Raw genomic sequence first — 135,528 nt, forward strand, 5'->3', positions numbered from 1 at the left:
GAGTCCTGTCTGTCAGTGGTTTGTAACAGTCAATACGTTTTCTGACACAGACACAGGAGAAAGGTTATGCTTTTCAGTTTCTAAGTAACAAGGTGTGTTTAAATTTTTGTCTTCAAGAGGGAGGAAAAAAAAGATGCTGGCAAGGGAAATATTGGTTCTAGATAATGTGCAGTAAGAGATAACTGGAAGTAATTTTCTTGTGGGTATTCCATTACATTAAAATGTAAAAAAAAAAGAAAAAAGAAAGAAAGAACAAAAAAGAAAAGAAAAAGAAAAATGATGTTTTTGTTTATGTTTTTTTGTTTTTTTTGTATTTTAAATGTGATAATTGAAAAAATTGCTGTGGTGGAATGACACGGTTCAGGGCCATGCTGTTATGGGAAAATGATCCATACCGGGTTGTATCACAGCGCTCTAGTGTAAATTAGTTTCCTATAACACCATCCATTATGGACAATTTGCTATATTTTATCTTGGCCAACGCATAGGAAATATATTCAGTAAAAATATACCATGTAATGTGTTAGTACGTGAGGAGAAATCAAAGCATAACCAACTGCATATTACTAAGCTGACAATGATACAAGTGCTGTAGTGTGCTTTACAGAGTGCTGAGATGACATGGTTGTTGTTTCTTATAAACAATGCCAAAAATGAATATATTGAAGTTAATATTTGGTGGCCACAAACTAAGTTAGTTGTGGCTACTAATTGCATAACTAGAGCACACAAGATATTATGCTGTAGAATGTCATATTTAATATGTGGACTCCAGGTAATTACTTGGCTAGAACAAGTTTAAAAAAAAAAAAAAAAGAGAGAGAGCATTCACAATGATACCGTAAAGGTTTTTCTGGGTCTCAATGCCAATGACTTCAGTATGTTTTCATGTTTCATTTCAGGATTAAAGCAAGGTGTAATATTATCAGTCGTCTCCATTCAATTCAATCACTTTCTCTGTCTCTCATTCATTTTAAAATCCAGTAGCCAATATATTCAAGTACTTCTTGACCACAGACCTTGACCTAACCTTAATATATTAATGTGTAGGCAAATTTTATTAAGATGAAAATTTTTTTGTACAGGTTTCTGTGCAGACACAAAAATATTTTGGGTTTCTTAGAAATTATTTGGATGTATGGGTCTATTGGATGTATGTAAAGCAGTGTATACGTTGTATACAGAATAGATTAGGAGAAAAGCAATGTGGGTTCATTTCATTTGAGTACAGACTTGCATTGACAAACAACACTGAATTCGATGCGAAGAAGTAAATTACTGGTAGTTCAAAATATAATACACGTGTTATTCTGTGATTAAACAGGAGAGCTATAGTCTGCTCTTTAATAGAAAAGATTCATTCATCTTCAGTAAGCGCATTATCCTGTTCCGGGTTGCGGTGGGTCTGGAGTGTTTGCAGGGCACTATACACTCACACATTCACACCCAGGAGCAATTTAGTGTAGCCAATTAATCATTCAAATACAGAAGACACCCAAGCTCAGGATCGAACCAGGGACTCTGTAGCTGTGAGGTGGCGATTCTATCTGCTGCACTTCTGTGCCCCATGAGTGCTATGAATCTGAATGAGTGAAAACACCTTAAGAAATCATTGTAAGAATATTGAACCATAGAGAAATTCACAGGGGAACTCATTTATTTTCATTTCGTTATAATGCATGGGGAGCAGAGCGAATGGATAGGATTGTTCCCCTACATTTCTTTTGTGTAACGTGTAGTGCCCTTATAGGAAAGACTTATGACTGGCAGCTTTATTAAAAGGCACTGTCTAATAACATTTGATGCTTATATTTTTTGACCCAGGTGGAAATTAAAGGTAGAAGTGGACTTCTAATTTAAATACTTACACACTCTGTTTTAGGAATGGGTTTAAGTTATTGAGAGTGCACTGTTGATTCTGATATTAATTGTCAGTTTATTTGTAATAAACAAAATGTATCGATAAATGCTGTCACGAATGGTCAGTTCACCCGGGAATGCAGTCTAAATAATAGTGAATAATTGTGCCTTTGAATTCCCTTGACTATAAAGTTCTCTGTGACCATGCATCAGACTAACTGGCAAGAGAGTCTGCTTTTCAAAAAAAAATCCCCAAAACTTTACTTTCCCTCAGCCCTCACAAGACCTCTGTATTTACTGTATGTTATACATAATGAACTAAATAAGATGCTGCTTGCTATAGCCTTAGCTCTACAGACTTGATGGGTGCGGATGTGACTGCTCTAATGTACCGCAATTCTCCTTTGGGAAATAGGGCGTAATGCAACCTAATGCTATTTACTTCTAGGAATACAACTAACGATTATTTTCATAATTGATCAATCGGCCGATTATTTTTATCTCGAATTGCGAGGGGTGTGTGTGTGTGTGTGGGGGGGGGGTGCTGTCAAACATTCAGCACTAACAAACTGAGTATTATTAATATAAACTTGAGACTATATATGTTTATATATATATATATATATATATATATATATATATATATATATATATATATATATATATATATATATATATATATAAATCTCCCTTTCACTGCACCTTTCTGTTACTCACTGCCTTTAAGCATATTGTTTCACTTATAGTTTACTTTGATCATACCATTTTAATTGGACATTACAAATCTAACTTGAGCTCCAACTGTTTATCACCGTATCTACACTGCGAGTGAGAAGCAACGCAGCCTCATTACTAACAGATTGCTCCTGTTATAATAAACAACAGAAGTTTATCGTGCAAATACAGCATATAATGACAATAATCTTGAATTAAACTAAACCTTTTAAGCAGCCAGTTCACCCAACCCCTTGCAGACCGTGTAGCATTTTGGATATAAACACAAGTTTGTGTGTGTCGTGTGTCCATGCTACACAAGCTCTGCTTTGTGTAGTTTGATAGTCTTCACTGTGTTTAATATAAAATGCCCCCCCTGCCTTAGAGGAATTGGAGGTCACACACCTTTTCCTGCTGTCGACGATTACAGCACCGTTTGATCATGATTGAGGTCATGTTGACCATAAAAGCTAATGGAGACATAAACAGTAACATGAAGAAAGTCATTTTTGTTGACTCTGGGTATCTGCTAACGCTAAAGCTAGCGGCGTTGTGTTACGTATGTTTGACATCATGTGCCATCACCTAGGAAGCGGCTTATGCTTCTGGTTAGTAAAAAACTGCTAATGTTCCATTTGAGGCGATACTACACTATTAAAATTCACACACGAGATGGTAGAGTGCATACTGCATAATGTAAGTGTATAGTACGTCATTTGGGACACATCTTTAGTATTTACTCTCTGAAGAAGCGTGTTTTCAGAACAGATGTAAGGTAGTGCATAAATGTGCCCTGTGTCGTGCGCAGACCAACTAATCAATAAAGATTTTTATTGAGAACGATTTTCATAATCAATTATTATCCATTTTATTGATTAGTTGGTGCAGCTCTACTTACTTGTGAAACTAAGCAGCCTAAAAAATGTTTGACAGCTTGTGTTAAAATGTGGCTCAGTGTGGCTTAATCATAGTATTAAAGTACTTTAAAGTGCAAACATGGTACAAAATACTTTTAAAAAGCTGTTTCAAAAACAACAATGTCTTCAAGGACAGTCAATGATACACACAGTAATTTAACTGTGACATTTTTCAAATGTTAAAGATTTAAAAACCCAAACAGCCTATGACTGCATTTTAAATATTGTAAAATTACAAAGATGGCTGCCCAATAATAGATCCCTACCATTGTCTGAAATCGGAGCTTCATACAGTTCACAATTTGCTATATACTGAGCACCAGTCTGAATTTAGACAACACAGGCATACATGAAGGGTGATACATGAGGGTGAAAAGAATCAATGTGGCGTGCCTGAAAATCAACTAAATGAAGTAAGTAGTGGTACTGTAATAAGGAGCACTAAAGTGACAGTTTAACTGTACTTCTACATTTACAGCATTTAGCATACGCCATTATCCAGAGTGACTTGTAATTTGAAGTGATTTGTAGTCTTGAAAAAACATCCTTTTGCTAGTATAAATAAGCCAGGATGTAATTCTATCAATTTAATTGTTATTTAGTGCTCATTTAAGTGCTTGGTGAAGAGGTAGGTCTTCAGTCTTTATTTGAAGACAGCCAATGACTCAGGTGTTCAGACTGCCAGGAGAAATATACCAAAGTAGGACAGATTTAAGAGAAAATACATGATTTCATTGCTTACTCTAAATTAATTTTAAAAACAGATATGTAATCTCCTAGTATGAATTGTGTAGAGTGAATGTGATCAATTGACCTAATATTCAAATGATCCAATTGCATTATAAACACTCATGAGACTGTTGGTGCTGACAGGAAGAAATGACTAGTATAACATTAATTTGATTAACTTATGTGTGGCATAGTAATGCAGGGGGTAATGTTACCACCTTACAGCTTCAGGGTCTGAATTGTATGCAAGGGAAGACCTGCCAGGAGTCCAATTTGGTACTGAATAAGCACCTGAGTTGCCTCCATGGACAGGGTTTGCTAGATGCTTCTGATGTTGTAAAAGAGAAATCTGTACAAGATGGTAATGGGTTGTCCAGAGATACTCCATTGCATGCATTGTCAGCTGGTTCTGCAGAGAGATCACAAGGCACTGACATGGGATTATATCTCAAGACATACTAGGATTACGTTTGAGGTGATGACGTTTCAGGATGTCATCTTTAGAAAGAGCAGAAATAGTGCAGTGTAGGAATATGGGTTAGAGGAAATGATTGGCAGATTTTGTTAATCTTCTCATCACAGGAGGTGGCAAAGTCATCAGCAGTAAAGGAGGGGGCTGAGACTCGAAGACTTGAGAAGTGAATAAAAATCTAATGAAGCTTGTGTGGATCAAATGGAGATTCTGCCAGCTTTCCATTGTGTAAAGATGAATTAGCAGCAGTCCCATTAGAAGAGAACCTTGACAGAAAAAAAGAGGTATGAGAGGAGATCAACACCTATTTGTGATCTTTTTTTTTTACTTTCAACTTTGATGTTGATATATGGTGTTGAATATCAAGTTCAGAATATTTATTCCCTTGTAGGTTGAAGGGCAATCCGTGTTTCTTGCATGATATTGACTCTAGTGAGGAGCAATATTAAGTCCAGGGCCACTGTCTGACAGTTTGTAAGCACAATATGTGAAAGAAATGGTTGGGGTCAGGTCATTCTTCCTGAATTCACCATTAGAAACACGGGCAAAAATGGTATACATGGGAGAGTTACAAGGTAAAAACTACTGCTAACAAAGAAGAACGTACAGGCTCATCAAACATTCCCCAAAACAACCCTGATAACCCCCAAGTCTTTGTATTCTTCGAGTCAAAAGTGGAGCTTATTGGAAGACTTGGGTCACATTACATTTAACATAAAGTTAACACAGCATTCGACAATCATCACAGTCAAACATGGTGGTGGTAGTGTGATGGTGTGGGGATTGTTGGAATCATGAATTCTGCCCTTTATCAGAAAATCCTGAAGGAGAATATCCAGTCATCAGTCCATGATCCTAAGCTCAAGTGGAGTGGCTAGTCAAAGACCTGAATTGAACACTACTGAGATGCTGTGGCAAGACCTTAGACAGGCAGTTCATACTTGAAAGCCATCCAGTATGGCTGGGTTAAAGCAACTCAAAGCTCACCCTGACCTATGTTAACCTCAAGTCATAAAACAGAGACTGTGAACTCTAATTATATAATATAATTATACTTTGCTTTATTATGTTAAAGGGATAGACCACCCAAAAATGAAAATTCCGTCATTTACTCACGTTCAAGCTGTTCTAAACCTGTGTGAATTTTATTATTTTGCTGAACACAAAAGATGAAGCATGTTGGTAACCAAACAATTGCTGGTTGCCACTGAACTCCATAGTATTTTCCATAATATGGAAGTCAGTGAGTTCCAGCAACAGTTTGGTTCAGAATTTTCATTTTTGGGTGGACTACCTGAAATGATAATTCACTGATCGCATATGAAATTCTATAATTCATTCTTTCTTCTTTAAATGTTTTCTGCAAAAGAACTTCATCGTACAAACTTGACATTGCATAAGGGTGACTAAATGATGAGAGAGCTCATTGCAGGTGAACAATCCCTTTACTACATTGAAAACCGGAAGAAGCCTCATGGAAGAGAGCAGGCCAATGTTCAAGCACATCACTGATTGCAGGTCTCTTCACGCCTAAGTGTGAAAGTCAGGCCCATCTGCATCTTCATTTCAGTGTGAATTTCTTTATGAACCACTTCAAGGTTGTCATCATTATGTCCTTCTGGAAAGTTTTGCAGAAAGTTGATTTCACATTTCTTCGGCTTCTTTATATGTTTTTTGATGGATGTCCGTCAGGGTTGTTTATGCCTCGCTTTCGTCCATTAACCGTTACATCAGGTATATCCTAAATTACTCATCTTGGATCTAAAGTTTCCCATTTGAAATTTAAGACCGCTCTTTCACCCTTCCCACCACTTTCCAGAAGACACGGATGCTTATTTTTCATAGCAACAGAAACCTGTGCATGGTCATCATTTTTTGGATAGGCTTTGAAGCTGAACATGGTTTCTGCTAATTTATCCAGGATTTCATGCTTTAGTTCTTTTGTCAGTTTGAGGTATGCGTTGTCCTTTACATCAACTGTAAAGGAGTGTATCTCAAATTCTTTTGGCCATTGTTTTTTCCTTCCCTGTGATGAGGTAGAAAGTATCTTTATCCGCTGAGCTTACTGAGTCATCCAGTGCTTCCTCTGGATCAAGTGATACATGTTCAATTATAGGAATGATTTTCAGTGTAGCTCTATCTTGAAGCTCTGATATATCTGTTAGGTTGCAAAGTGCACTTGCAAAGTCTGGATCTTCATACTGAAACGAAAGGTTGCAATGAAGCCCCAAACTATCTTTTAGAGCAACAGCCAAGTTGTCAATTGAATCAGGCTTCTTGGCAAGGGAGGCCTTCCTTATGTCCCCTTCTGTCAGTATAAATCAGAGGAGAGTTTTCTCATTAGAAGACATCGGGCCAGCAAAAGAAAACATGGTAATTATTAATGATGATTGTGTGAAATGGGTATTAAAGTCTTAGTTCACCCAAAAATGAAAATCCTGCCATTAATTACTTACTCTCATGTCGTTCCAAACCCGAAAAACTTTTATTCATCTTCGAAACACAAATGAAGATCTTTTTGATGAAATCTGAGCTTTCTGTCCCTCCACTGACAGCCTACGCAACTACCACTTTCAAGCCCCAGAAAGGTAGTAAAGACATCATAAAAGTAATCCATATGACTCCAGTGATTTAACCTCAATTTTGCGAAGCGACGTGAGTGCTTTGTTTTATGACAAAAAAAATATAATTAGCCATGTTCTTTCCCAAAACGTGAGCTTAACCTATGATTCTTTACGAAATATTTGCGTCTCACAAGTCAAAATATGAAATAAGTTTCCTTCGCAATCATAACTTCACAAAATCATGAAAATATCATTAATTAATGGCGACATTGGCAAAGTTTGACCGGGAAAACTTGACTGGGAAATAGTAGCAGATGTATGTCACTGGCCACAATGGCAATAAGCTATCTTTATTGATCTCAGTAGTAGCTGCCATGTTCTTTCTCACGCAGAAACACACGATTAAGACTTTAACAAATATATTTAGATCTCACAAGTCAAATAAGAAATAATTTGACATCTCCATAATCATACCTTCACAAAATCATGATGAGAATCTCGTTAATTAATAGCGATGTTGGCAAAGTTTGACTAGAAACACATCACTAACTGGTCTCAGAAGTAGCTGCCATGTCCTTTCTCACAGAAATACATGATTAAACTATGATTAAGTTTATTAACTTCTATGCTTAAATATTTCAAATCAAATAAAGAATCATTTGATATCTCAGATATCATACCATCACAAAATCATCATTAAAAATATCGTTAATTAATGGCTACATTAGCAAAGTTTGACCGGGAAACATGTATAATTATGGCTGTGTTGTCCTTTATTATAAAATGCACCATTAGGAATTTAACAAACATATTTCACTATTAAAAATCATGCAAAAATAAGTTTATATCAACATAATAATTTTATTTACAGAATATAAAATGGTACATGACAAAATACTTCACACTGATCATCACAACATCATTGTTCTCTTTCCCTCTAAGTACACCTAGACCTTGAATTCCCCATGTTCAAGTCTGTTTTACAGCCAAATTGCAAGTGCCAAGTGGCAGGAGTGAAATCTGCTTCTGTAACCATTTTGCTAATTCAAGCGCAGCGATGCTATGACAAAGCAAATCCATCTCCATCTCTTGTGTAATGGATTCTGATTAGAAAGACCTTTTGTCCCAGCAGATGCATCACAATTACTGGCCCTCACGGGTAAATGGTCTGACCACACCAAGCTCGGCAGCTACTCAGTCTGCCAAGTCCAACTCTTATGCACTTCAGAGCATTTTAAAGGTCAACAAAAGTCAACTTCTGATCTTCTCAGATGTGATTCTGAACACATGCTTTCGTGTTAAATCAATAATAGCTATAGAGCCTCAAACAGATGTTCATTAGACTAAAAGAAGGACCTGAAATAAGGGGGGAAAAAAGTAGTGAAGTGAGAAGAGAGAATTAGGAGTGAACTGTTTGTGGAAATAAAGCAAGCCAACTGGGTTTAATGGTGGCAGGGAGTTAAGACATTTCTGCCACTTCATAAGAAAATTAATTTCAAATTAATTTTAATGAATTCTCTCCAAAATTAATGAGTGTAATATGAGCCTACTATATGTATATTCATAGAGCTGTTGTTTATTGTATAAATAATGTAAACCTGATGATGATTTTACAGTTAAATATGTGTTCATCTGGTAGATTCGTCATGCAAATGGTAAAAAAAAAAAAAAAAAAAAGACTTTGGCACCCTGAAATAGCAGTTGTCAGCAAATCCTGAGTCTTATCTTCTAAACACACATGGAAAGCTCCTGGGCTGCTTAGGACCTGTACCTGCATTATATAGCTAATTAGTTTGAAATGATAGAAAATTACACTATTCCATGATGAGCCAGTTTTAACCTACATGCCAGTCTGGAATTGCATGTGGGCATTTAGGCATACTGACTTTAATTACAACTTTGTTCAAGGCAGTCCTCAGGGGACTACTTTTAATTGAATAATCTTCTATTGTCTAAAGTGTCAAGAGGCAGCTGGAAAACAACAACCTAAATCACAGACAGAGAAGCAGGTCCTTAGCAGACAGAGCACAAATTCGGGTTCCCTGAGGCATTAGTTTGCATCCTTGGAACTTTCTGAATATTAATATCTATATATTACACTAAACTGACTAGTGGTATGTTGAAATCCGAGTTTTCATACACTATATCACCAAAGTTTTGTGGACACATGACCATCAAACCTACGTGTGGATCTTCTCCAAACTTTTACCACAAAGTTGGAGGCACACATTTGTATAGGATGTCTTTGTATGTTGTAGCATTACAATTTCCCTTCACTGGTGCTAAGAGGCCCAAACCTCAACCCCACTGAACACCTTCGGGATGAAGTGTAACACCCCTGTCCTCTCGCCTGACATCAGTGCCTGACCGCACTAATGCTCTTGTGGTTGAATGGACACAATCAAATAGGAGGCACACTTGATAGTTGATTGGAGACCAAGATGAAGTGGAATCAGGTGTAGCTCCTGCCTGAGCGGGATGAAAGCCTGCAGTCACACTGGCCCTTTGTGGATAACATTGAAGATTGCTGTTCTAGTGGCTGTAAATCAACTTCTTGTTTCATAATAACAAAGACCAATCATTCTGTAGCACTTTTATTTTACTTTATGATTTTAGATTCTGTAGTACTTGTGGTTGTGCACATTCTATAGTCTAACACGTCAAAGCAATTACTAACATGTAGCCTAGTTTATGGTCTGCATATTTTCATCAGAATGACATGCACAGTCATTAAATTTTTTTTTAAAGGTTGGAAAGTTTTTGTACACTTTTCTGGCCACAAACTTCAGGATCTTTGACATGTTTATTGAGGAAATATTCATGACCTTCTACTGGAGCTAGGGGTCTACAGGCCTGGCTTAAATGTCTAAGACCCTTGTGATCATGTCACAGCCCAGTAGACAACAAAGTAATTATTCCTGTAAATACTGCACTGGATGATGTTTAGTATATTTAGGAATTCATCAGTTAAGACATTTGTTGAGCAATTTACCTTTCCCAACCTCTTTGTCATGCATGGTTATTTCTTTTCAAAATAGTATTTGAACATATGTAAAGTTGGATTTGAGGTTTAACATATTTTTTCCTCAAAACATTGTTTATGGCCACAATGGCAGTTGCCATCATTGTGGCTAGATGAACCTATGCCCCCTATCCATCTTATCCAACTTCAGGGATACCACAGGTATTAATTATTACACAGGATTACACAGGTATTACACAGGATACCAATTACAAGTAATTGCCAGGTTCTAAAAAGGTTAGTGGATTACTTGGTTTACAAAATTTTTGATCACTGCTCAAAAAATGTTTCCAGTTAGACAAAATTGAATCATTTAAATATTAATGTTCTTGCAAATAACATTGTTCTAGAAATATTTTTAAAGGTTATATGAAAAAGCTGTCAGGATACCCAGAAAATTTGACAGATTCTTAGAACCAAAAAATCCTGGAACCTTTACATTCACAGAACTTTCTTCTATCCTAAAATTGGTAGCTGGGAAATAGGAGTAGATGTACTGTATGTCACTGTCCACAATGGCAATAAACTGTCTTCTCTAAGAAGATATTTATTTTCACTTCCCAAAAACAATGCCCCCAAACTCATCTTTGCTTCAGTGGATAAACTTGCCTAGACACTGTCAACTTGTTCCAAGGGATTTCTGCTGTAATCATAAAGACTGCTCATCCCTGGACTATTATACACTATGTGCTCATATATTCTTTCAACACATGTAGCACTATTTAACTTTAATATTAACACTATCTAACCGGTTTCCTCCCCCAGTCCAAAGATATGCATGGTAGGCTGATTGGCGTGTCCAAAGTGTCCGTAGTGTATGAATGGGTGTGTGAATGTGTATGTGATTGTGCCCTTCGATGGATTGACACCGTGTCCAGGTTGTACCCTGCCTTGTGCCCGATGCTCCCTGGGATAGGCTCCAGGTTTCCCCGTGACCCTGAAGGAAGGATAAGCGGTATAGAAGATGGATGGATGGATGGATGTTTGATAGTTTTTAATTATACCACAAACCTAGAAAAATATACTGAAAAACTCCTTATTAAGTCTATTGGGTGGGCATGTTTATTTATATATATATATGTATATGGATTAATGTTGGATTAATGTCCAAGCCAACCGGCAGAGATAATAGACTGAACCCTGCTACACTAGCATGTTTATTTGCTTTTCACTTTTTTCCACATGTAATTTATTTATTTTTCTGGTGGAAGGGATTCAGACAAGCAAATGCTTTTGGGGACTCAGGGAAAGCAATCAGGGGCTGCTTTATCTTATTTCCAGCCAAGAGAAAACTCGATTGGAGAAGGAACAGAGGCAGTCTGGATGTGACCTCAGCTCTCCCTGGAGTAATGGTGCTAATTTTGAAATACAATGGTTCACTGGAACTGTTACTACAAGCACAGTGCTTTTCCCTGGTGATATAAGCTTAGGCCGAGCAAGGAAACAACAATTTGATTTCATTGAGAATGCTGACATCCTAGTCATAGCTCTTTTAAAGCAGAAATATCACATAATGTCAGTAACATGTGCCACTGTCCTAAGATGACAATGTTCATACTTTTCCCAAAATGATTCCCATTCATTTCAATTTTATTTGTATAGTGCTTTTGACAATAAACCTTGTCACAAACCAGCTTTACAGAAATCTGTGTGTAGCTTTAATATTTAAATCAGTGGCAAGAAAAAACTCCCTGAGATGACATGAGGAAAAACCTTGAGACTCTAAAGGATATCCATCCTCTTCTAACACTGGATAGTGGAATTATAAAGATGGGTATGTGCTACCACAATTGTATACTATAAAGTTAAACATTACTAAGTGTGTTGAAATGTCCATTCCATAGCCTTGGGATTTTATCACAGGCAGAGTAGACCATAAATATTTTCAGTCTAAATGGCCAGATCTCAGTATGAGCACATTTGAGGTTGCTCCAGCAGTATAGAAGCCAAATGTTGCTTCACCATAATTATTAAAAAAAATATATCATTCTGGCACCACTAGCTAACCAGGTTGAACAGTACTGTATATATATATATATATATATATATATATATATATATATATATATATATATATATATATATATATATATATATATATATATATATATATATATATATTAGAGATCTGCTTCCATGTGAGAAATGATCCCATTGAACTATAATCTGTAGGTAAAACAATCTTCGCTAATTAGTTATCATGCTCATTTCACTAAAATATGCACACAAACAATATCAAGGGAAAAAACAAAACTTTATTTCTTTTTACAAAACATTTCAAAGGTAACCTAACCTCAATCTTTTAAAACTAATATAGACCTGCAAGCAGCGAATTATGTATGCAATGTTATTAAGTAATTACTCCAAACAACATAATTTACAGAAGCACAAAGAGGAAAAGGGCCCTTGTTTTTTTTTTGCAGCTCTAGTACAACAAAAACTGTGAATGAAAGAAGATAAATGATTGAAAACAGATTTGTCTGTGTTACATGTGACTATCAGTAAAGTTAACAGTAAAGTTAGCAGGTGTCATAAAAGTAACATGAAAATACAGTGACTGTAATGAAGACATGAAAATGCAAAGTGATAAAGAAAAAATAAATCATGATGGCACTGTATATACCTAATTGATTTAATATATAATGAAACACCTATTTTATTGCATTTGGGTTGTATATGTTGTAATAATAATAATAATAATAATAATAATAATAATAATAATAATAATGCAAGTATTAAGATGTGAGAATATTATGCTTCTGTATAATGAGCTACAACACGGCACATTATATACCCAAAACATAACAAAAAGAACATTCCATATGAATATTACAAGACACAGTCTTGCTGAAACATACAATCTAAATTAATGTTTGAATACAGCCTAAGACACTCACAAAAATCCTAGATTTCAACTCAGTGCAAAATATAATGTACGTGACATTTATTAAAAGAATCTCTAGCGTACCCCTGACACAAACATTAATACAACTATAATGAAATTTCAATGAATGTAACTAATTTAAAGCAACAATATTACAACATCATCTCAGTCACGTGTAGCATGCCACTGGCTCGAGATGACTGTGTGCATACTTTTTTGTGTTCACAGCTGAAAAGAATTTGTGAATAAACTTCAGATTTTTTGTCTGATTACATCTGAGCATGATGCCTAGTGGAATAACATTCAGTTGCATATAATTGGATTATTTAATTGTTCTTCTCACACCAAATTTAATTTAATGTCTTAAAACGAACACATTTTCCTTTATGGATATACATGGTTTTATAAGTGTTCTTTCCAGACTCAGATTAAGTCTAATCCCAGATTGAAAGTCTTTTCAGTGCTAAATGTCTTCAAATTCTAATCTACTTTATTGCATTTAATCTGAGTCTTGAAAACCAGGTCAGAATGTGATCCTTCTATTTGAACATCATTTTGGGGGAAAAAAAAGGAGACCATGTAGAAATACAAAGTCTCAATTTAAAGAATAGTTGAGGAAAGAATTACATTCAACTCAGCCTCAATATCAAATCTTTTAATTTGACACTGAGGCACAGACGGTTAATTTGAGATTTTTCTGAGCTGGAAAAAGCGTAAGTGATGATGGTATAATAAGCATAATCGAGGCTATTTATGTTTATTGACAAACGTGATGTGCGTTTGACAGGGCTTTATGGTTTAGAGTGTCATTTTTAGAAGAACAGCTGATGACCAGAGTCAAACCCGGCCAAACGGATCCGAACATTTAGCAAAATGCTACACATTTGGCTTTGAAAAGGTCTCGAAATAACTCCAGATCACACACACACACACACACACACACACACACACACACACACACACACACACACACACACACACACACACACACACACACACACACAGTAGCACTGGAAAATTACTGGAGACTGCATGGAGCTGCAGGTTACAGGGTTTCAACACTGATGATGATTACACTAAGACATGGCCAAAGCAAACGGTAAACAAGGTTCCTGAGGAAGAAAGAAAATAGAGGTCTGGACTACACATTGGGAACCATTGGAAGCCAGTTAAAAAGCAAGCCACAGTGCTTCGAATCAAAACTGAATGCCAAAAACCCACCAAAGCCATCATTAATTTTCTTCACACAGTGGTCCTCAATTTTGCTGATTTCAGACACGGTGGTCGACGGACATCTGAGAAACATATTGCTGAGTATGAACTGCAGATTAGGTGGCTACATGTTCAAAAAGCTCTCAGAAGACTCCACACTTTAGATCTGCGTTAGTTGCAAATGTGCAGGCAAAAAGATGTTTGCTGTCCATTAAACTCGTACTTTTTACTGAAAAGACTAAAAATTAAATGGCAAAACAAAATGAATCATACATTCAATGAATCAGGTTTCCATGAATCAGTGAATGGATATCTACTATGTTTTATATACACACACACACACACACACACACACACACACACACACACACACACACATATATACTATTATAGAGTAGAGTAGTAGAGGCGTATGAAAATGTTATATGGAGTAATGGTCATATTTAATTTGAATAAATTGTAGCGAGGACACACACTACACTGACTCATTTCTATTTAACTCCTTTGTGTGCTGTAACTGGTTATTTATTTATTTATTTATGTCTTCAGCAGCTCTGAATGCAAAAGCAGAAATCAGGCTGAAAATAGACAGTGTGTGTTGCGTTATGTTGTAACGGAAGATTTATAAAAATGCAGCAGCCCCCTCGATCTCTAAGTCTGTTCCTGGCGGTAGCTGGTGTGTGAGGTGAAAGTCTGAGCACTTGTGAGCTTCTGACTTTTATTTATTTTGAAATACATTAATTTTGAAACCAGCAGTGCAGATCCAGCAGCACAGCAGAATATGGATTAAAAAAAAAAAAAGACGACATGAATGAATCACGGTGAAAATATGTGGTGACATGGAAGGTACTAGAGTGTCAAAAAAGTAAAGTGTCCTTTCAAATCAAAAGGTAGGAAAAAAAACCAGGGGAGCATTGAGATAACAACACAGGAGCGGTAGGAACAACACTGAACTGGAGATTTTGAATAGACAAAGATTATAGAATCTAAACTCGTTATAATAATTTAAAATTCAGGGTAAACTAGTACAGAGGAAGAGGAAATTAAAATAATAACCAAGGTGTAATGCCATTGGCTCAAGGGTCATGTGATGCAGTGAAGGATGGTGGGTAGAAATTAGAGCGTGCCCATTCCAGTGACTTCAGACGTCAGCCTAAAACAATCAGGAGAGCAGGGACAGGGAGAGGACAGGGGTAGGATTGGTAGGGAGAGACAGAAAAGTAGAGAAAATAAAATAATTTTGAATTATTTTTGAAACTTGAAACTAGTAGTAAACTGACAATTCTCTTTCACTATTACTAGTGCTCAATGTTTATTTTTTTGTTTTGTTTTTTGTTTTTTAACCTGCACAATGGTCATGCATTTGTATTTTTTTAATTAATGCAATCAAGAAGAAACCAGTGAAGCACATGGTTAAATTAAACTAAGATCAACTTCTCTTGCATAGAAAAAAACAAAAACAAAAACGTTTTTTGAATTGAAATAAAATTGAAAGAACAGCCACCATTGTAGTCACAGTATTTGACAAGAGCAAGCGATCAAATATGAAAACGATCTGAGGGGAATAAACTGTACTCAAAATACCAACCACATATCATTCCCCCGAACCTCCATGCGGAAGTCCTGAACCGCAGCATGTGAAAATGAATGAAATGCTATGCCATTATTGGAACTTATTATTTCAATACAGTAGGTCATTATTTTTTTAAAAACTAATTTTCTTATTTCAAATTATTTTAGGATTTACTATTGAAAATAAATGTCATTATTTTGAGTTCTCATTATTCAGAGATATTATGTAGTTATTTTGACTTAACCTCAATATTTTGACTTAACTTGTTACAAGATATTATGTCACCGAGTTATTATTTCAAGATTTAATGTTGCTTCAAATGAAGGCCATTATTATAACATAATCTTCAAATCACAAGATGTAACATTGAAATAAAGATCTTGAAATAATAACTTGAAATAATGAGAGATCTTGAGACAATGACAATAATTAAATATAATAAGGACAGTATTTTTTTTTTTAAATAATGAGATACTAACAAAGTAATTTAGAAAATTTAAATTAATAACATAATTCAATATCTTGAAATAAGAAGATACTAACTTGACACAAAAAAATGACAACGAGAAAACAAGAACAAAGGACATAACATCTTGAAATGATGAGTTATTAAGTCTTAAGGGTCATAGTGTAAGGGATGGTGCAGTTCATGGCTTCCATAATATTTAACTAATCCATCAACCAAAAAACAATAAATGACAATCCAGAAGAATCATTCAGCATGCTGAAACACTAGTGAAACACTACATAGCACAGGACGTTCCTATTCTGTTACAGTATTCTGTATACACGGATTAATCTAAAGGTAGAGGCTCAGGGAAGGCTGGACACTTAGGGAGGTCTGGTATATAAAGTTAATGGGGAAAATGGCTGCTGTTTGCTTCAGATAATGAGAGCAGATTTGGGGCTTCAGGATGTAGTCATTGATGAGGGGTCAATCCACATGGCTGCCACATCTCTGAACCTGTCAGCGGAATTATGGGAAAGCAATATACATTAGTACATCCCCTGAAGCGGACCTGCACGGCCTACCATCAGTCATACATACACACTCACATGACACGACATATACACATGACTCTGAAGCTGCTTGTCCTATTTCATTCACTGCCTTGCAGAAAATGTTTCAAAATAACATCTGTCCTGCATTCCAGTACTGTATTCAGATGGTATCATACACTTGCCTTATTTATTTTCAGATGCAACCCTCGAATTACTGATACGAAATGTAATTATAAACCGATTTAAAATGCATCTTCATTTAAGATATTTAATAGAGGTGAATACCCTTGTCCTTAAGTAAGCACATGAAGCACATACCCTACAACATATCTGTTTAGCTTAGGTTCATATAACCTTTTGAAAACAGCGAGAGCCATGTGGCTCACACTGGCTTCCTGCAGATTTTTTGATTTCTAAGATTGAAGGAGAGCTTTGATGCTTGACTCAGCATAGATGTGGATGTGACCAGGCACTTACCTTGCATTAATGAGGTACTGGGCAAGGCTGATGTTGGCGGGGGTTCCTGTGATGGTGATCTGGCGCTCTGATGACCCTTCCATGGCATTAGCAATTTTGATCTGTGCTCCAGACATCTGACGGATCTCGTTGATTTTGGTTCCCTGGCGCCCGATTATGCAGCCTATTAGCTGGGAAAAATTGCAAAGGATATTAAAATGCAAAATCATGTTCTGGGAAAGAGACCTGTAGAGCTCTCTGGTGGAGCAAAAATAATTCCGTTAAAGTGCTATGCAAATTTGTCTTGGAAAAAAAAATCATGTTATACATATATTTAAAATATTTCCACAATATATTACATATTTCATTTACAGGGTACACTGTCATTCTGGTACAACCCCAATTCCGAAAAAGTTGGGACAGTATGGAAAATGCTAATAAAAACAAAGAAGAGTGATTTGTAAATGTACTTTGACTTGCATTTAAACAAACAAACAAACAAACAAAAACATATAATGACAAGGTATTTGATGTTTTACCTAAACAACTGCATAGTTTTTGAAGATAAACATTTATTTTGAAATTGATGTATGCAACACATTCCAAAAAAGTTGGGACAGGGGAAATTTAGGACTAATAGCGGTGACAAGCTGAAATAAGAAGCTGATGTGAAACAGGTGAGGCAATCGTCTAATCATAGTATATAAGGAGCTGCCAAAAAAGGCCTAGTCCTTCAAGAGCAAGGATGGGTCGAGGCGGTCAATTTGCCAAGAGATGCATCAGTAAATAATCCAACACTTTGAGACCAACATTCCCCAAAGACACATCGGTAGGATTTTGGGCATTTCACCTTCTACAGTGCACAATGTAATTAAAAGATTCAAGGAATCCGCTCAAATCTCGGTGCATAAAGGGCGAGGCCGAAAACCACTTCTGAATGCACATGAGCTCCAATCCCTCAGACGTCACTGTCTTAAAAACTGTCGTGAGTCTGTAATGGATATCCTGACATGGGCTCAGGAATACTTTGGTAAACCTTTGTGAGTCAACACCATTGCATCCACAGATGCAAGTTAAGGCTTTACTATGCAAAGCAGAAGCCTAACATCAACACTGTCCGGAAGCACCGCCCACTTCTCTGGGCTCGTCTCATCTGAGATGAACAGAAGCACAGTGGAATCATGTTTTGTGCTCTGATGAGTCAACATTTCAAATAGTTTTTGGACAGAACAGCCGTCATGTTCTCCGGGCCAAAAAGGAAAAGGGCCATCCAAGCAGTTATCAGCATCAGGTCCAAAAGACAGAGCCTGTCATGGTACGGGGGTGAGTCAGTGCCAGTGGCATGGGTAACTTGTGCATCTGTGAAGGCATCATTAACGCAGAAAGATATGTACACATTTTGGAGCAACATATGCTGCCATCCTGAGCAGGACAACGCTAAACCAAATTCTGCCCAGATTACAAGCGCATGGTTGTGTAAGCAGAGAGTGGGGGTGCTAGCATGGTCTGCCTGCAGTCCTGACCTCTCTCCGATTGAGAATGTCTGGCACATTTTGAAGCGCAAATGAAGGCAATGAAGGCCCCGTACTGTTGCGTATCTGAAGAAATGCATAATGGATGAATGGGGGAAATTTTAAAAACTTGCATTTGATTGCTGATGTCTACTTTTCTTCTTCTTATTATTTTTATTTTAATAATTTTTTTCTGTTTACTGCTTATTTTGTGTACAGCGCTTTGAGAAGCTGCTTTTAAAGGTGCTCTATAAAATAAAGTTTATTTATTATTATTATTAAATTCCGCTTACTTAATAAATGTCATTAAAAGAAAAGATGATGTTACACAGCGGTAAACAGTTGACTGTCCCAACTTTTTTGGAGTGTGTGGCAGTCATCAGATTTGAAAATGAGTGTATATTTTCAAAAAGAAATTAAATTCACATTAAAACCTCAAAAAATGTGTTAACAATGTTTTTTCAATATAATACAGGGTGAACTGAATTTTCAAATGACTCTTTTTGTTTGTATTTATGCATTTTCCATACTGTCCCTACTTTTTTCAGAATTGGGGTTGTACAATTTACTCTCACAGCCAGTTATAGTAGTGGCTTCTATCCATCTAATCTATCCAGTCTTATCGATCTTTCCAATCTTATCTATCTGTCTAATCTTTCTAACTAATCTTATCCATTCATCCATCCATCCAAGCTCTGTCAGTCTAATGCAGTGTAATATGTGATGCTCATAGCATTCAGGTTATGCTATGAAAATTACACATACACATCGCAATACACACTGTTTGCACACTCTATAATGTACACCAAGTAAGGAATAAAACAATTATAGGGCATGTGGTTAAAAGAAAATAACCAACCCGGTGCAGCTTTATTCCTCTTATACAGCAATTTGCCAACACTACCTTTTATTTATTTATTTATCATTTTTATTTTTATATATTTTTAAAATTATTTATCCATTTATAGTTACAATTAATGTTGTTGAACGTCTGTGAAACAAGTTCCTATTATGTGACAGAACTATTATCAACTAAACTATCTATTTATGTGGAGCATCAATCATACAGTACAAGTAGTTACTACAGAAATAACAATGTATTAGAATGAGCAAATTAATATAAACCTGTGATTTGTCATGCAGTCACAATTACTGTCAGAGCTGCTGATACAGAAAATGAATCAACACCTTCAGACCAATCAAATTCAAGAATTCAACAGCGCTGTGGTATGAAAGTGCCATAAGGAAGTAGAATAAGTTAGTTAAAAAAAATTAAAACCTCAAATTGGAACTGAATTATCACTGGATATTTTTATATTTTGAAACATTGTGCCAAACCTCCTAACTGAGTGTGATTCTTGTGCACTGAGTCTAAACTATGTGCTCAGGAAGCAAGTTTTGACTTCAATATGGCTGATAATATTGCTAGCACGTATAGTTTACCCGTTTATAGATAACAGTGCATTATACAGTGTTAGAATCTGTGAGAAATACTGAACAACCTGATATGATTTGAGTGCATCAGGATTTAGACATGTACAGTACAAACATCCTCAATTTTCACATCAGCCTTGTAGTCCCAGTACAAAAGTGAAAAAGACAGCATCAGACACTAAATATGTCTTGGCTGAGTGACTGCATTTGGGATAATGGAAAGATTGCCAAAGTTTTATTGTTAGCCAAACACATTTTATAACCATGAATTAATTAATAGTAGCAATTCATCCCAGAGTTACTGCTATGTCGAATAAAGCAGTGGAACACCTGCTCTGTGTGGTTTTATGTCTTCCTTCTCTGAGCATCACAAGAGCTAAGACACTACACAGTGGCAGGGCTCAACGGTTTTGTAGGCAGGGCTCTCTTTAACTTTAAAACAAATTCCATAGACCAACCTAGTACAGAGTTATTTCATGTACCTTACTCAAATGTGTACAATAATACTTTCCACAGAAATTAGGACAGAATACGTAGGGCAATTTTTAGTTAATGTGTGTGTATGTGTGATTTTTTTATTTATTTTAAATAAATAAATAAATAAATAAATAAATAAATAAATAATAATAATAATAATAATAATAATAATAATAATAATAATAATAATTATTATTATTATTATTATTATTATTATTATTATTATTATTATTTAAATATATATAAATTAAACCTATTCAATTAAAGTGAGTATTGAAACAGGCTAATAACTAATAATAATAAAATAAAAATAATAATAATAAAAACCTCCATAGCTTTGTTTGTGTTTGTTTATACTCACATCATTGGGAATTGTGAGTTCATGAGTACTGGCCGGGGGACTGGCATCCAGACCTGAGACAGAGAGCAGGTGAGGGTTGTGGGGAGAGGCCACAATAAACCATACACACACACACACACACACACACACACACACACACACACACACACACACACACACACACACACACACACACACTGCAATCTGCTGGCACAATGGAAGGATATACTGCCAACAAGCTCAAAGAGCAAATCTCTATCCAAGTATATAATTCTCTTAACTGTTGCGTTTTTCCAAATTGAAAAGCTGATTTTATTTAATTAGCTCTGACATGCATACGTGATGTACTCATCATGACCATGAATGCAGTAACACTAATCTCCAGTTTGAGCATATATCATGCCCCCACACCACCCCAAATAAACACACACACACACACACACACACACACACACACACACGGCTGACATAACAAAAATACTTAGTGTTTGAAGTGCAAAATTTAATAATCTTTAAGACTTATTTTGAGGTAACAGGGGAGTTTGGAACAGCAGTTTGCTGGTATTTTGCGTAAAACAGACTATTATAGATGTCCGTTGTTAAAATGTCACCTTTGGAGGATTCAGGAAAGTTGTGATAATGTTGTTCTTCCTCCAACTGCCTTTAAACCTTTTCAGCATTTGGAAGACTGACTAACCGAGGCTTCTCTTACTTTGCCCAGACTGAGGCTATGCAGTGGTGTCGAATGAATGTGCATAATACATCATGTAATGGGCAACAGAACTAAATATATTTTGTTCTCTAATAGGTACACCCAGGGCCTGATTTATAAAATGTTGCATGGATTTCAATAAAACAAGGAACTGAATGTGATGCCCACACAAAAATAGCCTGCTGTCTCCTACTAACATTGCTCTTCAGAAATTTCCACCAGTATACAGTGTGTAAGCATACACAAGCTTTCAGTTGCAACTTAGATCTACCAACTACTAAATACTGTAACCGTAATTGTTTATTAACAAGCCCCCCACATGCATGGCAGTCTGTGAAATGGACAGAAGCCTAATCAAATCAGTTTGTACTCATATCGGTACCAAATGTTTGTGATGCTCCTGCACCACCGCATCATCAACAGAGAAGAGTGACTACACACTCTGATAAGGCTTGTGCGATATTGATTTTTCCCTGCTCACATATGTTCTGTAACAAAAAATATTATGTTGTTTTGTCCCATGGGTAGATTAGGTTATAAGTGTAGAGGTACTGTAGGTGGGACGTCTTTCAGTGGAATTAGACTGAAATCTTAAAATGCAGCTTTAATGGGTCGGGGGATGGGAGGAACCAGATTTTTAAATGCTAGAATTTTACTTGTGATTGAGATATCTGCAAAAGGGAAAAAACAATTCAAATCAGGACAATGTCTTTAAAAGCAAATGTAAACATTTGACCATGTGAATGGTTTTCCCAAGCTATCAGACATTTATTATTAAGTCGTAATCTCATGTGCATATAAATAAGACCATTATTTTCAGTGTAGCCTGTTTCAATGGCATTTGTTTGTAGAAAAGCTGGTGGAAGTGAAAAAAGTATAAAAAAAAAAAAATATATATATATATAACTTTTAAGAATGTAAATAGTCTAATACATCATAATTAAATAATATATATGAATGTTGACCAAGGCCATCTTGAAACCATGTCTTCCTTTAAATCTGAAATGACATAAGTAAAACCAGAGATTAAATTTCATTGGGTTCCCAAATACAATGGGGGACATAAGTATTGGATGCGTCAACATTTTTTTCAGTAAATATATTTCCAATGAGGCAATTCACATGAAATTTACAACAGACATCAGTATTTAACTCAAGAAATTCACAACATTAAAGTCCATAAATAAAGTTATGTGCAATAAAGTGGAATGAAACGGGAAACAGTATTGAACACACTAACGGAAGTTTATTTAATACTTAGTGGAGAAGCCTTTGTTTGTGATGACAGCTTCAAGATGAAGAAATTAATAGGCCACAGTATTCAGGTGTGATTTTAGCCCGTTCTTCTAAACATATTTAAATCTTGTTCAATTAGTTTAAAGTCAGGTGATTGACTGGGCCATTCTAACACCTTGATTTTTTTTTTCTCTGTAACCAGTTGAGAGTTTCCTTTGATGTATGCTCTGGATCGTCGTCCTGCTGGAAGGTCCCTCCACGTCTCATATTCATCATCCTGGTGGATGGCAGCAGATTCTTCTCAGGAATCTCCCAGTAAGGGACTCCATGCATCATTCCTTTAATTATATGAAGTCTGCCAATACTATGCGATGAAAAACAAGCCCACACCATGATGCTTCCACCTCCAAACTTCACTGTTGTTAAAGTGTTTTAAGGGTGATGTGCAGTGCCATTTCTTCTCCAAACATGGCACAACATGTAAGTATGATAGCCAAAAAGTTCAATTTTGCTCTCGTCTGACCAGACTACACTCAGTATTTCATAGGCTTGTCCAAACTTTAAATGAGCTTCGACATTTTCTTTAATAATGGAGTCTTGCGGGGTGAGCGTGAGTAGTGGAGTGCATTGACTATTGTTTTCTCTGTAACGATATCACCTGCTGCCTCTAAGCGTTTCTGGAGCTCTTTCTAAGTGGTCCTTGGCTCTTGGGCTACTCTTGTGACTATTCTTCTGACTCCCTGGTCAGAAATCTTGCCAGGAGCTCCTGTGCATGCCCGGTTGTTGATGGAGTGATGTTGCTTCCACTTGCCCCAATGGTGCTTACTGGAAAATTGAGAAGTTTTGAAATACAACTGTATCCAATTCCATTAATATGTTTTGCAACAATAAGGTTCCAAAGGTCTTGGGAGCGCTCTTTGCTTTTACCCATCATGAGATGTTTCTTGTGTGACACCTTGATAACGAAAAGCCTTTTTATAGACCATCAATCTACTAACCCAGCAGATATTAATTTGCACAGATAGGAGGAATAATTACGTTCTATCTACTTATGGATTTCACCTCTTTCCTTGCCTTACCTTGCCATGGAGAACTGTTTTTTTTTTTTACCGTGTTCAATAATTTTTCCTGTGCCATTCTACTTTCTTACACATAACTTTATTAATGGACTTTAATGTTGTGAATTCTTTATATTTCCAGATTTCTTGAGTTAATACCGATGTCTGGTGAAAACTTCAAGTGAATAGTCTCATAGAAAATATATTTACTGAAAAAAATGTAGATGCGTTCAATACTTATTTCCCCCACTGTAATTTTAACTGAAGTAACGTACAGTTGAGACAAGATACAACCCAGCCTACATTGCTCACATTTTCACATTAAATTTACTTCTTTTTTTAACTACCAATGTGTGCATGGAAGGCATTTTTTTTTTTTTTTATTTTTTTTTTTATAAATGAGGCCTCTGGTTATACGAATGAGACTTCAAACCCTGCTGATTTCACTGCTATCATAGAGCTTAAACGTCCTGTTATTTATATCCCAAGAACTGTATCATATATGATTAAACCCACAAACACACATGCACGCGCACACACTTTTCTTTTTGAGAAAAAAAAAAAAGGGTGACGCTGAATCAAACTTCTCATCTGCAATTGATTATTTTCTCTTATGTCCTAGCTAATAGTAGAGGCTGTTCAAGCAAATCAAATAAATAAATATAAAAAAAAAAAGGTCACAGAAAAGTGAAGAGCAACCACCAGGGGCATGTCAAGAAGCGTGACATTAAGAGAAGAGGAAACATAAAAGAGAGTGAAAGAAAATGACAAAAAGAGTGTTTCTACAGGTACAAATAGAAGGAGACTCCAAAAGGGCTTGTGGGTACGTACCGGGGAAAGCAGGGGTGGTCTGTCCAAGGGGGGTAAAGGGGGTTTGCTGCATAGCCAACTGGTGGAGCTTGGTCAACTGCTGAGGGGGTAGGAGGGACAGTAGAACTAAGAGGTTATTGTTATAACACAGGTCACACTGAGAAAATCAAGAAAACGAAACTAGTATAAAGAGAAGACGAGGAGAAGAAGCTGTGACACAGTGGTGATACAAAAGCGCAAGAGAGTGAGAAAGAGAGCAAAAAGTGAAATCAACTTGAGGAGGACTTGGCCTGACACTGTGAATGAAAGTATCAAGGTGGTTTATACTTGCCACATGGCTTTGTTTGCGTGTATGTGTGTGTAGAGAAGCAGCGGCACCAGAAGCAGCATTGTTCATATACTTGCCTGCATACTTTATGTACATCTGTAAGATTAAAAGCAACATCCACTTGATGGTGCGCCAGAACCAAATCGTCTGTGTTACACTGTAGAATGTTTAGCGATTTCACGTTTAAAATCAAATGCACTATTTCTATTAAAACTTTCCACTGGTGTCATGGTAGTTGTTATTATTCACATCTTACATTAAAAGTTTTTTCAAATTCAGACACTAACAATAATGGGTGAACTGGTTTGTAGTGTTAGTGTTCATTAAATGTCTAGAACAGTAGATTAGATATATAAGAATACACTTTTGGAGATAATGCTAGTTTCTTAAGTGAGTTACTGTATCACATGGTGTTATATTGCCCTCACTATGTATGTTGGTATTGCAGCATGCAGAAATGCAGCATTAATGTCTGATGACATGAAAAAGTTTTACTTAAAACAACCACAGGATATGTGCTGCAGTCATCTTGTGTATGCACAGTTAAAAGCAAGTATAGTTTGGGTTTTATTGTGCATCTCTGAACATGAAATTGTGCTCACTGTCCTTTCAGATGTATGCTTAAACCCTGTATGAACTTTCTTCCACATACAACCATTCATGACTCCTTTCACTCATTCTAATAAATGGTGTTACGAAACTCCTCCACTGTTCCTCGCAACCTGAGACTGATGCATAATGTTGCGTTTGTCCTCTAAATACGTCTTGAAAAGCAGGTAAAATTTAAACCCAAGCTTTGCTTGAGTGATTGTAATGTCCTCCACTTTCTCCCTAAGCATCAATCACTGCGAAGGACTGACACACACTAATGTTACTGCATGCATGGGCGTAGGAACCATTATACATGCCTCCCCACACTCACACGTTTCAAAATCTAGGTTTTATCCCCCCAACTTTTTCCTAATCTCAAAATTTTATTTCGCATTGCCTGCCTTTTTAGAATAAAAAAAGCCTTAACTTTTAGAAACATAATTCAATAAAAAAAAGAACTTTCGCTATAATAAGCACAGGGGTCAGACTCGAGTAGCTAGGGCGCGCTGAGCCGTTTGCCTGTTGCCAAGTTTGACGAGAGCAAAGTGTCTTTCACTGCAAAGTAACAAGAAAAACCCGCGATGGTTTTTCAGACAGGTAGCTACTCTTACGCAACGAAAGCCGAATGGATTCATTTGGAGATAACTCGAATATTCTGTGGAAAAAAAAAAACCTTGCGTCCTGAGGTGAGGGTGGTTACGACACAGCATTCAGACGCTCTTGAGCACACTAACGTATAGATGAAAGACTTACCACTTTGTATTTGAGGTAAGATATCGTAGCTAATTCAGCCCATGAAATTGCTGATTGTTTGCTGGTTTTGATGACAATTTTGTCGTTGAAATAATTATTTAGCCTATGAAGCTGGCAAATATGCATAAGTTTGCAAGTTAGCTAGCACACCAAAATTGGGTGTATGTGCCCTTGCTGCGTGTCCATGAACGATTTAATGGTAAGGTTAGTCAAAATGTTCACACAGAGATGAGCATCCTACAATATTTTAAGAGAAGACGACAGAGGAGGATGAACAGAAGGTCATAGGAGTGGAAAAGACAGAGGAATACGAGCTTGTAAGTTGTATGGATAGCTACCAGGTAGCCAGTTAGTTCATGTCACACCGTGTTGGATGTTTGGGATGGGGGCACCATCGTGTGAGGATTGCTCGCACTGTTTGTGAGTTGGAGACGGTGCATTTTAATTTTCTGTCATGATTCTGGAAAACAACATGGTAGGGCAGTTGTGCTACATTAAGAACTGCCATAGTAGGTCACACTGTCATCTAGTGAGAAAAGTGGAAAACGGACTGTTTGCTTTTCTATAGCAAACTCTCATACTCATAGCTTCAACTCACCAAGAGAAACAACAAGCCTCACAGGATGGCACCCACGTCTCAACATGTACTATGGCTAGCTACATTAACTAGCTGTTCTTAATGATTATAGTAGCTAATGTTTAAATGAACAATTCTCTGATTGGAGTAATATTAATGAATAAATTGCGCTTCATTCAGTGATATACATCAGACCTCGTATCTCCAAATTTCATCATTTTTATTTTAAATAAAGTATATTATGCAGTTTATGGTATGTAGAAGTTTTTATTCTAGTTATATTATAGTCCATCTCTCTGACTGTGCACCCGAGTCTTTATAACCTCTCTTCCCCAGTACGAGTATTCTCAGTATTCTGTCACTGCAAATACCCTCTTAAAACCACACTAACCAGTACATTCTGTTCCCAAAAATCATTAGAAATGAGCATGTAAGTGCTGGATTTAAAAAAAATCTAACATTTCAGTGTCCCTCCCCAGGTTCAAAAACGCTCTCACGCCCCTGAATATCAATGCATGTGATTACTATTGCAACAGATTCATTCTGATTATTAATGGAGATGATGATGAGGCTCAAGGGGACTGAGGAGGCGTCTGCTGTTTGCTTATGTAACCCAGTCTGTTTAATCAGGAGCTTTATATTGTTTATCCTGATTGTCATTGACAGCTCATTGGCATTAATAAAGTGTTAGTTCAGTGAGAGATAATAATATGGGCAGCAATGAATTGATTAGAGTGGAGTATAAACAAAAGCAATTAGCTAGCTTGCTTCCATTTCAGGGCTAAATGAAATGGAATGAAAATTAAAGAGCATCTTAAATATTTTTTTTTAAATATAAAAAAAAAAAAAATGATATCAAAGAGCATCATTTGAATATTTCCAACACAAATATATGGTGTATATCTATAGCATAACGCCTTTCCACTTCATAGCTCCGGCATCCCAGGGTTCAATCCCGATCTCTGCTTACTGTCTGTGCAGAGTTTTGCATGTTCTCCTTGTGGATTTCTCCGGGTTCTCTGGTTTCCTCCTACATTCCAAAAACATGTACTGGCTGTGTTAAATTGCCCCTTGGTGTGAATGAATGTATGAATGCGTGTGTGCATGGTGTCCTGCAAGGGACATTAGGGTGCGTTCCCACCTCATGTCCAGTGTTCCAAGGATATACCCTGGATCCACCGCTACCCTGACCAGGATGAAGCGCTAACTGAAGATGTATGAATGAACAAGTAAATTATGATGGATTACATTATCATCCCTGTAATGTGTAATACACCATTACACCACTACAATTTAACTATCCTCTATTGTAGGCCTGCACAATATGGACACAAATACTGTGATTATATTGTTGTATTGCAACGCCACAGCTTATCAAAACAAGTAATGCATCACGATTTACATCGAACAACTGTGTTATAGCTGTTATAATGTAAGTGATAACAGGAACTAACTTGTTTTCACAAGCATTCCACAACAAATTGTTAAGGTTAGCGATTATTTTAGTACAAGACGAACAAAACACTTCAGGATGTGCTGTTATTTGAATTAGAAAATAGGCAACTTCAGGGTGGTAACTGTTAAATCCATTTCACACCAGACTGCATCAAACCACCCTGTGATTGATTATTTTCCTATAACAGCATGCCCCCTGTGTTTTAGTCCTTACATTAACAATGTAACACGCAGTATTGACATTTGTTTTAATTTGAACTATTTGCTCCATTCATGACTAAAAATAATTTTTACAAATATTAGCTTGTATTAAATTATGGCATGAGTATATGTTGATCAACATCCTTGGGTGTAAAAAATAAATGGGACTCAGCATTTAATCTCACAAATGTTGCCAACTAAACACTCCAAACATATTAATTAAAGCATTATTTCATTTAACATTTTTTAATTGAATGGAATATTTTTTTTTTTAAATCTGGTGTTGTTTGGTTAAAAAAAAACAACATCAAATACAAATCTAATACAATTATTAATTACTTTGACTTATGGTGTATTACTACTGAAGTTCATGGTTTGTTGTTAATTGATTTCAGAAATATTGTTTCTTACTGAAAACATCTGCAACAGATGGTTGGAATGCTTAGAGGACATTATAAAAAATCTGATTTGTTGGGCTTATGTAAAATCTGTATTGTAACAGCTAATATAGATTAATAACAATTAACTAACAATATATTGTACAGCCCTACTCCATTGTCTGCCCATTTCCTGGCATCACATATTTAATATTGTGCTTACAGACTGAAAAAGCTCCATTATAAAAAAAAAAGACTGTTGCTCCAGAAAATGACCAAGGACGGTGTCATTTTCGAATGTGACAGGCCAAGTCCTAGTAAGTCTGTCCCACACCTCGGAGGGCTCACGTCGTGAACAATTTCAGATTGTAACGCAACAAAAATTACACATCAGAAATGCCATATTAATATTATTGCTTAATATTAATAGAGATGCACAGTGAAAAGCTACAGAACCATGCAGATAGGAAGATAGGAAGTGGGGATGGGGAAAGGGAGAGCTGTTAGGAACTCACATCTGGATGTGGAATAGCATACTGTCCCTGAATAGTGTAAGCCTGTGAGAGAAGAGGAGAAAGGGGAAAAAGGGGAAAATAAATTAACACCTTTTTTAAGCAACCTATTAAACAACAAACAGGTGATGTATAATCACTAGAGCTCCTGTTAACACCCCATACTTTCATGTCTAGGCTTGAAATATCATCTTAGCATCCAAGTCTGAATAATTTAAATGTAATTCAGATTGGAGTCCCCTCCTCTATAGTCTCTGGCAGTCAGTATTATTTATTTATTTTTTTGCTGACTTTAATTTGTCGTCGCGTTTATTGTGAATTGCATTCAGGAAAAAAATGGCATTAATGGTTTCTGATTTGCGTTCAGATTCCATCAAAACCAACAACAGCAGCTAATTAATTAATTAATTGCTCTATGGAATGGAAGTGGATAAGGTTAAGTAAGTGGAATGTTAAGAGTGCAATATCATCAAAACTCATCATTTAGCGTTCATTATAACACTGTTGAGAATATATTAGAAGCACACACTGCACTGTGAGTCATGTTAACAAATGAGTTGGAATGACTGTTAAACTTGCCTGATAAAATATCCCTTTAATATTTCTGCCTTCATTGCTGCTCACTTTGTTTTGGATTCCTTGTCAATTTGTACAGAACCCCGGGCATTTCGACCCACTCCATCTACTGTCGAAACTATTTGTTTTTAAGCATGGTTTTGATTTTTAGGCATATTAAAAGGATATGATATCTTATTTAAAGGGAGAGAAGAGATTTGCTTGACAAGAGCTTGCTCCGTCAGATGTTAATAGAAATCTTGAGTTGTCCTTCGGGTCAAATACAACACATTTGTGAGACCAAGACAGACGATTAATTTCTAGAGTGGAAATTGACATTTTGTGCATACACTAGGGGTTGCATAGAATATTCAGCTAATACAACATTCACTAGTCTCTGCTGTGGGGAGCTGTCAGCCAGTCAGGGTGGTGGGAGTGCCCGTTAAGAAAGATAGCTAAATATGCAAATTGTTAGTGTGAAAATATTTTAGACTATATGAATTGATTTTATAATCAACTGCACATTGTGTAAGACTGGTCTGGGAAAGGGTTTTCGTTGTTGTTTTGTAGTCAAGCTTTATCGTCGTTTTGTAGAATAGTGGTGTGTGTGTGTGTGTGTGTGTGTGTGTGTGTGTGTGTGTGTGTGTGTGTGTGTGTGTTTATCCCCACTCCCCAGAGGAATTCACTGTGGCATAGTGAATTCCATTGAGACCAGTACTGTGTAAATGAGAAGATTCAGTGCTTCAAGTTGTACATTAGTTAAATATGACGAATCAGCTTCCGGGTCATTATCAGCCTGAAAAAACCTTTTCATTAGTCAAGGCCAGTCATTGAGCTATAAGGAGAGATCTGTTGATTGGTATGAGCTTTCCTGCTATGCGCTATCGGTTGCAATGCCACATGTGCTGCAGTTTGTCCACGCAAGTGCATTTTCAGATTTTGTACATCCTTAAATAGTTTAATATAATGTAAGACATAGATTTATTATTTTGCACATGTATTACATTACTGATTTATTTTTGTCTTGTTAGTGAAGCCCAAAGAAGCACACAAGCTAGAAATGTAATCTGTAGTCTGTGTATGGCTGTGAATCCAAATGTGGTTTGGCACGTTCTTTGCTGTTATAAGCATTTCACTGCACTAATAAAATAGCCTAAAATAGATATGTCTTGAACCAGTTGAGTTAACTATGGCAAACATGGCTGGCTTACTAGTTTATCGAATTACTGGTTGCCTAGTAAAAATGAATAGACATGCAACCCCTAACATAAACCAACAAAATGCACTCTTCAAATATTATAGCACTATAATAAACAGTGCCATCATGCTCAGTATGTATCTACTAGCAAGCCTGATCTCTCTCTCTCTCTCTCTCTCTCTCTCTCTCTCTCTCTCTCTCTCTCTCTCTCCCCTCATATAGTATTTGTCCCTGGGCAGTAGGGACTATAGCCATAGGTAGCATGCATGTGAAAAGGTGAGAAACCTGAGTGCACTAACAGGCAGTGGCTGGTGCTGCAGTAAAAGGCTGAGATTGGCTGCGGACGCCGCCAGCGGGTCGGCTCTTACCTGGCCACCTGAAAAAATGACCGGGGTGGAGGCAGGCTTTGGGCGATAGGGGATGGTGGCACCTTTCGGTGGGGACTAGCAGAGGGAAAAAGGGGAGAGGTGGAGACAGTGTTAGACCTGGGAAGACACAACGTGTACACAGGTTTGTGTGTGATCTTGTGTGCAAACACATCAGTTTGTACATCATTGTGTGAGATTGAGTTTGGGGTGTGTGTGTGTGTGTGTGTGTGTTTGTTTTGCGACAGTGAATATTAAAGTAAAGAAGTGAGCTGAGATGTGGAAACAAATATGCCAATCTCTAGCATCACCCATGAGAGTGCATCTTCTACCCAAACACAAACAGTACTCCTTTCTCTCGCTCTTTCTCTCTCTGCCTTTTTCATCTCTCCCTCCTATTTTTCTGTCACTCTGTCTGTTCAACTCTCTCTGGGCCATTTGTGATGTTGGCTGTGTGACTGCAACAATGACGATTATAAATTTAGATTCAAATTGCCACGTCATGATTTTGTTTTGGCCAATTTCAGTATAATTTGAACCACATGTAGCATTAATTCCTCAAGAAAAATGTCAGAGACCTACTTATAGTTGCAGCACTGGTTGATTTCATGAATATAAATGGATTATTCATATATTAGGTACATTGAGCAAATGTGCCCCATAATGTCTGGTGATCGGAGAAAACCTGTTTGATGTCACTCTGGCTAAATTCTCCCACATAACAAGAAAAGAAAAACGTTTTAGAAAATCAAGTTTTGGCCAACATTCTTATAATCTACTTTGACTCCCCATAAATATACTGTATTTCACTTAAACCAAGTTGTGGAATAGCTATGTGACATAGTGAAATGGGCACAAGCCTAATCAGTTCAGAACACATGCACAGTCTGAATGCTGTTTATATGTGTGTGTATACACACACACACACACACACACACACACACATTAAATATTATATATATATATATATATATATATATATATGTATATATATATATATATATATATATATGTATATATATATATATATATATATATATATATATATATATATATATATATATATATATATATATATATATATATATATATATATATATATATATATATATATATATATATATATATATAAAACAGCGCAGTACAGTACTGTGCAAAAGTCTTAGGCACACTATTTTTTTTCAGTACAAAAACATTTTAGATTCCGAAACATTAGTTTTCCAGCACAAAATGAAATGTTACAGAAAAATGTCAGTATGTCAGTAAAGAATGCTGCATATTATGTAAGAGACACTTTTCAGACAAAAAAACACAATGAAGGCTGCTGGGTTTTGCTGCAAAAATAAGAAGCGAGTGCGACAGTAAAAGTCTCCAGAAGAACCGTGTCTGGTTCTGCGAGACGCTCGATAACACTTACAGCTCATTTCCTTATAAATCTGCACACATTGTACCGGAGACTTCACACCACTTTGTTTCATTTATTACTGTTTACTGCTCTTTAAAGTATTTTTTAAATGTAGAAACATTGAATTTCATTAATTTTTAAAGGCATCTTTGCTCTACAGCATTTCTTTGCATGTGCCTAAGACTTTTGCACAGTACTGACTAGATATAGTGACCTCCGCCAATATTGGCACCCCTGGCAAATATGAGCAAAGAAGACAAAAAATTGTCTTTGTTAAAAAAAAATTCACAAAAATACTCTGCTCTCATTATATCAAACAATTGCAAACAAAACACAGGTTTATCAAAGACATATCTTTCTTAAATATCGGTGTGCAACAATTATTGGCACCCTTTTAGTCAATACTTTGTGCTACCTCCCTTTGCCAAGATAACAGCTCGGAGTCTTCTCCTATAACGCCTGATGAGGTTAGAGAATACCTGGCAAGAGATCTGAGAGCGTTCCTCCATACAGGATCTCCAGATCCTTCAAATTTCGAGGTCCACACTGGTGGACTCTCCTCTTCAGTTCATCACACAGGTTTTCTATGGGGTTAAATCAGGGGACTGGGATGGTCATGGCAGGACCTTGATTTTGTGGTCAGTAAACCATTTTTGTGTTGATTTTGATGTATGTTTTGGATCATTGTCCTGCTGGAAGATCCGACCACGGCCCATTTGAATCTTTCTGGCAGAGGCAGTCAGGTTTTGATTTAATATCTGTTGATATTTGATAGAGTCCATGATGCCATGTATCCTGACAAAATGTCCAGGTCCTCTGGCAGAAAAACAGTTACAAAACATTAAAGAACCACCACCATATTTAATCGTGGGCATGAGGTACTTTTCCATATGCCTACCTCTCTGTGTGCTCCAAAACCACCTCTGGGGTTTACTGCCAAAAAGCTCTATTTTACTTTTATCTATTATACTTTCATCTGACCATAGAACCTAATCCATTTGAAGTTCCAGTAGTGTCTGGCAAACTGAAGACACTCGAGTTAGTTTTTGGAGGAGAGTAGAGGCTTTTTCTTGAATCCCTTCCAAACAACTTGGGGTGATGTAGGTGACTTCAGACTGTAGTTTTGGAGACTTTCTGACCCCAAGTCATAACTAACTTCTGCAATTCTCCAGAAGTGATACTTGGAGATTTTTGGCCACTCGAGCCGTCCTCTTCACATTGCGTTGAGACGATATAGACACACGTCCAATTCCAGGTTGATTCATAACATTTCCAATTGACTGGAACTTCTTCGTTATTGCCCTGATGGTGGAAATGGACATTTTCAATGCTTGTGCTATTTTCTTATAGACACTTCCCATTTTGTGAAGCTCAACAACCTTTTACCGCACATGTATTATTAACAGCAATTTATGGAGTTTTAGTAGTTGACATTATTTATATCTCTTTGTCAGCTTTAGATGAAACTTATTTGGTTCAAGTAACCAGGCCATAACGTTTATAGCTAAAATAACTAAATGCTAACTAAATGATGAGTATAATAACTTGATTGTAGTTGATCATAATCTCCAACGCTTCCCCATTTTCTCCTCAATTTGGCCAGCTACCATTTCCCACCCAACTGCTGTTCATACACGATCTCCCAACGATAGGGTGAATGTTTTTCTGTTGCACCACATGTTGAGCCCAAAGCAATGAAACAAACAAATAGCAAATCACTCTTAGCTATGCCGTGAAATCAGCTTCTTGACTTATCACAGTTTGTATCCATTTGTGCTTTAATTAATAGCTTATAATGTCACTCAAAATCCAGATCGTACAAAAACAGTGCTGTTTTTGAAAACCTTCAAGAGCCATTTGTACCATTTTAATTCTCAGCCTGTAGAAACACAGCACAAACAAATATAAATACTGTTTCCTGAGGTCATGAGACTGAGGGGAGTAATAGTATCCATGCAAATTTATGTTGCTTTTTTTTTTGCCATATTTTGTTGCTAATCACTTGAAATAGTGTCATGGTACAAATATTTATCTCCATTGTTATTTTCATTTATGTATTTAGTTAGTTCCATTTATTTTCATATATATTGCATTTTAATGTCTATTTCCACTTTTTAGATGCAGTAGTGTGCACTTTACTAGCCTTATCATCAGCATTTGTCACAGAAATATCAGCTGAAAAAAGAGGACTCTCGATAGAGAGAGAGAGAGCAATGGGGCATGTGCATCAAGGGGGAAAAGCTGTGCTTCTGCCAGGGAACTGACTGATGTGGCAGAGAAGGAGCAGACAATGAGAGTATTTCAATTCTGTCCTGAAAAAGCAGAGAGAAAGAGAATGTGTGTCTCATAAAAGGGAAGGTAAATGCCAGACATGCTCTCAAGGGTGTGTGTGTGTGTGTGAGCGCATGCATTTCTGCTCTATGAAAGCCATTGGATCCAGGCTTCCTAATTAACAGGTGAAAAGTTCTAAGCTAATGTGTGCTATTGTAGAGTGGGTGTGTTCAGCTGAGCTTGTACTGCATATGTGGTCATGTTTGAGCTTTCTCAAAGCCTTGGTCCAAGCACACTGGCCACTGTACTGTACCTCCAGCATGACAACACATATCTGTTTGACACACTGGATGATGGCGTCCGGGGTGCCCGAGATTGTCACAGCGCGCTCTGTGGAGTTGGGTAGCATGTCCCCGGCCACTTGCACCTGAGCTCCTGTGGACTGGAGAGAGACTCAGAATATAACGCATGTACACCCAAACATCGCACACAATTAAAGACATGCTCAAAACATAAACATACACTATGGGGTCTAAATTTACAACAGATACTGTCGATTTTCACTGATAAAAAAATTGTACATAGTAATGTGTACCACTGTATCAGACTAATGACGGCAATAGGTCGTGCTAGCCTTTAAGAACAAAGACAACAGTGACCACAGTGTGTGATGTGAGCGTATGTGTTAATACACAAATCAATTAAAATAACATAAAAAATAAATAAATGAAGGCATTAACAAGAAATTCAGATATATTATCAGCTAAAAATGTGACTAGTCATGGTTTAAATTCTTGTACTGTTCAATAATACATTTCAAATTCACAAGAACATCTCCACTTATACCAAAGTGCTGATGAATTCATGATTCTGATTGGTCAGCAGCAGCTCTGACAATAGTTCTGGCCATTAGTTCAAACGTTTTCAAAAAATTTGCTCGTCCACACCGAAACGTCTATAAACACTTATATACCCATACTGCTCTTGCGTAAAAACGTAAGAAACTTTGGCCTGTGTCATTTCCGTCAGCCGTTTATTTAAAAATGCAATCTAAAGTATAAAGTGACATTAATCTTTAACAACGCTATCCAACTGGATAGCAGGCACAACATCTGCAGTACAACACCGTCTATCTTGTTTGATTTGCATCGGCTGGGTTACATGACTGCGTCACATGATTAAAAATACATAATCGTTTTTGGATATCTCCATTTTCTCAGTCCACACCACAATACGAAAACGCCATTTTCATATTTATCCCCTTCAGTGAAAAGCTCCCCGTTTTCGAAAAGCTCTATCGTCACCGGATAAAAACGCAGTCACAGTGTGAACAGAAGGCCAAAACATGAGAAAAAGATGCGTTTTCAAATGTATCCAGATTAATGTGGATGTAGCCCAAGTGGACTTTGTGCTTTCCCAGTTTTTGTCAAAAAGTATGATATTCATTAAAACACACCTATTATGGTTTTGAAACGTGCCTAATTTTGTTTTAAAGGTCTTATAGAATAGATTTACACGCATCCAAGATCAAAAAACACTTTAACATGCTCATAATTTAAATTTCAGCATTACGTTTTTTTCCCCCCAGTGTCACAAACGACTCGTTTAATGATCCGTTCTAAAGGATTCATTCTAAACTCCTCCCTTCAGAGAGCATACTCTGCTCTGATTGGTCAGATGTCCCAGACTATTATGATTGGTTTACTGCTGTCAGCGTGTGTCGAAAAGGAAACGCCCACTACCGTAACGGGTCTCAGCTCAGTCTGTTTGCAAGCAGCCGATGAAGATCAGAGGCGGGGCTTTTTATTACAAACCTACAGGAAGTAAAGTCTGGAATCACTAACGACTCGTTTCAGCCGTTCAGAATCGGTTCCTTCTTATGGGAGTCGATAACTCCGTTTGTCGTGTGCTTTGATTTTTGAAACTTTGCAGACTTTTTACATTCACAGACAGCCGTATAACACACTACACGAAAGGTAACATTTGAAAAAGCATAATAGGTGCACTTTAATAAATTCAAAATTTTAATTGTTGGCAAACTGCTGTGAGGATTTAGAGGATTAAGAGGATTAAGACACTTCAGGATGTGCTGTACAACTTCAACCATAGGGTGGTAACAGGCTGCATCACACCACCCTGTTGTGCTTTATTCCTTAATCATTTCTGGCTGTTTCTATCCACATGAGAGTAAAACTGTCAGTTGGTGGGCAGAACTGACTGTCATGCTCTACTTATTTTAAAATAAAGTTTCTATCTCTCAGCAGTATTGTAGGTGGGAATAAACACTGTACCTCTCTCATCTCCTTGATCTTGGAGCCTCCCTTGCCAATGAGAGAGCCACACTGGCTGGCTGGGACCACCAGCCGCAAAGTGACCGGGGGCTTGCTGGTGGCTGGGCTGTTGCTCATGGAGTTGATTATATCCTGCGAAAGCATGTGAAAGAGAACAAGAGTCAAAATGCCGAACAGCTGCAAAGCTCTAATTCATACAGTTTAACTTCTCAGCGTCCCGGCTAATTATTCAGTTATCTTAGAAGATTTTATTCAGTAACTAGGATGAATTATTCAGTAGCTACAGTGAAACAGGGAAAATGAATGTAGAGTGAGGAATTCAAGATGTTAAATCTCAATAGAACTGAAAGCAGTTTTTAGATTCAGTTTTCCATTCAATTTGATTTGTGTAGTGCTTTTAACAATAGACTACAGCTTTACAGAAAAGATGTAGCCTTATATCAAGCTCTCTAATGAGCAATGCACAAGCGACAGGGTCGAGGAAAAACTCCTCAAGATGGCATGAGGAAGAAACCTTGACAGGAATCAGACTCCAAAGGGAACTCATCCGCTTCTATGCTACAGCGGATAGTGAGATAAATCATTAATCTTCTATAACTGTATAGTATAAAGGCAAACAGTACCAAGTGTGTTGAAACGCTCAGTTTATGATTACAGCAGCAGTTCTTGGCTACAAATCTATAGTATCCAGGTTAGTTTATCCACTGAAGCAAGAGTAAGGCATTTCTAGACATTTCAATGATGATGATGGCTGAATGCAAACCATTTTAAAGAATGCAGCAGCCTTGTGGTATTTTGAAATCTGAATGCCTCTCTACGCTGTTAGTGAAGTGCCAGCTGCAGTGATTTGTGATTATTTAACCTTCACAGTTTGAGGAGCTGCTAGCACTGCTGACTGAGTGGATTCGGTTCTGCTCAGGACAAACAAACTTTAATTCATGAACTGTATGCAATACTTTGTTGTTTCTATTTTATCCAGGTATGTAAGACAGAAAGATGTAAGACAGACATGATTATTATTAAAAGCCCTGGATGATCAGTGGCTAATAATGTGTACCTCTTCAAATTTGTAGGCAATCATGGCGAAAGCCTTAAAGATGGCATCCGTGGGTCCTGTGATGGTGACGATTCGCTCTGGACAGTTCCCCTCTGAGATGTTGATGCGAGCAGCACTCTGTAGATCACACAAGCTTCAGCTTCAGGAGAGAGTCTATATTGCTTTAGAGTCTATATTTATTTCCTATTTCCATCTTTTGAAGTACAAATACAAAAGGTTTTAACGGTCTATAAAAGCTGCATATTCAAAATAATTATTTACTCCATTTATTATTGAAACCAGCGTGCGAGGAGATGCCACTCCAAAATCCATGACTGTGGGTTTAAACAGAAAAGTGACAGAGCCAGAGAGAGGTTTTTCCTTACCTCCTCACGCATTTTCTTCACAGTTTCTCCTTTCTGCGAAGCAAAACATAATGTGAGAAATTAAAAAAAAAAAAAAAGAAAAAGAAAAAGTTAAATCATCTCAAAATGCTTTCAAAGCGTTTTTTTTTTTTTTTTTAAAGTTACGATATTATAATATTGTGGATATTCTTAACATACCTTTCCAATGATGCTTCCAACTTCCTGAAAAGATAAAAGTAAAAAAAACAACAAAAAAAACAACATATTATTCTTATCTGTACATTCCCATACAAAGCAGTAACAGCTCAGAGTGACAGAAAAAAGGAGGAGTAGCTAGTTTGTTTGATGTATGTTTTTTTCATGACTAATACAAATTTAATGCATAAAAAAACCTCATAAAATTAAAAAAAAAAGCAGATTTATTTTAACTTTCTGTCTGTCTGCCTGCCTGTCTATCTCTTTCTCTCTCTCTCTCTCTCTCTCTCTCTGCCTGTCTATTTATCTGTGTCTGTCTGTCTCTCTATTGATTTATCTGTCTGTCTTTCTGTCTTAATATTGATAGAGGTGATACAAAACATAAAAAATTATATATATTGATCTAGAAATCATCACTCATATACTGTAACTCAATATTTTACTACCCTATATTCCATTCTTGCTCTTTCTCTCTCTCTCTCAACCCTCTGATCTATCTGTACATACTTTGCCATGCATGAGTAGTCGGATGGTGAGGGTAACGTTGAGGCCCCCTTCAGACTGCACTTTGCTGGATTCCATGGTGGGATTGGAGGAGAAGTTGGTGTATGGTCACGTGACAGGAAATCCCCAGGAGTAGGAAGAGAGAGATGGTAATGACAGCCAACCAGTCACCTGGAAGGTATACATATGGATTTGCATAAGATGTGCACAAGAACATTACAGTACATTACAGTATACTGCTTTTGCGTGTGCGATACATTTACTCCATGTTAAAAGGAGGGCTGACTTTAGATGGCAGCATATCTGAAATCTGTAGTAATGCTATATATGCGCACTTTGAACACGAGAGGGAGCACTTCTCATCCTGTAAATTCAAGGTTGGAATTATCTGACATATAGTACATCTTTAAACCCTAAGGATTATTCAGTACCTTATCTGGCATTTTACTTCAAATGACATACTGTAAAACCCTCAAACACAAACAACACAGATCAGACCCTTTTCATGAAACAAAAAAAAACAGTGAGACAGAGTCCTGTACTTGTATATGGCTTTACGCTTTAACATTATAGGTTACACATAGAATGAAAATTTGATGAGATGTTCTTACCGAGAAGTCATTTTATGTCATTATATGTGTTACTGCATACGTAATTCTTTCCTTGTACATCCTAGTTTGAAAATCTTGGGGTCAGAGGAGTCATTCTTTTTTTTTTTTTTTTTTAATATCAGACATTTAACAATAGACCTTGCTCAAAGCAACTTTCCAGAAAGATCTCAAGGTCTCTGGCAAAAAAAAAAAGCTCTGGTCTAGCGCTGTTCCAGAAGAAGAAGAAGAACGGTGTCAGTTTGCTGGTGCTGTGATTTATATATATATATAAATCTGCTTTCTCTACAAGAAAATGAATGAGAATAATTCCCTTGCACTAGTTCACCATCAAACTGCAGACTGGCACACATGCAGCGAGTGAGTGAGTGAGAGGAGACTGGGTGAGAGCGAGAGGAAGACAGAAGGAGAATGGACAAAATGAGTTTCTGTGGCAGGGCCATCTCCTCTCCCCCCTACCCCCCCCCCCCCCCCTTTCTCTCTCTCTCTCTCTCTCTCTCTCTCTCTCTCTCATATCACACCAGTCACTCAGCAGACATTGAGAGATGGAAACATTATGCCAGACTCAGGACAGAAAGTTGAGGATGGTGAAAAGACAGCGAGAAGAATAGTCCAAGAAATAACTCAGGGAGTGAATGTTGAAGTGATGATGGCAGAGTAGGAGAATTACATGGTGTTTGATGAATATTGTTTTGTTGTTGTTGTTGTTTTTTCTAAATGTGTGCAAGGACCTGAGACATGTTTGTGAAATAAAGCAGAACGAGAAAGGGAATAAGAGAAGTGATTGAAAGGATTGTGTGTGTGTGTGTGTGTGTGTGTGTGTGTGTGTGTGTGTGTGTGTGTGTGTGTGTGTGTGTGTGTGTGTGTGTGTGTTTGTGAGAAAGAGGGTGGATTGAGAGAAAGCAGTAGAATTAGACGGACAGATGAAATCTGGAGCCAGATGTTCACCAATTTCCCACAGAACTGCGGATTGCATAAAGTCCCTAATCCACACTAAAACCATGATGGGAAATAAAGCCATGTCACAAAAGATGAGAATTTAGCCTTGCCCCTTCTTTTATCATTAGGAGCTCTTTGCTGTGAGGAATCAGTGACCTGCTGAAACATGAACAGTATCAGCTAGTTAGGCTTCCTATCAGTGTAATAAAGATTCTCAAATATTTTCTTTCATTATTTATCTGTATAATTGTTTAATTATAAACTCTTGGGTTTGAGAATATAGAGCACATACTACAAGTGCATAGTAGGACATAATCACAGATACTTGGGGGCCACCAGAGGGCGCCACGGGGGCCGCATAGAAATTCCAGAACATTATTTAAAAAAAAATACATTTTACCTGTATGTCAATCAGCATTGTGAACCTTTGAATTATGATGGACATAAAAATTAGAAATAGGAATAAATTTAATCAATTATACTCAGCACACTAAGACACACACCGAACAGAGACATTTGTTGATATACTACAGTACAGTACTGTTAGCCACACGCGGATAAAACCTAGTATTATTTAAAATGGATACGTTTTTAGATAGAGGACATAGTCTCTTAGCTGAGAAAGTTAATACAGAAGAGCCTAACGTGAAACAACCGAAATTGCAAAAAAAAAAAAAAAAAACACGACTCTGGGGGGCCACAAAGGGATACACCCTACCCAAGGGGGGCTCACGCTGAAAAAGTTTGAAAACCACTGGATTAAGGAGTAAAAAGTATTATCATAAAGTCAAAATGACTTCCACAGTAAATACACACAAAAATAGCAAATAACAGCTTAAAACAGTACACTTTTATTATGGCTTGACAAGCCATAAGGAGAAATATTTGCATATAAAGTTCATGACTCTAAATGAGGAAAGTCAAAAAAAATTCAAAGCGTAAAAGAGAGATTAAGCAGTATTTCAGACATCTCAAATGTGGAAATGGGTCAACTTGATTCATAATATAATAGGAGGGTTAAATGACTTTTTTTAATGCTTCTTTTAATGCATGTGCAATCTGATGCTACACAGCTTTACTTGCATGCTTTACATTGTTTTAAATCTCATGAACACTATACAATATTTGCCCTAAAGGGGCCAGAACAAGAGCATCCTTTTCACTACAGCCCCTCTTCGGTTTGAAAAGAAGCTGCTTGTATTTCCATTAAGCTCAGAGTCATGGTGAGATATTTGTGTTGTGTGATATCCCTTTTAAAGTGTCGCTTCCTTCCTTTCAATCAATCAATCAACACACACACGCACACACACACACACACACACACGCACACACACACACACACACACACACACACTCGAGGGAGGCTAGTTTTGTTTAAAAAGCTAATTAACATCATCAGTACACAGCACTAAAAAACAAACCACACAACACGGCATAATTAACGTATGCTATAATGGAGAACAGGGGTTACATAACAGCTGAAGAAATGCACGTGTTATATCTCTGCTATTTTTAACTACGAGCTGTTTGTATTTCATGATTACAGTCGTGTCATTATGGCTTCATTAAATCAACGTTTGTGCTTGGAGGTGAAAAGCTGAATGGTGCAGGGGCTATTTTGAGAATCCTAAACATGAAGTAATACAAATGTACAAAAAAAAAAAAAAAGAAGAGAGAAGCAGGCACTTAAACATGCTCAGAATTTTAAATCGGAGTCCCTCATTTGTGTCGGGGGTTAGCCGACTCAGTCGCACAATCGTAATGCGTATCTGAATCAAAAGGCCACATGCGCTTTGAACCCACAGCCAGAATTAAACTAAGTTCTATAAATACTCTCTTGAATCAAATTTAATCATTGTTAACGTGACAAATATGTAAATTTGATATATTCCTGATTGTTATTAAAAGCCATTTGCTGTATATAATGCGATGCTGTAAGTGGGTCATGCTTTTCCATAAAGAGCTTCTGGCCCCTTCCTCTGAGCTTGCTATCGAATTAATCACGCTTTATGCTTGGTCAAGCAGAGCACCCCAAAAAAAAATAAAACCTGCTCTGCCCTTTTTCTTTTTTGTTTCAAGCACACAGCAATTTAATTTTCCAAATTAAATGATAAAATACTGTATATCTGGTAACACTTTACTATTAGGTCCACAAATAAACATGTATTGTACATACTGATCCTTATGTAATGCTTTCATACTGATGAATTATGAATAATGCACAATAAAGAGTAAATCCACTAATCCTTAGCACATCAGGAAATAATTCTGAGTATACATTAACTACATTAAAATATAAGAGTCATATATAGAAAAACCATCAATAGTGCTAATGGTTAAGATCTTATGAACGTCCTGTTTTCTGCTAATTGATAAATATTATTTACATTATGAAGGGTGTGTAAGTCAGTTAACTTAAATTCCTCATTATTAAAGCATTAGATTCATAATACTGCATTTCATATGTGCTTATTAGGGGTGCAATGGTACAATGTATCGTATCGTTCAAAGCGAGGCCCTCGATTCAACTTTTTATGTCGAATCAAAAGAGGTGACTGGGTTTTAAAGACACGCTTCTCTTAAGCACACTGTTTTTCCATGAGGGAATTTGCTACCAGTACTAGTTTGGGAAATGTAGCAATGGCTAAGGTCAGAAGCAAAGCAGGAGCTTGAAGTTTCCCTCTGATCTTTTAACGTCTGGTGTAAAGAAGCACTTGGCTTTCCGGTAATTTAAAATGTTGATGGCCAGTGAGTGGTGGAGTGTACCAAATCTGCCAAATATAGAGTACCATACACTGATGATAACGCCACAATCATATCCAACATCACCCTTCTGTGTCTGTCTCCGAAACTAAACAAAACATGAAACATGAAGCAACACCCACGTGCATGCAAGCACAGCAAACTCTCTTCAATCCGAGTGAAAGAAACCACTGCAGTGATTGGGGAGTGTGTATTCAGTAGCCTATTGGAAAACACAGGATTCAAAAACACATCCAGGGCTACAGAGGGCTATGGTAACTGACAGCAGAACGGGAAAAACCCTGCGCTTCGGTCACGCCCCCTTGTGAATCACGTCAGTGAAACCCTGCGAAAGTTCCAGTGAAAAGCCATGCAAACGCCGTCATTATATTTTAGTTATAATTTTGGAAACACACAGTTATAGTTATGGAAACACATATTTAAGCGATGCTTATTTTGCCATATCGAAAATGTATCGTATCGAGACACCACTGTATCGTATCGTATCGCATTATTTGTGGACTCAGTAAAGTGTTTAGCCATACATCTAAATGGATTTGTTCATTCCATGTTATGGTAATAATTCAGTCTAAAACATGATATTGAGGGATTTGAAGTAATATATACCCTAATGAAATATAAAGATGGCGAGGATTCAAAGTTTATCTTCAGCTTGTCAAACCTTATCTAGCTCAAAATGCTTGCATCATCCCCGACTGTAAGCACTATGCCGCTAAGCAGCAGCACCATTTTTTAATAACATTATGTATAGGCTCATGAGATGTATAGGCTTATGCTGACTACTGGTGCTTTGACCCCTACTGCATTAACTGTATTAACTGTAACATCCTTCTTTAAACTTGCTCAAATAAAAAAAAAGTATTGAGCACAAGCATCCTGTCTCATAGTCATATGCAAGAGTTGAAGTGATTCAGCACTCTTTTCATATAAAGGGTCCATCAGTAGATTATACTTGCACTAGATGTGCATCAGTGTATTAAAAGCTAATGGAGAAGAATATGAAGAAACTGCTGAGTGATTTCCTGGCAATCTTAGCTTCGCTCTTCAGGCTCCCTCATAGAAGCTTAGAGAACAGAAGTGATTCCTCAGACCAGAAGTGAATATGAAACTGAACAACTCTCACATGTACATATACGTCTCACCGCCGTATGGGGTATAAACTACTGTCCCTGCATTCAGATCATCAGGAAAATCTATTGCATGCAGATAAACCTGGTACTATTTGACTTTATAGAATGCAATTTTAGAAGAGTAACTAATGAGTTAAAAGCACTATATAAATTTAAAAAATAATAATTTAAGTTTTTAATTTGATGAAGTTATTAATAATAACTTAATAAAATAAACAAATCAGCTGAACCTCTTTATTCCAAATGATCTGACTAACATTTTAAGTAACATTAAAATAAGCCTTTTAATGATGTTATACATGCCAAACCATCTTAGCATGTTTCTTCTCATTGTGTTAAAGATTAATGCTACATACATGCTTAATGCTATATTAATATTTAACATTGTTAAATACTATCTTTCTTAATGCAATGTTATTGTATTGTATGAAATGGCCTAACTGGGGCTATTGTCACATTTGTACGGAAGCCCCAAGCGGCCACACATCATTAATAATTTTTTTCTTTGTTGTTTTCTCCTGATCTTGGCATAACCAGTAATATAATTTTATCCAGAGAAAATCTCGTGCGTTACTGGAAGTTTCATCACATGCTGCATGAGTACATTTATTTGATTAGCATTTATCAAGACATGAATGCAAATACAAATAAAATCAGCATTACTGAAATGTTGGTCGAATCTAGTGGGAATTCCTATGTCGTGGGATTTAGCTATGTATTTAATTAACTATAACCTACAGGACATAAAGGAGTGGTGTGCTAACAAAGCTTATCACGTGACATTCAGCAACTGTTCTAATCAATCGATTAATTCAGTTCATTCGAAAGGCAGAGTAAAGTCTTAATTTTAACGTGTAACCCATGGAGAAGTGTTCAAGCCTAAACCACAAGTCCAGTTATCTATGATGCAATGCCATTTGTACAGAAATACAGAAAGAGCTTCAAGTGATGGGCTGACAATATTTTAGAGCTAGACCGAGCAATAAAAAAGAGAGAGTGAGTGGAGAAGCAGTGGGTGCAACCCTTGCTCTGGGCTGTGGAGACTTGGCAGAGGAGGAAAGGAGAGAGCGGAGGACTGGAGCTGAAGGGGAGCTGGCAGAGCGGCCTGTGCAAATCGGCAGCCATGATTTATTGTATTAAACACATCACTAGGCCTGTCAGTGTGTCAAGGGCCTGAGCATAACATGACATGGCAGTGTTTATTGGAGACACCACGGCTTATACTACATTTCAGGGCAAATTACTGCCCAGGGCAAAACATCTTTTTTTATTTATTTTTTTTGTTCATTCGTGTTCCACACTGCAGCTTCAGCCTAGAACGAGCAGAACAAAAAAATACCAACAGTTTAGTCTCCACTTAATCTCCTGCCATTGTATATATATATATATATATATATATATATATATATATATATATATATAGAGAGAGAGAGAGAGAGAGAGAGACCTACAGCTGTTTATTAAAAAATAATAAAACATAGATTTTCCCAATAGACAATATTTATTTATAGATGGTTGGGCTGAAACGACTCCACACACAGCAATATAATACAATGATCAATCAGACAGTCTCTTACACACACCTGAGCATCAGTTACTTGACTAATGCTTGGCAGATTTTGCTTCATCACTGGCACTGAACATGAACACTGTACTAATCATACACACAAAAAAGAACTAATGACGAATAAAGCCAGTTAGAAAGCTACAAAGCAGCCTCCCATCAGCCCTCATGTCAGGCTGGGTGTGTGTATGATTGTCTGACCTTGCCCAGCTGAGAACTCTCCTGTCATCTCCATGAAAGTGAACTATGTTCTGAAAATCGTGCCCACTTATTCCACATATTATGGTTCAAATACAATAAAAAGTGGAAAAGAAATCAGTTTGTGTCCATGCTAATTCCCATTCTTTTACTGTATATACATGTCACAAAGCTGATTGTGAAATTGCTGTTTAAATGCTGTTAGAATGTATTAAACGCATGCCTTACAATGCATGTCTTCTAGCTTATGAAAAAAGATTTTCCACAAATGTTGAAATCTACTGTCTACTATACTTCACTACAATTTGGCTTCTTCTAAGCATCCCAGATTCCCAGGCGTGGGGACTCAAAAAGTCTCTTTGGGTTAATACTCTGATGGAACCCATAGTTCTAATTATATCCCTAGATCAGAGGATTTGCTATTTATCCATCCATCCATCCATCCATCTTCTATACCGCTTATCCTTCCTTCAGGGTCACAGGGAAACATGGATCGGGCACAAGGCGGGGTACACCCTGGACAGGGTGCCAATTCACACACCCATTCATACACTACAGTCACTTTGGACACGCCAATCAGCCAATCATGTTTTTGGACTGGGGGAGGAAACCGGAGTACCCGGAGGAAACCCCCGCAGCACAGGGAGAACATGCAAACTCCGCACACACAGGCCACGGTGGGGATTTGCTATTTAATTCAATTCAGTTAAATTTTATTTGTGTAGGACTTTTTTACAATGGACAATGTCTCAATGTCTCAATTGAGGAAAAAGGTTTACAGAGAGAATGAAGAGTGTCGTCTCTTAATAAAGAACTAAAGAGAAATAAAATTGACAATGAACTAATAAAGTAGACACACAGTTTCAATCTCTACACAGATCTGCATTTAATTTAGGGATGATTCTAGTTTGGAAATGCAGCATACCCATGAGGTATCACCAGGTAATCAAAGTTATTTTCTGAACAGCCAGACAAAGTTAACTGTTTCATCAATTTTTTTGTAAATGAATCTTGTTTAGTGTTTAGATGGTGCCCGATTCCTTGAAATTCTGTGATATAAAAATAACTGTGGAATACTGCTGGTGACTATACGGTTCTCATTACCATGAGGACATGATAGAGATTGTACAGATATTATAGAGAATACATAAATGACTAGCAAATGCTGCTGGACATTTGTCTACATTCAGACTTTGTTGGAATCAAACTTTAATTGTGGAACAGTAGAAAAGTCAATCATTGTAACCACCACCAATAACAATACTACTACTACTACTACTACTAGTACTACTACTACTACTACTACTACTACTACTACTACTACTAATAATAATAATAATAATAATAATAATAATAATAATGAAAATTACATGTACTGTGCAGTGGTCCATCTTCATTCTTGGGTACATGCATGTGTGTGTGTGAGATGCCAGGCTGGCTGTTATGGAGGAGGCGGTGTATGATTATAGAGTCTCAGATCTAACAGCTTTAGATAAGGTTTTTTTTGCTGCTGCACTCATGTCAGCATGGGCACTGTTCTTCGCTCTCATTCCCACTCCTCCAATCCAACCCCTCCCTTACCCTTGCCTTTCCTCCGACGACCGCCTCTAAAGCTGTCAGCAAAGATCAGTCGCCCTCGCCCAGATCTCACCCCGAATTATAATCACAAATCCAGCCACACATATCCACTAAATAAGCACATCATATAACAAGTTATTAGCATCGCTACTAGAGAAATGGTGGCGAGAGCACAATTGCTGAGGAGACACCTCTAGCTGTTGGCTGGTATCACATTGAAAACAAGGTTCGAAGACACAGCCATTGACATGGTGACGATTGTGAACATCATCATCATCTCCCATGCAATGTTGCCTTTATGAATTCATATTGACTACATTGTCAAAACAATATCAGGGAAACGGTTTTAGCAAGCTCTTAACTGACAAAGGAAGTGCAGCCATAGTATCAGAATTAACTGTTAGCGACCATTTTGGGATTGCAACAAATGCACTAAACACATCGGCAGCTGTCTACAACACAAAATCCAGACCTTGAATCTTCACGTAAGCCGATGGAGGTTCATCACCAAAGCCTCAGTCCCATCAGAAACGACAACCAGACAACCAACATCCAAACATGAACTACTTTCTTATTTTGATGATGTGCATTGGTAAAGGTATAAAAAACTCTCCAGGGCAATGACGCTGTATTATAATTTTAATATGATGTGAAATCTATGTGTCTAGGTCAATATGCCACTGAATTCTAGCACACCGTAGACCAATCATATTGCGCAAGAACATTTGTGTGATTCACTGTGGCAGATAATAAAGCCATGACGGTAATCGAAGAAACGATGTTCCGGAATACCACATAGAGACTCTCATAAGGATGAGCTTCTTTACTGAGGCTGACAAACATGGCATGTTGTATAAAACAACACTATCTACCCTTAGGAGTCACACCAGCTGTTAAAATTATATGCACAGAAATTGCTGCATTCTGCATTACCAACACTCAAATGCTAGTGATACAACCAAGCAGTCATGTTATAACGGCATTATTCTCCATCCACTGCTTCCTTTGGCAAGTTCATGACAGGCAATAAGTTGGCCAATTGACAAATAATTCTGGTCTAAATAGGGGTTCGTAAGCCAATCCAAATCAAACAGGAGCACAATGCTAACACAGAAGCAAGCAATGAGAAGATCGATCCTACTCATGTCTGTCTTCATAGGATGAGCATTCATTCGGTTTATTAGAGCTTCTCAATCTGACATAAAAGACAGTAATTGGTATAACTATTCCATAAAAAATGTTCAGCCATTAGACAATTACAAAATATTTAAGAAAACAATTAAAAGGAAGCTTTAACAGGAAATCTTTTACCTTCGTGCGGCTCCTAAGCGATGGATAGAAATTAGGACAGTTGGAAAAGACTGAAAATATACAAATAATTGCACGAAGAAAGGATTTCTCCACCGTCCTTTCTTGCTCTTCGCCCTGACAGAAGCTGAAGTTTGATTGGCCCACAGATGAGGTCACGTGGGTGAGGATCTGGACACGTGACCTTTGTGGCGAAAGTGAAGCACGAAAAAAACCCTGCATCGAAATGTCGCTGTTTGTTCTACTGTTTCGGATTGAGGTTAATTCTTGGTGTAGAGGACGAGAGGTGGTTTCTGTGTGCCAATCAAGCGGTCCCAAGGGTATTTGGGGTGAATAGGAGGGGTGGATGGCACCCATGACACCCACGATATTCATCTGGATTCTTACAGGTCAACACATCAACGCTTAGGATTGCATAGTTTTATTTACCTCAGTATATTCACTTCTATTGCTTCACTTGTTCGTTCAAACAGAGGTTTGTTGTGACAATTGGACATCAACCAGACTATCACTTCCCTAACCACCCCTCCCTAACATGTCCTCATTTTTCCAGGCAAAGGACCTTAGGCATGGATAATGAAATATAACACACGGAAAAGTCTTATTGTTATAACCTGGCTCTCCTGATGGCGACCATGATGTCTGATCTGCATCATATACTCTCTTATCCCCATTTAATCTCACGGCATTTGGGATTGCAAGCAGTGTCACAGACTCAGGAGGGATTATAAACCCCACAGACTAATCCACTTCAGCTGGACAGTAAAATAGGAATTAATCAACAACAGATAAGCTGCATTGCTTTTACCAAAATGGGACTGGATGGATTTACATGATGGCTTGATAAGACCCCGAAGTGAAGGTGTAAAAAAAAATTCCCACACATAATTTACTATATTTGTTTAAACCATTATTGCAATACAATTCCAGCAACATCCCACATATCCAGTAAAACACAAAGGGGCTGTGGACTGTGGTCTAAACATTTTGCCCTTGGGATGTCAACTCAAATGGAATATCACAGAGGTGAATTAAATGAGGGCGCAGCAGCAGCTTTCTGTGCATTCAAACGAAATTAGGGTCATGAACAATTTGTTTCACATACAAACACATGAGCACTTATTAGCCTGTAAAAAGGACCCAACTAGATTCAAATTTAACCAAACAACAAAACAGGAGCTCCTTCCACTGTATAACAGTTTGAGTCTAATTACAGGGAGAAAATAAACAAACTACAGAGCACAGTGTTGACAATTTGAAGGACACAATGAATTTTTTTTTTTATCCGTTTATAGTTATATTTAATGTTGTGAGACATCCATAAGACAAGTTATTACCTGTTATCACTTAACATTATAGCGGCTGAAAACAGTCACTAGTCTCTTTTTTCTCTCTGTTGAAGTATAAAGAAATATCTAAGACCAAAAAAAAAAATGCAGCTTGTCATGATACCCAGAAATTGGAAAACAGAATGTCTTCTTTCTTGAAGACTTTCTAGCAGTGTCAGAAAATTTACTAAACGTTACAAAGCACTGACACTGGAGACTCCTTCCGTAAATGTTCAATAAATGTCTGATTATAGCATGCTTCAACATATCATCTGTTATACTGTTTTCTTTGTTATAAGATTGTTTTGTTGTTACTATAAAAACTATAACACATTCGAACTAGCACATAAATGTAAGGCTCTGATTTGAATTTCAGCCAGCATTACTGTCAAAGCTGCTATTATAGAAAATAAGTCAACACCTTCTGACCAGTCAGATTCAATAATTAAACAGTGTTGTGGTATAAGGCGCTATAAGTGATCACTGGTTTAAAGCTATATTTAAAGTGTATTGAATGTGCAGAAATGTACAAAAAGTGCAATGAAATTATGTTAATAAACTATAATCGAGTCTGTCTGTCATTGGTCTTACCAGATGTAGGGAAAGTTCCTGAGGTTGATTTAGGACCAAAGGTGGTAGAGAATGGGCACAATGAGGTATGAGAGTAACATCCTGGTCCTATAAGTAAACTGCCCTATCGCCCCCAGCAAGGACACAACTCAGACAACTAACATGGAGTTGGATATGATTGGTCAGTGGGTTGTTCAGGCAGAGCAATAGCTTTATCAGCAACACATCATCTGTGCAAGCTAATAGGCCCAGACGAGCGTGAAGGACAGAGCGATCGGTGTGATCAAAGAGACAAGAGGTGAGAGTTGGCCATCAGAGAGAAGATATCATTTTACTAATTTCACAAGTGCTAACTGTATGTAGAGTACACTTTTATAATGTTAGTGAGAGATGGGACACTTACTCATACTGTACACATGTTTTTCTCCAGGTTGGGACTCATGATTGGTCATTTAGCTATGCAGTGCTAAAGCACTTCCACCATCGATTGGTTGAACGAGCCCCAGTGTCAAATTGAGCTGTGAACCTGCAGGCTGTAATCAAGCAGCTCATTATTTTGTTCAGAACATGACCCTGGCTAGTCTGGCTCAGTTCTCTGGACTCAGAGCAGTGATGGCCTGATAAAATCTATACTTCACTTAGTGCTGATAGAGTTTGTGAGAGCCTGCCACAGAGACTGACACAGTTCATGACATTTGAACATCCTTTAACGTTCACTTTAGTGACAGTGTATTTCCATTGTAAAGTCACATCCAATCCCTTCCTCAGTCTTTCATTCTCTAAAAGATAAAAGAAGAGGAGGATGCTTGGGGCAAATCACTCTGGAAGCTTGCTTGGAGGGAGTTTGTGTGTAAGTGTATATAAGCTGGGTTAGAGTGGAACATTCTTCAGCTCTTGGACTGCACTGTGCCAGCTCAAACGGATATTTGTTTCTATATTTGATTCTATAAGCTTTTATGTCCCCATCCACATTCAGCCCGGATGTAACCAGCTAATGGAAAATTTCGCCCGACCCTCCACTCTGTGCTTTTAATATGGAGAATGCTTGCAGCTAAAACCAATAAACAATGAGCATGAAATAGAACAATAGGAGAGCTGTACACTCTCAGAAAAAAAATAGCACTCAATTGTACCTTTCCTTGTTGCTGGTGTGGTACTATCTAGATTGCAAATCTTGTACCTTTAATATATATATGCTTAATACATGGCATAGTGAACCATCATGTCTTACAACATACTGCTTTATAATTTAGTAATTATTTGGCATACAGTACAGACTTAAGTTATAGTACATCCTATCTCTGAGATCCATGACTTAATGGAAAAGGAAAATCATCATTGCAATTCACTAGTAGCTTCACACTTTAGCAGGAAATAAATAAATAAATAAATAAATAAATAAATAAATAAATAAATGTATGTTTTGTTTGAATTATAAACCAGCACTTTGCAAATGTTCTTTTTGTACATCGATTTATTTGCCGTACAATGGTCAAAGCATAAATCTGTATGAAAATATTGATATAAAACATGATTTTTTTTTAATGGGCCATTAAACCTAGATATCAAAAATGGGCAACATTTGTATAAAGGGTAAAGGTGCATATAGTTTTTAGAGTAAAGCTTCCAAGGCACACTTTATGGACGTTTCTAGCTATAGGCATAAAAGGTGCACCAAAGTTATCACCTCAGCAACAAGGAAAGCTTTATTTTAATACCCTTTTTGTACTGAGAATTTATTACAAATTCACATATGTGAAATATACAAAGCATGTGCTTACACTTTTAGATCAGTATCACATCATTTCCAACAAGAATAACTCAATGTCAATGGGGATGTCTCCACTGCCAACAAGTCTAGTCCTTCATCTAACTAACTTTTTGCCTCAAATACATTTAAAAATATACTTCAAACTGGAAGGCAGCTATTGAAGCAAAACTTCTGAAAGCTAAACAGTCTGCTGGTTACAGTGATCATTCCATAACACGGTGTAACATTATACTGTATATCTAGTTCAAGCTTCTATTTTCCCCCATCTCATTACTTTGATGTGTGTGGATATTACAACCAGAAGCTGAGTTACAGTATAGATCTCCTGGTCACTCACTTTTATTTATTTATTTATTTATTTTTTTAAAATAAATATTTGCTGATGCACTGTTTCCATTAGTCATGCACATGCAGAACTGACAAGCAATAAAAGGCTATGAAGACATTTTGCGGAACTTGATGTTTTTATCTATCTTCCCACTTTCTTCTCTGTCTTCCAAAAATTTTATGTCAGAATTTTGCAGCAGTCTCCCCCCTATCAAACACGGCAGACTAGGCAGCACACAGAATGCACAGATCTTTATCTGGCTCCTGTAAACCCTCCAAACACTGGATTCATTTCTGGTTCTAAAAACTTCAAGTGTTTATAAATATCAAGCTTGGCCAGGAAATTGTGAGCAGCCATGAGACTGGTATAAAGGGTTGCAATTACTTTGCAAATGTAGCTCTGTACTGCAGTTCAAAAGAACCTGGTCAACACACGCACACACACACACACACACACACACACACACACACACACACACACACACACAAAGACCCCCTATTGAAGTGTAACCAAAAATATGCTGTGCACGAATGAACCTGGGTCTTCTTTGATGCTGCGTTCCAGGACATTTCTTCCCAAGATCATAATCTTCATGAACAGCCAACGGGGTACATCTATCACAGATCCTTAGCCTAGATTATTTACTGAACAAATAATGCTATAATGTAATGAAGACCCTGCCACCACTTCCACCCTAATACACTGTTTTTTTTTTTTTTTTTGGATTACATCCTGATATCTTGGCTCAGCGTGACCTTAGTTTGATCATTATTTATTACAGGATAAGGGATAAGAATCTGTAACATGCAAAACACACTTTGGTGTTTGTAGATGATCTGTTGAAGATAAGCCTCGAGACATAGTTGGAGGCAGCAGTGTTTTGATCGTAGTTTCTTTTTTAAAATGATCAGGGGTGTGAACTGAAGTTAAGTGAATTCACTTATCATCGATCAAAATCTTAACAGCACATCATCCTTTGGGCTAGGGATTCTGGATTTAAAGAAGAATTATAGTGCAACCATGAGGATAATGTTTACAAAGAGATTGCTGTATATAATTGTACCTCATTTAGCCTAGGAGACTGAAACACTTAAAATATCAATGAGAATAGTTCAGTGATTACCAATGCGAAATGTGAGCATGAACGAAAGGGAAAGTGTAGTATGGGAGAAATTCCTACGAGAGAGATTAATGCTGAACATAAGAGTCAAAGGCTTAACATACTCCTACTCTGAGTAAAAATGGGGATGGAATTACATTGACCACTAATGTCCAAGTTATTCTACTTTTACTGGACATTTTATAATGAAAGTGAAACAGTTAATAATCAATAAATAAGTCTGTTAAATATTTTGGTTTACAGATTGTTAATACCCTTGCAGCTATACAGTGATAAGCTATTCTGGCTATAGATAGTTGGGTAATGATAACAGAAAAGCAGCTAGACAAGCCAATATTGTCTCATGTTAGCGAATTTCTAAGAATCCACATTACTTAATTCTTATGAAACTTTCCTTGGGTTAAGGCTAGTGGTTATACCTTATATACAACTTATTTCACATGAAATCCAACAATATCCAATGATGACACACTTGCTTTTTGAAGTCTTAGAAAATGTTTCATGCGGTCAGACTGAGGTGATTATGGTGACACATGATTATAAGAAGGTTAGAAAATTATCATTGTAATTCAAAAGCAGCAGAATCAAATATGTTCATGCAAAGGTGTTTTTCAAACCTTTTACTTTCTGTGCATAAGCGTAAACGTATGAGCATTCACGGGATTCAACTTGTGCTAGTTTATGCTAGTTACCCTGGTCTGTCATTGTATTGTATTGTATTAAAACCAAATAAATGCGGAAAAAAAAAATACATTTGAATTTTTTTGGCAATGTGGATATATTCAGAGCAAATTAACACAAACTATTTCCATATTATTATACCTGAGTTTATTTATCGAATACAAATTCAATAATTGTAAACTTGATAAAATGTACAAATATTTTTTTACGCAGATGTCTCTTGTTTTCAGCTTTAAATTAATCGCTACATTGAAAATATGAAAGGTAATGGAAGACAATACTACCATAAAACATTACAACATTACAATAGGTGGTCATCAATCCATCCATCCATCCATCCCTCCATCCATCCATCCATCCATCCAAACCCAGTAACCCAGCTTAGCCTGCAATGAGAGGTCCAGTGAGGGCAGGAGGTTGTGCTTTTCCTCAAAGGGAAGCCACATCATGCCTTAAACAGACTCAATGATTCAGAGAGTTTCCTCTTCATGGACTATTATTTACACTTCCCTGCTTCTATACAAGCCATCTCTAATCCTCCGAGAGACAACCATTCAAAAAGACAGCATAGCCAGCAGCAAGACAGCAACCCAGAGACAGACAAAGAAAAGGCAGTGGAGAAAATTGTGTGTGTGTGTGTTTAATGCCTTTTGATTTGAATACGACTATATAGCCCAGGATGGAGGAAAGATTGATGGAAGCAGAGGATGCCACAGAGGCTCCTGGATTAATCCTCCTCAACCTCTCCTCTCCCAGAAAAGTGTCTGACTCAGCTGTCATGAATGTGGCACAAGCACACACTTGCCCAGCATAAAGAATCTAAATTACTCATATTTCACATTAATACTGACAAACTATTCTTACAAAATACACATAGTAGTAAGCAAATGTACCACAATATATTTATCGAACATTCATGCAACTATGATGACACAGCGGGATAATGGTGTTCTGTACTGAGAGGCTAAGCCATCCTTCCCCCTCAATGAGAACATGTTGGCCATACTGTAGTATTTCTATAGTCATTAGAACTATGGCCTTAACAAGATTTACAAGGTTCTCTTTCCATAAAGAGTTATTAAATTGCTCTGGGACTGCAGTAATTTCACAAGGAGAATCATTTTAATCCATAATTATCACTATTTTATAAATTTTTTCTTTTTTTGACAGATTTTGTTTTGTTTGCTCAGTCATGTACGTATGATAGTTAAAATTTTGCACCAACAGTAAACAACATTGCACCAAATACTTCAATGAATTACCACTGGAATATAATTTAATCTCTATTATCTGCCTTCTGACGTGATTTCACTCATTTATAGACCCTCTGTGATTTTTGTGTTAATCGCTAATATCTTGGTTCAGTCACACTGCATTAGATCACATTTCTATTTTAATTTAACTGCAGTATGTGAGAGAAAAAAAGCTAAATAATGTAACAGTACATGACACTGCAAAAAAAAAAAAAAATGACAGCAAGTGAAAATATCTTAAACATAGTCAAATGTATCTAATATTTCCTATTATAAGATTACCATAACCCACATAAGATTATTAAACCTACTTCTATATATTTTTTTCATTCTAAATAGTCTTCTATTGGCAGATTATTTTGGTCATTTTAAGCATTTATTACTAGAAAGAAGTAAAATTATCTGCCAATAGAATAAAATGTAAAGTTTAAAATGAGTAAAAAATGTCTAAAAATGGGTTTAACAATCTTATATTTGGTTTATTATAATCTTATAATGCTAGATACAGTATGTATGACTATATTCAAGATATAAGACGTCAGTTTTTTGCAGTGTAGGGCAGCACTGACTACTGAAATGGCAGTTTAATGGCATCTCAAAGGAGAAAAATCAGTTTAATGGCACCTCAAAGGAGATGTAATGTGGCATACAAAGGCTGTGTGACACAGTGTATTGCACAATCGCAAATATATTGAATTTGTTTTAAATTGAATACCATTCTAATACTAGGGGTGACACTGTAGCACAGTGGGTAACGTTTCAGGCTCCTATTTTGATGCTGAGCTTGATGTTCTCTCTTTGTCTATGTGGGTTTTCTCCAGATTCTCTAGATTCCATCCACCTTCCATAAACCTGTCAATATGTTGATTGAGTGAAATGATGGTACATAGAATACCATTTTTGTGCTATTCCACACTCCGTTATAAATCATTAGTAGCACTGGAAAGCATTATATCCCTTTTCCCTGATCTGTAAGGTGGACCCAGTCACTCAAATGTCATACAGTAGGAAAGTTTTATAACCACAATATTTCACAATGAAAATGACTCTGTAAATACACACAAGGTCTATGGAATATTATTTAAAAGGAGTAATAACTCAGATTATGAAACACTGAAAACACTGAACGATCAAAGCCACACAGGAAAACAGCAAGGACTGTAAATTGAAACGTTGTTCCCTTTCAAAGGGAACTCAACATTGCTTGAGCGTAACGTTGTGGGAAGCACCCTCTCATGTGGCCTGTACCTGAAGTCTGTGTGAAATCATGCCTCAGTCAGTGCTGGAGAGACAAGACTATTAGTTGGCAGTCATGTCACATTCTTTGAGCAAGCAAACTGATTTCTAAAGGTGCAGTGAACATGACATTACATTACATTGAACAGTTAAATGAATTACCTCATCTTGATTGACAATATGTTATATAAAAGCTAAGGCTCTGATATTTGACCACTGTTTTATTATAGTGTCAATGTTATATTGACAGTAATTTCATAATTTCATTGAACAGTATTTAGAGGCTAGCTGGTACATCACTCCCCTGGCCTCAAGAGACACACTAGTGACCTACAGTATGCTATAGGCTGTATACTTTATGGTTTTCTTTAGCACTTCCACCTCCCAAACCAGTCAGTGCTGGTTCAAGCCCTGCTCTGAGGAGGCAAACTGACTCCAAGAGCAAATTTCAAAAATAAAGTTGTAGCATTATGAGATTGAGGCATTATGAAAACAAAGTATCATTTTGAGAATAACACATATTAAATGGTAGGAAAACGGCATGATTATCAAAATGACAGAAAGCCAAGCCATCAGCTCAACCAATGCAGGAAATGGATGGTGAGGATTTAGTTGAATCTGACTTCAGGATTGTACAGAAGCCCTACCACTAGGGTGGTTGCCTCCTCAAAGGCTTTATCTAAGGGGTACCCTTACAGGATGTGTTTGCTGCAGCAGGGTGGTCTACACCACACACATTCATTTGGTATTACAGTTTGGCCTTATTGGCCAGCTCGTATATGGCTCTCTGAGATAATATCTCTGCTAGATGGCACTCCCTGGCACACCAGTTCATAGATTCTGGTCTCTCAACCGAGGTTGTAGAGACCATGTTAAATGCTAGTAATGTCAGTGACACCCAGTAAACTGCAATTCGTACAGTCCTGGAGTTCTTACAGGAACATTTCTCAGCAAGGTTGGCTCCTTCTACAATTAGGGTCTAAGTGGCTGACATTTTGGGCAGCCATGCCCCTATTGATTGAGTCTCTGTGGCAGGCCATACCCTCGGTATGACGGAGTATGACCCTAAGCACCACCATGCTTGACCGTAGGTATGATGTTCGTTTTGTGGAATCCTGTGTTTGGTTTAAGGTAGATGTAACGTGACTCCTGTCTTACAAACAGTTCCACTTTCAACTCATCAGTCCACAGAACATTCTTCCAAAATGTTTGTGGATTATTAAGGAGTGTTTTGGAAAAATTCAGATGAGCCTTAGTGTTCTTCTGGGGTAGCAGTAATTTTCACCTCGCCACTCTCCCATGGATGCCATTTTTGCCCAGTGTCTTTCTGATAGTGGAGTCATTAATAGTGACCTTTATTGATGCAAGAGAGGCCTGTAGTTCCTTTTATGTTGTCCTTGGCTCTTTTGTGACTTGCTGGATGAGTAGTTTCTGTGCTCTTGGAGGAATTTGGGAACGTCTGCCATTTTTGAGAAGGTTCATTACTGTACCGAGTTTTTCCATTTGGAGATAATGGCTCTCACTGTGGTTCTTTTGAGTCCCAGAGCCTCTGAAATAGCTTTGTAACCCCTCCAAGACTGATGTATTTCAATCATATTCTTCTTCATCATTTTGGGAATTTCTTCCAACTTTGGCATAGTGTGTTACTGGGTAAGGTCTTTTAACCAACGTCATGCTGTTCAACATCAAAGTTCTATTTAAGTGTTGATTTAATTGAATAGGGTTTGCAGTAATCAGGCCTGGTTGCATCTAGTCCAGTTGAACCAAATCATGATTGCAGTTTCATAGATTTTGGAAATTACTAACTATGGGGGAAATACATTTTCACACAGGCCCAGTTGGTATTTTATAACTCTTCTGCTTCAATAAATAACATTATCATTTAACTGTTGTTGTTTTTTTGTTGTTGTTGTTGCTCTTGTTGGTTTACTCAGGTTGTCTTTGTTTTATCTTAGATTTTATTTTAATTTAAAATACTTTTTCACAGCACTGTATGAAGAAGATTGCGTTCAGTGCTTCAGCAGGTTGACTGGCTTCATGTGTCTCAGAGGAAGTGTGTGTTAGCCGTCACCCTTCCTGGCTGGTAGGAGTCATATGATAGGGAGCTGGCTGGTTGGTGGGAATTGGCAGGTCACCAGATTGCAGAGAAAATGTGTGGGGGGGGATTTCATCTGTAATTGCGTTATCAATTTTCACTACCCCATTCATTTCATAGGCTAATCCAGTATTTAAGCCTCACTTGAGTAACTGTGTTAATAAAACAAGTTATAGAATAACACATAATATTACATAATACGACATTATATAATAGCACATAAAATAACACATGCTATACATACTACGATGTAGAAATTTCTACATTGTTCCAGAAAATGTACCCAGTGAGTACAAATATGTTTACATGGAAAATGTGTCTTTTCCAGTTTTAATGGGATGTCTAGATATTGACCAAGTTTTATAATAAAGTGGGAAAGATGACTATTATGGTCATATGCAAGATAGAGCAGGACAAACAATAATTAGACCAATGACAATGTCTTTTTATGGGAGAATTTAAATCAGGCCAGACTGTCCCGATAGTGGCTGTTTATAGACATCAGCAGGCAGTCAACAATGGGTGACCTTGTGTATATATGTGGATTTTCCGATTTATACTACTAGAAGATTAGCTAATTGGATGTCACAGAGGCTTTTGGAGTAATTAAATGTAGTAAAATGAAAAATAGAACGTTCTTGTGTGTAACTTACATGTATGTATTAATATATTAAAAACAAACAAACAAACACACAAACAAAAACTCATTTTAAGACATATCCAAGCCGGCTTGACTTTTTGCCTCACAACACTCATGAATCTCCCACCACTTCTATTTTGATGCACTAACTTTGACACATAGAGCATTAAGAAGAATAATGTTGTGTTCAGTATTCCATCATCTCTCTGACACGGGCAGCTTTGCCTTCATCATGAGCACATCTGACAAGCGCATTATTCAAGTCAAGGCACTTTAGCAGCAGAAATCAGTCGGCATAATCACAGAACACTGAGACAGAGAGAAACGCTGTGTGCTAACTACTAGCTATTCCAACAGCTCTTCTCATGATCCAAGTCTCTCACACATACGTCTTTCCATGCGGCTTTGATTTTTCACATGCTGAGATTTGCAGTAAAAATGAACCAGACATTGAGAATGGAGCATTTACATCTGTACTGAAGTCTTTTTAAATAATGTTTTATTTATTTCAGAAATGAGAAAACAACTAAAACTTCACTGGCAATCGAAATCGACTGATGAGTCATTCATCACTCTCAGCAAAGAGTTTCCTGCTATCCTTAAAAACATATATATATACTTACCTAGGACATTATAAAATAAATAAATGTATGAATCTTTCACACTTCTCCAACTCCCTACAGCGTTCTTCACTCCTCTCTAAGCTTCAAGATTACTGCTGATACCAAACTGAACTGTGTGAGCAATTTCAGTGTATCATGCTGTTTTATAAGTAATGTGGCTGGATACAAATTGGCTTGGATTATCCCTAACAATGAACCTCAATATACAATAATACAGTATATTAGGGCCGTATTAGATTATTTGCCTCCTCTCTTGCATATCATAGTATTAGTCTATACTTTATTTTTTCATTATCTGCTGCTTTAATGCTACATGGTACTGCAGCAGACAGCATATTTCATACATAAAATGTTTCATCAGTCAGCATTTTCTGTCTGATTTCTTTGGACTTGTAGTGAGTGCTTGTTTGAATGAAGGTGGCCTAATAATGAAACTGAAAATCCTATGTCCCAAAAACTCTGCTCAAGAAAAATCTGGCAACAATGAAGGTATAAACGACACATAGGTCATTTTAAATCATTTGAATGGTCCACCTAGAAAGTCAATGAACTAGCAGAATTTTCAACGCAGAAAGCTTTCTCAGTGTATTGACACATCCTTTGATCTTATAATGCCATAAACTGCAGTTAACAGCTCAAAAGCAATTTGGAAAATGTGACTTCTCAGAGCTTCTCGGATTCCATTCTCATCTCTCAAGCGCTTTGAATTTTTACCAACCTCTGTATTACATGAATTCACTTTCTGTTTGAGTGTGAAAGTAGACCAGAGGTGATCGGTATGGCCTCCTCAACTTTTCATGAACCAACGTGTGGAGAAAATGCCAATGGCTCTGTGCAAGCTATTTTTAACGCCTATTCTGCAGTTCGTGTGTGGATTACCCTTCAGTGAGAGCTGCCATTGTGGCGAAGGCACTCATGATGACAAAGGACAACAGCTCCCTTGAGAGTTCCCTCAGAGGTGTCTGACAGATGCCGCATGCTGATGGGGAAGTAATGTGCTGCACCATCAGCATGAAGAACAAGGAGTGAAAGAAAATTTTGGGCGAGTGGGAGGCTGGGGGAATTTTAGGTTTTAACCCTCCCTGAAATATTTCATGCTAGTTTCAAATGCTTATTTGTGGGTGGTTAACACAAACACACCACAGCTGATTTTTATATACATGCCTGCCAATAACATTATTTTGCACAGTAATTTCTCTATAATGATGATCATAAAAGGTCAAAAACATCATAATTATGATTCCTCCATATTTATTCATTCCAGATCTCAAACCAATGTTCACCTAAATGTATTTTATAACATTTTACTGGCTACCAGCTCATATTGTGAGAAACCAATCATATATTTTCCCAGTTCAGCTAACAACACAGCATAGGTGTATCAAGGTGACAGCCAATGAAGATGTCATTTCCCTAGTACAAGCATATATATTTTATATAACTTTTATATATCTTTTTCATTAGAAATTGTTGTTGTTGTTTTTTTTCCGAGGCACATTAATGCTATTAATACAGCAGGTTTGGTTGGCTGTAGATCATGCCTTAAATAATTAAACAACAAATCTTGAATACCACCACTGTTCCTGTCTGGCATCCACTCAAAATGCATGAGCACATCATACTTATCAGTGTAACTGTACAAATCATGTGGTGATTCATACCATTTCTCACCTCTCCTGAAATTCATTCATGGCTACACCAGTGCCATGCACCCTAATGATATAGATACTACATTTCCTGTAATTTGAGTCACGTTTATTCACACCTCTAGTAGGACAACGTTATTCACTAGATGTTAGACAAATCTTTAGCATGACTATTATCACAACAGGTTACCTTTTCAGTAGGGTAAGGGGACAACCTGCCAGTATGCAGCTAAGATGACAACAAATCTTTCATTGGCAGCACAGCAGACTTGCTCAGTTTCTTTGACCCATATTACAGTATTTTTATAAGACCACTACTCCAAGCATAAAAACCATTTATGCGCTAGCTCATTTGAGTAATGCTAACTGCTTTCATTGCTTATGAACAAAAACTTCATGTCATACACTAGATTTTAAGTTAAAAGTCTTGGCTGGAGAACGTGGATGATTACGCAATTAAGAAAACTTCACAAAGACACTTGGCCACACATGATATTGTACAGTGTAGCTTATTGTTAGAAAACAAAAAACTGTCCTTATTCAATTTTTCCTTTAAGGAGCAAATGAAAGCTAATATTACATTATGCATGTCAGGAGTGGGGGAGTGTGAAACCATGCACAGTTCCTGATCAATAACTTATCTTTCTACAAAATAAACATCATTTGTACAGTGCTATGGCCCGCAGAATGAGGAGTGAGGAACTCCAGCATGAAAACATTACAGATCCCAGCAGATGGTGGATCTCAGGCATGATGACAGATTAGCAGAGCATCACGCAGGGCTCTGGAACAAAAAAAGAGCAGCAGGAAGAACAGAAACAGGAAGAGGAAAGCAAAAAAAAAAAAAAAAAAACTCACCAGAGTAAGTGCAGGGTCGGGGCTGTCAAGTCATAAATGGTCCGATCGGGCCGACAGAGAGCACAGCTGTGTCGCAGTGTGGATCAGCACATCAGCCTTTAGATTTCTTTCCAGGTTGATAACCAGCCCATTCTGCAAAAGAAATCACACCAACTCACTAGCAGAGATTCATAGGTCAGTCCTAGATTTCCAGTCATACTTGGCCATCAAACGAAGCACACTAGCCATGCCATAGCCTCACCACAGCCAAAGGGGCTTCATGACCCAACTGTGCAAAAGTTTTAGGCATATACAAATAAAATGCTGTAGAGCAAAGATGCTTTCAAAATAATGAAATGAAATGTTTCTACATTTAAAAAAAAATACTGTATAGAGCAGTAAACAGTAGTAAATGAAACAAAGTCAGTATTTGGTGTGACAAAAAAATATAGTACTCTCTAGTACAATTAGTGCAGTTTTATAAGGAAATGAGCTGTAAGTTTTATTGAGCGTCTCGCAGAACCAGACACCGTTCTTCTGGAGACTTTGCCCATCGCACTCGCTTCTTATTTTTGCAGCAAAACCCAGCAGCCTTAATGGAGTATTTTGTCTTAAAAGTGTCTCTTACGTAATATGCTGCTTTCTTTAATGCCATACAAACATTTTTTCTGTAACACTTAATTTTGTGCTAGAAAACTAAGAATCAATTTTTTTTTCTTGTATTGACTTGATAATGTAGAAGCCTTAAAAAAAAAAATCTATAACAACGTTTGTACTAAAAAAAATAGGGTGCCTAGGGTTAGGGTTAAACCTTTTGCACAGTACCACATCATCACAGAAAAAAAAAAAAAAAATTAATAAGCAATGCACCATAGTGCTAATAAAACATCATTAAGGCTGTTGGGGATTTTACCTGCAGAGATACACAAACTAACACTTTCATCAAGAAGCCTGAAAGCCTATCGGCCAATCTATTTAGAAAGTTGCGTGACCATGTACCCTAGAGAGTTCATGCAGTTTTAAGTCCTATTATGAATTGGTTCATTTTTACTGGTTGTTTGTTTTGATACTTTTCATTCAGTTACTTATCATTTCATTATTTTTGAAGGCGTATTTCCTTTATAGAATTTCTTTATATGTGACTAAGCAGGGGTGGCTGGTCTACTGTCAACTCTGAAAGTATTGGAGCGGCAAGGCCAATTATTTTGTTTTTGCTATATACTGAAGACATTTGGGTCTAAGATCAAAAGATGAATGAAATGGGATAAGAATTTTAGCTTTTATTTCCTGCTTTTTACACCTAGATGTTTTAAACAGCTTAGAACATGGCACCTTTTGTTATTAAATAATTAATAGCTTTGAATGTCTACTGTCGGTTTGAGCCATAGTTTTCACCCGTGAAGACCCGTGCATTTGTTGTTAAAAGGGATAAACCAACGTGAAGACCAGAGAGCTGTCTATGGGAGAAATGCAAGCCATTATGAAGCTGAGAAAAAAGGGAAAATCTATCATAGTCATTGCAAAAGCATTGGGGACAGACAATACAACAACAATGTCCTAAAAAAAGAAAGAAACCACTGATGAACTAACAGTCAGACACCGAACAGGTCGTCCAAGGGAAACAACAGCAGCTGATGACAGAAAGCTTGTGAGAACTGTGAAGAAAAAGCCATACATAATATAATATCAGGGAATGAAAGCTGAAATTCTGATCTATTGTCACACATTTATCTTTTGATCTCAAACCCAAATGTCTTCAGTGAATGGGATGGTAAATGTCCCACCAGGGCTAACCCTTCATTCTTTCAAAGATTAAAGGACACCAATAAAAGGTTTTTCATTTTGTAATCCACTTCAGGTTATTTGCTGTTAACAAATGTCATAAGGTGGATTTGTGTGTGTGGGTGTGTGTGTGTGTGTGTGTTTATGTGTGTAAAACCAAGCACAGCAACGGTCATAGGAAAAATACCGGAGCTGATTTTTCATGCAGCCCATCAGTGACAGTGTCAAGTGATTATACAGAGTGAAACAAACCATATAGGGCTTCATATGGAGCTTCATTAGGGCTGATCTTTGTCAGCCTTCCTAACCCCCCCCCCCCACCCCCCCCCCACACACACACACACACACGTCGTCCATATTACAAATTACACAAAAGCACAGAAAACTATAAATTCTTATAGTAATAGCGTTTTTGGTGTGAATGGAAATGTAACTTTTAACAGTTTGTCTCACATCATTCTTATTATTGATTGGACCTCATTATATTATGCATTGCTTAACCCTAATAGTTTCATTGTCAAGATATTGAGAGATATTGGATTTTAGCCCTTCATCACTGTGTTCAAGTCTATTGAACAGTACTAACTCCATATTTTCTATTAACATTATATTACTGTATATTTGGCATAAAGCACTATAACACACCTAAACACACTCTTAAACACACACACACACACACACACACACACACACACACACACACACACACACACACACACACACACACACACACATTCATGAACACAGTCCCATGAGTCAAACAGATAAATAAATATAATTACAATCTAACCAGAAAGGGATCCAAAAGGTCTCCTGACTTTTCTCTTCCAGGTCATGTGACCAGGTGCTGTCACACTTCCAGAAGACTGAGGACAGATCAGTCTGTTCAGTACAGTTCTACCTGCAGGGAATGAGAGAGATAGTGTAAGTGTGAAAAGAAGACAGGATTAATTACCAATCCAAATCAATTTGCAGTATTCATAATTGGTAGAATTTAGATATTACCTAAGCCTTGTTCTCTTTTAAAATCATTTGTTGATATAAACAATGGTTTCCTTCTTTTTCTTCTCTGCAATAGGCAGTTCTGTAAATAAAATAAAAAATCAAAAAGTATATTAATTCATGTGCAAGTATAAAACTCATCTGCATTGTAAACTAATGATAATCATTAAGAAAGTTCAACACAAAAGCAAGTGGTTTGTTAACTGCTTTCTAATTTGTTTTATTATATAAACTCAGCAAAAAAAAGAAACATCCGTTTTTCAGGAGATTGTATTTAAAAGATAATTTTGTAAAATCCTAATAAGCTTTACAGATCATTATTGGAAAGGGTTTAAGTGATGTTTATCCATGCTTGTTCAATGAACCATAAACAAACTATTACACATGCACCTGTGGAACAGTCCTTAAGACACAAACAGTTTTTTTTTTTTTTTACAGTTGATTCTGAAAAAGACCAGAAAAAAGATTAGATACGATACGATAAGATAAACTTTATTGATCCCACACTGGGGAAATTCCCTCATTGCCTATAGTTCCTGCTCACCTGCATGAACATTCCATAGACCTACTGCAGGGAGGCATGATTACTGCAGATGTGGACAGAGCAATAAACTGCAATGTCTGTAATGTAAGACGACTAAGGCAGTGCTACAGGGAGACAGGAAGGACAGCTGATCGTCCTTGCAGTGGAAAATTACATGTGTGTCCCCTGAGACATGATCAAGAACTTGTAAATACCTTGGAGGAAGAGTGGAGGAACATCTCACAGCAAGAACTGACCAATCTGGTGCAGTCCATGAGGATGAGATGCCCTGTAGTAGTTGAAGCAGCTGGAGGACACCAGATACTGACTGTTACTTTTAAGATTGCCCCCCCCCCCTCCTTGTTCAGGGACTCATTATTCTATTTCTGTTCGTCAAATGTCTGTGAAGTTCAATGTTCATTTTACGTCTCAGTTGTTGAATGTCTTTATGTTAATACAAATATTTACACATGTTAAGATTGTTGGAAATAAAAGCACTTGAATGAGAGAGGACATTTCTTTTTTTGTTGAGTTTACTATGTTACCATTTGATGTTAAGATTGTAATGCAAGCTGTTATTCTGCCTGACAGTTTTCTCCCTTCCAGCATCTGTATCATATAGACAATTATTTTTGACACATTTGTGCAAAGGAAGGGAAAAAACTGTTTATTCAAAATTCCTTTATAATAAACGTCTTAGGGCAGTTATTAAATTTTGTCAATAAACCTTATGCTTTATCAGTGAAGGTATTAAGATGAGACATAATACAAAGTCTTACTAAAACTATTCTTATGTACTTTTATCCAAATTTCCAACACTACATTAATAGACTAAAAAGGTAAAGTAAACATTCTGATGTCTTAATGTAGGCTATTTCTTTGTGTTGGTGATACAATACAAATTAATCACAAACTGTGTCCTCTAAAAGTATAGTCTTACCTCTGAAAAAACTTATTATTTAAATAATGTTTTAATAATGTTTAATTCAATAACTGCCATTAGACTTCTATTATAAGTGAGCTTTTAAAATAATGGTAATTGCACTTATACTACAGATGTGATGGATAGAAATTAGATAAATGCTCCAGACTGGGCATCACCGGAATGGTTCTGGGCTGAGTGGAATCCTATCTCTCAGACTGATCCTTCAAGGTATCGTGGAGGGGAGGTATTTCTGAAACTCACAACTGGCGTTCCACAGGGGTCAGTTCAGGGTCAGTTCAGGGTCCACTGCTCTTTTCTATCTACACTACATCTCTAGGGCAGGTGATTGAGTCTCATGGCTTCTCATATCATTGCTATGCTGATGACACCCAGCTCTATTTGTCCTTCCAGCCTGATGATCCATCCGCTTCTGCACGTATCTCTGCTTGCCTGTCTGACATCTCGTCTGGATGAGGGAACACCACCTTAAGCTCAACCTGGCAAAATCTGAGCTTCTCGTCAGCCTAGCTTGTCCCTCAATCAACCACAACCTCACTGTACAGCTCGGCTCAACCACACTCAAGTCGTCCAGGACAGCCAGGAACCTTGGGGTGATTCTCGATGACAGCTTGACCTTTACAGACCACATCTCAACAACTGCACGGTCGTGTAGGTTCATCCTGTACAACATCAAGAAAATCAGACCCCACCTCACCGAACAGGCTACACAGATACGAGTCCAGGCTCTTGTTATCTCAAAACTGGACTACTGCAACTCCCTACTTTCAGGCCTTCCAGCCAGCTCCATCAAACCCCTTCAGATGATTCAGAATGCAGCAGCACAACTCGTCTTCAACCAGCCCAAGAGAACCCATGTCACACCCCTCTTCATCTCCCTCCACGGGCTTCCTGTAGCCACCCGCATCAAATTCAAGGCCTTGATGCTCACCTACAAGATCTTGTCTGGAACAGCACCCTCCTACCTCAACACTCTCCTGAAGGCTTACGTTCCCTCACGCAATCTGCAATTAATCAACGACCGATGCTTAGTAGTGCCTACTCAGCGCGGCTCAAGGTCCCTTTCAAGAACATTCAAACTAACTGTTCCTCAGGGGTGGAATGAACTTCCAACCTCAATCCGGACCGCAGAATCTCTCACCATCTTCAAAAAACAGCTAAAGACCCACCTCTTCCGTGAACACCTAACCAACCCATAATAAATAAATAAATAAATAAATCTGCTCTGGCACTTACACCTCTACTCTGTGCACTTTGCTTCTTCTGGAACTCAATTAACGGATCTTGTATGGTAACGCTACTTGTATTGTTCTCTGCTTGATATATCGCTTTGCTTGTATTTTCTCATTTGTAAGTCGCTTTGGATAAAAGCGTCGGCTAAATGAATAAATGTAAATGTAAATGTAAATTAGGTTGGGAGAAAAAAATATCAAGTCGACAGACTCTTTACCGACAGGGATACGTCTGCAACCAATAACTCAAGTCCTTCTTGTTATTAATTTGCATTCCAGAAATACCCTTAAAAATATACTACAAACATGAAGGCAGCTATATAAGAAAAACCATTTCAGACGACATTTGACCTTGCTGTTACTCTGATCCTGTTTAAACCAAATCTAATCAATACATCTCATGGTTACAATCTTAATACCATATAAACCCTATATTCAAAACATTCACCAACTTATTATTGAGATTATTGCTCTAACAGATGGACAGATGGAAGAACAACCTGAAAAGACAATTCAGCCCCATTCCAGTCGTCCCCATTCCCCCTCCCCCCTTCCCCCAGGCTCTGGTTCAGATCCACCTAACCAGGATCCCTGACCATGATAAAACAGTTACTGAAGAATGAATGAATGATGAATGTAGTTACTGATGACAAATATATACAACATATCCTGGAAAGATTTCACAAACTCATATATATATATATATATATATATATATATATATATATATATATATATATATATATATATATATATATATATATATATATATGAGCATTCACTTGTTCTTATTTCTATTAAAACTATTTGAACAACACTCACTTCAGTGTCTATTACAGGTACTTGATATGCTTCATGGAGCATCACAGAAGCTGAAGACATTAGCTCTAACTAAACAATCTAATTTCAATAATTATTTTCCCTTCTTTGATACAGGGCTGAAGTCGGGTGTTGTGCTGTGCTGTCAAACTGCTGTTTTAACTGAAAGGATGGTCCTATAATTTATAGAAAAGTGTTAGATTCAGACAGACATCAATAATGAGTGAACACTATCAGCTGTGTGAGTGTGAGAAATGACACTCCAGTCCTGCCTCTGACAGCACACTGCCATCTAATGCTGCTATTTTTATATGCTGAATTTCAACTGTCAAGCTAAAATTAGATATATTCTAGCTCTAGATCATATTAGAAACAAATCGGGTTCTCAACTGTTGTGAAGTAATAGTGCAATTAAATATGCATGCTTAGAATCAAAATGGTGGATGCAATAAATATTGGAGTAAGATTTTCAGATGACAGAGCAAACAGTGTTTAATCAATTCATTTATATTCCTGTTCAAACTTAGGCAGCTTGTTTCTGGGAAGTCTTCCCCTGTGGAAGACTTGCCTGTCCATCAAAGCCTTGAAACTGATCCAGACTGCAAAACTTGTTTTTCATCTATCCAAGTTCTTATTGCAGCATTCCTTCCACTGGTATCCTATAGCTGCCTAGATCAGCTCGACCCACCAATCATCCAGATACAAGGGAGACATGCACCAAGGCTTTTCTCTGTATGTGCTTGCAGGTAATGGACTGAACCCCTTGAAGAGCAGATTGACTTGCTGTCCTCAAACAAAGACCATCTACCTCTTTTCTGAACACTTAAATCAATAAGTCTACAGATAAGTATTATATATATATATATATATATATATATATATATATATATATATATATATATATATATATATATATATATATATATATATCTCACAGGGTTTTAGATTTATGGTATTCTTAAACACTTGCCTACTTGTACTAGTGAAAGGATATTATATAAGGGTTTCTGTTAAATCCTGTAATTGTACATGGAAATATGTTTTATATATTTTGTATAATCCTATGTGTACATATATCAAGCCAGGTTTATGCTTATTTGCAGAACAGTGGAGGACAATTATTTAAAAACAACTAGCTACAAAAGTATGTTAATCCAGTTCGGTGTTATTAGTATAGCACTTTTAACTATAGCTTTACAGCATCTTTACAGAAATCCAGATGTAAAATTAGCTCCCTAATGAGCAAGCCAGAAGCGACAGTGGAAAGAAAACTCTTGCTGAGACAACATGAGGAGCCAGTACAGATCCCATCTTCTTCTAGGTCACACTGGATAGTGTGTGTTGTAAATCATTACAGTATACAGAATAAAGACAAACAGTATTCAGTATGTTAAAAGAATGCTCAGTATGAGCATTTTTTGAATAAGAGACTGGTGAAAGGCACCAGAATGTAGTTAATTTGTAAAGCTGCACCAGAATACCTAAAATGAGGATGGACTGCCCTCTATTGGTAAAAAAAAGAGTAGCTCCACAAATCAGAGCAAACAGTTTATACAGGATCCTGAGCTGCAGCTCTGGGTCTGCTTAGCTGCTATATTATCGCGCTCATGGATTGTTTAAGCTTGTGGATGACATTTATAATTATTATTTTTAAATTAATATACTAGGATGTGCTGGGTGGGGGGGTGGGGGGGTGGGGGGGTAAAGTGGTTAGCACCTCACACCTCCAGGTTTGGGAGCTCGATTCGTGCCTCCACTCTGTGTGCACGGAGCTTGCATGTTCTCCCTGTGCCATGTGTCATAGGCTGATTGGCATCCAAAAAAAAATGTCTGTAGTGTGTGAATGGGTGTGTGAATGGGCCCTGCAATGTGTTGGCAGCCTGTCCAATATGTCCCCTGCCTCGTGCCCCAAGTCCCCTGAGATAGGCTCCAGGCTCCCTGCGACATATCTTTGAACATAAGACATATCTACCAAGGTCAGGCCAGGGTTGCAGATCTGGAGCCTACCCCAGGAACTCTGGGAGCAAGATGCAAATAAATGCTGGATGGTATACAAATCCATGCACACAGACATTCACAACTACTAGCCAGTCCACCTACCAGTATGTTTTCTTGGGGGGGAGATGGAAGGAAACCCACACACACACACAAAATCAGACCCAAGTTCAGGATCGAACCTGAACCCTAGAGCTGCGAAGCAGCAATACTACTCTCTGCATGACCACCATATCTAGCATATGTTGATTTAGATAACTGTCGAAGCACTGTAACTTTTTTACCCAAATTCAACAAAAATCAACATGTACTATAGAGCAACTTAAAAGCCAGTAAACTAATATAATTATGTGGCCATTTTTTTGGAACAGATCAGATGGACTGGAAACGCAACTCTGTCTTATACACAGTGCCACTCTGGAAAACTGGCTGCAAATGAAAACAAAACAAAAAAAGGCTCCTTTCAAAAAGCATCTTTCGAGGGTTGAGTTCATGCATAAACACCAAAGCTCCTGTTCTGAAACCATCCTCAGCCTGCAAATATCATCGAGTTGCTTGCATCAGTGCACCGGGGTAGGTTGTTTGATTTCAATTTCCTTTGCTTGATATTTGTGGATGTAAAAACAGTAGCATGAAGATATCTGAAGGAGGTGACTGTGCTAATCCTGTACTCAGAGCCTCTTTAAAACCATTCTATGCCTCTAGGGTCCTAAAAAGACTTCAGTTTTTATTAATTATATTTATGAACTTTGCGATGTTTCTCTTCCAGTTAATTATCATTTTACTTGAAATACACAGCCAGATTTAGATATTTATATAGTAGAATAAGTAGTATAAATATACAAATTTTCTTTTTACTAGAAACACATAGTGCAGATTAAGTGTGTTCTTTCCACTGTCCTTATTTGCACTCCCTTTATAAAAATCTGGGCATGCTGCACTATAATAGCCAGAAAACCACAACTTGTCCCGAGCTCAATGTCTCCAGAGCCAGTACCATTGAGTATGTGCTTGTAAATCTGCACTGTCAGATCACAGAGAGACATTTGATGTTTGTAATCACTGATGTGCAAAAACATGTAGATAGGCCACTTTATCAAGTGTAGTCATTAGGGAGTCTGTGAGACTGTCACAGCGCGCACCCGTCATATCTTTTGTTCCTTTGAGAACATGCTCATTATAAACAATACAATTCAAGTCAAAACTGAGTACAGCATTCCATTTGTTCCATAACATACAGATGAAATTAAACACTCGGTGTGTGTTCCTCAGTGCTCAAATTGTCAGATAGAGTGTACAGAAAGCAGGCGAGTTAATTGTTTCCTCTGAAACTGCCACAGGTCTGATCTCTCATTTGACAAAGAGCTACAGCGGAGAGACCCGTAGATTAACATCTATTAGGACACAATGTGAATTCAGCAAAAGGAGACTCAGCACATATCTATCATCTCATAAATGGTTAATGATATCTAAAAGCTAATACGTCTCACTAGGATTTCTCTGGTCTTAAGAGTCTAACCATCATGCACTCTGGCCTGACCCCTGCTCAGATAGCCAGGTCATGAAGAGACACTGAAATGGAGGTGTGGGGGTGTGGATCTGTACAGTAAATCACTTACCATAAAACAATTTGTTTAAGAGAGGGGGAGAATAAAGTACTTTTATTTATAGCCAAATGGAGTATGGAGGCAATAATCCTATGCGCATCAATGGGTAAGAGCGAGAGACAGAGAGAGAGAGTGAGAGAGAGAGAGAGAGAGAGAGAGATTAAGAGCTAAGCAGTTATATGTTGTTAAAACCATTTTGCGATAAACAATATATCTACATCTACAATATATCTACACAATATATCTACATATATCTAAAATATATTCATATATTGTGTATATACTGCATTTATATGTATCAGGGTACTCAAATTACACAGTCTTTTTTAATCTGCTTGCCAGGGCAGTGTAAAAGCTGTCTACCCTCTTCTGCATACATAAGCTCACAGACACCCATGATTGGCTAGTGTCACTGTAATTGACAGGGGAGAGAGTATGCAATCTCACACACACACAGAACATGGTCATTTTTGCTGCCATGGTTCATGGATGGCCGTGGCATCAAACGTGCAATTTCCCATTGATTGGGGAGCACTTTTCTGTTGCGCCACTCGGGAGTCCAATATTTACACAAATTATTCAAGGAAAATTAACACACTCACTATCTCCTGAGATGGTGACAATGCGTAACTATATAACAATGAAGTCAGTGTTCTAAAAGTATTTCAGATGCACCGTAAAAGTATAGTGACATAATTTATCAAAATATTATACGTTTTTAATTTTAGGGAACATTAGAACAGTACAGGAAAACAGGAAAACAACTACGCTTTTAGACAAAACTTCACACGAATATTACATCCTGTCTATCAACGATGCTAAACAGAGAGATTTATTCAACATAGACCGAGTAAACACAACCGGACCAAGCGTTTTTGCTCCCATAGATTAAAGGAATACTCTGGCGTTTTCTCTATCCCCTGTGACCATCACAGACAATAATTTTGACATGGCCCCGTACTGAGAAAAGAAGAACAAAAAAAAAACAAAAAAACAAACAAAAAAAAACCTATAATGACATGACTTCAACAGCCATTACACTTTAATAATGAAATGTTTAGGATGAGAGAAACGTCTTACTAAAGCCTTGCTGTAGTTTTATCCAACTTTTGAACACTTACAGGTAATTCTGGTTACTTACACTTTTCTGAAAGGAGTCTGATCTCAAAAAGAATGAACTATACTGATTTTAAGATTACTTTACAAATATCTTTGACTTAAGCAGTCATTAATACATTCTACAAACAAGTGCCCTTAGACATCAAGTATACGTATCATTTGAATAAACTGGTTTTCTGTTCATTTCTCGGGCCAGGGAAATGTGTCATAATTTGTGTCTGTGGTACTCAGTGGTCCAGATGTAATAGACTGAGATTAGGTTGAAAGAGTATTGAATAATCCTTTAAAGACCTGCACCTATAACCAAAAGAATATGGTTCAATTCAGACAAGCATCTGCGGTTGTAGGAATTGATCCTGCAGCCAGAAGGGGAACTAATGTTACAGTCCTGTCTTAACACGACTGGGCTCTTGGACCATCTCCTCAGCCCCGGGATATTAAATATGCTGATGCTGTTCTCTGGCCCTGTGCATCTTTCCTTGTGAAAAAGGAAAAGCATTGGAGTATGCAAAGTCAAGTCTTTTGCAGCAATACACTTGCCTACGGATTTTGCAGGTCAGTAAATTGATGCTACTAGAATTTAATTAAATATTGATTCTTTATATAAGAAACAAAACAATATGGGGTGCACTTTTTCCATTTATAGTTATGTTTAATGTTGTGGAACATCTCCTGTTATCACTTATTATATAGCAGGTACTGTATAAACAGTCATTCCCTTACAAACCTCTCTTTCCTCTAATAAAAGACAACAAAACATAACAAAAATCACAAATTGTCATGCTACAGAGAAACTGCAAAGCCCTCTATCCTAAAGACGTTCTCAATGAGGAAAACCTAAAGGAACAGCTTTACCTAGGACAGAAAGCGCTGACATTAGAGACTACTTCCACATATGCCAAATAAACATCACACAACGGTCATAGCACACTGTGTAAGCTGTTACTATAAAAAAATATATAACATATACCCAGAGCAATGTACATTTATCTCATTTATACAGTGTATTTGAGCAGTTGAGGGTTAAGGGCCTTGCTCAGGAACCCACTGGTGGCAGTTTGGTGGTGCTGGGATTTGAGCTCATGATCTTTTGATTAATAGGCCAATGGCTTAACCACTGACCGACCACTGCCCCCATAGTAACATGCTACCACTACTGTCAGAGCTGCTGTCATTGATCAACACATTCTGACTAAGCAGATTTGAGAATTTAACAGCACTCTGGTATAAACGATAACAGTGATGTACAATGCACAAATTTTAATACATAATGTCAGTGAGGGTTATTGTGAATGTAATTTCTGTAAACATCATCATATACAAATGCATCTTATAGCTGAAATACACTGTACATACAGCCGGCAAACAGAACACATATTTATTTATAATTATTACCTGCAGTGTGTAAGCCTCAAGACACTGTCATCAAATTTACCAGCAATCACCCAAATATTTTCCCTTGCCGTCATGAAATATTAATAGGACCTAAACTATTTATATTGAGAGCATTAATAATAAATGACAGAGCTTTAAAATTTGTGCTTCAAATCAGAAGGCATTTATTTGATCCATTTCTGTTGAGTCAAAGATATACTACCTAACTACTATTAATGACTATATCTACTATTAATTACATGCAGATAAATGGCACCTGTCAAGGGGTGGGATATATTAGGCAGCAAGTAAATAGTCAGTTCTCAAAGTTGATGTGTTGGAAGTAGGAAAAATGGGCATGGGTAAGAATGTGTGCGATTTTGACAAGGGCCAAATTGTGATGGCTAGATGACTGAGTCAGAGCATCTCAGAACCGGGGTGTTCCCAGTATACAGTAGTTAGTACCTACTAAAATCAGTCCAAGGAAGGACACCCGGTGAACCGGCGACAAGGTCATGGGTGCCCAAAGCTCATTGATGTATGTGGGAAGTGAAGGCTAGCCCATCTGGTCTGATCCCACTGTATCACAAATTGTTGAAAAAGGTAATGTTGGTTATGATAGAAAGGTGTCAGAACACACAGTGCAATTCTGCTTGCTGCTTATCGGGCTACGTAGCCACAGACCAATCAGATTGCAGACCCCTGTCCACCACTGAAAGCACCTAATGGAATGGTATGAGGAACATGACAAAGAGTTCAAGGTGTTGACTTTGCCTCCAAATTCCCCAGTCCTCAGTATGATCGAACATCTGTGGGATGTGCTGGACAAACAAGTTCGATCCATGGAGGCCTCACCTCACAACTTACAAGACTTAAAGGATCTTCTGCTAACATCTTGCTGACAAATACCACAGCAAACCTTCAGAAGTCTTGTGGAGTCCATGCCTTCACAGATCAGAGCTGTTTCGGTGACACTTGGTGTACACAATATTAGGCAGGTGGTTTTAATGTCATGGCTGATTAATCTTTGTGTGTGTTTTACATGTAGGACAAATGAAAAAAACATGCCCTTTTCTACCCTGAAGAGGTCCAGGCAATGGCAAAGTGACAGGAGTGATTGGTTTATGTCTGGGATATCAGGTGTGATTACCAGCAGGATGAAACTGAATCAGCAGTGATGCTCTTGGGATCTTCAGGCAAAGATGTGCAATCAAAATGTTTACCTGTACTGACATTTTGTTTTATCGACATTATCTCTGGAAATTTGCAGCCGTCTAGCTAAATTTGAACTGTTTCCCTGCAGTAATCTCTACAGTATCTCTTCTTGTCCATCTATTCCTGGAGACAGCAACAAATACAATGAGCAAACTGATGTTTGTATGGGAAATAGTTCCTTTATAACCTTATACTATATGTCTACTGAAGGAATTAAAAGACCAAAATAAAGTCAGTTATTTATGCAACACCGTTTTGCAATTATCAAAAAAGAGCTTGTTTTTTTTTTCTTTTTTTTTTCTTTTTTTAAAAACCCCTCTAGCTAGCATTAAGCATAAACCATGTATATTACGTTACAAATGGAAACATTAGCAGTGGGATGGTGAAGAAGTGGTGAGCATGCTGCCTTACAGCTTCAGGGTCCACAGTTTGATCCTGAGCTCAGTTTTCTGTCCATGTGGAGTTCCCTAACCCTTCCCACACTAAATTCACTAGATAAACTAAATTTCCCCTAGGTGTGAAACAGTGTGTATGGTGTATGGCTCTGTAACGGCCCAGCATCCCATCCAGGGTGTATTCCCACCTCACACCCAGTGTTTATGGTATAGGCCCCAGATTGTGACCCTAAACAGGATGAAGTGCTTACTGAAAACGAATGAATGAATTTAAACATCATGCTGCATCATTAAACATCATGTTGCTTGTTTACATGTTGTATCAAATCATATGTGAAATAAAAACTGAGAAAAAAAGATTATAATTTAGAGGTCAATGTGAACCATTTTGACTGCGACTTCAGGTCATTTTGGTAAATGCTTTTTAAATGTAGAATTTGACATGGTGATTTCCTAGTCAAAGGTCATGTTGTCTCCATATTCCATTGAGTACACTGTTATACAGCATTAGACATTGATTGAATATGGTTATCTACTGCTGCCTGCTACCTGCTGTTTAACCCATCTTTTGTAGTTTAGAAGTTTACAACCCCAATTCCAAAAAAGTTGGGACATGCAAAAAAAAATTTTTTAAAAATGCAAAAAAAAATAAAAATAAATTTGAAAGTCATTTGAGAATTCAATTCACCCTGTACTATATTAAAAACACATGAACACATTATTTGATGTTTTACTTTGTGAATTTAATTTCTTTTTGAAAATATACACTCATTTCAAATCTGATGATGTCTGCAACACACTCCAGAAAAGTTGGGACAGTCGACTGTTTACCACTGTGTGTCATCACCTTTTCTTTTAATAGCATTTATTAAGAGTTTGGGCGCTGAGTGAAGACACCAGTTGGTTAAGTTTATCAAGCGGAATTTTCCCCCATTCATCCATTATGCATTTCTCCAGCTGCGCAGCTATACGGGGCCTTCGATGCCTTATTTTCCACTTCATAATGTGTCAGATATTCTCAGTTGACAGGTCAGGGCTGCAGGCAGGCCATGCTAGCACTCAGCTTACACAACCATGCGCTTGTAATCTGGGCAGAGTGTGGTTTAGTGTTGTGCTGCTCTGGATGGCAGCATATGCTACTCCAAAATGTGTACATATCTTTCTGCATTAATGATGTCCTCACAGATGTGCAAGTTACCCATGCCATGGGCACTGACACACCCCCATACCATGACAGACGCTGGCTTTTGGACCCGACGCTGATAACAGCTTGGATGGTCCTTTTCCTCTTTGGCCAGCGTCTGTTTTGACACGACGGCTGTTTTGTCCAAAAACCTTTTGAAATGTTGACTCGTTGGACCACAAAACACGATTCCACTGTGCTACTGTCCATCTCAGATGTGCCCTTTACGCACCAGTCTTTGACCGGATTCCTTGAATCTTTGAATTATATTGTGCACTGTAGAAGGTGAAATGCCCAAAATCCTACTGATTTGTCTTTGGGGAATGTTGGTCTCAAAGTGTTGGATTATTTGCTGACGCATGTGTTGGCAGATTAGTGAACCTCGACCCATCCTTGCTCTTGGAATACTAGGCCTGTCTTGCCGGCTCCTTATATACTACGATTAGACGATTGCCTCACCTGTTTCACATCAGCTTCTTGATTGACAAATTATCAAATTGCTATTAGTCTTAAATTGCCCTTGTCCCTACTTTTTTGGAAATGTAATTTAATGTGTTATCTCTCATCACAACAAATTGTTCTGATGTGACAACAAACCTGACTCTTTGCTAAAGATTCTTTGCTAAAATATTTATCACATTTTCAAATTGCCCAGCTCTGATGTAGACTGAGATACAACTTGCTTCTATTAATCTACAAATGAGCTTTTATAGGTGATTTGAAGAACCATACACAATATAGCATAGTGTCTATGCAGCACATCCTTTACGCACAGTCCGTGCATTATTAAATGCTGAGAATGTTCCATTAACATAAATGGGGAAAAAAGTCACTTTTTGTGGGAACTGCAGTAATAAAGCTGCACAACAGTCAACTGCAGAGCTGAATGCTGAAATCATCATTGGTGATCGTCAATGAATCTCTCACCTAATCAATTAAACATTATCCCACATTCTATTGAGTTCGATTAACATGAAGCAAACGTTAAGTGCCTGACGAGCATGTTCATGGGGAAAAAATGGGCTACAATATTTTGCTGATTCAAACTGATCCACAAAAAAGAAGCGACTAAGGCTGTCACTGATGCTGAAATGACAAAATAGTAAAGCAAATAAATAATCCCTGAAATATTACTGCTAACACTGTGCAACCTAGACAGAGAAACCAGGGATGAAAGCAAAATTTCTAAGCAGCAGTTGCCACAATCGGTGCGACGCAGGTGTGTGTGTGTGCTTGTTGGGCTGCTCGTGACTAAAACCTTTGAAAATCCACTTTAAGACGTTGGGGAGTGTTCAGCAGTGGAACTGAGCTTTCAGCAGGCCGGAACGCAAACACAAGGAGCGGTGGGATCACAATCACATACACACAATGCGCACGCATACATACACACACACGCACGCGCGCGCGCACGAAACTGCTTAGAAAGAGTAAGCAGAAAGTCAGCAAAGTGCTTATGTACAGAAACAGCGAGCAGGACACCAGGGGTCTATCTCTTCCACACAAAAACACAAAGACCAACAGTGGAGCTTAGAAAAACTTTTAGCAAATATGAAAAAGAAAAACCACTAGGCTGCATGCTGTGATAGGACAGTAATCAAGGACAGGTGTGATGTAACCCGATGCAAAGCAGAGTTACAGTTACCAACCCAAAGCTGTTTTTTTTTTTTTCCCTACAACAGAACATCCTGAAGTGTTGTATTCTTCTTATACCACAGCAATTTGCCAATTATTACAATTTTTAATTTATTACTTGAATAATTTGTATCTATTTATAGTTATGTTAATGTGGTAGAATGCTACATTGTAGCAGCTATAAACAATCATTCCCTCATCAACCTCTAAGTTGATGTTATTCAAACAAAAAATGCAGCTAGTTATGTTACAGAGAAAGTGCATTTCCTTGGTCCTAAAAACCTACTGACCGTGACGACATCCTGACACTGGACGAAATCCTGACACTGAAAATAAATGTATTTATTTTTAGCCTTATTTTATGTGGAGCGTCCAGGATACAAGTCTCTGCGCAAGTTGTTAGTATGGAAACAATAATGTATTAACGAATTAAGCTCATTAATATAATCCTGTGATTTGTCTTGTGATCTGCATTACTATCAGAACTGCTTTTATAGAAAATTATACCAACAGTTCGTTCTGGTCCACTAATTCGGTTGGTCTGGTGGCGTTCCAAGAAGGCTTATATTTCCTATAACCGCAGTGGAACATGTCACTGTGTGTATCACTTCACTTGTCTGTGTTCACCACTTCCTAGTTCTAAATAGCTACTAAAATAGGTTAGCAACATGATAAGCGGACATGGTAAACATGACTATTTTTCATGAATGTAACTTCTGTTATAAAATATGAAAGCTCGTCAGATGAAGATGAAAAGGAAGAAGGGACGCCAACTTTACCGGAAGCTCCTTTAATGGGTCAATCTGTGAGCAAAGAGAAGCCATTAAGTGAGTGTGGCCTCTTCAGGATCCATTTACTCTAGCAGAGCAAAAATAAACAACATTTGCCCATACTGTTTGCAAAATGTCACTTATCTGATATTAATTTCTTGCTTATAGACCTGTTTAAAAAATCTAGTTATGCTGAATATATTGAACATACAGTTGGATTCAAGATGGCGGCGCGGTAGCATGCAGCGGCCATTTCGGATCCACTGATATGGTGCATGTTATGTGTAGCCTATACCAATTTGGAAACATTTTAAACAGATGTACATCGGAAGCACTGGTGTACATGTCTACCATCACCAGATTCTGATGAACATTGGTTAACAAAGCTCAGGAAGAATAAACGAAGGACTGCGGGATGAACTACGAGACCTCGGGCTATTACGCGAACTGGGACCAGGGTATTGCTTGATGCAGCTGGCCAGAAGAGAGGGCATTGGAAATGGTTTGCAAGGAAAGCGAGCCGGCATCCGTGCTAGGCTAAAGGCTAACCCAAGCCGTCCAGCTCTATCATCCATTCTCCTCTCCAATGTTCGCTCTCTTGACAATAAACTGGACCTACTCAAACTACAGTTAACTACCCAGCGTGAAATCAGGGTGAAAGTAGCATGAAACCCAGCGTGAAATCACTGCTGTGTTTTAATTTTTACAGAAACATGGCTCAACGACAGCATTCCGGACACAGCCATTCAGCTAGCCGGGCTAACCGCACATCACACCGACAGGATAGCAGCACTGCCCGGTAATACTTGTGGCGGTGGTCTGTGTGTTTACAAAACAACGAATGGTGCAGGAATGCCATTGTGGTTTCAAGCTATTGTTCATCAGTGGTGGAGTTTATGACCGTGAAATGCAGACCAAATTACCTGCCCAGAGAGTTTACCACCATGCTCACTGTCACAGTGTACATTCCACTGTGAAGTCTACAGGTCTATCAGTAACTTACAGACAGCGCATCCCGATGGATTTTTAATTTTAACCACACAAATTTGAAATCGCTGCTTTCAAAGTTCGACCAGCATGTTGATTTCGCAACACTTTGGACCTTGTTTATACCAACATTCACGGTGCTTACAAGGCTGCACCCCATACACACTTCAGCAGCTCGGACCACATCTCAGTTATCCAAATCCCAGCATACAGACTACATCTGAAATGTACCAAACCAGTTCTAAAACAGGTTAGAACCTGGTCTGAGGGAGCCATCTCAGCATTTTGCTTTCAAGACTGCTTTGAGAACACAGACTTGAATATGTTCAGAAAGGCTGCTACATACCACATCACAGACTTGAAGGAATACACAGTATCAGTGACTGGCTACAACAGCAAATGCATAGATTATGTAACTTCCTTCAAGACCATCACCACACGTGCAAACCAGAAACCGTGGATGACTGCTGAAGTGCGATTGCTCCTGAAAACCCGAGACTCTGCCTTCAGGAGTGATGAGAAGGTAGCCATCTGCACAGCAAGGGCCAATCTGTCCCAGGCTAACAAAGAGGCAAAGCACTTTGTCTGGCTGCAGTAGACGTCAGGAAAACTCTGTCCCGTGTCAACGCATGGAAATCTGCAGGTCCTGACAACACACCCGGCCAGCTCATAAAGCTGAGCCTGCTGGGTTTAAACACCTCCCTCTGCAACTGGATCCTGGACTTTCTGACCTGGAGACCCCAGTCCTTCAGGCTTGGCAACTCCACCTCCAGCACCACCACACTGAGCACCAGTGTTCCCCAGGGTTGTGTGCTCAGTCCACTGCTTTTTACCCTGCTGTTTCATGACTGTGCTGCAAAGTTCAGTTCTAATCTCATCATCAAGTTTGCTGATGACACTACAGTTGTGGGTCTCATGAGCAACAGTAATGAGTCAGCATACAGGGAGGAGGTGAACCAGCTTGCAGACTGGTGTAGAGACAACAATCTATCTCTTAATGTTGATAAGACTAAATAGCTGACTGTCCACTTCAGGAGAACCCAAGTGGACCACTCACCACTGCACATCAACTGAACATCTGTGGAGAGAGTCAAAAGCTCGAGGTTACTTGGTGTGCAGATGACAGGGGACCTCTCCTGGACTCTCAACTCAAGAAGGCCCAGCAGCGAGTCCACTTCCTGTGGACGCTAAAGAGAGCCAAACTCCTATCCTCACCTCCTTCTACAGAGGGACAATAGAGAGTGTCCTGACCAGCTGTCTCATTGTTTGGAATGGGAACTGCACAGCCTCTGACCACAAGGCCGTACAGCGGATGGTGAGGACATCGGAAAAGATCATCGGGGTCTCTCTACCCACCATCGACGCCTCATTCACCACCCGCTGCATCCGCAAAGCCATCAGTATTGTGGACGACCCCTCTCATCCTTTTCATGGACTCTTCACCCTCCTACCATCTGGCAGAAGGTACAGGTACATTTCTGCCACCTGCAACAGACTCCGCAACAGTTTCTTCCCTGAGGCACTCAGATTACTCCACACCCGGCTGCTTCACAACACTCACCTGGGCTAGTCAAACACCTAATCCAGGAAGACTCATACCACTGCACATTGCACTTTACATACAGTATCTGCATCAGTCACTTTATCCTATGGAACTTGTTTTTGCTGCCAGTATTGCTGCTATGTTTGTGCTGCTACATTACAAAATAGCTACAGTCCATGTTCTGTGTATTTACTATCCTGTGTATTTATTGTTTTGCACTCATCTCACACTGTTGTGTATTTGCAAATTATGTAGTCTTGTATACTGTTTCATGTTGCACCATGGTGTTGAAGAAACACCATTTCGTTACAATGTATTCAAGTTATATAGAGGAATGACAATAAAAATCCACTTGACTTGATATATAGCATATTGCGGCTATACTGTATATTTGCATGGCCGTGATTAGTTATGAATGCACCTCGGGTGTGTTTTGCTTTTTTTTGTTGTTTTTAATCAATTTATTAAGGCGCTGTAAACTTTGTCGTTACATATTATATCGCAATTGTACAATACTGTCGTATTTTGTGCAGGCAATTAGCTTTGTTTTATTGTAAATAAAAAAGCCTTATAAAGACATATTAAACAAGTTGATTGTATTTCAATAACTTGCTGTATATACCAAACACACAATAACTGAAATCAGCTTCTGAGGCGAGTAAACATTCAATTTCAATTAATTTACTGTCAATTATAGATGCTGCAGCCATTGATTCCACCATGTTTTCTTACTGACACGCCCCCAACTCGGAAACTCTGGGCTCAAAGAAAACCCAGAGTTTCACTCGTACATACGACTTTGTGGTGGCGTACATGTGCATTCAGCTCGTAAATACGATCGTTACAACATGATTTGAACACACCATTAATCGCAAAGAGCCAATTCCAGTTAAGCAGAAGTAACACATGATTCCACCTGTTTAATCAGTTGAGCTTGGCTTTCCATGGACTCGGGCGTGGCTTCTGCTTGGTCAGAATAAAAACCTGCACCCACACCGGCCCTTTCTGGATAAGATTGGACACCCCTGCTCTAGGATAATAGCATGCCTTGTTGTGTGTTATTCCTTACTGGTAGTTCTTATATCACTACCATTTCAGTAACAGTAAAATTGGATTGTTTGTAACAACTTTGTTGCAAGGGGAAAAAAAAAAAGAGAAGCATTTCTCTCAGAAATGCTTTTTATGCAAAATTCAAGCACGGCCCACAGCCAATAGTCAGATGACTATTGACTGCTTATATCACTTGGCATAATGTGCCTTAAGCAATTAAGACCAGTGCCATATTGTTAGCAGGCAGGCTGAGTTCTGATCAATATTGTCCCCTTTGGAATCAATTGAGTGCTTTTTCGTTGCAAGTTGTTAGAGAGAAGTCCTGACATATCTTTGGCCATCTACCATGACTGTCTGTGAAAACAAATTAATTTAAAGACAACTTCTTCAAAATTGTGCTCCAGAAGGACAAATTAAACGCTTTCACTAAGAATTGTGAGATATAAAAACATAATTGTAGATAAACTGGAATAGCAGCCCCGATCATGGTTCACTTGAACACCACGTGTCAAACACAGAAAGGTTTTGATTATGCTCTGATTTTCACAATGGCATCAGTGTGCTTGATTGCGTGTTTGATTCATGGAAGGTGATTCACCTTTGTGGCCTCAGTGGCCTCATGTAATACTCTGCATTCTGTAGCTATACAGAATTGCTTATTAAATGACTACCACAGAAATGGCATATACATATATAAATAGGAATTGTACAAATGTTCTTCTTTTCAAATAAAAGAATCAGGTTAGTTTGTTGAAGCAGCGGTGCTGTCTTCTGAGAAACGAGAGTGAATACAAAAAAAAATAAATTAAACACCATTGACTAATAGCAGCTCATACAAGCATCCTACCACAGAAAGACTGATTGCTTATTGAAAAACATGGTTTAATAAATAAGTACATTTACAAAGGAATTGTTCTTTTATTCACCAGCATGATAAATTACCAAACCCCAAGACATGCAACTGAGCCTAAAATTACCCATGATTGAGTTTCTCTAATCTAGAAACTTGCCTGAGGTAAACCTGTGAAATATTAGGATCTAATGGCTTGTGCAGTCTCACAACACAGTTGAGGAATGTCTTTAAAATGAACATCATTTACATCCAACAAATCAGATTTTTTAAATGATCTAAAGTGGTTTTTTTCCCCCCTCACGCAACTCAAAGGTATTCCATTATCATATAGCAATATAATATGGGCTTATCAGTGCTTTTTCAATGCACTGCACTTTAATAACATTTCAACTGCAGCCATTAACTTCATAAAATGTCTAATCGGCTAAATTTTCCAGTAATGGTCTGCACTTATATAGCGCCTGTTAACCTTTGCGGTTCTACAAAGCGCTTTACACTGTTTCTCATTCACCCATTCACACACACACACACACACACACACACACACACACACACACACACACCAATGGCAGCAGATTAAGCCCGTTATCGGGAGCAACTTGGGGTTCAGTGTCTTAATGACACTGATGATTGCATTGTTTACTACAAATACTATAATGGAAGGGGAGATTGAGAACAATGAAGCAGCAGTACATTTGCACTAGTGGTACATTTACAACTACAAATTTAACACATTGCTTCTCTAATGTACGTCACAATTTTACATTGACTCAGCCACAGAAATTGAAAAACACCCTAGAAAACTTAGCCTTAAATTTACCCATAATTAAGATTTCGTAATCTATAGCTTTTCCTGAGGTTAACCTGTGAAATATGACATTAGGTATGGAAAAGCAAGCTTTTTTTATTTGCTGTTGTATTCTCTATTTTTGTTTTTTGTTTTGTTTTGTTTCAACAGTCTTTTAGTTCTGCACTTTATGGGCTCCATAAATAACACTCAGCTTTAAGAATTCCATCTGAGTCACATAAGACAAGGTGGCGTACACAAACATGATAGCGGCTCATTTTCAGTATCCAATTCATTCCCTGCACAATGCATGTGGGTTATTCTGATACTTCAGTGCATTTTACATGACCTTGGTTTTAATTAATTGGATTCCATAGATACCCTTCATATGTCCCATCTCCTTGTTTTTCTGAGTATTGTACTGGTATGCATTGTCCACATTCTGTCTCTATATCCCTGGAGATGCCACACAGTTTCCCTCCATCCTCCAGAGAGAGGCAGGGCTTTGTGCCACATTACCCATGTGCCTCCTTGTGCTGCCTGAATCATTAAATTCGAAGCCGAAGTCCTTCTTTGTCAAGACGGAGCGAGACATCTGGTTTTGAAAATCATGAGCAATAAAAAAAGAGACAAACAAAATATTTCATAGTGTGCAGTGCTGTATATTAATGACGCTCTCAGATAACTGAAGCTAAAGGAAAGCTGTTTTACATTTACAGAAACCTTACACGGATTTCACGTGTAATGTGATCACGTGAAAAATATGTGAAGGTGCATTCTAACATGTCATGCCTTTAAATTGTACATTTGAACTCAATCAGACGTGAGAAGATATGAATAATATGTGACTGTGTGGGAAAGTTTACATGAGGAAATATGAATCGTGTAGGAAAATCACCAGAAAAATGAATCATGTGAGAGAAACACATGAAAATAAATGAATCATGTGGAAAAATCACATGTGAAAATAAATGAATCATGTGGTGGGGGAATCGCAGGTGAAACGTGTGAAATGTGTGAAATAACAATCCTGAAAAAAAAAAAAAAAAACAATTCACATGGAGAAAAAACATGAATCATGTGGCGGAAATCATGTAAGAAAAGAATAATGTTGACACGATCACATAGAAAACGAATCATGTGGGAAAAAAATCATATATGAAAATTAAATGACTTGTGGAAAAGATTCACCAAAAAACATGTAAGTGAATGAATCATGTGGAAAAACTATATAAGAAATATAAATGAAGCACATGACATACAAGCCCAATTCCAAAAAAGTCGGGACGCAGTGTAAAATGTAAATAAAAACAGAATGCAATGATTTGCAAATCTCATCAACCCATATGTTATTCACAATAGACCACAGAAAACATTTCAAATGTTTAAACTGAAGAAATGTACTATTTTGAATGTATAAAAGTTCGAGGTCATTTTGAATTTTGATGGCTGCAACAAGTCTCAAAAAAGTTGGGACGCGGGCAACAAAAGCCTGGAAAAGTAAGTGAATTGTTTAAAACCACGTGTGTACATGTTTCACACGAATCACTGAATCATTCACATGTGAAGTTGGTGTGATTCTTTGTGAGGGTAGCCGTGTATAAAATCTACACCTTTAAATGATATTCATGCAGAATCAACACTGTTGTAACATCTGAAAGCTGATCATTCCGGAACAGTTACATACAATATGTGATTAGTTATGAACTAGTTATGAACTAGTTATAAAGAGTTTAAAGGAAGGCAGAATCGATTAGAGTGCACGGATCAATGACGAGGCATATATGAAAAGATAGCAAAAAAAAAAAAAAAAAAAAGGTCTTTAAATTAGCACGGGAAAGGAGGTGTGCTGCGATGTTTACCAAACCACTCCACACACTCACCCCCTTACAGAGCAGTGACATTAAAACACTTTGATGATCGGGAGCCTTTAAAGTCTTAATCCTACAAACGGCTCCTTTACAAAATTCAAAGCCTCATCCGAGATTTGAATAATGTTCCTACCAACCTCCCCAACTGATATTAGCCTCACACACACACACACACACACACACACACACACACCTTTTTTTTTTTCCTCCATCCAGGAATAGAAAGAATAGACGGCCCTCTGCCCTATCTTCAGATTTACCTTCCTACTGTAAGAGATAGGAGGGATTGTGTTATGATCTAACTGAAAGCTCTTCTCTGTCTTCCCTAGGTAATCATCAAGGGGAATTAGCCGCTGGATAAAATTCCAAACCGTGTGGGAGATGTCTTGCTTCACTAAGTAATCTGGCACGCAAATTTGCCTGCAGGAAGCAGATTGCTCTTTAAAAGTGTCAGAAATTAAAGCTCTTATTAATGACAGGCACTAAAGACTGAGGCACGTTCTACTGCCCACTGCCTAGTTTAATATTTTGTCAAGGGGAAAAAAAAAAAAAGATTAATCATGATTATGTATCACACATGTCACATTTAAATACTATTCCTCAAAATTGAAATGATTAATAAACAACATCAAATCAACAACAAATCAGGAGCGGTAATGAAACGTGTACAAATTTACATAAGTATCCACTTATAGGACACAGTGATGATATGTTGCTCATAATGATACTGATGATAGTTTAAATAAAGTTACTGATAGCTTGTTGATAGTGTAATAATTATCCACACCAGATTACCAAAGTGTTACTGTTTTGCTATAGTTGTATTTACGGCTATATTCATTCAAATGTATACATCTTAAAGTAAAAATATTACTGCCATTCAGTCATGCTAAATGTAATTTTTTTTAAAGACAATTTAAATAAAATATATTTTATCTTCATTGATATTATCACAGATTATGCTTAATTACTTGAGGAAAACCAAATACATACGTGCAGTACTGTGCAAAAGTTTTAGGCACCCTATTTTTTTAGTACAAACTTTTGTTATAGATTTTTTTTATTTGATGACTTCTACATTATCGAGTCAGTACAAAAAACATTTTAGCTTCCCAAACATTAGTTTTCTAGCACAAAATTAAATGTTACAGAAAAAAAAAAAAGTTTGTGTGTCAGTAAAGAAAGCAACATATTAAGCAGCATATTCAGTCATAAAGCAGCATAATCAGACAAAAAACACAATGAAGGCTGCTGGGTTTTGCTGCAGAAATAAGATGCGAGTGCGACAGTCTCCAGAAGAACCGTGTCTGGTTCTGCGAGACGCTCGATAAAACTTACAGCTCATTTCCTTATAAAACTGCACACATTGTACTGGAGACTAATAATTTTATTTCTATGTCACACCAAATACTGACTTTGTTTCATTTACTCCTGTTTACTGCTCGTTACGGTATTTTTTTTTTTAAATGTAGAAACATTTAATATTCATTATTTCATTACGATATATTTTCTGTTTAGATGATTCACAGTTCTGTATATGTAATGTGAGAAACTAGCTGTCTTGCTGGATGTGTGCTTTTCATGTTAAAATAATCATATAATCATAAAAGACTCCTAAATATTCCTAAATTAATAATAACCTACAAGGACGTGTGATGCAGTTCAACAGTTTTATTCTTCTTACGCCACAGCCATTACGCCACTAACAATTTTAAATGTATTAATAAGCATCACATCATGTTTTAAAAAAACAAACAAACAAACAAACAAACAACCTATTTCTACTTACAGTTAACATTTGAGAAATGTCCATGCTTATCATGCATGCTATAACAACTATAAACATTCCCTCTTGGCCTCTCTTTTTTCTCTCTTGAAGTTAATAAGACCAAAAAATGCTAAATTGTTATGTTACAGAGTAACCGCATTAAAAAAATTAAATTAAAAAAATGCTATAGACTGTCCTGTGGTGGAAAACACATTAACATGCTAGCAAAATGATTCCATAGCATAACAAAGCTACCAACTCCCTTGATCACCAATGAACTCTCAAACGTGCATTCATATTTGTAATGAGCGGTTTGTGCACTGCAATGCTACTACTGCCATTTCGATTGCAGATCTGGGTAAACTGGGCCTGCTCAGCATTTCTATCCATGTCACACATCATCATAGGAGGTTAACTGCATGGTTGTATCATGCAGCACACACCTGTCTGGAAGCATCTGCACTCATTAAGGTTCTTCAGTCATCCAGCTTTTAATCTGTCAGACACATGTATATTGTATGTATATTCTTCAGATCATGGTGTGGATTTACTCCAATTTGTTTTTTTTCTTTCATTGGTGCATAAAAAAAGCCATTCGAGTTCCTTCTTGTGTAAAACTTAAAAATGACCGAGTGACTGACTGAGTGAATGACTTAAGAAATAGATGTGTGTCAGTGACCAAATGAGTGTGTGTGTGAGTGAGTGAGTTAATTGAGTGTGTGAATGAGTAAATGAATAAGTTATTGATAGTGAGTCAGTGAGTGAGTGTATGAACGAGTGAGTGAGAACAAATTAATGAAAGAGTGAATTAGTTAGCGAGAAAATGGATACGTGAGTGATTGAGTGAGGGAGTAAATGAGTGAGTGAGTCAGTATCTTCATAGTGCTTCACGTCTTAAACAAAAAATGACACACCAACTGGCCTTCCCTGAGAGATTTAAGGCTACCAGGCTACAGAGACAGTGCCATGAACACAACAGCTTTGTGTGCTAGTCTAGCTGGTAGAGGGACAGCAGTTCCGCAGCCATGTGATTTTGAGCTCAGTGGTTTGCCACCACACATGCTGTTCATCTCTGTTCAGAGAACTAATCTGGAGAGCAATGGCTCTGGCTCATAGAACAGCAAACTGTGCTGCACAGGGATGAAGTGTTCTCTCCTCTTCCATCTGCTACCTTACACAGTGCACTTACTGCTGACTTAGCTGGACAGATGCTTCGGGAGTGCAAACACAAACCACTCGAAAGTGTGTCAAGCAAGCATAATTGTTACAGAGAGGGCATGGAAAAGAACTAGGCAGAAGATTAGAGAGAGAAAAGCAAGAAAACAAGGAAGGGCGCAATATATTTGAAGGTTCTGAAAAATGCCCAGAAAAAACTAACATTTTAAATGGGAGGATCTCATGTGAGTCCATCACAGGGTTAGAAGAACCTCTTGAGCAGGACATAACATGTTTCCTCCTCGCTTCCTCCCAGCCCTTCTCCTGCTGAGGCCAATCTGCCCATCATTGCAGTCCCACACTGCCTGGATGGTGATCTTGCCAAGGAGCAGGTGGAAGCGTAGCAGCAGATCCTCAATGTAAAAAGCCCTGGCCAAAATCTCTGGAGAGGAATCCATTTGTGCCACCCTGTCACTTTTTATCCATGCCACCCACGATGGCTAAAACTCAGGAGACCGAGGCAGCTGGGAATCTGGTCTATCACCTCATGTGCAGTGTTTCCTCATGCTTAGTCATGTGACCCACTGACACATTCACACCACTGAGAAGGGTGTGACTGCATGTGTGCAGTAGAAGGGGCAGTTGAGCGAAGTCTCACACTTCTAGGGACACTCAGCGGATTATGTCTAAATAAAGCCTCTGCACTGCGTGATTCACAAGGCCAGTGATCCCAAACACGAAGACACGATGCTGCTTCAGCTTCAGAGAGAGAGAGAAAGAAATGGAGAACGCGTTCGTCACTGAAGTGCCACAGCTTAGCAAGAGCCTTGAATAATCAGTGGTTAAGCTCTCAGCCCTGCACATGCACCTAACACAAACTCTTTCACTCACTAATCAAGCCAAACCTCACACATCCCCAGAGTGTCAAAAGCAGGCAAGAAGACAGGCCTCTGTATCAACATTGCCTCATTTATTATTTGCCTTGCTTTTAGTGACATGATACTTTTACAGTACTTTTATTTTTGTTATTATTATTTGACTTTTACTCTACAGCTTTTACACACAATTTATTATATGCGGTAGTTTAATGTATTATATACGGTAGTTTAGTGGTTAACATGTTTGCTTCGCTCCTCCGGGGTTGGGGGTTCGAGTCCCACCTCCGCCCTGTGTGCATGGAGTCTGCATGTTCTCCCCGTGCTTCAGGGGTTTCCTCTGGGTACTCCAGTTTCTTTCCCAGACCAAAGACATGCGTTGTAGGTTGATTGGCATTTCCAAATTGTTTGTAATGAGTGAATGGGTGTGCGATTGTGCCGTGCGTTGGGTTGGCACTCTGTCCAGGGCATCCCCTGCTGTGTGCCCTGAGTTCCCTGGGATAGGGATGGATGGATTTATGGATGGATGGAGCCAGTACATAATATATAGATTTTTTTCTTCTTGTTTTTTCACTACTATCATTTATTGCATTATTATTATTACCTATTTTATTATTTTATTTTTGACTAGGTTCTGTCCATTTATGTCGCACACATAAATTTAATATAAATATTACACATAAATATTCTTTTTAGTTCACACCATGCTTTACTGTGTAAAGTAAAAAAAAGAAAATAGAGAGATAAACAAACTAAATTTTTATCTGCCTCTTGTATGCTATATAAATAACAACATTTTGTTGTTGTTATAATTATAATAATACTTATTATTATCTAACGAGGCACTGACTCCACGCTCACTCACACAAATCCTTCACAAGGTCATTGGTTGTGTCCTGTCCCAGGCTTGAACTCTGATACAAACTGAAGTAATTAAACTGGATCACGGACAAATTAACACCTTGGGAGATTCTACTTAATTACACATCCGGCGCCAACTGACTTTTGCGACCTGTGATAGAGTGAGTTGAGAAGAATGTGTGCTGTTTTCTCTGATCATCCCTGGGAATCATAAAAAGCCTGAGCTTTAAGGCCGACTCCACCCCCTCTCTTGCTCGCAGGCCCCGATTGATCTCACGGCCCATCGGCGGGTTAAATTACACTGCAGAGTGGCTCTGCACAAAGGGCTCCTGGATTTCACAGGCCATAATTCTGTACCGCCAACTTCGTAAAGGTGCAGCATTTCAATCTCTGCCCCCCTATCACACACACACACACACACCTCAGGGCGGCTCTTTGGATTGTCTTATGAGTTATGTCATGAGCCTGATGCTGATACCTTCATGAGAGAGGGTGGATAATCACCTTTGCCAGTTCACCCTTAGTATCGAGCAAGTGTGCACTACATAAACCATGACTCTCCCTACAACAAGTGTTAAATGAAAACAGGAAACAAGAACTACAAAAATCTAATTCCCACACCCTGAAGACAACGCACATCCATTTGAAAAGTTTAGCACAAACAGGTCTCCATATAATTTTGACAGTGAAATGGATCTGACCCTGAGGGCCAGGCTACCACTGCGTTCTGGCACAGAGAATGAGAAAGAGAAGAGAAATGGCACGACCCATTCATACTGAAGCTCTGCCTATCCAACAGCACGGAAGCAAAAACAACATGGGATCCGGAGGAATAAAAGAAACAGCCAAAAGCCCAAAAAGACCAGCTGCTTCAAGAGCATGGCTGTCAGTAGGGGGGAAAAAAAATGTCTGTTTAGAAAGAACATTATAATAAGAAGTCATCTTGCAAGTAATAACTTTTGCCTAAAACTTTCTGTCATGCATCACACATCTGTCTGAAGCTGATGGAAGTATACACAGAGAGATAAATATGTAACTGAAACTAATCTGGAGTGGTTTAGCAGGTTTTTAGCCGCTCATCGATGACATTTTAATTTAGCACAGCTTAAAAATCGGGTCCGTATATACGAGATAAGCTGGGTTCAATTTTAACACCCAGCTTTGCAGTATAAGTCCACCAAGGGGTTGAAACAGGAGCACCGCTGGAATCAGCAGACGAAATGCAAATCCGTGCAAGCAAACGTTTTAAAAACAACTTTCCTTCAAACATAAATGATTCTGTTTTGCAAAGCATACTTGTGGTGAATGCTTCCATGGCTGAGTTTCAGAAAACAGACAAAACTGATGAAAATTCAGGTTTTCACCAGCATACTGTATTTCAGCATCTCTATTTTAAGAAAATACATTTCAATCGAACGAATGGAAATTTTTATTCATGACACTTTCTAACTTCCCCTTGACGTCTGCCTTTAAAAGACCATGCTGTATAACAAGCCAGTTTAACAAAAGTGGCGGTAAAAACAGTCAGTATGAGCGAAGATGTCTAAAACCCTGCTAGCTAAGTGCAGCTTTCTCAAGCACTGAATGCCAAAATACGACCACATTGTTGCCATAGCAGAACAAGCATAAGCCTGATCAATTCAGTCTGTAATCAGATACTGACTCGCAAAATGCCTGCAATGCTTCTGCACAATCACACCATCAAAACAGAGACGTTTTTTACTCTGTACATATGACAGCCAACAGAACAGAACAAAACTATATGGAAAATATAACTCGTTATTTAAGTGAGTCTTTAAAATTCGGTAGCAATGTTATTCTGCCATAAGTAGATATATTAGGCTTTAACTATAGAGGTAGGCAGGTAGTCTCTCAGTGGAGCTGGAATTAATATCTCCACTTATCCAGATTTTAAAATGCTATCACTTTACCTCTTAGATACATCCAAAACGCAAATACTTTTAAGTTCAGGAATTCACAATTACTCTATATACAGTAGAAAATGATCAAATTTCACAAAGTGAAAGGTTTCCCCAATTTCTTCCATACATACACTATCCATTCCCCACTACATGACGGTCTTAACTGAGAACCAAGCATTAATATTAAGTTCCTTAAAAGAAAAGCAGCTAGAAATGAGAGGTTCTGAAAAGTGTTGACGCACTGCTGTTTCTAGGATTTGACAGAGCTGGAGAGGAAAGAGAGGGGGGCAGGGTGAAAGAAGCTCATCAATTACGCATTCAACATGGGATGTGATATATGCTTCTTAAATAAAGCTTTTAGTCTAATACATTCCACACAACATTGTGGGCTCATAATATAGGACTAGGCACACCATAAATACATTTACTTGACAAGACAGTGACACTGTGCTAATTAAAAATATTTTTAAAAATGAGAATAAAAGTTAAAAAGAAAAAGATCTCGTTATATAATACACTCACAGGGTGCACAACAAAAATTTTCCTGAATATGAAGCTGATATCACCACAGTTACACAAACAAACACTGAATCGAATCAAATGCACCGTAGGAATACCCATTTAACTCGCTAGGATTTAATCCTGCGCTGGAGATTTTTAATGTGTATGTGCTAAAACGTGTCACCCCGCTGTCTCGGCTCCACTTCCTGCTTGGATCTGTCGACTGCCTGCGATGAAATAAAGCAGCTTTTTAATTTGAATAATCACTTGTTCTTTATCTCACTGCTGGAAACAGGCCAGGGTGGCTGCAAAGGGATACTAGTGTTAATTAAGACACCTGTTCTTCTCTCAGTTTACTTGCCTAATCAATGCCTCCGCACTTCCAACATCCCCAGATAATTTGTGGTCTACACTGCAAAACAAGCCTGCAGTCTCAGCATGATGATGATGAATAAAGCCTCCCATAGCTACACCCGACGAAGCACTTAGTGAAATTCATCTTTTCTTCAAAAAAAAAAAAAAGGCAGGATAACGCGAATGTGTGTGAGAAACTGGAAGTGTTCACGTAATGTAAAATCAAAACTAACTACACTTCACGGTCATGGCTTCAAACAATCCTGTAACGGAGACCACTGCAGGCCCAAACTGGAGAAGAGAAGAGACAAGATTGTGATGAAGTGTGCTTCAGCGCAAGAGCCAAAGAACTTGAGGATCTCAGTGAAATATGTTCAGTCAGTACTGATAGCTCAATCACTTCTTCAGGAAAAATCTAATTCGAGGCAAAGTGCTGCAGAGTGGAGGACCAGGAACTAAGCAGTTTTTTTTTTTGTTGCTGTGGCTGCACTGGTGTGTAGATCATGTTAATGCTTGAACCGTCCGTCTTGATTGGATCAGTCCTAGTCCTAAAGTAATTACAGTTTCTGCTACGTCATTTGCCGTTTGTCTTCTCTTTCTCTGGAAATCTCCAAAGCACATGCACTGTCAGGTTTACCATACAATATCTGCTTATACACAGCCATGTAGCTGATGATTTTGCCTGGAGGAACTTTTAATAAAGAGCCACAATAAGTTTTTTCCTGAAGCAAATTAAGGTTGCAGTAAGTGTCTCGTTCAGAGGCACTACAGCAGCAGATTGGAATCAATAAACATAAGCAGAAAAGTAATGATACCAATAAAACTACCAGGGCAGAACAAAACAGAGCTGAAGTACACACTTAATACAATTTCTTTTTTTGCAGTGAGGATATGGAGGGCTTCTAACGTGGCGCAGGTGAAGTCACAGCTTGACAAAGAGAAAGTTGTATGAAGCACTCAGCATGAGTTGAATTTGGGCTCAAAAGCCATGACAACAAACATCCTAATCCCTCATGGCTCTACCCACTTCCTCATGAGAGGAAGTGCCAGAGGGAGAACTTAAAAAGCCAGAAAAGAAAGAGATGACGGGAGAGTTAGTGTTTGTTAGAGGATGTACCATGTGGGGGAAAAGTGGGCCAAAACACATGCAAAATGAAATCAGAGTTAAAAATAATAGATGAAGAAAACAAAAAGCCCAAAGGAGAGAAAAGCTATTATACCTTGTGAACAGCTGGAGCAGCTCTGCAGCCGGTCATGTTAGTGCGGCTCCTTACCTGCGGAGGCTGAGACGGGATGGTGAAGAGAGGAGAGTTAAAGGGGCTGATGGGTACAGGGTCCAGGCCAGTGCAGTCCGGGAGGGAGGAAGGACGGAGTGACAGGGAGCAGGGAGACGGGGAGGCCAGAGGGGGGAGAGGAAACGCTGCTCCTCTTCCTCTTGCTCTCTCTGCTACAGACACACACACAGTGAGACACACACGCACACACACAGAAGCACGCGTGGGCGCGCACAGAAGAGGCAGACACCAATACCTGCAGCCAGTCAAATAAGAGGAGAGTAAAGAGTCCCCTGCATGCACGCACGCTTCGGCACTAGGAGGAAAGACACAGCTCACTTCCCACTCTCTCCCAGGAGCCAATCACGTGCCAGCAAGCTGCTTCTCTTGCGACCAATGGGAGCCCAAGCAGCGTTTCTCTCATACCAGCCAATACGTGCAATAGCTCATACCCAATCGGAATAATGAATCTGAGAGCAGTGCGAGGCTTCCCTTTCTGAAGGACAGACCGAGCAGTGCACTCAGCCAGCGAGTGTGATTTAAGACTGCAGCTGACATTAGAGTAATTAGATTGTGAGGCACTTAACCCACCACAATAACACCGCATGTTCCACTGCAGAACTGGCAGAAAAGCTTCTTCATTTCCACACAAGGGCTTCGGCAAAGCGTGCAGGACTTAATCAGGCGCAAAATAAAAGCAGCAGGGGCAGAGAGAAGAAACAAACTGACCTAACACACTTATATCCCAGAGTGTATTCATTCTGTATTTATTATGCAATTGTTAACCCTTTTTTCCCCCCCAAAGCCAACAGAGACATGGCCTCCCATATGTGTGGCTAAAACCCAAGACATAAAATGAGCCGATTTCACAAAGACTTATTTTATTTTCTCAGATCGATAGCATGGCCGAGCTCCCAGAGTGATGCACAGTCAATGCCAGACTGTCAGAATGATAAATGAAAAGCACGTCAAGCTTCAGTTCCTCTGCACTGCAGGAAGCACAGCTCCAGAGACAGAAGAGCAATAAATGTCCCATTATTAACAAGGTGCAAAGATCAGGACTGTCTCTCTCATTCTCTCTTTCAGGTAAGCTCTCGGGAGATACTGAGACTGAAGAAGTGGAGAAAAGTGCAAGAACTGTTCCTGCTGAAGCCACAGCTTTATTCCAGAGCATTAGGCTCCAGGAAGTGGTGAAGTTTACAAAAGAAGAAAAATCAATGAGGCTATCAATATAGGAGAGCATCATATTATGGGCCAGTACCACACAGCATCATTGTGAAAAACACCCAATCATGACTCAGCAAGGTTGTGGGTTGAGTGCACTATCAGAGCTGTCAAGTGTCCTTCTGTCTCACTAACTTTTTTCCTCCAAACACCTACACGCACCACAGACAGGACAGATTGTATGTGGCTACCTGTCAAGGTGTCGGAAGGACCTGATATCATGCAAGAAGAAAGAGGTGGCATTCTGGATGGAGTTCGTTCACTTTGTACGGCTGTTTCTGGGAGGGAGAAAGTCCAATAAAAAATGCATGAGAGATGGGAGCAGATGTCACATTGAATATGCTTCCAGCTGCAGAGATATTGGTGCACAGAAACCTCAGAGAGAGCTAGGTACGTACCAGTGAACTTAACACTAAGAGCCTGTGAGTGGGAGTAAGTGTGTGTGTGTGTGTTGTGAGAAGTGGGGGGTTTCGGGAGTAGGAGAAGCACTTAAGTGTCTCTGAACTGCTGCTTCAACGGGACGCTCCATGACGAAGACTACAAAACGATGTGCAAATGTAAATATTTAGGAAATAAGGCAAATCACAATTGACATTTAAAGTGTTCATCATCATCTACGTTTCACTGTAACAAGCATGTAAAACAGGATTTTTTAAAAGACAGACTTTGCCAACACAGGCACTATACAAAGTCTGAGTGCACATGGGTGACTGCTGCCATATTGGATGATGACAGGAGGAGATCTCATTAAAAATGCATGAATTCAGGGGTAGTCATGCTTTAAATGTCATTCCTACTAGAGAGAAAAGCTACTGTACATAGTCACTGTATGTTATAGTAAGTCAAATGTGTTCACGATGGTTTTTTTTAATGTGTGTCCCCAGCATCAGCAGGTTAATAAAGCCGAGCCATCTGTGAAAATACAGGTCTTTTTCAGATCACATTCTCTTCACTGTGACATTTTAAAATCTGCATATATATATGCAACCTGGGAAAACCCTTCACAAGTTACAAAATTGACATTTGCTATATTTTCTATTGGGCCAATCAAACATTTGAACATTTTGTCTGCTGTCATCTGTACAGACGTGTACTTCTGATCATTTCTGTCTCTTCTGATGATACGATGGAGCAGGGGCATGGCGGACTTTTTGACAGTTTGTATCTGATTGCAAACCGAATCTATTAGGCTTATGCACATTTCACTAGTTGATCAAAGCTTGGCATTTGATGTGTGGGGGGAAAAACGCACACTTAGCTAGCAAGGCTTTAGACACCTTTAGGAAGATTGACTGCATTTACCACAGAGTTTGTTAAACTGGCTCCTTATCCAAAATGATCATTACAGGCAGAAAGCCAAGGCAAGCTTAGAAATAAAAATATATTATTTCCATGTCATTTTGTTGAAATATATTTGTGCCTGCTTAAAGTTGAAGTGTCAAACTATATTACTGGAATTTGTTTTGTCATTTCGTTTGCAGGAATTTCACTGGATTTTGCAGGATGTCGATGTTTTAAAGAGGCATAGTAAATATCTGATTCCTCCTTAGTAAATAACAGATTAAAGTGTAAGTGTTATCTGCTTCTACAGTCATAGAAAACTTACACCTGTGTACGCTGACATTTTCTGCATAGAACCCTACAACAAAGGGTTTTCCTATTAGAAAGGGTTAAATATAACATTTAAATAATCCTTGATGAACGTTTTTAGAGTGTACCAAACAGCTGAAAATACAAAAGCAGCAAGACGTTTCTGAATGTCCTTTGGTGCTTTGGTTTTCAAGCACCTTCTCCGCTGAAGTTAAGTTTTTCGGCCTCACATAAAGAAAATCAGCAATGTCTCCTACACTGAAAATATGCTCTTTTTAAGGGTATTTGAAAGTTATTTTCTTTGCTTGCAAGGTATTGCCTCAAAGCAGCTTTTCAGATATCCATATGTAGATTTCGGTCCCTTTGGATCAAGCTAGAGGCGACAGTTGCAAGGATATGAGGACGAACATGATTTCTCTTCTGGGTGACATTAGATAATGTGAAAATTTTTTATGCCATTTCAAATAAACCTTAGAAAACTTCTTATTTGTAAAATAACCTTGTAAACAATCCGGATAGTGTCTTTGGCTTAGGCTTTAGTTAACATTTTTCAAATGCAAATTAGCTCCACCTCAAAAAACAAAAAACAAAAAAAAAGAGCTGCTTGTCGCTGACCTTTTTTTCTTTTTTCTTTTGTTTCACTAAAAGGCGATTCATGACTCATAGATTCAGCAGATGGGGAAGGTATGCTTGGTTTAAGGGAAAGGCTTTTCAGTGTATTTATTACAAGTGCAAATCTCCTTGCAAACAGCAGATGGCTCTAAAAATGACAAACTGCTCCTTTAACATACTGACCCCATTCATAATTACTGTAGAAATTATATCAAACATGATATTACAAACTATTTCTTGTAGGCCCTTTTATCTTTTTCTTTTTCAGTTACATTTTTTGAGAACTTTAAAAAGATATAAAGTTTACTTTAATTAACAGCTGGATTAAAATTAGTAATTAAAATTACTATTTTCCAATATTGGAAAAGGAGGGCTTTAACTTTGACATAACAAAAAAAAACAAAAAAAGCCAAAAAAAACAAATGCCATGTCACATGACCAGGAAGTGCTGCTTGCACTTCCTTTTCTGCAATCACATGGCATGGTGGGTTCTCCGAGGGTTCTCAACATTTGATTAATTTTCCAATGTTTAGGCAATACTGTCCGAGATAAGTTAACATTTATTTGTCATTTAAACTAGTTTATATATTTTGAGAATTTTGTTAAATGGTAAAATGTAATTGTTGCCATATGGCAACAACATGTGAACATATACTGGAACTGTGGAACATAGCATGATGGAACTGTGGTACGTGCAGTCATAAACAGGCTTACACAGCAAAAAACAACACTAGGCTTCTCTAATAGTATATTTAAAAAAAAAAAAATCACATTCAGAGTCAGAAAAACTGTTGTAATTTAAGATATTTTGCAATTGTTCAAAACATGTTTGGATCTAATTATTGTATTTTGAGTGAGTAAATCCATCCACATACAGTTTGCAACTGTAATTCCTTTATTTACATGCTTACTAGGTGTCAAAAAAAACACCCTCTGCAACTCATAGAGGCAGTGGTGGCTTAGCAGTTAAGGTTTTGGGTTACTGATCAGAAGGTTGGGGGTTTAAGCCCGAGCACTGCCAAGATGCCACTGTTGGGCCCTTGAGCAAGGCCCTTAACCCCCTCTGCTCCAGGGGCGCTGTATCATGATTGACCCTGCGCTCTGACCCCAGCTTCCTGACAGGCTGGGGTATGTGAAGACAACAATTTCACTGTACTCTACTGTATATGTGACCAATAAAGACTCATTAACATTGTTATTATTATTATTATTATAGTCTGGAAAATGCATTAATTGGAAATCCATATCTTTATGTAAATGTAATAATTAATGCAGTCAAGGGTTAAATGTAGAAATAATTTTACAAGCTTTAATCTTGTTTTCATATCTTTGAATCTATCTATCTATCTATCTATCTATCTATCTATCTATCTATATATATATATATATATATATATATATATATATATATATATATATATATATATATATATAGTATGTGTGTGTGTATGTATGTATGTATATACTCAGCAAAAAAAAGAAACGTCCTCTCATATTTCTTAACATGTGTAAATATTTGTATTAACATAAAAATTTTCAACAACTGAGACATAAACTGAACAGGTTTCACAGACATTTGACAAACAGAAATAGAATTTTGAGTCCTTGAAAAAAAAGGGAGGGGGGGGGGCAATATTAAAAGTAACAGTCAGTATCTGGTGTCCTCCAGCTGCTTTAAGTACTACAGTGCATCTCATCCTCATGGACTGCACCAGATTTGTAAGCTCTTGCTGTGAGATGTCCCCCCACGCTTCCACCAAGGCATTTACAAGTTCTCGATCACATCTGGGGGACACACGCTTACATGTAATTTTCCACTGCAAGGACGATCAGCTGTCCTTCCTGTCTCCCTGTAGCACTGTCTTAGGCGTCTTACATTACAGACATTGCAGTTTATTGCTCTGAACACATCTGCAGTCCTCATGCCTCCCTGCAGCAGGTCTACGGCATGTTCACGCAGGTGAGCAGGAACCCTAGACATCTTTCTTCTGGTGTTTTTTAGAGTCAGTACAAAGGTCTATTTAGTGTCCTAACTTATTGTAGCTGTCACCTTAATTGCCTACTGCCTGTAAACTGTTAATGTCTTAAGGACTGTTCCACAGGTGCATGTGCAATAATTGTTTATGGTTCATTGAACAAGCATGAAAAAAATCGTTTAAACCCTTTCCAAAAAACATCTGTAATTTCTTATTTGGATTTTACAAAATTATCTTAAAAATACAGTCTCTTGAAAAAGGGACGTTTCTGATTTTATATATACTGGCAGTACTTTATTAAATGTATGATAAGTAGCTGGTATTTATTAAGTAAATATGTGGGTAAATACCAAATCTGAAATCAATCACTGACATCACTATGCTACAATATTTAGCTACTGATATAGTTCAACAACCAAAATAGAAACCATTTAGCTATCTTAAGACCAAATAAACAACATATCAAACAAAAGCAGGTTTTTTCCCCCCAGACATACATGTTTCAGCATAAATGTGCTAATATTTATCACATTTTATAGTTGAATGCAGTCTAATAAATAGTTATAGAAATCACTTCTTACTATTATGGGAGCAAGATTTTGCAGGCAAAAGAAGGGGGAAAAAAATCAGATTCATGACCTGTCACAGCCTTGGATTGCACCAGTTTAAAAATGACACAAGCGCAAGCCTAATAAATAAACAAGCAGTCATCGAGCCAAGCATATGCCATGAACTCACTTAACAGCTGCTTGAAATTGACTTGATTAAAAAGGCAGCATATTCAATTGCAGATATTTTAACAGATGAGCTGTTAAAGCAAACAAACAAAATAAATAAATAAATAAATACATTGCCTTTACGGTAACCCCACAGAAACATGTCCATTTCAGTGACTCCTGAGGACAGCATAAACACAGCACGTCTAGCACACATGGCTTCCACACGAGCACCAATGTAATTAAAGTCCTCATTCTGTCCCGCTATTGTATCATTACTGTCTGTAAGCCACTTAAATGTGATTACTCATTACTCACCAGATACTAAGTATAGCCTTGGTGGAGCAGTGTGGAGATAACAGGCAGCTGAAGATGTACCGCCTCGTTCTGAAAAGCAGTCTTAGGAGCGTAATCTAGCACTCAGCAAATTATATACAAGTGCTGATTTACAGGCCAGGCAACAGAAATGCCAATGACAAAATAGCTAGATTTTGTCAGGGGAAAATTAATATTTGTCATTTTAAATTCACTTTAGTGGATAAGTTTTGAAAATAAGCTTTTAATTCTTCATTTGGGAATAAATAAAAAGCCATTTTCTAAAACACAACAAAAGCAGTTGGGAAAAAAGAAAAAGAAAAGCAGAGGTGAGCTGAATCAAATCGTTTGGCATCATGCAATTTGTTCTGACTGAACAAGTTGCTCTTAACACACTACTGGCTGAAGAAGGTCCTTTCCACAGTGCGAGCAGCTCTTTTCACTCACTAATTTGTGCCTCAGAGGTCCTCTCAAGGCCACATAGCTAAATCCTATTGAAGGGGTTATAAAGCCCTTGAGGCCGACACTGAGCCAGTGAAAAAGACACTATAGAGGAGAGTGCTGTCTCATCAGAGAGGCCTGGAGGATGATTTAGGGATATACATGAATCATAGCTTCTGTCATTCTTTGCCTTAGGGGCGAAGAGCACAAGCCTGTGGCTCTACAGTGCATGAATTGTATTTAGGCCACTGTTCACTCTGGAGTTATATCTGAATGGACATGTTCGCTTGGCTGCACTTTTAAAAGAAATCATACGAACCTGGGGGGAAAAAATATCACCCAGGGCTTTCTTGGCATTTTGACATACACAATTTTCCAATTTCCATACATTTCTACATTGAATATTGAGAAACATATCTACAGTTTGCCACCTAATGAGTTTTCATGATGGAAGCAAATTTTCATATGACAGCAAACCAGTGTCTGGCACCAACAACCATGACATGGTCAAAGTAAGTGAGATCACATCTTCACCATTCTGATACTTGATGTTAACATTAACTGAAGCTCTTGACCTGTATCTGCATGATTTACTACTGCAACATGTACAGGTGTTCTAGTAAAGTGGATAGGGAGTGTGTGCTGTAGCAGGTGAAAACACCAAATGTTATATTTCCATTTGTACCCGTCTTATCAAATGATTTTACTTACTTCTTTTTATTGAATGCCACTGCAGCCATCTTCTTTCTCACGTGTAATTGGAAGGAAACGCCTCTGGTTATGTGGCATGGTCCTAAAATACTGGAAACCATGTTCAAAAGCATAGACCATGCTTAAAGATTCATATAAAACTCTAAAGATAACATCTATTACACAAGAAGTACTACCAATACCATGTTTTTTTTTTTCATGTGAATGGTGAAAAATCATTTATTCAGTGCCATGTAAAAATTGTGAAGCACATAACAGTTACAAAAAGGATGTGAGTTCCACAGGGCCAAACTTATAATATCACCACCTGTACAGTAGAGTTAGTGTTTGAGATTTCACACAGACGTATTCTAAAAGCACGTCATTGATAAATTACTCTCTGTACTGAACGTACATGTCAAATTTTCAGCAAGCAGCAACTGAATGAGTGGTGAATGACTGTAGTTTGAGATGGTACTGATTTTCAATTAAAAGCACCTTGTTCTCTGAAATATACTGGAGACTTTTCTTTTTTTTTTTTTTTTTAAACATTTCCTGTATAAATGGTCTGGAATGAACAAAAACATTAACACAGAGAATAAAGTCCATATTAATTTTCCACTGATCATATTTCATATAATTTTGATCCCATAGTCTACATACAATAGACATTTGTTTGGAAAAAAAAAATACAGTAAAAAACGTATTTCAGGGGCTAAATACTGAAATATTCAAGGCGTCACAAAACTAGTCTTTTGTGGGCATGGTTTGGGAAAAGACTATTTTAGGTTCACACTTTTATCTATGTATATACAAGCCATATCCTGCAAAAAAAAGTGCTGGCTAAAATAGAATAAAACAGTATTCTATGTTTCAAATTCATGATTTAGGTTTTTTTTTTGTTTGTTTGTTTTTAGCACAAAATAAATATTTACTCTCTTTGTAAAATCTAAAATGGTTTTAGACATGTCTGCCCCTTAATTTTCAAAAATCCTCGAATGAAAATGGAAGCAATAAATGAAAAACAGTGTTACACAAAAATATGTAGCTAAAACTTGGTTAAATATACCACTTAAGACATTTTTTTTTTTTAATAAAGAAACATAAAAACCAACAGGAACAACAAACATGTCATATACAATTTTATATGGAAAATACAATTGAAAACCCTGCCTCTCTGCATTTCCTGTCCTCTCTGGTTCAAACCCCTCCTAGAAAATATGTGCCAATGCCGGGAGACAGCGCCAACAGCCTGTCTTGTTGGCATTATAAAAGGAACCAGAGGACAGCGGGCAGCCTCTCTGCGATGCAGACCCAGGCCCTGTCTTTTAAATTTCTTTTTGTTTTTCATGTTATAAACAGAGTAGAAAATTGGAAAAAATTTAAAATCTGCCCAGACAGTTAACCTAATGTGGTCTGCACTATATAGGACTGATGGATCATTTACTTCTTAGACTGTGTGATGTAGCTGTTCTCGATACACAGCACTATGAAGTTGTTGGAGCAGCTGCTGGGTTTCTGCTGTAGGATCTGGCCAGCCTGCAGAGATGAGGCCAGACCCATCACGGCGAGATCCGACGTCCTCCACGTCTCACAGTAGTTATCCATTTGACGGTGACCCTTACCACTGGAGCCATGCCAGATCATCTTCTCTGGCCTAGAGCGCACACAGGAGGAGAAATATTATACTAGAGAATGAAATAAAACATGACGCCACATGCAGAGTCAAGCAACAAGGAGGGTGGGGGATTCGTTTTGTCCTGTGTGAAGGTGACTTAGTTGTTGTTACAGCGCAGAAATGCTTATGCATCAGTTTGGGTACGTTGTTTGTGGCCTAGGGGAAACAATTTTATTTTAAAATCTAACTTCTGTGGAATGACAAATCAGAGGCAGTAACCTCATATTAATCTAAAGCACTAATTTAATACACCATAATTGGCGCTGTATACAGTAGTAAAACTAATAATGAATAAGATCCATATCTAGGCAAACAAAACCACATTATAACTAATTACACAAAACAAGTACAAACATGGTGAAAGAAATGTGGCTGAAATCAACAGTGAGGATTGTTGTATGTAAAGTCAAAGTCAGCTGCCTCACCAAGCACTGTCCCTGAGGATATCTCTGCCATCAAATGAATATATGGGTATGCTGGTCTTCAACCTGCCCTCTGAATCACCGAACAGCGATTCCCAGCTGCTGAACAGCACTTGGTCCTGTGGAGAATAACATCAGCACAGCATTGACCCATGACCAAGCGCAGGGAAGCCAAATGGCTCAGTTCACTGCTTTCCATGCTAACACACCCGATTCAGCAACTGAAATTAGCTGAGGAGGGCAGAGCGAAAAAACACTAAAGAGCACCAGGACTGCAGGTGGGAATCTCTAACTAAAAAAAATGGATTCGATTAGCAAAAAACAAGTCAAGAAAAATAAAACATACACAAGAGTGGATTATAAAATTGATCAATTTAAATATTTTGGCATGGGGTTCCTATCATTTGTCTAGTGGGGAGACAGGAATGATACTGAACACATACACATTCCTTGTAAATATGAAGCAAAACTGACTTTATTCTGTTGTATTTAATTAAAATCGATGGATTAATTAGACGACACCTATTTATAAAAGGACACGAGGATGAAGAGGACACATACCTTGAGGTTGACAATGGGCAGTGTGTTTCTGTCAGATTTGCGAACGATGCTATAGAGATCCTGCAGTTTGGAGGACAGGAAAGCCCTAAATGTTCCCTTCAGGCCGGCAGCGCGTGCCTGCTGGAAGCACAGGAAGTCTGCGCCACGGATGCCCCTCATGTTCCCCACCTGAGGGCTGTTCAGGGCGATCAGATGCAGCTGTTCACACAGAGAAACCACATGGTATCATGCACAAGCAGCTCCAGAAAAAACAGAATTAAACACACATTTACAGCATTTATTAAGGACACAGGACCATAGAAGTCAGTTAAGGTATAGCTTTGTTCAATATATATATATATATATATAAATTAAGAGGTTTAAGAGGAATAAAGCATCTTGCAGCATATTGTTATAGGAAAATAATCAACTTCAGGGTGGTACTAGTAAATCCGCTTCACTTTGGGACACATCACACCAATTCATTATTATCATTATCATTGATCATTTTCCTATAACAGCATGCAACATCATGTTTTATTCCTTACATAACGATATAATTAATATTCAGTTAACATCTAAGTGTGAAGTAGAGAAAAACGACTTCAATGTTTATTTTTTGTCAGGTAGTAACTACAAATTTTAAATAGAATGTTTATGCATTAAACAAAATGACAAGGCAACAAAAACAAATACTCAGTTTCTGACACAGATATTTTGCCTTTGAAGGGCCATATTAGTTATTAAAACTAACAAACAAACAAAAAAAATGTATTTGGTTATAAGCTTACCCCTGGTCCCGATGTGTGTACATGATCCTCAGGCTGATGGATGGGTGTGCTGGGTCTGAGGACTGGGGGGATGGGATACCTCTCTGGCTGTACAGGGATGTACGGTCGATCAGTGCGTGCCGGAAATCTGTAGTCAGGGTGAGGTGGGTACCTGGTGTCTGGGTGTGAGGAGTAGTGTGTGTTGTACTGTGGATCAATGGCTGGCTGAGAATGCTCGCTCCCGTGGCTATCTGGCTGCCGGATTGGAGAGTCAACATGGGAGTAATGCTCTGCTCCATTATTTGCTGAGTGGCTCTGTGAGTATTGCACTACTGGGGGAGGCTGTACCGCTGCCACCTCATTGTGCTGTAAATAGAGTGTACAATAGTAATATGTGTCACTGAAAGCCAAATTGTTCCTCTGATGCTCTACTATTTCAGCTGTCCACTTACATGCAGTTTTTATGCAGTTGCTTGAGCAATAGCCAAAGGTTATTTGTTTTTAAATCTACTTACTGAATCTCTGTAGAAGGGGTTATAAGTCCCAAGCTGGAAGAAAGCAAAATTTCATATTCAAAAGAGTGAAAGAAATGCAGCTCTGTTTGCGTACGGTTGAATTGACATTATTTTATTTCTTACAGGTAGAAGCACCATACCATGACTTGTCTGACGCCATCACGCACTCTGACATAGAGATCGCTTTTGTCCATTATGTAGATGAGAGCACCCTCTGGTTGTCTCTGTGCTGTTGCGAGCATTAAGTCAAACGTTCTCAGTATTGTCACCTATAAAAGGCAGAATATTATTGTTAATGGAGTCTTTTACCAACACTGAAAGCAGCTCAGCTGTAGAAATTACATAAAGGTAGGAGCTGGGTGCTGACTTAAAGCTTTTGCAGAGCTTGTGACATTGCTGTTTTTCAGGCTTAAACTCAGTATGAGATCTTGTAAAATCTTACATTGCACTGTCCTGTGGAACTGAGAGTTACTGAGCACTCCAAGCATTTTACTTACTCCAGCATTCTGGCCAGGCAACCCAGGTGGACCAGGAGGACCAGGAGGGCCAGGAATGCTGACTGCTAAAAGTAAAAAAAAATAATCATGGAAAACATCAATCCTCCCAATCAAGAAATACAACAGACTCTAGCTTAAACTGAGAATTAAATTCTTGTATTCAAGATTTTAGTATTTTTTATTTTTTATTTATTTATTTCTACTTACTAGGTCTGTGGGCGCCAGGTAATGAGGGTGAACCAGGTGGCCCGGGAGGTCCTGGTGGTCCTGGGTTTCCTGGACGGCCATCATAACCAACACCCTGAGGTCCTGGTGGACCCTGTGGACCAGGAGGCCCTCTGATTGAATCTCCACGAGGACCCTGCAATGAACGGTACAGGTAAAGATATCACTAGGTTTAGACCATATACAGATGGACCTGATTTGTCCAACAAATATGCATGCTAGTGTCTTCTTTCTCTAATAATATCTCATTAGGTCGTGATAATTTGCTTATGAGCTGAATCATGGGTACTAATAGAGGGTTAGCCTAAACAAAATCTCAGCACCATATGTATGTACATCGATAGGTGTAGCTCAAAATGCACCTTGCCTCAGGCACAAAATAACGCTCACTGTGCAACTGGAATTAATGTTCAATTTACTAAAGCTGTGCTTGGAGCCTACTAAATGTACTCTGCGTGAGACCTAAATTGCAGTTTAAAAGCTGGTGTAACATCAAGCACCAAAAATTTCAGAACAAATAGTAAGTTCAGTAACAAAGAAAATGTGTTAATAAATGAAGTCCTTATTAAATAAGCTGTCCCAAATAACTCTCTTGTCAGAATGAGTAAAGATTTTGCATTAATATGGCTGATATTCTGATTTTATAACTGATTTTAATGAAGGCTGCTCTGTAGAGAATAAGCTTTATAGAAAAGTGTGCAATTACACTCTGTTGATTTTGCCTTACAGTTGACTGAGGCGTCTACAAAATGTCACAAATGTCCTGCTTATTGTATTGAGTTTTTTTGTTGGACACGAGGACATTGATCCATGTGTTCCTGACATATGTGCTAGGACCAGGTTCGCCATATCTGTGTGATAAATAAGCCTAATAAACATACATTATTAAAACATGTAGTTTTCCTAGTTCACATAGATCCTATAATGGGTTTGTATCATTACACATGTTCTCATAAAAAATTATGATGAGAATGAATAAAAGATACCAGATTCATGGCACAGACGTTCACAGAATCCCATCTTGTAAAGTTATCTTTGAAGAGGGTTTATTTTATTTTTTATTTTTTTAAGCACTTGTTGGCGAATCAATTCATACAAATTGTATGTTTCCTAATTGGATATAGAATATCATCTGTGATTGGCCATCTACATCCTTCTGTGAAAGCAGGGAGCTCTTGCATTACATTATAACAACACATAATTGTTTTTTCCTACACATACAGTACTGTAAAGATGTCTTATACACATGAAACGAAATGCTGTATAGCAAAGATGCCTTTAAAAATAATGAAATTCAAGTTTCTACATATAAAATATTATAACGAGCAGTACTAAACAAAGTCAGTATTTGGTGTGATGTCTCTTTGCTTAAAAAAAAGTATTCTCAGGTATTTGTGCAGTTTTATAAGGAAATTAGCAGGTAAGTTTTATTGAGCATCTTGTAGAACCAGCCACGGTTCTTCTAGAGACTCTGACTGTCTCACTTGCTTCTGTTTTTTTGCACGCCAAACCCAGCAGCCTTAATTATGTTATTTGTCTGAAAAGTGGTCTGTTACATAATATGTTGCTTTCTTTACTGACATACAAACATTTTTCTGTAACATTAAAAAAACAGGTGCATAGGTTACACAAATTGCACAAGCCATATGTCACAGACTGAAATGTGTGCTATAAATCAGTTAATGCACAGTTTATAGCATCAGTCAGTGTTAAATTGAGTGTTGAAATGTTCAGAACAAGTGACCTGAGTGCCTTTGAACATGGCATGAAAGAAGGTGCTAGCATCATTGCAAAAATCAACATGTCAACAAGTGAAAACAACTTGAATAGAGTCAGATTTTATCTAGTAATTCCTATTATAAGATTAGAATTAAGCAAATATATTATTACCAAACACAGATCTAATAAAATATGAAATATTAAACATGATAAATCATATTTGTAAACATTTTTACTAATTTCAAGCTTGAAGTAGTCTTGTTCAATTGGCAGATGAATTAAGTAAGATATCCTTTTTGCAGAATATACTGGCTCTAGCTGGAATGCTCCATGAGCAACTGTTCGAAGGCTTTAACCAAGCAATGACAAATCCTGTGCCTGAATAAAGGCTGGAGATCTGTGTATGCACACAGTGCCATAACCAGGCAAATTACATTACAAGCTGTCCTCTTTGGTGTAGGTAGTAAAAATCAATACTGGCAATATGATGGAGTGAGGAATGTGGTGCAGACATAAGCACCCCTGATATATACAGAAAAAAAAACATCTAAACAGTTCATTTCATCATTTAATTCCTGTATAGTTACAGTCTGACACTCGGATGTACTCTCAGACTCAGACAGTTAATGCATCCACCACTGTGTCGAATTCACACTCCAGAAGGCCAGAGGAGGCACAACAAACAGCAACTCAGTGTATATGTTTCCCAAACCCTCCCCACTAGGTCTTACAGGAGGTCCTGGTGGTCCCTGCACGCCTCCGTAGTGAGAACCGTACTGTACACCTGGCTCACCCTTCTCTCCTTTCAGTCCTGTGTCTCCACGCTCACCCTTCAGCTCGTTCTGTGAACATGCACAGCACAAAGACTCGGCTCTCAGAATACACCTTCAACAATTGTGATATGCATATATTCTCCATTAAAAAGGAACCGACCTTCAGAGTGTAAATGTCAAAGTTGCCTACAGAAGGATAAACAAAAAGAAAATAATATGTAAATAAGTGTAAATGTAAACAGGTGGATATTTCAAATCCTTTGAATTATTATTATTTGAATTATCTCATGGGTTATACTTGTTATTTGCATGACACTAAATATATATCTTAGAAGTTATATACAAAACATTGCTTATATGATAGAAAGGGAGTGATACCTGGTGTCCCAGGAAGACCAGGGACCCCACGGTCTCCCTTCTCTCCTTTCGCACCTAGAAAAAAACAACAGTTACATAAATAAAGCCATTAAATCAGTCAGTGGAAAACCTGAAAATGAGACAGATGGTTATGGATTGAAGGCTAGTTGATGGCTATAGCCTCTGTAAGCAATATATTTACCAACACAGTGTGTATTATTCCTGAATCATGAGCTAAACAACTATATATAAATACCTGCTTTGAAAATGGAAACTGTTAGCAATAAAGGAAATAAGTAGGTGTTCAAATGAAATGGCCAGTCATTACTGGGATTGAGTTCTTTGACATTTAGCACAACTTCTGCCAGTTGGACTCTGTGTAAACAATGTAAAATCAGTGCAAATATGCAAAACAGCTCACCTGGGTACACTGTTCTAGAGTCTTCATATCTCTAAAATGAAGCATAACGAGATAGCAACCTTATTGCACTTCTTATGCTTTCAAAATTCAGATGTAATCAATAATCAATTTGTTCAGCAGTGCAGTGTTCTAAGCAACATTTATGCATGAATTATAAACAGCTTATCTGATACTAAAAAAACAAAAAACAAATAACCATACACCAAATCTGTCCACAGCTGAAGGGTATGCTAGGGGTCCCGGGGGACCTGGAGGACCTGGAGGCCCAGGTGGACCCTTAAAAGATATGAAGAAAACAAATTATGAAGAAATTAGTTCAGTTGTCAAGCCAGAAAAGATTCCATACATTGATACATGCAAAAATATACAAATTAACATTTTATGCATTTTGTCCTTACAGGATAACTGTATCCTGAGCCCGACTCTCCTTTTTCTCCTTTACTTCCAAGTATACCTGGCCGACCCTGTAGTGATATGATCACAACGCCATTTTAGTTCACACTTCTACAACTGATGTACCTTCTGTAAGATTCCAGAAAGCTAATAATAACGTTTCAATGTTCAGCTTCATAAATGGAGGACTTACAGGCCTGCCTGGCATTCCGATCTCACCCTTCATGCCGGGAGGACCATATGGTCCCTGTGTGAGCACACAGCCAGAGGGAAATGTTACTTATTATATCAACATTGTAATTTCTTCAAAGCAGAGATATAAAAAAAACTATAATATACTCACAGGAGGTCCAACTGATCCAGCAGGTCCCCTCTCCCCCTAGAGAAAGCAACAACAATAAATGCATGAAATAAGAAATCTGTGAAGTTAATATGCTGCTCTACATAGCTATACATAGCTTAACAAAGCTCATTTTAAGCATTTACTTTTTGCCCAGCTGTCGCACCAAGAAATAGAGGACTTCCATCAGGTCCAATAACCACACCAGGTTCCCCTTTCTCACCCTAAAAACAGAATGTGTTCAAGTGGCGGCAAGAACAGGGCAACCTCACAAACATTACCCATGGCTCTAGTCTCTTTTGGTTATTCTAAATATACCACAAAAAAAGAAAGATTTCATTGGAAAAGATAAAAAAAAAATTGGGGGGGGGGGGGGGGGGGGGGGCAAATCATCCTCAAACTGTGTGACTGACCTTAATGCCATTTCCTGGAGCACCTGGGTCTCCTCTCTCACCCTTCGGTCCCATTGGTCCCTTTTTCAGAATAAAGACAAACATTATGTAAAAAAAAAAAAAACCCTTCATTTATTCATTTAAATATCTACACAATTCTACTTATATCCAATATGACTGCTCAGCCATCAAATACACAGACAGGTAATAGATTAAATGGAAAACTCTTTTTGGTTCTGTTATACTGTGTTAGGCATTTAAGGCTAGCTTAGTTTAAATGCACTTGGCATTACTGCAAATCAATGCAAAGTATAGGACTTCTAACTGATCACCTTTATCATATGATGAAACATTTCACGGCACAAGGGCTCACTGAATAGTTTGATGAGAAAAGTATCAGATATCAACCCAACTGAACACATATGGGAGACTCTGGGGCAATGTTTTTGACAGTGCTTTCCACCACGATCGTCAAAACGCCAACTGATTATTATTTTGCTAGAATTATTTTGGTAGAATGGTGTTCATCCATCTAGTATATCTTCAGAGACTTGCAGAATCTATGACAAGCAACACTGAAACTGGTCTGGTGCCTCATGATGGCCCAACATTTTATAAACACACTTTATGTTGGTTTTCACCAGTCTCTATCTGCAGTTTTATCTGCAGTGACATGAGTTTATTACCACTCATGCCATTTCAGTCAATCCTGAGGCCCAGAAGCACCTGCTCCCACTCAGCGTATACATACATCTACCACTGCTGACTTTGATCAACCTTCTCTGTCACCTAGGAGTTATGATTTTACTGACTCAACCCACTGACTAGTGCATTTGTGCCCTTACTAGCCATTAATTTATATTTCCTTGTGACATACTATCTGATATAAAACTCAGTCATGCGTCACAGTGCAGGCAAGAAGAGGATGACTTTCCCAGGCTAAGTCGTGGTTCCTCTCGAGGTTTCTTGTGTTGCTCACAGAAGTATGTATTGTAAAAATACTATAAATATAAATTTTAGACATTTTCAACTGAATTAAATATACTGGAGACTATCAAGTGTACCCAATGAACCACAATAGCTGCCCAAACACTGTACCCAATATCTATCTGTAACAAAATGATCGTTCTGTACTAGTGTTGTTATGTATGGAATTGTGGGCAGTATGCAGTAGCCAAAAAAACATACTAAAAAAAACTTTGTTGTTTTTTTCCCCCCTTTAATTTGTCACATGTCTTTATTTGAAATACAAATGATACTTCTTTGGTTATACAATGATGCAGCTCATTTCAAGAGCCACTATTATAATACACTAGTTTGCTATGGAAATGAACCAGAGTAAATTTTATATATTTAAAGTTAGCCAACAACATTTTATGAAGGAAACCTAAGATTTTAGTGTAAGGTTTACATGATGCTCAGTGGTGGTTATTACTCATAAGCTGTATAACCCTATTCCTACAAAGTTAAAAAAAAAAAAAAAAAAGTCAAACTTGGACAGCAACTTGTCTTGGCTCATAGCCACTACGTTCATAATTAGAAAATGTGTGTAAATTTATTTTTTGACCTTTTGTCCTTTCACATCCTTTAACAATTTGCCCCTTAACATCAGTGACTCAGTAATTATACTGTCAGACTGTACTTACTGGGAATCCTGCTTGACCAGGGATGCCAGACTGTAAAGACAGTAATTCATTAACATACACATTATACATCAATTACATAAAGGACGTTAAAAATTGTGGCCTGTGTGGTGCATAAAGATAATCTAAGTGCTGTGCCGCAACAGCAAAAGCCTAAAATCCTTTCATATCTCAATTGGGGAGATAAATGTCAGGTTTGACTTCTTCTGTGCTTTACAGTTTTGTCAGTAAGGGTAAACACACAAAGTTTCAGAAGTTATTCCTTCATGTTATGCTGCTTTCACTTTTTGTGCTCACTAATGTCTGGCATATCTTTTTAATTCTCTCCCTCAAACAAACACAGGAGAAAAAATCTGCTTGAGCGCTTATTTTCTATGAAAGGATCAGCAATAATAACACAGTTACAAATCAAAACAGTGTGTTAAACTGGTAGGTGCGCAGTGGAAAAAAAGAAGTTGGTATTTTAAAATCGCTGGTTATAAACTGTTTCTGTTTCACTGAACAAATATGAATGTGAACAGATATGAACTATGATGCAATTAATTGCTAGAAATTACTCGTTAATATTGGCACCCTTGGTAAATATGAGCAAAGAAGGCTGTGAAAATTTGTCTTTATTGTTTAACCTTTTGAGCTTTCGTTAAAAAAAAAAAAAAAAAAAAAAAAAAAAAACAACAACACAGAAATACCCTGCTCTCATGGATATCAAACAATTGCAAAATATATGTGTGCCACAATTATTGGCACCCTTATGAATTCCTATGAGAAAAATATATTTGAAGTATATTCCCAATGATATTTTACATTTTTGTAGTACACCTGTTAAACAAAATATCAAAAGGTTAAACAATAAAGACCAATCACAGCCTTCTTTGCTCATATTTACCAAGGGTGCCAATACTAGTGAAGGGCACTGTAGGTGCACTAGAGTCACTGGAAACTTTATTTATATATTTTACTTACACCATCTGCAGACCGATAGATAATTTGTCCTGGAGGTCCAGGTGGTCCTGGAAGGCCTGGATGGCCAACACCATCACGACCTGGATCACCCTATTACATAAACACAATCAAACCAATTACATCTGAGTCACCATCAGGATCTTACATGTTTGTTAACATCTGAGGATACTCACTCTTTCTCCTTTAAATCCACGCTCTCCCTGCGCTCCCTGTGGAAAAAAACAAAACAAATCTGCAGTCAGTTTCCAGGCTTGATTGCTCATTACAAGATTCACAGTGCTTGTCCTAATGATGTGTGGCTCTATGAAATGTGTCTATACCAGATTGATCTGGGTTATGATAATGAATGTTTTGGCCCAAAATGACACAAGAGGGGATTCAGTAAAACATATGGCATGCATCATTAGTGCATTTTCTACACAGGCATAAGATCTGACGTACTGATAACCCTACATATTTGCTTTGTATCTACAACTTAGTTTCAAGAAAGAGACAATAAATGCAATTTATACCACAGCACTATTGAATTCTCTATTCCGATTCATTAATTTTCTATAACAGCAGCTCTAACAGTAGTTCTGGCTGTAAGGTATAGCATAGAAGTATATGAATGTGCTCGTTATTTTATATATATATATATTTTTTTTTTATAGTAACAGCTTACACAGGGACTTGTATGAAAAATGTTTTTTAAATAATGTGTAATTGTTGAAATGAAGGGAAGTTTTCTGTGAGGTTTGCGAGCTTTTTGGTTTCTCAGTAACATAAGCAGCTACAATTTCTTCTTATCACAGATGTTCCACAATATTAAATCTAACTATATAGTCAGCCCTCCACATTCACGGTGGTCCTGCACACTTAATCCCCGCAAATGTGGAAAAAAAACTCTAATATTGCTAGGCCCCATATTTAATACACAAAAAATTTTTTAAAAAAATAAAAAATACAGAATGCTGTAATGGTGGACAACTGCAGCAGCTGACAGCTGTTGCAGCATATCTAATAATTTGACCTTTTCTTGTAAGGTTTTCATGTTCTTTTGCCTCTTGGAAGCACTTTCAGAAGCACTAGAAGCACTACGCTTTGGACCCATGACTACAGTCAATATTTTATTGTACTTTATAGATGCAAAAAGAGGAGAGAAACATGAGATAGACCGCACAAGAGACAAAACAGGCGAGTGAGGCTGGCTAGTACAGAGACAAAGGGTGTGGCATCCTCAAAAAGAGCGCGTAGTCCACACCTCTTTAGTGCACTGAAACTTTTTACAAAATGTAACTTAGAATGTAATAATAAATATGTGTATATATTTATGCTAGTAAATGATAACTAGATAAAAAATATATTTTATGTATTTACGACTTACTAAATTTAATTATTTAATTATCGATGGCAAACTCGCAAATAATCAAATCCACGAACGTTAAACCTGCAAATGTGGAGGGCCGACTGTAAATGGATAAAAAGTCTATCATTCTTTATTAAATAATAAAATTGTTAGTGCAGACTGTGGTATAAGAGAAATCAAATACGTGCTTTTATTTGAAAATAATAAGCTTGTGTGATGGGAACGGCAACACACAACCGTGTCACTGGTTATGTTCCTATGTGCTTCATTCTGTAAATAACACAATGGTCAATTATTTGCTAAGAAGAGTCTTTTTTTTATATTCACATGCTATGTATGCAAAAATTGTGTTTACATGGGAATATTTTTTTTCTGTATATCATCATCTTTACTGAGATAGAAGAACATTAATGGTATAATGTTTACCGTTTATCATTGTTTTGTTTTTTTTTTTTTTTTTTTTTTTTGCTTCACACCCCTACCTGTGGTCCAGGAAATCCATCAAGTCCAGGATGGCCAGATATTCCCGGAAGCCCCTCGCTGCCTTTCTCTCCTTTCTGCCCAGGTATACCAGGCTGACCCTACAGAACACCACACACACACAACAAAACTCAAAATGTCATCTACACCATACATACATAATCAAACAAGAATATCATTTGACAAAGAATTACTCCAGTATTAAAATATGAACAAAGGAACTTACTGGTAGACCAGGTGGACCCTGAAAAATAATTACAGTGATACAAAATCCATTAATTTAAAAAGCACTGCAAATAGAGTAAACAATAATGACATATCAACAATTGACTAAGAGGGCACTAACCTGTTTGCCTTCAGGTCCTCTGACTCCAGGCACGCCACCGAAAAAGTTTACACCTGAACCCTCCATGTCGTCCTGAACAAAGAGCGAAATGCAATTCTCATAACAGTCCCGGTCCACCCAAAACCAACACAGCACAAAGATACTCAAAACATAACATTGTCACAAAAGCAGCAAAATTAGATACACACATGATCACTTCCAGTATTATTATTATTAAAAAAAAAAAAAAACAGCAAACAGGTTTTCATCTGAAAATACAGATTTAATATGTATATTACTACAGTTTTTTTTTCTTAAATACCATTAACAAGTCTGTATTTATCTAAATGTGTTTCATTTTCTATGTGTATTTTTCCTGATTGCCTTTATTATTGTTTTTTTTTATTTATTTTATTTCCCCCTATTTTATAATTCTTTTCATTCTGTTGCTTAATTGCTCATTCTATTGCTTGATTTACATAAAAGTGCTTTTTTTTGTGTGTAAAGTACCCTCAGACTTTAGAAATCTCAATAAAATATCAAAAGGATTAAACAAAAAAAGTATTAGGTACTTTATACAAATTTATATCAGTATTATTATTATACTCACAAATCCAGCATGGTAGCTCGGCCCTGGAGGCCCAGGTGGTCCCACAGGTCCCATTGGTCCTGGAAGGCCAGCGAGGCCAGTCTGTCCGGGTGCTCCTGGATAACCAGGAAGCCCCTGTGCACCCTGTGGAAATGCAGGAAATGAATATATAATATGTGGAATTAAAGGAAAGTCTGAAACATTTCATACCAACAAGACTTTAGCTATTGTATTACGACCTCTGTTTTCCCTTACACCATTTTTATTCGCAGACTTGCCTATTCTATTCTGAGAGTTTAAATAATGGTGGTAAAGAAACTTTTGGTTAACTAGATGTGTGTTTGGCAGGCTTTTCTATCACTTTAATTTCATTTAATTTCATACCGCTTGTTGCAGGGGACACCCTGGACCAGGTGCATACCTACCGTAAATGTACACATCACACACATTCACACACTACAGACAATCTGGAAGTGCTAATCAGCCTACAACGCTACTACTCTTTGGACTGGGGGAGGAAACTGGATTACCTGAAGAAAACCCACAAAGCATGTGGGGACCATGTAACCTCCGTGCACACAGGGTGGAGGCAGGATTCGAACCCCCAACCCTGGATATGAACCACTAAGTCACTGTGCCCCCAGAAGGAACATTAATAATTAAATCTAAATAAAATAGAATATTTTACTGATTACAAGAAAGCTTTGGCAGACTACCACAGGGAATCACAAGTTATTTAAGCAAAAATGTCTAGTTTAATGTTTCACAAACTTAAAAGGGAGCAAAACAAAAAGGTCAGAAACTTGCACATTATGATGAAGGACAAGATGAAATGAACTACAGAATTAACAACCCAATCTGATATGATACATAATTACACACCGAGTCCATTAGCGCCCAAGCTAAAATCTCTAAGATTTTAGAGACTGACTTCATTCTCTCCTCTCTCAGAGACTGATGTCTCTAAACTCCTCCTCTCTAGCCATTCCCACAACCTGTCCTCTTGACCCGAGTCCTTTCTCACCTGATTCAGTGCATCTCTCCCACACTATTACCTTAACACATCCCTCTCTACTGGCACATACCCTACCTCATTTAAGCAGGCCCAGGTTACCCCACTCCTTAAAAAAACATCACTTAACCCTGCTTTGGTTGACTACAGACCTGTTTTCCTCCTCCCTTTTCTTTCCAAAACTCTTGAAAGAGCCATTTTTAATCAACTCTCCAATTTTCTCACACAGAACAACCTCCTGGACACCAAGCAGTCTGGCTTCAAGAGCAATCACTCCACGGAGACTGCTCTGCTTTCCGTCACTGAAGCCTTACAACTAGCAAGAGCAACCTCTAGATCATCTGTCCTCATCCTATTCGACCTCTCTGCTGCTTTCCACACTGTGAACCATCAGATCCACCTGTCAACTCTCTCCAGACTGGGCATCAACGGAATGGTTCTGCGCTGGATGGAATCCTATCTCTCAGACAGATCCTTTGAGGTATCATGGCGGGGAGGTACTTCTGAAACTCAGCAACTCACAACTGACGTTCCACAGGGGTCAGTTCAGGGTCCACTGCTCTTTTCTATCTACACTACATCTCTAGGGCAGGTGATTGAGTCTCATGGCTTCTCATATCATTGCTATGCTGATGAAACCAAGCTCTATTTGTCCTTCCAGCCTGACGATCCATCCGCTTCTGCACGTATCTCTGCTTGCCTGTCGGACATCTCGTCTGGACGAGGGAACACCACCTTAAGCTCAACCTGGCAAAATCTGAACTTCTCGTCATCCCAGCCTGCCCCTCAATCAACCACAACCTCACTGTACAGCTCGGCTCAACCACACTCAAGCCAACCAGGACGGCCAGCAACCTTGGGGTGATTCTCGATGTCATCTTGACCTTTACAGACCACATCTCAACAACTGCACGGTCGTGTAGGTTCATCCTGTACAACATCAAGAAAATCAGACCCCACCTCACCGAACAGGCTACACAGATACGAGTCCAGGCTCTTGTTATCTCAAAACTGGACTACTGCAACTCCCTACTTTCAGGCCTCCCGGCCAGCTCCATCAAACCCCTTCAGATGATTCAGAATGCAACAGCACAACTCGTCTTCAACCAGCCCAAGAGAACCCATGTCACACCCCTGTTCATCTCCCTCCGCGGGCTTCCTGTAGCCACCCGCATCAAATTCAAGGCCTTGATGCTCACCTACAAGATCTTGTCTGGAACAGCACACTCCTACCTCAACGTTCCCTCATGGAATCTGCAATCAATCAACGACCGATGCTTAGTAGAGCCTACTCACCGCGGCTCAAGATCCCTTTCAAGAACATTCAAACTAACTGTTCCTCAGTGGTGGAATGAACTTCCAACCTCAATCCGGACCGCAGAATCTCTCACCATCTTCAAAAAACAGCTAAAGACCCACCTCTTCCGTGAACACCTAACCAACCCATAAAAAAAAAATAAATAAAATAAAATAAAATAAAATAAAAAAAATTACTCTGGCACTTACACCTCTACTCTGTGCACTTTGCTTCTTCTGAAACTCAATTAACGGATCTTGTATAGTAGCACTACTTGTATTGTTCTCTGCTTGATATATATCGCTTTGCTTGTATTTTCTCATTTGTAAGTCGCTTCGGATAAAAGCGTCGGCTAAATGAATACATGTAAATGTAAATGTAAGATACTTTAAAATTATGATTTTTGAAGCTGCAAGCATCTGTTGTATAAAGTTGTATATAGTTATTGGTCAAGTATAATGAGCTGGTTTAAATGATAAGCTCTGATTCAGCTATTAGATTTTTGCCTAATCACAGAGAAGGTATACAGGTGACATGACTAAAGGAGATACAACGATCAACTGGGAAATACATGTACAGAGAAAATGAAAATGAATAATTGTAATAATAAGCTTATATCAGCAGTATTCAGTCAGATCACTAACATTACACGCGTTAGATCAAACGTACAGTTAAGATGCAAGTAAAGATGAAAAAATTAGTATTGAAATTCGCAAACACAACCATTCCAGTTTGATCACAAATAACATCCAAACATGAAAATATCCAAAAAGAATAACTCCGCACATCCATGATTCCATATAAAAAAAGCTCCAACAGAGCAACCCCTACTCTACGTGTCAGACTGAGGGTGTTTTATCACAGACAATGAGCACGAGAGAGAGAAAGAAAACCTGAAGGAAATAGAATTATAGAAGCTAAAGAAAACAGACGCATAGGAAAATCCTGAACTGGAGATACTGAATATGTTTTTGAAGACTATACTTACATTTAAGTATATAAAAATGCTAGCCTGACTGACGAAATAAAATTTTCTTTAATCATGAGTGGTGAAAAACACACTGTATGCTCTGAATAACACAATAATACATCACTAAGATCTTGGGAATGCGCTGCTGCTCTCAAAATGTACAGGTTTCCCCAAGTATTTCACTGGTTTGCATCAGCATGCGCATGTATGTGTGTGTGCTTGTTGTGTGTGTGCGCGTGTTCTAACCTTTTCTCCCACAACTCCAGGTAAGCCGAGCTCGCCGGTATCACCCTGCAGAGCATGACGTGAGTGTGTTTAATATCACATGCCCAAGTAACATTTCAGCGGCCTTACAGAAGCAGAATTAGGTCTGGCATGCATTTATAATTCCCTCAGGGGATTAGCATCATGATGTTTAATTTTAACATGCAAATTCTTCTTATCCGTGGAAACTAATGATGCAAACCCACAACTTGTCAAAAAAAAATAAAAACTAGTAGAAATCTGAGGATTAAGGTGCTAATGCTCTCCTACCTTCTCTCCTTTAGGGCCAGGCAGGCCGGGTTTTCCCTCAGTACCAGGGAGGCCTGGAAGTCCCTGTAGGTTACAATATTTAGGTATTTTAAAGAACAAATGCTGCATTTCTAAAAATGTATGGTTAAAGGCAGAGGTTTCTCAAAGACATAGCCAGGTTCAGGCAAATTTGGAGATGAAACAATGGTATACTATCATTATTACAGATTACAGGACATCAATACCGGTTGTCCTGGAGCGCCGTCCTTTCCAGGTGGACCAGAAGGTCCAGACACACCAGAAACAGTAGCATGTGAAACATTAGTGAGACCTACAGGTCCTGGGGGTCCGGGTGGGCCAGGTGGACCAGGAGGACCAGGAATACCAGGCAGTCCCTAAAAGACAGAGATGGAATAAAACACCAGAAATACACTATCAAGGCTGGATGGAAATCAGCAGTGAAAAAATCAGCATTTTTCACAAAAGAAAGATTTTCATTTGATACGTGGTTATTTTTAGAATATTGGTAATTCATTTTATGGCAATGTTAGATATATAGATAAATGGTATGTAGTAACCATCATGTAACTCTCTTGCATTATAACAGACACTTTGCATTTAAACATATCCAGATGTTAGCCTGTCATGTAAATCAGAGAAGGAACTCTGAACTACAGTTCCCAGCAGCCACTGCACCTCACTGCATCAGTCACATGACCACCTTCACCTGAATCACGTTCCTGTTAACGAGCTCTCGTGTATATAGCCACTTGTACCTTGCCACAAGTTCCATAGTTCTTGTTTTGTTATAAAATTTATTAAAAGTAAATCTGCACATGCATCCGTCTCTGCCTTGAAATCGTGACCTAGCCAGACTTGAATAAAACATTTTACGTGTGATATGAGAACAAAACATTACAGCTCATAGGTGAAATCTTCACTAGTGATGTTAAAACATTAAAAATTTTGTTCAAATAGGAGAACAATTGTATACTTGTTCGTGAAATGTGACAAAACATAACATTCTTCGTACTGTATATATAAAAATGTTATTTAGTTATTACTGGCCCAGTGAGTGGCTTAAATTGCTAAATAGATTTAAAGATCATGGAAATACTCGAGAATGCATGCTAAACTGTTTAACTAATGACATTCTACATCACACTATACAAAATTAAACAACGCAATTTTATTATATGGCATGCTGTTAAGCCACAATCAAATAGAAATTCACATGGACACTACCTGCAAAATGAGAGACCCTGCGTTTCTAACACTTACCCGTACACCCTCTAGATCACCAAAGCCAGAGCCCTCCATGTCCAAAAACGTCTGCATATAAAATAAAGAGTGTTGATTACAAACATATTTTTGAACAGAAAGTTTGGCACAAGCCACCACAAGTTTGACACGGTTCACTGAATACTCACAGGGCTGTCTGAGCGAGAGGGAGGTCCTGGAGGTCCTGGAAGTCCTGGTGGTCCCCTGGGTCCGGGAACACTTTCACCACGGTCACCCTGAAATGAGATATTAGCAGTTCATCTACATGAAATCTTTTATATCTTTTACATAATTTCCAATCCCAGGCTCAAATCACTGTAACTTGCAGTGTTGTCCATGTTGTTACTTCAACCACAGAAGCATTTCAATATGGATAAGAACACCATTATAAAATAAACATGCACTTTCCACCAGCCACCCATTAATAAATGCCAAGGTACCACTGGATACTGCTGTGTTTCACCAGGCCTGGACTTAGGCTTTATAATGCATGATTGATAATGTAATCATTGCACTCACTTTTTCTCCTTTAGCTCCAGGATCTCCAGGGGTTCCTGGGAAACCGCGTGGTCCGGCTGGTCCCTAAAAATGTACGAGAGAAACTGTAGTTGAATGTAACTTATTTGCATATATATTTGTGCGGTATATAATGAAAGCCGGATATTAAAAAAAAAAAAATTAAAAACATTCTGTTTGATCGATTGATTGGTTATTAATCATTAAACTCTACAGCAGTGCACTGTGGGACATTGTAGTTATTATGAGACATGCTATTTAAAGCCATTTTAGTGATATTTTAAAGCCATTTGGGCTAGTCGGCATGGCCAGTTTATCAACTATGGATGTCCTTGCTAATTAACACAGGAATGCCTTCCCTAAGAATGAAAAGTGCAATGTAAATGGGTGGATGCGGGAATTATGCAATTATAGTTGCACATTTTAAAATGCACACAAACTGAACCTTTAAGGCGCGCGTGTGTGTTTTTTTTTTTAAATAGGGGAGATTATCCGAATACTGGGTACATTTGAACACTCCATAATGCTGAAACATCCAAGTAGAGCAGTGGTGTAGTCAGGGCCATATGTATGTATACGCTGTATACTTACTTTTTCCCCAGGGCTGATTGCTTATAACGACTTCTAAGGATCAATATTAGTATACACTTGTATACCCACTTGTTTTGCTGCTTTAGAAGTCCCTAATCTACTCTTGTTTTAGATTCCCTTTTAACTGTATCTCGTGTTTTATTAGTTTTTTAAACTCAGGTTTCTTTGACACTGAACTTGTGCATTCACTCTGTCTCTTGTGCTGATTTAATCATTTTTGATCCATTTATGATATTGTGGTGCATCACGATGTATTTATATATATATATATATATATATATATATATATATATATATATATATATATATATATATATATATATATCACAACCTTTAGTACTTGCTTTACAAAATATATTACATGACAGGCGATGAAATGAAAGGATTCAAAAAAGCACTTCCATTTTATAGTCCTCCTCTTGTAATAGTAAACCACTTTTTTATGACTACACCACTGAAGTAGAGATATGTGTAGGACTGTTTTTTAATCAAACTTCTGCCGCTCGTGAAGGAATTCTGACCAATCTTATCCCTTACCTGTAGAACGTTTGACCAATCATACCCAATCTGCTCATAGCTGCTCTTGCTTGTGTAGTCAAAAGGGAAATACTACATGGAAGTCATTCAAAAGCAGAAATGCACTTGACCCCTGGTCCACATAGTATAAGTGTTCTATTACTCAGGAGAACTTACAGCACTTCCATCTTCACCAGGGTCACCCTATGAGAGAACAGAAAGAAGGATATTTATAGAGTGCATTTGTTCAGACATGAGCTGAAGCATCTGGGGGACCCCATGAATTATGCTGCACGTTTCAAGGGCAGAATACAATAGCCGTTTGCGCCATTAATAGCGCTCACTGGGCAAGATACAATAGGGTTTTGACATAGCAGCATGACATTAACAAATGAACAGCACATATTATACACGAACATTTTCAAACAGGATGCTGGGTGACACCACTGAAGTCACAGCTGAAGTCAATGGTGTCATAAATAAAGGGCTTCAAATTTGTAGGAGAGCCTGGTGTTGTTCCCTTGCAGTCCATACGGTCCACAGCACTTGAGAGCATTTCTCCAGCCTACAGCTGGAGGCTGGTACATTAGGATTACACTGGGATAGGCTTTATAAGTAGCTGATGAGCTAAATCTGATTTATTAAAGCAGGATAAATGCTAAACTCTACAGTGCTGGGGACATCCACCGGCCTCATACCACAATCTGGAGATTCAATTCATTTTAATTTACTCACTTCATTGAGCCTAATTAAGTGGGAGATGCACTGGTCATTAGCACCAATTATTATTCATTAGAGATTAAAGACCGCAAGGGTGCTTTATAAGCGCATGTACAGTGGATCCTAAATCAGAAGCAAATAATGATCCAAACTGACTGTATGAATGCTTGATTTGGAGTGGTAGTATGAAGCCACATATAGAGGGCATACAGAAGTTATACTCCTTTTTTTTTTTTTTCATAGATTTCCACTGTATAATCACTGTATATGTGTGCTGGCTTGGGAAAACTCTTCACAAGGTCAAGTTTTTCTTCTACACATAGTTCTTAAAACTACAAGCTTTCCTGGACTAAAATATGTAACTCAACCTGACATAATGATATAGTATTTTAAAATCGGGTTAACCTCAAAACTGAAAAGAGAAAATTTCATTCAAAGATTATGCAGGAGCGGAGGAGCATCACAGACATTTCAACAGCCGGTATTTGATTGCAAACTAAACTGAATAGGATTATGCTCATTTCGCTATGGTATGTTGCTATCCAAAAACGTACAAATGTGTGACATTCACTGTGAGAGGAAATCGCACTATCAAGGTTTTAGACATCTTTCAGGAAACCAAATGTTTTTACTACTGCTTTTGTAAAATTGGCTTCTTTCTCAGTGACAAATTATGTAATAGGCAGAAAAAAAATATATAAATTTTGGCCAAAACTGGATTTTTGGTCTTTTTTGATTGTTCCCCAGAATTAAGCCACAGTATTACCTGGCATCTTTCCCCAGAGCACCACACACAACTCTTCTGAGAATAACTGATAAATCCATTTAGCTTGTCTTCAGTCACAGACAACACTGTTGTGTCTGTCCTTCTGTTTACAGACAAATAGTCCATACATACCTGTAAGTTCTACTGTGCTGTATATATAACTGTATCATTGTTCTCTACTCAACCATGTAAATAACATACTTAGATAGTTCTATATTTATCTATGCAAAATAATAATTTTTACAATAGTGTTTACATTGTTTTACTATATTGTATCATATATTCTTCAGACGTCCCTTCTGCTTATTCTCCACTGTATGAATACCACTAGCAAAGAGTGATGAACTGTTTAGAAAAGAAGAGTCTATGTGTGTTGTAGAGTTACTCACAGGTTCTCCTTCAGGCCCGGCAGGCCCCGCTGGCCCTGGAGGTCCTCTTGGTCCTTGTACTACTACCGAGCCGTCTCCCCTCTCCACAACGTCAGCACTGGGCCCGGGAGGACCAGGAGGACCTTGTGGACCAGGAGGTCCTTGATCACCCTTTACCCCAGGATAGCCAAATCCTGCAGCACCCTGAGAAAATGAGATAAACATTTTATGTGACAAAAAGCGCATTATAGTCATGTTTAAGTTATTTCAAAATTAAAGGAGCAGTCTGTAATATTTTGAGCCCTCTGATGGCTGCATGAGCAAAACTGCAATTCTAATGAAAACAAGCACGTGTCATCTTCCCTTGCCTTTCTGTTAAAACTACATGTGCCTTGTGAGATCATTTCTAGAAATAGAGCACAGGGCTGATCCAGTCTATTCTGATTGGGGTGGAATCTACTGTACATGAAGAAAATTTGCCAGATCCAATGCTATGCAACATGGAAGTAATAAAACAATACAGTTACAGCTTTGCCTCTGACTGTTACAAAGCGCTGACACTGGAGACTCTTTACGAAAATACTAAATAAACGTCCCCATACAGAAAACATATGTGGAGCATCTGCCATACAAGTACCTGTGAAGGTTGGTCTATGGAAAAGATAAACTATTAGAATGCATTCGTTAATATAAGCCTGTGATTTGCCATGTAGCCAGAACAACTGTCAGAGCTGCTATTATAGAAAATTAATCAACACTTTCTGACCAATCAGAATCGAGAATTCATCTTATGCTGAAACTCAATGATTACTTTGGACTAAAACATTGCACACTGCACTGCACATTTAAAGGTTAACTTTTTAATCGGAAAACCTTGAGGAAAATAAACAGCAGAATAAAAGACATCAGCTTTATTAAAATAAAAAGATCGAGCCAGTTTGTTTAATCAGTGCAGTAATATTCGCAGTGGATTTTGATAACCGTCATAACATACCTTCATTCCCTTTTCTCCTAGGCTGCCCTGAAAAAGTACACATACAAGACAAATTTTGATCACGATCATGGTTGATATTATAACACAAACTTTCTGACATCTATACGGCTGAAATGACCAGTACAGAAGCTTCTTTATCTCCTGGTGTTGTCTAACACACATTTCACTTGCCACAAATATTTATACAGTCTGTATACAATGTTTAACCGATTACAAATATATATTTTAAAGATAATATTTAGCATACTTTCTCTCCTTTGGCACCTCCTCCAGATCCGGTCATGGACCCTGCCTCCCCCTTGGGCCCCGCAGGACCACGGTCTCCTTTGGGTCCTCTCTCTCCTTTCTCACCTTTTGCTCCTGCAGCTGCTAGCACTGGACACAATGGGGATGTGAGGGGTGTAAGTGCAACTTGTCCACTTAACAACAAAAATTCATTTTCTTAACTAAAGAAACAGCATCCCCATTCAGCCCTGACATCACCATATTTCTTAAGGAATACCTTCCATAATACTTTCCATTTATGGCTGCTAATTAAATAGCATCAGGAAATAAAAAAAAGCATCAGGAAATTTAAAAAAAAGCATTATTTTAAAGTATTGCTGAAGTATTCCTTTAAGAAATATTCCCACATCTCAGAAAGCACTTCTGTACAGCGCCATGAAATAGTGCAGCAATACTACATTTCATGCAATATGCAAAAGTCACTGGTGGTGCCCACGATAGCACTGGCACAACTGGCACTTCTGAAGCTTCAAGCTTTATCTCAGCACTTCATGCATAGCATCATTGGGAAAGTCTGCGGAAGAGCGCAGAGCAGCAGCAGGCCTACATTTATGCTCTGCGACCCACCTTGGGAGCTGGAAGTCCCAGGCCTGAGCTCCACAGACTTGCCTCTCTCAGCACTGGAGCCAGAAACTCCTCGGCCACCGGTACTCACAGTATATGTATGTCGGGAGCTTTCAGACAAACCTGTTACCTTCCCAGAGCTTGAAATTCGCCCTGAATCGGCAGTTCGGTCTGAGGTTCGCTTGTTATCTTGGTTCAAAACTGAAGTCCGTGTGCCAGCGGCTGAGTCAGATGTATGCCAGGAATCATCATGTGTGTCAGATGTTGGTTGAGAATTGTCATATGAGCCAAATGTTCGGTGTGAATTGTCATAAGTGCCAGAAGAATAGTCATTTGTGCCAGATGATCGTCCAGAATTACCGTGTGAGCCAGACATTCGATGAGAATCAGGATATGAGCCAGAAATTCGTCCATAGCCATCAACTGAGCCTGATGTTCATTAAAAATGATTAACTAAACCCATTGTGGAAAAAAGAACTTCAAATGAACACTTTTTAGTTATTCTGAATCATTCGCCATCTTTCTCAAACTACCACTACTTGATTAATACTCTATTAATATATATATATATATATATATATATATATATATATATATATATATATATATATATATATATATATATATATATATATATATAACTAGCACCTTTGTGATGATTGTAACACTATTTTTTTGTTATAATTTGTCACATCAACAATTTTATGTGATACCTGTTGTAGCTTAGTCACACTCAGGGCTATAAGATATCATGGCCACTAGAGGGCGCAAAACACAGCAAGATGCTCTCCAAAAGGAGTCGCATGCACACTTGAAATTTAGGTTCATCACAATAGAAAAGACACTAGAAATTTCTTTTCCCTTTCAAATTTTGACAAGTAAAATCTGAGCGTTAAGTAAACATCTGAGACTATTGCACTATTCCACTGTGCTAAAACCACAATTCTAATTTGAAATATTTCCCATTCTAATCCAGTTAGATTCTTTGAAGCAACAGAAACTGTAAATCAATCTAAACCAAATGCATTAAAAAGCTTTACATTGCTGTGTTAAAATATATTTATTACATTTGTCTTTTTAAACCAGAAGTCTAGACTGAGGTTTCGGTCATAAACACACTCACCTTTGGGCACGTCCTTGCTCACTGTTACCACAGTAGGTTTTACTGGTGGCTGCTGTAGGGGATTGGAAGGTTGACTTGTGGTCTAAGGGGGAATATACAGAGGGAAGGTGAGATTTATACACTATCCACCATAAACTACATAATATAACATTGCACAAAGCCAAAGATTGCTGGTATTTATCTGAAGACATTGTAGTTTTTGTTAGGTAATGATATACCTTACAGCTAACCAGTATATTAAATACTCTTCTGGAGTACAAGTGATCATTATTCATTGCAGATGTCATGTTATGGTTTGTGGGTTTCGACTTTGTGGCTGCTTAGGACCAAATCTGACCATAAGAGACAACTAACTCAGCATCCCATGGGTTCTGGGGTGTTTTGTTTGGGTTTTTTTCCCCCCATGTTCGATGTTTTGTGGGATTTGGAAATTTATTAAAACAGTGTTGTCATCTCATGTATGTAAGGAATAAAACATAAACTATGAACAAGCAAAACCTTGTTTAAGTCAAGCGGGAGACTGCTGAGGGTATAACAGTTTATAATGTAATGTAAGTGAATGGAATACAGGACCTGACTTGTTTTCATGGACATTTCACAACAATAAACGTAACTATTAATGAACAAAAAGTTATTATTAACATGTTCATGTGGTAAAAGAAGATTAATAAAGAGGAATACACTATAGTACATGGTGTTTTTTTGCAGTTTGTCATGTTACTAAGATACCAGAAAGCCCAAAATCCTCTGTCCTGAACCATCTGTCTCTGTCCCTGTGGTGGAGAACGTATCGAGCATTACAGAGCACTGGCACTAGAGACTCCTTCCACTAGAGACTCCTTTACTAGAGTATCCTACTATGCGAGTCATGCTTCCCTGAAGATTCTTTGTCTCACACATACTGCGACAGGATAACCTTATACTAAGTCTGACACTCTTATAGCAGAGTCCAAGCAGCTGAAATGAGAGTCAGCTCCTACTGGGGCACAGAAATCGGACAAGAATGGTGTTATGGGGATACTGACAGTGTGTATTTTAGCCTGAAGAGAGTGATCAGCCTGGGGCCTTATACTTCTATCTGTCAGAAGATAGTAGTATGTGGAGGAAAGGAAGCTGCTGAACATCTGCTATCACAGCTACTGATCTATGTGTAGGAGAGTCCTTCTTACTGCTACAAGGCAGAGATGACATATGACATGACTCCACTCCTAAATCGCTAACTCCCGCTGAGCACATGACAGTAAAGGAGGACACGAATTGAAAAGTAAAGCCTGCTTCAGGGTGAAATGTTGCTCTCCTTTGTTGGTACACATTCCTTGTATTGTTGCACAAGACTAGAAATTTTGCTCATCCTTAGAAGTTCAGTGACACTGTAATAAGGCAGGACTTCCTTAGTCCTGCCTTATTGAGGGAGTGAGGGAGCTGTGGAATCACTGACCTTTCATGGACTGAAGTGAGGGAGCTGTGGAATCACTGACCTTTCATGGACTGAAAGGAGCACACCCTGCAACCGGCATGACCTGCACGCCAATAAACCATAATGTACTTGCAATTCTGCAAATCATATTTCAAGCTCATGGTGCTAACGTAATGAGAACAAACTCGTGCTCGCACAAGAGTCACAAGACGAAGCCTTTTATTAGCAGAATTTTTTATTTTTTTTAATCCTACAAGATATGATTAGATGAAGCAGCTCACAAGATGGTAGACTCATGCTTAAGTAGCTACAAGAGTTCATGCGCTTTGGGAGTCCTTAACCCAGAAATGCTTCCCGCCATGAGTCGATCATACATCTTAATCCTTTGTGAAGCAAGCAAGGAAAATGCCCCTGAGGGAACAGACCATCAATCAGGAACAAAATTCCACTGCAAAACAATGGAAAATTTGCTTTGCAGAACTTTCTCGCTTTTCTTCAGGAGCCTGCAAATCCTATTTCAAGCTCATCGTGCTAACGTAATGAGAACAAACTCGTGTTCGCACAAGAGTCACAAGACGAAGCCTTTTATTAGCAGAACTTTAAAAATATATATAAAAGCTATGATTAGATGAAGCAGCTCACAAGATGTTAGACTCGTGATCAAGTAGCTACAAGAGTTCATGCGCATCGGGAGTCTTTAACCCAGAAATGCTTCCCACCATGAGCCCATCTTACATCTTAATCCACTGTGAAACAAGCAAGGAAAATGCCCGTAAGGGAACAGACCATCAATCAGGAACAAAATTCCACTGCAACACAATGGAAAATTTGCATCGCAGCACCTTCTCGCTTTTCTTCAGGAGCTTGTTGAAACCTGTTGCATGATGTAGGAGGATTGGAAAAGAATGAAGCTGCTGACTCTGTGTTTCCTAACAGCTGTTGAGAAGATTTAAGGCGGATTTTTATTGCATAGTCCTAATAAATACATGTCAATGAAAGGAAAAGCTGCCGTGATGCAGCACAAGCTTCAAAACATGAGTTTGATACCCCAAGACCTGTTTAATTCAGGAGGAGCACAGAAGCCAAAACATCCCCCTCTCAGTGCATAATGTTCTTTTAGACTGATGGGGAAAACAGTGTAGTAAGTAAAAACGCATACAGAGGCTGAGGGAAGAGACCTGTGGCTTCAGTCCAGTAGAGCCACCTGGTTTTCCCTTCCTTTGTAATTGGGGCTGGCATGCTCAGGCAGAAGCATTAACTATCAGACTGAAGGTTAATTTTTAACCTTAATATGGCCCAGTGTATGCGGAACAGGAAGGCACTGGATGTTTTTTGTCTCAGATTTGGCCTCAGATGTCAGTGTTTGACTGGGATTCCCTCCAGAAGATAAAAGTTTATATATATATATATATATATATATATATATATATATATATATATATATATAAAACATTTAGAAGTAGACTGAAACCTTACCACACTGATATTTGACCAGGTTTTGAGAGTGGAAGATTACATATAGGCCGATTGTGAAAGTTTGATGTCACATGGTTCATGGTTACAAATATAAAGACAGCATAAACAATGCTCTTAGGAAAATTAAACAATACAATAAGACAATACCGAGGCTGTGTGCTTGTTTTTGTAATCACCGCTTCCATAATCACCCGAGGCCTGAGAGAGAGAGAGAGAGAGAGAGAGAGAGAGAGAGAGAGAGAGAGAGAGAGAGAATTATTCCATCTCCTCAACTTCATTTTATCTTGATGTTATCTCAAAAGCCAGAGGTTCTGCACATTTCTGCAGGCGAATAGATCTTTTTTTCAGTAGCGTTTAAGACTTCACCCTGAGGAAATGGAACTGCAGGCAAAGCATTCTCTCTGAAATATGTGAGAGGATTTCATGCTCTACCAGCCATAGGGCTGATAAATATCGGTGCGCAAGTACATTACAATGTAGACCCCATTTAATGTAAACCCCAAAACATGTATAAAATTCTTAACATATACCACATACCATGCGTATTTTTTAACCACTGCTGAACGCATCCAGACAGAGTGGGAATGAGAGTAAAAATTGCACAGCCATAAAAACTCACTTTTTTGTGTGTTCTTGAATGGGGCCCCTTTTGGGTCCTCGGATACGTTTTAAATCCACACTGACCACAGTAAAATATTAAAAGTCCCGTTTCACCTGTTTTTATTAAACGCTTTATTGAATCTCTAAATCTGAGTATGGCAATAAAGACTGCGTCCTCATTTGCCTGTAGCTGTGCCATCTGGTCACATTTTTACCCTGGGTAAATATACAGTTTTATAGAACTATTTCTATAGTTACATAATATACCTATATTATATTACTATACATATGAAGAAGTGCTGATTAGCAGTTGAATTTGAACTAGTGTTTGAAAAGTTATGAGTTTAAACACAAGAACATAAAACTTGGACTGTATCCTCTTTTATTTGTAATTTAAAATAAAATAAAATAAAAAAAATGTACTGATTAAAATAAAGCTGTGGTTGAAATTTGTGCTACAGTTGTCTTCACAATTATATATATTTTCTAAGATATTCCTGAGACAAAATTTGAGTTAGAACAGCTTGATCAAGACCTGATGCATTGGGCTGCTTTCCCAAATACACATCAAGTCTGGATGTACTCCACAAAATCCCCAATGAATTCCACTAAGTACATAATTTAGTCCAAGGCAAGGTGTAATCTAAATCAGATCATCCCATAAAATCAGGATGTGATTATGGGCCTTCTGGCTCACGGAAGCAGCTCTTTGGGACTTACTCCATCGGAATCATCCTCTTCTTCCTCACAATACCGTTCAGCCTCATGGGGGTCTCCAACCACCTTCAAATCTCCAATAATACCCTGAAAGACAGGCATTCACAAAAACGGACAAGTGTGTGTATTAGTGCAACTTGCAATCTACTATGTGTTTTCTCACATAATCAATACAATCAATACAAAACAACTGGTCTGATGTCACTCATTTCGAAAGAATAACGCCTGTTTATCTGCGTCCTTTATCACCATTACTGCAACTGGTCCTATGAATTGAA

The 135,528-nt window shown here is 38.0% G+C and overlaps 2 protein-coding genes across 18 annotated transcripts in view; both read right to left on the reverse strand.

The window, feature by feature from the left end:
• Nucleotides 1-12,513: 12,513 nt before the first annotated feature.
• On the reverse strand, nt 12,514-97,896 carry pcbp3 (poly(rC) binding protein 3). Of its 9 annotated transcripts, XM_053681124.1 has the most exons (17): nt 97,827-97,896; nt 97,571-97,743; nt 66,966-67,044; nt 66,751-66,861; nt 64,200-64,331; nt 39,966-40,133; nt 39,462-39,485; nt 39,285-39,317; nt 38,920-39,036; nt 37,863-37,994; nt 35,885-36,013; nt 31,830-31,973; nt 29,781-29,822; nt 25,005-25,083; nt 21,189-21,241; nt 17,427-17,596; nt 15,534-16,911 (listed from the first exon to the last, which is right to left on the reverse strand). In XM_053681124.1, exons 6-17 carry the CDS (start codon nt 40,038-40,040, stop codon nt 16,857-16,859), a joined length of 1,053 nt encoding a protein of 350 aa, XP_053537099.1. In that variant the 5' UTR covers nt 40,041-40,133; nt 64,200-64,331; nt 66,751-66,861; nt 66,966-67,044; nt 97,571-97,743; nt 97,827-97,896; the 3' UTR covers nt 15,534-16,856. The 9 variants fall into 9 exon arrangements, with proteins under 9 accessions (XP_017324558.1, XP_017324556.1, XP_017324552.1 ...); XM_017469069.3 differs by lacking the exon at nt 15,534-16,911 and adding an exon at nt 12,514-15,527 and having other exon boundaries at nt 25,005-25,080; nt 97,571-97,873; XM_017469067.3 differs by lacking the exon at nt 15,534-16,911 and adding an exon at nt 12,514-15,527 and having other exon boundaries at nt 25,005-25,080; nt 31,899-31,973; nt 97,571-97,872.
• Nucleotides 97,897-105,658: 7,762 nt separating this feature from the next.
• col18a1a (collagen type XVIII alpha 1 chain a) overlaps nt 105,659-135,528 on the reverse strand; it is an 87,740-nt gene continuing 57,870 nt past the window's right edge. For 7 of the 9 annotated variants that reach the window (XM_017470247.3, XM_017470246.3, XM_017470239.3 and 4 more), the window contains 39 exons: nt 135,254-135,337; nt 134,081-134,131; nt 131,041-131,122; nt 129,921-130,346; nt 129,316-129,443; nt 129,069-129,095; nt 128,096-128,278; nt 126,398-126,424; nt 125,117-125,179; nt 124,747-124,833; nt 124,598-124,648; nt 123,562-123,711; nt 123,338-123,400; nt 123,050-123,094; nt 119,546-119,668; nt 118,957-119,028; nt 118,837-118,854; nt 118,613-118,711; nt 116,956-116,991; nt 116,783-116,872; nt 115,823-115,852; nt 114,198-114,257; nt 113,931-114,008; nt 113,788-113,823; nt 113,638-113,691; nt 113,450-113,515; nt 113,253-113,327; nt 113,052-113,082; nt 112,652-112,705; nt 112,434-112,459; nt 112,232-112,342; nt 109,764-109,917; nt 109,557-109,621; nt 109,200-109,328; nt 109,060-109,092; nt 108,566-108,910; nt 107,796-107,993; nt 107,238-107,353; nt 105,659-106,791 (listed from right to left, as the gene is read on the reverse strand). In XM_017470247.3, the coding sequence (XP_017325736.1) occupies nt 106,578-106,791; nt 107,238-107,353; nt 107,796-107,993; nt 108,566-108,910; nt 109,060-109,092; nt 109,200-109,328; nt 109,557-109,621; nt 109,764-109,917; nt 112,232-112,342; nt 112,434-112,459; nt 112,652-112,705; nt 113,052-113,082; nt 113,253-113,327; nt 113,450-113,515; nt 113,638-113,691; nt 113,788-113,823; nt 113,931-114,008; nt 114,198-114,257; nt 115,823-115,852; nt 116,783-116,872; nt 116,956-116,991; nt 118,613-118,711; nt 118,837-118,854; nt 118,957-119,028; nt 119,546-119,668; nt 123,050-123,094; nt 123,338-123,400; nt 123,562-123,711; nt 124,598-124,648; nt 124,747-124,833; nt 125,117-125,179; nt 126,398-126,424; nt 128,096-128,278; nt 129,069-129,095; nt 129,316-129,443; nt 129,921-130,346; nt 131,041-131,122; nt 134,081-134,131; nt 135,254-135,337 (3,780 nt within the window). In that variant the 3' untranslated portion in view covers nt 105,659-106,577. The remainder of the gene's footprint in view (nt 106,792-107,237; nt 107,354-107,795; nt 107,994-108,565; nt 108,911-109,059; nt 109,093-109,199; nt 109,329-109,556; nt 109,622-109,763; nt 109,918-112,231; nt 112,343-112,433; nt 112,460-112,651; nt 112,706-113,051; nt 113,083-113,252; nt 113,328-113,449; nt 113,516-113,637; nt 113,692-113,787; nt 113,824-113,930; nt 114,009-114,197; nt 114,258-115,822; nt 115,853-116,782; nt 116,873-116,955; nt 116,992-118,612; nt 118,712-118,836; nt 118,855-118,956; nt 119,029-119,545; nt 119,669-123,049; nt 123,095-123,337; nt 123,401-123,561; nt 123,712-124,597; nt 124,649-124,746; nt 124,834-125,116; nt 125,180-126,397; nt 126,425-128,095; nt 128,279-129,068; nt 129,096-129,315; nt 129,444-129,920; nt 130,347-131,040; nt 131,123-134,080; nt 134,132-135,253; nt 135,338-135,528) is intronic. The other 2 variants (XM_017470241.3, XM_017470245.3) reach the window with 2 other exon arrangements.

Source organism: Ictalurus punctatus, chromosome 6 (genome assembly GCF_001660625.3).
Source record: "Ictalurus punctatus breed USDA103 chromosome 6, Coco_2.0, whole genome shotgun sequence".
NCBI lineage: Eukaryota > Metazoa > Chordata > Actinopteri > Siluriformes > Ictaluridae > Ictalurus > Ictalurus punctatus.

Bases quoted from the DNA above. Each gene is read 5' to 3' on its own strand.
- pcbp3 (XM_053681124.1), bottom strand. From the start codon at position 40,040: ATGGAATCCAGCAAAGTGCAGTCTGAAGGGGGCCTCAACGTTACCCTC. The intron at 31,974-35,884 runs GTACAGTACAGT...TCCCTCTGCTAG, and splicing joins TATGTGTTGTCATGCTGGAG to TCCCCACCGAAAGGTGCCAC. The intron at 17,597-21,188 runs GTGAGTATAAAC...AATTTTTCCCAG, and splicing joins AACTCACAATTCCCAATGAT to CTAATAGGCTGCATAATCGG.